This window comes from Gordionus sp. m RMFG-2023, chromosome 1, assembly GCF_954871325.1.
Source record: "Gordionus sp. m RMFG-2023 chromosome 1, tfGorSpeb1-WG-v2, whole genome shotgun sequence".
Lineage (NCBI taxonomy): Eukaryota > Metazoa > Nematomorpha > Gordioida > Chordodea > Parachordodidae > Gordionus > Gordionus sp. m RMFG-2023.
Window position 1 is genome coordinate 49,042,454 of NC_088775.1, and position 144,179 is coordinate 49,186,632.

The window sequence follows — 144,179 nt, forward strand, 5'->3', positions numbered from 1 at the left end:
TCAAGTTTTTAAAAAAAATTTAGGTGAAATCAAACTGCAAAAGGCAGTCATCCGAATAAAACCGAACAAGTTACCGATTGCATTACCAGCAAGAAGAGTTCCTTTTCCGTTGCGTCGAACCATTGAAGCTGAGTTGGACAGACTTTTAGACGAAGGCGTTATCGAGAAGGTGGATCCAACAATAACTCCAATCACTTGGGCTACGCCAACGGTTAATATCTTAAAGAAATCCGGTGCCGTACGGATATGCGGAGATTTTCGTTTAACAATCAACAAATATCTAGCGATCGATAACGATTTACTACCAACTTTCGTCGACCTAACAAATAAAATCGCGGGTGGTAAAATATTTTCAACAATAGATTTAAGAGATGCATTTTTACAATTCGGAGTTAGTGCAGAATGTAGGGACCTTTTAGTAATTTCGACACATGTCGGTTATTACCGATACCAAAGAATTCCATTTGGTTTGACTAGCGCTCCGATAATATTCCAACGCTTTATGAAAAACCTATTAAAGGGAATTCCTATGGTTAGTGTATTTTTAGACGACATAATTATTGCAGGTGAGAATAATTCCGATCATATAGTTAATTTGGAAGAAGTATTAAGAAGATTTGAGAAGGCTGGACTGACCACGACGACCGATAAAATTAAAATCGGAGAAAAGTCAGTAACTTATTTAGGTCATATTATTGACAGTTTCGGAATTCACCCTACAGAAGATAAGATTAGCGCTATAAAAATTTTTAAAACACCTTCCAATGTTAAAGAACTACGTTCATTTCTTGGAATAGTGAATTATCATGAGGCATTTATTAAAAATTTGCATTCTATTTGTGCGCCTTTACACCGACTAACGAGTAAAAATGTTGGTTGGTTTTGGTCAGCTAAAGAAAATGAAATATTTACTAAAGTTAAAAATATATTGTCAAAAGAAGATACAATAATTCCTTATTCAGCCGATATCCCTATCGTGATTTCTTGTGACGCTTCCGAAGATGGTCTAGGAGCTGTTATTGCACACCGATTTCTTACTGGCCAGGAGAAACCGATTGCTTACGCATCGAGGACACTTTCGGCGGCTGAAAAGAATTATGCCACAATTGATCGGGAGGCTTCGGCGATCATGTTCGCTATCGAGAAGTTTCATCAATATATTTTTGGAAGACATTTTATCTTGGTTACTGATCATAAACCATTACAATATATTCTAGGTGATAAAAGAGATCTTAACAAAATAACAAATAACCGTTTAATACAGTGGGCGACGAAATTATTAAATTATGATTATGAGATAATATATAGACCAGGTAATCAAAATAAATGTGCCGATGCTCTGTCCCGTTTGGGGGTAGAGAAAGCAAAAACCAATGAAGTTACAAAAAAATTCGAAGAAGAAATCAGAGGATTAAAAATTAATTTAATAGAGGATTTATCTTTCACACGCAGTAAAGTCGTAAGTGAAACGAGCAATGATATAAACCTAAAAGAGATTATTAAATTAATAAAAAATCATTGGTATATTGATAATTTAAATAATTATTCGGAGATTGTAAAAAAATATATTTCGATTAAAGATAATATTTCGTTCGAAGAAGGATTATTATTTTATAATGATAGAATTATTATTCCAGATATTTTAAAAAGGAGGTTTTATATGTGATTCATCGAGGACATCCTGGGATAGTGGGGATGAAATCATTGTGTAGATATTACGTGTTTTGGACAAATCTCGATACGGATGTTGAAGACTTTGTTAAATGTTGTAAGAGTTGTCAAGAAGGAAGGCCGGGAGCTAAAGAAGTGTCATTATACAATTGGAACATTCCTACCCGACCTTGGGAACGATTACACATTGATTTGACAGGCCCCGTATCTGGAAAATATTGGTTAATTTGCGTAGACGCTTTTACCAAATGGGTTGAAGTTGCAATTTTAACACATATTAATTCGGCGAGTGTAATAAATAATCTGCGTAATTATTTCGCTAGATTTGGGTTACCTCGCTACATTGTCTCAGATAACGGTACTCAGTTTACTGGATCTGAATTCAAAACGTTTCTTTTTAAAAACAATATAAAACATTTTAGATCGGCCCCTTATAGCCCCAAATCGAATGGTTTGGCTGAACGATATATACGGACGATAAAGACACGTTTCTATGCTGGAAGGAGATGTGGGACTCCGGACCAGTTAAATTTAGCAAATGTTTTAATTACTCACCGTAATACTCCCAATGCAACTACTGGTAAATCTCCTGCCGAGATGATGTTTGGAAGGTCGCTTAGGACGACATTGGATCAGTGGAAATTATCAACGAGAGAAAGGACGGAAAACGCTCTATGGAAACAAAAGTACTACAAAGATAGAAGTGTTGAACCTCGGGAGTTTGTAGAGCAGCAAAAAAGTTTGGATAGCAAACGAAAGGACAGCAGGGTGGCATGAAGGAAAAGTGTTACAACGAAAAAGCGCAATATTGTACGATGTGGAATCAGAGGGGATCGTTAAAAACAAGCATGCAGATCAATTGAGGGATGCACATACACAAGAGAAGGAAATACCCGTACGTTGACCGAAGAAGTGGAAAAGGCAGAACATGAGAATACAACTCTTGAAAAAAGAGTTTCGAAACCCCCATTACGTTATCACGATGAATTCAATTTATAGTGGGGAGAACTGTAATATAAATTGAATTTAAATTGAATATAATATTAACTTTTCGTTTGTAAATTATATAACCTGAAGGATTGAATTCATGATATATATATACGTGATATTTTGTATTAAATATACTTTTACTTACTTTTATTTAATAAAACACTTCACTCAGCCTTATTTAACTTTTGTATTTCTATTTCTTCTGTTCTACAAAATGGAAGTAAAAATGAAAAATATTTAAAAATTATAGATATATATTAATTATTAAAATATTATTAAAAATACTTATTAATTCTAACTCACTAATAATTTTGAATTTAATAAAATAAATATATATAATAATATAATAAATTATCGTTTGATTTCAATCTCTTTAACTAAATATTTTTCCATTTTATTAATATTTTTGTAATATGTTGGAAAATTGATATTCAAACATTTGTAAAATTTTGGTTAAAATTTTTATTATAATGATATTTATGAAAACAGTCAAATTTGCGATGGGGAGGGGTATTTCCCCCTTCCCTCACATTGGTTACGCGCCTGCTCCTCATTGAGCCCCTTTTAGTTGGCTGGTTGAGTCGGCTCAACCCGGCTAATGAGTTGCCTCAAGCCGCCTTTTAAGCCAAAATTTATTTATTTGAGCGGCTTAGCCCTAAACCCATCTAGTTTTTGAGTCGAAAATTGACTCAAGCCGGCTCTTTGAGCCAAATTAGTCGGCTGGCTCGAGTCGGCTCATAACTTGGCTCAAGCCGACTTTTGAGCCGAAATTTATTTATCAAGCTTATGTGTGAGTCTTAGATTAAAATATTTTGGAAGATAATATGATCATTAGCGAAAATAAATCTTTTCAAATGCAAATATAATTTTTATAATATATTGTATTATGATGGGGATATATTATGTCTAAAGAATATCATTTCTAATAATATGCGTTCATGTTCAATTCCATATTCAAAAAAGGGACGCTTTCACCTTTATGAAAAAATTTTTTAAACAAATTCCACTTAATATTTAATTTAATTATTTTATAATACTTTAAATTGTATTCAACTATTAAAATATAAAGCCCTTGATAAAAAATTAAAAATATTAGCGAAATTTCAAATAATCACACTAAAAATAAATAAATTCTAAAAGATATAAACTATTTTATATCTATATAATATATATAATATTTAATGATTTTTACTATACTTATCTATTATGATAATCATAGAAATTTAATAAGCCTATGAAAACAAGAATCTAAAATAAATTATTAACAGGATAGTTATATCTTCTATAATATATATAAAAGCCTTGTCACAAAAATAGCGTCACGCTCTCATGTCCCACTTTATAATATATATTCAAAAAATCGTTAATTTTGAAAAGTGCCTGTGGCCCAATCTGGTAAGAACTTCGCTTACAAATCTAGATGGATTATTGGACTTGGGTTCGAATTCCGGCAAATGTTTTTTCTTAATCTGACAAAATTAATCTAATAGATACGATTCAAAGAGTACGAGATTTATTTAAATCCTTTTTTAATTCTTGAATTTATGTATAATTTAAAATTTTAACCATTATATGGGGAACCAGAATTTTCTCTTTTATTTGATGAGGGATGAATCAGAAATTTTCCTATCTTATGAGGTGTTATTTAAAAATTTATATTTATTTAGGGTTATTCTAAAATTTTCCATTATTTGTATAAAATATGTTAATAAAGTATATATTTAGTAATTTTAATTTATGTGTACAATTAAAGTCTTTTAAAATAAATTTTTATTAATTTGTATTTTATAATCTAAAAATTTATTCTTGCAGATGAGAGTTTTATGTTAAAACCCTTAAGAAGGATCCATTCCACATTGAATTTTATACTATCTAATTAGGTAATTTTTATGCATAAGTAAATATTTGCATCTCTTATCTTTTCTGAAATTGGCCTTTCTACATGCATTCCATAGTTTTGTATATTTTCTCATAACTTCATAATTTAATTGTAGAATGTATATTTTTCATAACTTATTATAACATTTTTGATTAAATGTATAACTTTTTTGTTTAACTTATATATAGTTAACCTCCTATTATTTGTTAACTTAGAATATCTTTTTATTTTTTCTATTGTAATTTAATAACAATGTCTTAAATTAAAATTTTGTAACTAAGTAATAAATCATTTGGAAGGGTGGTGGTTTGTTTAAAATTAGGATGAACATATTTTTAGCATGGTACTTTAATATGTATTCATGATTTTCATATAAATACCAGTAGAATGATTGGTAAATCAGATATTTCCCCTTCATTTTATCCTAATTTTGAAAAATTTTCCCATTAATATAAATGGCAAAAAAAATATATACATATTAGACAGATTTAATTCTTATAAACCCCTACATCACACCTATTTTTCTGGATCCAAGGAAAAAAAATTATTCTGGGTTTGGGAAATATTTTTCACAATTAATATGGACTTGGAAGTAGTTTGGGAAATATTTTTTAAAATTAATATAGTCTTAGACTCCTGAAAATTTTTTAATTTTAAATATGGGTTAGAAATTGGCCTGAAAATTTCTTTTGGAGACATGGCCAGGCCTGATCAAATACCAAGGCCCATGCAACTTTCATATTCTGATTGTATTTTTAAATGCATTGTGACTTTTTATATATTTTATTTCAGTTCTCAATTATCAAAATTATTATGGTCTTTTTGAGAAAATTTTCCCAAGTGTGTGGACCTGGCTTGTGAATTTTTTTAATATTAGGCATAGGTAATATTTAACACAGAATAATATGACCCTCAGGTAAAAGCTAATTTAAATATATTTTTATAATAATAGTATTCATTCTTAGTCTTAATGGGTTGGCCTTTGTCTGAAGTAGGGGTGAGCTGGGTTAAAATAGAATAAAAAATAGATATGGTTTTTAGAGATTGGAAAAAATTTTGAAAATTACTATGGGTTGGCAAGGCTTGGGAAGATTTTTTTATAAAATTTTTATAGGTTGGGCTGTGAAAAATATTTTTATAAATTATATTAGGCTGGACTTGGGGAAAATTTTTCAAAAATATTATGAGCTAGAATGCTTGAGAATTTTTTTATTATTAACTATGAGTCAGACATTGGCCTAAAAAAATTTTTTTGGAAGCTTGGGCTCGGCCTGATCAAAAAACCTAGGCCCATGAAAATCTGATTTTGATTGTATTTTTAACATTATGATTATTTAAATATTTTATTTCAGTTCTCAACTACCAAAATTATTATATTGACTGGACTTGGAATTTTTAAAAATTATTATGGCTTTGTAATTTGCCTAAGAATTTTTTTAATATTAAATATTAGGTATAAATATTAACAAATAATATTGGTATTATCAAAAGTTTTAATTTTATTTTACCAAACCATCGTATTTACACTTAGTTTTAATGGATTAAACCTGGCCTGAAGGGGGGGGGGGATTAAAAGAATAATAATTGGATATAATTTTCAAATAAGAGGTAACAACTATCATAAAAGTAAGAAGAAAATTCTCATTCCCCGTCATTTTTGACGGGCTATCTTCTAGTATTATATAAAATAATAAATAAATATTACAATCAAATATTTGTTTAAATTATAACTAGAAGATTTTGAAACTGTATTATACTTTTTGGAAATATTTTACATTTGGTAAGGATAGAATTAGTTATTGAATATAAGATATTACTGTAAAGCATTTATTATATTTGGGCCATGATAATTTCAAAATCAGGATGAAATAACATCCATTCCGTGCTATGCTAACTAATCTATAAAATATTTATATAGGACAGAAATAGTGGCTGGTTAAAAAAATTCAAATGCGATAAAGGAAACTGCTGATTAAAAATTAGGACTTTCTAAAATTTAACTAACGTAAAAAAGAAGGCGTTCATCAAAAAAAAAGGAACGCGTTCTTGTTTAAAGTTTGTCAAAAATAAAAGAAACACCACACCGTTCACCATTTTCTTTAATGAATCCAACTTCGTTTGCGTTCATTTTCAAGGCATTCGTTTATAACATTTAATATATATTTAAAAAACTTGTTTATGATATCTAAATAAATTCCTTGATGCTAGAACATTTATCTACAAATGTGTGTAGAAAAATTGTCCTAACGACAAAATTTCTTCTGATAAAATCTCCATTCGTTATTTATTTTTTTGACTTAAATTTTTTGTTTGTTATTTTAAAAAATATAAGTTATTCAATATTTTTATAAAATGGTGAAATGCATAATAATTGCATAATTTTCCAAAAACCGTTTATGTAAAAAAACTATTCAATAAAAATTTAAAATCAAAGCTTATGAATATGGTGTTGTTCAATCTAAATAATTTGCGAATTCAATTTAATGTAGGATGGGATATCTCCATACTTTTATTTAAGGCTCCATTAACCTTTTTTTACAACAAATCATAAAAAAATAAAAAGGGGGATATACAAAAATAAATTTTTAGTTAATTGGAGGTGGGGGAGGAAAAGATTTAAATTGATTTTTGTATCTTATCTTTCTACCGTTGGAATAGAGAAAAAATATATTATGATTTCTCGATTATAGATAAATAACAATTTAATTCTTTATTATATGATAAAAATTACAAAGTTGACAGAATAGGCATAAGCTATAGTGATTTAAATGATAAAATCATTAATATGCGAAATTGTGAAGATTTTAATATATAGATAATCCAAGCAACTGTCTAATTTGATGTCTTTTGTCTTTGCTATTTTCAATAAGCCCCATCCTAAGGAATATTATTTGTAAAATATAGAAAATTAAAATTATATTTAGATCAAGTAAATTAAAGATGACTAATTATTTAAATTCTTAAATAAAAGATTCAAATGGCTTAAAATTGAAAACAATTTATTTTATTCGAGGCCTCGCAGGGGAGACCGAAGATCTTTGAGCCTGGGAATTTTGGCGGTTGGAATTTTTTTCTAAAGCACTAAACTCTAATAGTTAAATAATGAATCACATAAAAATATGTTAAAATTCAAATGCTATAATTTTTCAAAAATATAAAAGAGGCTTTACAGTGTTGTGCAGATTTGATGAAAATATTTCCATATTTTTAATTTATTTGCAAATAAAATTATTTAACTTGCAAAAATTGTTAAAATAACATATTTCCAGAAATTAGGATATATAATTTTTTTAATATTATTATTATTACATAAATAATATATATTTTTTTATATACAAAAAATCTTTTTTAGTTCCTGTGGCGTAGACATGGGGGGGGGGGGGTTTGGAGTTGAAACCCCCCCATCACCCCTCAAAATTTTTTTTTTATTATTTTATTTATAAAACTGTTTCAATTTAGAAATAAAATAAATAATATATACGATATTAAAATGAAATATATTTTTATAAACTAAATAAGTATAATTAAATAAAAAATATACACATTGAATTGATTTTAAAAATTGTGGCTTCGTAATCGCTTGTAAAAAATTTTCAGCATCTGAGGAATCTTTTTCTTTGCTAGATACGTAGGATTCGAGTGCTGCAAAAATAACTTCATATAATTCTATGAAGAGTCTCACTGATTGTTGTCTTTCGATAAACCTAGTTGGGCAAAATCGTTTTAGTTTTTTTTTGGATTATTTGAATCAATATCATCAAATGTTCGGATAAATAACTGTCTCTTTTTGGGTGGTGTGAAAAAGTCACAAACCGACGATATTGTTTCTAAATTTTGAAAAATATATTAAATTATAAAAAGATATCTATAATACATAATAAAATCTAATAAATTCTAATTAAATTTAAAAAAATTTACGTAAACTGTTCCGGATGTCTCGAATTTCACATGCCTCGGATATCATCAAATTTAGGCAATGTGAGCTGCAGTGAACATATAAAGCGGTGCTATAAAGCTCTCTAATTCTTGACTGCACTCCCTTAACATGACCAATCATTGAGGGAGCTCCATCATATCCCTGGCCTCTCATTAGATTTAAATTTAGATCTTGAAGGGATGCTAAAATTTCTTTGGCTATCGTCTCTGATTGTAAATCAATAAATTGAACAAAGAGTTCCTTCATTTTATAATGACCTGATTCCATATCAATAAACCTTATTGCTATGGATAATTGCTCTATGTTACCAACATCCGATGTCTCATCCGCCAGAACACTAAAAAATGGTGATGCTTTCACTTTTGTAGAAATTTCTTTCAATATAAATTTATTGCATATGGATATGATTTCATTTTGAATGCATGGACTAAGGTAGGTGGCATTTTTAGCCGAGCTTTCAAAAAGCTTTATACAATTATCATTATAGTTGCATAAAAGTTTCAGCAATTCCTTAAAATTCCCTTCATTATGAGAAGATGAAAGTGTTAAGGGGCCAGCTGATACTCTATGAGATCTTGATGCTAAGCCCTGCCTCCCTAACCAAATGATTGCATCAATTATTATAATTATTCTGGCTCTGTTGGTTGTAACAATATCAAATTTTTTTTATTCAATACATTAGATATTGATATCTTTTGATTCATAGAGATGGCTTTTAAAGCATCAGATATCTCACAAGAATTGAGATGATATTTATTTTGTTGATGATAATTAAAATTTTCAAGAGCATCTTTTCATCTTGTATATACTTGACTTACCAATGTTTTGAGTTTTTGTAACCCGGGTCCAGCATATCTTGGTGAAAAAATGACGCACACTTTACAAAAAGCTCCCTTTTCATTAGCTGAATAAGCAAGCCACTTATATTTGTTAAGCCACGATGTTTGAAATGTTAAATTTCTTTTATCCAAAGACAATGGAAATTTATAACATTTGTCAGGTGCCCAAATATTTTCCACAGCCAACAATTTTTCATTATCATTTTTAAACTGAAATTTTAAGTATAATGAAATATCCTTTTAAGGACATTGATTTTCTATATTTTTTTTAAATTTTAAAATATATATTTCAATGTGAATTTTAGAGTTCAGGCCACAGCAGCACAACAAGAAAAGAATATAGTTTATTAAAAATATATCTTAAATAAAGATTCAAGTTATCTATTACAAATTTAAAAGACAGGGTAAGACATAGAAGGAAATTATTTGTTTTTATTTAAGATACAAGTTTTCACAATACTGCCCAACTCTGCTTGTGAATGTTGTAATATCTAAAGATTATTTGGGAATTTACAATAATCAAAATGATGAGCTTTTCATATAAAAAAGGGTTATAACTAAATAAAGCACATTGCAAAATTTTAATAACTCAAATGAAAATATAATTTACAAATAAAAAAATAGAACTCAATTATATTATAAAATACCATACCATCATTTGATGATTTTCCAGCCAAATCAACTGAGAGCTCAGATTCTTTAATAATACATAATTTTTCTAATTATAAAAAATTAAGAGAACTTATAAATGATAATTTAGAATTATACCATTATCATTTGATGATTTTATTTTAGCTAACTCATTTGTTTTCCCTGAGTATGTTGGTTGTATTTCTAATTGCAAGATTTAAATAAAAGATATTATAAAAGTGAATACCATTACCATCGTCATTTGAGGATTTTGTTATTTCTAAATCAAATTACATAAATTTTCTAAATCAATTTAAATATACCTTTATTTAGTAAAATCTTATATCCATGTGGGAATTAAATAAAAATTTTAAAAACTATCTAAATTTAGTTTAACAATTTAAATTTTATTATTAAATTTAAAATATCTAATTAAACAATAAAAATATATTTACAATATATATTTAATTGTTATTTAATATTGATTTTAGAAAAATAATTCAAAAATTAATTTGGATTTAAGAGAGGCTATGAATAGGGCAAAGGATATTGTTGAAATATTGACAAATATCAGAGAAAATGTGGATGAAAAATTTCATGATATTTACAAGAAAGTAAAGGAGATCGCTAATTTGTTTGAGATTGAAATTTTTAAACCTAGAGTAGTTTCTAGACAGTCAAATCGCTTAAATATTGATGCCTCTTCGATTGAGGATTTTTATAAAATAAATATTTTTATTCCCCTTATTGACACATTTTTATTTCAATTAAAAGAAAGATTTATTAGTCAAACGTTTAAATGGATTAACCCTTTTAAATATTTATAAGGAGATTATTCTAGATAAAAATTTGATTCTAGATGAATTAGCCAAATCTCAGAGAAAAGTAGACCTCTCTTTATAAATTCAAACTATGATTATCATATTTTCTTAGTCATAAAATTTTTATATGCAAAACTTAATTATAATGAATTCTTAGTCATAATATTTATGTATTTTTAATAAAAGTATTGCTGTTGCAATAAGAAATATTTATAGATTATTTTGTATTAATTATAATTGTTAAATTATATTTTTTAAAATACCGTACAAGAATTACTTATATTTTATTGAATTATATATTTTTTAAATATAACTAATAAAGCACATAATATTGCCAATATTTTAAAAGTAGAGTTTGGGGGCTTCGCTCCCCCCCCCCCCCCATGGATAAATCCTGGCTACGCCACTGGTTCCTATGCATAGGCACAATCCTAACCAGATATGGTTCATACTTCCAAAAAAAATATTCTGCAAAAATTAACATTGTTGTAAAAATTTTATTGCAGAGTGCCTATTACTGCTGGCATGATCCTCTGTCTCCTCTTGGCGTTATCCTTTCTTAAAATAATGAAAATGGGAGTTCAAATTTTATTTTTTTAAAATCTATTTGCGTTTAACTTAATATCAGATTAACCTTTGTTCAGAAATATGTTAAAAGATAAGATCTTTTTTTAAAAAAAATTTGTGATTTCATCATGAAAGATTTTTTAAGCATAAAAATCTTCAATTTTATTCTCAAATTTTTTCAAATTTTGCCATATATTATTTTATCTAGTTTTTTAAAATATTTTGAAATTTCTAATATTAGTATTTTCCACATTTACATTATATTATGCCATATATTAAATTTAATAGAAAACTTAAATCATATTAAATTCTTTCGTTAATAAATAAACTCTCAGCCTATTCCTAAAAAAACTCGAATCCCCAATATTTTAGAACCTCGCAACCTTTCAGATGATGACCTTACCTTACAACTAATTTATTCAAAGAAAAATGTGCCTGAATGCCAATTAATCAGAATTTAAATCTTGGTATGAAAGATTCATATCCTCCAAACCCATGAAAATATTGTATATTTTAAAATACATTTAAGCATTTTCCAAATATATTAAAATTATTGTATATTTTGGCAACAATGGCATCTTAAAATCGATTGAATAGACTGGCTTTAACTTAATATACATCAAGATTTAATCCCGAATACCGAAAAAATTGCTAAAAAATTTAAAAAAATAAAATGCCCTAATTATGATTGATTTGTCTTTTGACCGTCATTTTTTATTAGAGGAGATATAAAAAATAATTTTTTCTAACTATAATTATCAATAATCATTCTACCATTTTTAAAATAGATAAAATTTGCATCTAAAGTAAAAATCTCCGCCCTATGATTAGTTAATACTAAGCTAAAAGATGTATAAGACGATAAACTTTCAGAAATTCATTGTGATTTATTAATTTCTTAATCTTTATTATATAATGTATATATTTTTAGCTAGTTTAATATAAAACGAATCTAATTAATTTTTTCCTTTATATATTGTAATAAAACGTAATCTTAATTAAATATAAAAATATATACCAGTCAGTATCGACCAACAAATCACATATACGATCAATAGTTTCAGGATTGTAAATACTTTCGTCAGCAACAATAAAATATTCGTACATAATTTCGGCAGTTCTTTTCCTTATCTTAAAGTAAATATAATAAATTACAACTAATTTTACAATTATATCAAATTTTTCATAAAAAATAAGAAAAGTGGTGGCAAAAAAATTTAAATAAATTGCGATATATTAAAATAACTTATTTCTAAGAATGAAATAATTTAGAGATGGGATAATTAAATACCTAATAGTTGATCAATACCTATCTACGATTTTCTTCTAATCTAATATGTAAGTTAGTAATTATTCTATCTTACGGTGTAAGAATATTGATACATTGCGATGTCAAGCTATGACCATTGGAGGGAGAAGATCAAAATATCAAATTGCATTATTAATTATTACTTAATTTTAGATATCTTTTTTGCAGGAGCGTACGCAGGAATTTGGTCTGGGGAGGGGGGGGGATAATAAAATTTTTTAAGAAATATTATTGTTTTTAAAAAATATCAAGCATAAATTTATTAAGAACTAATAACTATTTCTAATACACAATTTTATATTTATGTGAATTATAAAAAAATTATATGTAAAGAATCACTTAAATGACCCAAAATAGAACTTTGAATTTTTTGAGCCTTTACACAAAAAGTTTCTTGGGAATAATTGCATTTTGTATGTTATATATTTACAATGTAAAATCCAATCTTCGTTGTGATTGAGCTAATTTTTCAATTATCTCATCTTGCTTGTCGACAAATGCCTATGATTATTCAAAAGATCCAAACTTTTCAATCTACTTTCAGATGTTGTACTTCTTGGTATGTATTTCAGAGACATGCAGGCCTTTTTTAAATATACCGAGACGGACCTGAATTTTTTAAAAAAAACACTTAATCCGGGCTGTATTTTTTAAAACAGCCTATATTTGAAATCGTTATTATTAGCTATAAAAATCAAAAATAAATATTATTAGCTATAAAAATCAAAAATAAATATAATTTATTTTAAAAAAATCCGAAAAAATCTTTAAAAAAAATCCGGGCCGCTGCAAATAGTACTATTGCAGGCCTCTGTTATTCTTCTTAAAAAAGAGAATGTTCTCTCATTAGTTTACTAATGGGAACAGTTCATAAACCCTTTTAATACATTGGGAATTTAATCTAAAATGTGTTTGAAATGCAAAGCTTCCATAGCATTTTTTGGGAGTATATCAACCATAGTTAATTTTATAAACATAGTTATTCAGCTAATAAGGCATCATAAGATACTTTAACATCTTCATGATAAAAATCTAACAAATATTTTTTTTTCTATCACAAGGTTGGTAAGGCTTTTGTGGAAGTATTGCATATTGGTAAGTGCTGCGATGAATTAAAAACCATTCATTTATTTGGGTTATAAATGTATCTTAGAGAGGGGACATTTGTTTTATAATACTCTTTTACTGATCCTATATTAATGTTTTATAGATGAGCTTGCCTTGCTGCAAGTTGGGAGACAAATATTAAACACGTATAGCTCTGCTTTTGACTCAACAATAACATATAAAATATGAAATTCTTCATCAACATTAGCCCTAATTTCCTTGAGTTCTGATGAAAGGCTCTCTGCTATTCTCATCTTCTTAATCAAGTCAATGTCATGTTTTTGAAAAGTAATACATAAAATAGTTGTATAATTAAATAATTCATTTTAATGAGAAAAAAATTTGCAATAAGCATTGAATCCAATAATTTTTCTGCTTCTGAGGAAATATTTCTTTCAGGCCATTGTGATATTTCAGTAATAGCAAATAATTGACTCTTCTAACTCCTTAAAAGCTGTTACTGCTTGATGGCAGAGACTCTATCTTGTTGGAAAAAGTTGCAATTTCTTTTTCCCTGTTGGACAAGAAGTTTCAGAAATAATAATTATTTGACTAGAAATTTAAAAATGGTAGATAAATATTACGCCACTAAAAACTTGAAATCGAAATTAATTGATAAAATAACTTAGTAGATAAATGTGATAATAAATGTAATTAAATATATATTTAATATGAGATACGAATAAATATTAACAAATAAAATTAATATAAACAATAATATTTTTGAATTATATATCCGGCATCTGCATTTTTTGGCTTTGGGGGGTGGGGATTTGTCCCCCTGCCCCCCCCTCCGCTGCGTACGCCAACTTGATTTATTTTAATATCAGGAATCTTTGACACAATATACAAAAATAATTGTTAATTGTAATTTAGATCTAATTCGAGATTATCGAATATTATGAATTTAAAATAAAACTTAAACTAATATAAAAAAAAACATTTTTTAATTTTTTTTAATACAATAAAAAAAAATATAGTTTGTAAAAATAAAAAATAGCATTCCAATAATAATTGTTTAAAAATCACATGCAATATCTATGTCTCGATCGATATTAGTATTTAAATTTAACTTTTTTTAATAAGAAAACTAGATTTCTTTCCTTTTCAGTTACCAAACAATTTAAATTTGGAATGAACCACACCAAATGATGTGAAAATGCTTCTTCTATTGATGTTTGTTTTTTTTATCATTTTGTCAAGAATTAAATGTTTATATGCTAACTCTCATTCAATAGGTTTTACTTTTATTTATCATTTTTCATAGGAAAACATAATTTTATTGAATGAATCAAATCTAACTTGAAATTTTATTTTAAATAATAAATCATTTCAAAGTATTATGAATATATAAATTTAATCAGTTATTATTTAAATTTACTCCCTTAACAAAATTTAGACCTTTATATAAAATAGCTAATTTATATTTATAAAAAAAGTTACAATGTAAAACAGGTAAATATCTTGCAGTCATTATTAAAAAAAAAATAAAAAAATTAGACTTAAATGAAACCTGATATTATTTAAAAATCTGGAATAAAAATGAATAACTGTTATGATATGGACAATTATATTAGCCCGTAATCAAAACCATCTTATTTAACTATTTAAATTAATTTTATTACCCGTGGATACTTGTGAATCAGATATTTATCGAGGCATGATATGACTAACGCATGATGAGCTTTGAAAGACTCAATGGTAGATATATCATTATCTTTATCAAGAAGTATTAAATCGCCCAGAACTTTCAAACCGTTATTAATTTTATCTAACTTATTTTTCGGCGGACATTTTAATATAGTTAATACGTTGGAAACGAGATCTTGATAAAATCTGTTTATTTTAAGAAAAAAAATGAAAACCTAAATTAATCATAATTTATGATATGACACTAATAATATATTAGGTGATATTTATAATCGAAATTAGAGCTTCGAATCGGAGTTATGTTCGTAGATCGGGTTTGGCCTGAAAAATCTTTCGATTTTATTCTAGGCCTGATTAGACTTGGCGATTTTTTTTCAACGAAATCAGCCTAGTCAGGCTTGAAACGTAAAATTTAAAATTAGGCCCAGTCCGCACAGGCCTGCCCAATTTCAAAAAAATTCATAAATGTTTAAAAAAATGCATGGAATTAAGCTAAATAAGCTTCAAAATATAAAGGCCTTTTAATAAATAAAAAGTAACAAATATACATAATGTTGATTAATAAAACAAGTTTATTCAGTCATGTATGATTAATAAAAATTTCGAATAATATCATAATTTAAATAATCGAAAATATTACCAGTAAATAAACTCCCAGGAAAAAGACTTAGGAAAAAATATCACTGAGGAGAAACCCCCAAGAAAAATATCTTAAGGAAAACAACCAAGCAGATCATGGAAATAAAGAAACGAAATAAAATTATCAGAAAATTGAAAAATACGGCCGGTTAGTAAAATCAATCGAAGTATCTATTTATTTCGATTCTTGACCTAGACGATATTATTTAGTTTTACTTAATTTTCCTAAAATTAGGATGGGAGACTGGATTGTAACTTAGGGATTATTTTCATATGCCTATTTTTTAAATTTAATTATTTTGTTAGATTTGCAATATACTTTCTTAGGTTACCCCAAATTTTTAAGACTTTGGGAGAAAAAAATTGAACTGATTAATAGGAGTTTGATTTTAAAAATGGAAAGTATTCCCTATAATAATTTTGAGAATTAAGGCAAATATAAAGGAAATTTTAAATGGTAAATAAAGCATGAAGAAAATAAAATAGTATAATTTATAAATATTACTTATATCTTAGTCAGAGATACTATTTGCACAACCCGGCTTGGATTTTTTTTAAAAAAAAAATTTTCGGCCCAGCCCGAGTTCAGACGCGGTCCGGATTTTTTAAAAATATATTTGATTTATTTTTAATTATTATAGCTAATATTAGTGATTTAAAATACTCGGTTTTAAAATCTAATAAATATTTTTTTAGGCCCGACCCGGGTATATTTAAAAATATCAATACGGCCCACAGGTCTCTGATTTTCATGAAAAATCAAAATTTTTTTTAAAAATTCAAGAAATTTTCGCACTATTTAGCCTTCAAAATCCAAATTTTAAAAATAGGTTCGATTCGCCTAAGTCAAGCTGGAATGGTTCATGCAGCAAGGTTTAAAAAAAATAGTCATCCAAAATGTATAATTTTATGATAGGAACTCTAAGGACTCATACATTCCACGGCAAGATTGCTTTCAAAATCAGTAATCATTATTCATGGAGGGAAAGTAGTATTACCGCGTAAAAATCAGGTGAACCTAATAAAATTTTTACAAACCTAAACCGAACACGATTTTAAATGTTATTTAAATGTTGGACAGACATTCATTTAACATTCAATTAAATTGTAAAAGAAATAAAAATATCATGAGGGGTTGTTAAAAGGCCAAAATATTCAATTTAAAAAAGTTTATATATGAATCTATGGACTAAATGGTGGGAAGACCAAGTGGAAATTTTGCCCACGAGGGGCAATATTTTAGGTCTATAGAAGGAAATATATAAATATTTATTTTTCATAATTTTCAAGATTCTTTTCTTTCATTCATATTTTTTTATATTAAAAATTGCTTTTAATAATATTTCATTTTTTTTAGCATTTAGATCTAGTCAAATTAATATGTTAATACATTACATTTTTGGTTTTGTCAAAAACTTTCCATTAGAATGATGTTGTGATTGATTAATAAAATTCATTATATAAAAATATACTTTTCAATCTTCATTATTGTAAATCTTGTTGTTCATTGGAATTAAATAAAAATAATTATAATATCTAACCAATAAACACAAGTACAAAATACAAACATAGATAACAATATATCGATATAAAATAAAATAAAACATTATTTTATTTACTAATCTTTCTAATAAAGTAATATCAATTGATTGTTATGCTCTATCTTTGATTGAAAGTTTGCGCAAATATAAAACGGTTAATTTTTAAATTTTTTTTAAAAATTATGTGGCCACTTACATATTTTATCAGTTGAAAATAATAGATGATGCCAAGTCTTCTTATCCAGTCTCTGCGTCATGAATTGTCTTCGTTTGCCCATATTTACAACGATTTAATAGTCGGGTTAAATAAAAATACTAACGAAGAAATGAGGAATCGGAAATATAAATGGATTAATGCAAGTTATGATAACTCATGGACCTTGCTTAAATTTTTTAAGACAAATGTCTGCTTTTGTTTCAATAAGTCTGCTTATCGATTAGAAATATTAACAGTTTTTAATGTTTTAATATTTTCCACTTGGCTTATATTATAAAATACAAAAAACTTTATTAAATTTGCTTAATGGGAATTGGATGCTAATAGAAAAACTATGGGAGTATTCTTATAATTATTTTTATTATATAGACAAGAACCATGATTAGAATATTTTTCAAAATTTGAAAGTTTATAAAATTTGGAAAAGTTAATTCCATCCTCACAAAAGCTTCCTAATAATATTGATTCAAAATGAGTTTTTATTGGAGATAAAGCTTTTCCAATTAATCCAAATTCTAAATATTCATTATATCCTCACGCTATCTTATTTACCGGCCCTTGCACCATTATAATATGTACCTAGTGCAAAATTTAGGATACTATTACATACAGTAGAGCACGACGTTGGTACGATAACTATACTCAATCATATTAAATCTAGAAAGTGAAACAATTATAAATATCAGACTTGCCAAAAATTAATACAACTGATACAGAAAATTCAATAAATGCGTTATTATTGTTTTATAAATAAACTAGCTAATAACTCGTCAAGAATGACGGGGACGAGGGGTATTTAGTTAGTTTGTGTATATGGTGCTAAATATACTTTATTAATATATTTTATAAAAATATTAAAATTTAGGAGAAAAAGAGGTAAATTTGTGAATCACACCTTATAAGATATTCTTAATTTCTGATTCATCTATCATCGAATAAGGGAGAAAAGTATAATGACCCGTCCTTCTTGATGTGCAATATAGAAATATAATAACTAAGAGTACCAGAGCTCCCGTTAGTCAGCATTGCTGAGCTCGTCAAAAATGAAGGGTAATTAGAATTTTCTCCTTACTTTTATGATAGTTGTTACCTGTTATTTGAAAATAATATCCAATTTTTAAACATTATAACCCCCCCCCCCTTCAGGCCAGGTCCATAAGTGTAAATGCTATTTTTGAGTCAAAATATATTTAAAGCTTTTACTTGATACCCATATCAATATTATTTGTTAAAATATTACTGATCACCTATGTTTAATATTTAATATTAAAAAATTCCCAAACAAGGTCCAAGGCAATAATAATTTTGAAAAAAATTTCCCCAAGCCCAACCAAAGATCATAATTTTAGTAGTTGAGAACTGGATAAAATATTGAAAAAATCATAATGTTAAATATATTCAAAATCAGATTTTCATGGGCCTTGGTTTTTTGATCAGGTCAAACCCAGGCCTGCAAAAAAAAAATTTGTTTTAGGTCAATGTCTGATCCATAGTTATAATAGAAAAAATTCCTAAGCGTCCAAACTGATAATAATTTAAAAATTTTCCCCAAGTCCAGCCCAATATAATTTATAAAAAATTTTCAAGCCAAGCCCGATCTATAATAATTTTTTCTCAAACCTGGCCAACCCATAATAATTTTGAATCTTTTTCCCAAGCCTGGAGATAGGTAAATCTCTAATAACCATATCTATTTTTTATTCTTTTTAATCAGGTTCAATCCTACTTCACACCAAGGCCAACCCATTAAGACTAAGAGTGAATACTATTTTTTGAGTAAATATATTTAAATTAGCTTTTACCGGAGATCCATATAAATATTCTGTGTTAAATATTAAAAAAATTCCCAAGCCAGGTTCATGCATATAATAATGTTGGGGAAATTTTCTCAAGCCCACCAAAGACCATAATAATTTTGGTAGTTGAGAACTGAAATAAAATATATAAGTCATAATTCATTTAAAAATACAATCAGAATATGAAAGTTGCATGGGCCTTGGTTTTTTGATCAAAATTTTCAGACTTCAAGCATCTCTATTTTAAATTTTACCCAATATGATTTCTATCACAAATTTAAATTTTCTTCTAAATATAAAATTAAATTTAAGACATTGTTACTAAATTAAATAGAAATAAATGGCAAAATTTTATGAAAGTTACATGGAACTTGGTTTTTTGATCAGGCCTGGGCTATATCCACAAAAAAAAATTCAGGCCAATGTCTACCCATATTTGAAATTAATAAATTTTCAAGTATCACTATTTTAAATTAATATGATTTCTATCTCAAAATTAAATATACAATAGAATAAATGGCAAAATTTTAAAAATATCAGCTGCGGCAATTGAGTTGTATTAATATGTATGTATAATTAATATTTTAAATGCAATTATAATTCAAGTTGGTGTATTCTAAAGCGAGGCTCTGCCATCTTTTTCACAGCAGCCGTTTAAAAAAAATAAAATAAAACTTAGCTTATACATCATTCAAAAATACCTGACAACTTTATTTAACTTTATCAGTTGGTCTTATAATAAATAACTAGTCATGCAAATTAGCATTCGATAAAGGTACATGACAATTATATAAATTAAATTTGATAACCTGAATTTTATTGTATTATATCAACAAAATATATAATATTGTCTTGTCATATAAACAAAAGCGAAAATAACTTGCCTTATTTAAGACAATTTGACATTATAATTTAAGAACTAAATTGATTGATGTCTAATGTTAAAAGATACAAAAAATATATATAAAAGATTCTCCCTCAGACTGCAATAACAAGTGTAATCAATGCTTAATATTAATCAGATACCTGCAGGCCGGGCCTGGGTACCAGGTCCGGGCCGTATATTAAATTTTTAACATATACCCGGGCCGGGCCTGAAATTTTTTTTAAATAACCAAGCCGGGCCGGACCGTAAATTTTTTTAAAAAAATATATACAACATGAATTATTATATTCGTCAATTAGATATGGTTATAATGATTATATATAGACTAGTTGATAACCCATCAAGAATGACGGGAATAATAAAATCTTTAACTATTATATGAATTTTTTTTAAATACATTTTTTTATATAAAATAAATGACAAATTTTAGTGATTATTTATTCATTTTATTAAATTTAGCGTAAAATATATGAAATTGTAAAAAAAAATATAGGGTAGATATTGATAAATTGGTATTGAATGTCATTTCCAGAGTTCAAATATTGTTGTTGAGATAAAATTTTTATACTGGCATATTTTGGGGTGGTAATATGAGATAAATGTTTATTTTTCAATTGGCTAAATATAATTTAAATTTATTTGTTAAATCTAAATTGTAATAAGTACTTAGGATTAGTGAGGGAGGTTAATTTTCTGACATGGGAAGATAATGATAAATAGCAGTGTTGTTAAACGCTACTTTTAAAAGTAGCGCGCTATCGCTACCGCTATTTTATAAAAAAAGTAGCGCGCTATCGCTACCGCTACCGCTATCGTTTTCAAATGAGTAGCGCGCTATTAGCTACTTTGATTTTTTTTTTAATATTTTTTTTTACGTAACTTTATTTCCACAAATAAAATATTGATATAAAAACATGACAATAATTTGTTACATATATATATAATTTATTTATTATTGCACTTTAATAATAATAACATTTCGGTACTGTCATCCCCAAGTCTAGAGCGACGATCAGAAAGTATAAGCTTTGCCATACTTAATAATCGTTCAGCACTAGCACTTGAGGGCAACGCAGTATTAAATTTAATAAACAAACTTTTTATATGAAAAAAATCATCAAAAATATTTAAATTAGTATTTTTAGATTTAAAAAAAGCATCTATAGGTTCAATATTATTATTATTATTTATTTCAAAAAAATCGTCTTTGGAAGGCTGCGGTTTCGATCTTGCTATAGTATCGTGGTTAGGGATGCCATTTTTTAACGTTACCATCAGCCTATCAAGTTGCCATTTAGATTCAGTCAAATTAATGTATGGCCAATTTAACTTGAAACAAGGATGAACGATAGCAGCTATTACATTATCATCATCATACAGATCTGGAAATCTAATTTATATAAAGTGACTGTATTTATTATAAAAAAAAGAAGAATACCATTTTAATTTTTAAAATTTAAATTTATCTGAGATTTAGATTCATTTATAAATAAAATATTAAAATAGCAATAAATTATGGTAAATAAAAATTTTAAAAATATAATTATTATACACAAGGTAATTAATAATATATTAATTTTGAATTTTATATTAATTAATAATTACTATATATTAATATTATAGATTGTGTTTTAAATTAAGCCAATTTAAATTATGGCTAATCAAGCAATAAATCATTCATTTTATATAATTGAATAATAGTAAATAAAAATAAAGTTTTGACCTTTTCTCAATGCCTTTTAGCACAGACTCTACCAGTGGTTGGCAAAATTTTAGATTATTGATTCTTTTGAGCTTGGTAATTAATATACTCAGTGTGGGCACATAATATTCCATGCTCATATTATCTTGCCCTTCTAAGATTTTAAGTGAGGCAGCAACATATTGCCTAACCTAAAAAATTAAAATGGTTAAATATAATATAATATTATTTATCATTATCCGTTATCATCTTACCTTGTTTTGAATTTTGTAAGACCTATGGATTTCTGCAATAATATTGGCTAGAATGTCATAAGTCTGACAGCCAATTATTCTCTTTAGAGTTAAGGCTACAGATTTTTGTTTTAGATTTTTAGGATCAATCTAATGTGCAGTTACTCCTAAATAAGCTCTAAAAATATGACATATTATAAATAAGAAAATAAACATTTTTACCTTCTATTGTGAGTCCAGCAATCTGCCGTTGTACAGACGTAGGAGACATCTGATAGATTTAATATCAAATATTCTTTCATTTCCTTAAAGCACTCCAAAATTCTTGCCATCAATGTCTGCCGGCAAAATATCTTGGTCCGTGGAGAAAAAGTGTTTATCATCTTTATAAAAGAATCATTATCCACCAAGGATAATGGTTGAACTGTATTTATTATATAGTTCATAATGACTTTGTCAGCCAATTTTTGGGATACACCAGGTGTTGATGAATCCAAATTGGTTAATTTTGTTTGTATTAAATTTGATTTGGAAGTGGGTTTATCTTCTTCCATTACCCCAAAACTTTTGAGATATTTTTCAATCTCTTTATAATTTGAAGTGTGCACAGTCTAAAATTATAAAATACTTGGAATAAAAATTATGTAGGAGATAAGTACATAAAAATGTTTGAAATAACTATTTTAAAATGTTTTAAATAATTTAGATAAAATTTTGGAATATATAAAAAAAAATGATTGGTTTTTGATTTTAATTTATTTTAAAAATTAAAGATTAGCCTACACATTATTAAATTTGTTTAATATATTACCTTTAAATGTTTTTTCAAATTAAAGCTGCTCGTATGATTTGAAGAGATAATTTTGCGGCACATCTTGCACCGAAACCGATATCCAGTATTAATTTTTTCTTCAAGGTTAAAGTATTTCTTGAATCTTAGAAAGGATAATCTATATTTTGCTCATTTTCCAAAGAAATTACAATATCTTCAACAATCTCACACATAACAAGATATATAATGCTTAATATAAAATGTAAAATGAAATATAAAATAAGATAAAAGCAAGGACATACCAATAACGGAATTTCAAAAATATATAATTTAATGAATACGCGAAATATAAATTAAATACAGATTGCTATTTAACAACTGTTTATATCTAATATATAACAATAATGTATATTTTTAAATATAAATTTCAAAATTAAATTAAATAAAAGGATTATAATTTTAGATTTTATAAAAAATATATTTTAATAATATTTAGATGTATTTATTATGTAAAATTGAAAGTAGCGAGCTACCGCTATCGCTATTTTTTTAAAAAAGTAGCGCGCTATTTTAACAACACTGATAAATAGGTATTTTATACTATTTGCAGAGACCCCATATTCTGGTTGAGATAAAATTATTTTACTGCTATATTTTGAGGTGGTAAATAATTTAAATTTATTTGTTAAATCTAAATTGTAATATAAAAATAATTTTATAAAAATTAATAAATTTTACTTTGAATATAAACACAATAAGATCTAAATTATATAAATTAATTGAAAAATAAATGATAATAGCAAAATAATAACATATATAAGAAAGATTATAATACAAAATTTAATAGAAGGTGGCTGAGTGGAAGAACGTTTGCCTTTAAAACGTTAAGTCATAGGTTCGAATCCCGTTGGTGTACAAAAAATTTTCTTAAAATTTAACATTAGAGATATATAGTCTCCATCGATTTATTTAACATTAAGAATATAGGAAAGTTGATAGAAAAAATAAAAATTAACATTAAGATTTACAAAAACGTTCATTTATTGATTACGGTGATAATATATATAGATATGATTAATATAATGTTGGGTGAAAATTAACAATAGCTCTAAAACTTATAGTATCTATTACATAATATAATTATAGTTTTACTGCCACGGAATAAATACGCAAAAAATAATAGGTAATAAATACATTATTATATAATATATGTTATTTTTTTATTAATTAAAATATCAATTTTATTTTTTTTATAAATATAATTAATATAGTATATTCTCAAAATGTTATTTACACAAATTTTTTATAGTATCAATTTGTAATATACTAAATATCTGTTTAGAATAAAAAATATGTAATAGTAGTGTCAAACGGCTCGTTTTGAGCCGATTTTAAAAAACGGCTAACACATTATTTTATCCTGAAAAACGCAAGCCTGAAAATTTTGTTCATAGAAGGAGCATAGGTTTAGACATATAGTATATAAATTTCGAGGCTTAGTCAATATTTTTCTGGCGAAAATATTGAGTTAGCCGTTTTTAAAAATCGGCTATTAGCTAAGATGCTTGCTTATTAAATGATAATACTGGCCGAAAAATATGATAAGGTGAATTTTTTGTATATACCAGGTCAAATATAATATTAAAAAATTCCTAGCCGTGCCTAAAAAATTTTGAAAAAAAATCCGGGCCGGGCCCAAAAATTTTTTTTTAAATATCCAGGCCGGGCGGTAAAAAATTTTTGAAAAAAATTCCTAGTCGGGCCGGGCCGTGCAAATGGTACCTATGCAGGTCTCTGATATTAATAATGCTTGAATCTTCGGCGATATAATGCACACATAATTTTTGCCTAGAATATATTTTAACATGATTATTTACACAAGTAAATGTAAAACCATATTTATGCTCGATTTTATATGTGCAATAAGTCTAATTATCTCTGCAATATGTATCATTTGATGAAATATACAATTTTAAATGTTTACAGGGGCAAGCCAAGACCTTTGAAAGCGGAGCGTAAATGATATCGGTAGCCCTTCGAAAAATATACCTATGCCATAAGATAAGAAAATTAAATTAGAAAAAAATATAGAAGCTCAAATCAAAATTAACATAAAAAAGAAAATCAAACTGCTCCCGCGTTTCACCGGCCGCTATGTGTAATATTTATAATATATGTATTATAAGAATAATTTTATATGTACAATTCTTAAATAAAATCTGCTCGAATTGTAAAAAAATCATAGTGCAATATTATTATTAGCCATTTGTTTTGGACATGTTTTTAGTTAAAGATATAAGATATAATAAAAACCATGTAATTAGTTGTCTTTAAATGAGATCAGGCCAAAGGAGCGGGAAATGAGAAATGTGGGTGAAGCCCCCATAAAAATAAAGCTCCTACTTAAAGGTTGATACTGTTGGCAGGTCAATTCTTAGTGTAAAAATTCAATTTCTATTGAGATTTAATAGAGAACTCATATAAAGAGACTATAATTATTTAATTGTTTATGATTTTTTTAAAATTATTTTTTTCTATATTTCTGAATCCGGTTCAAAAAATTTATAAACCCAAACTTTATTATTTTCCTGCTTTGAACCAAGACGGCTAAAATTGTGGCAGGTACATAGCCCTAATAAAACATGTCTAATCTAAGATATAGATCCATTTTATAAAAAATTATTCGAAAGTTATAGTGATAGTGTTGTTAAAGAACTCAATTTAGCCAAAATCTTAATCCAACCGTTTTTATCGGGTATACAGAGCTGTTAAACAACATTAATTGGTGATTATTCCTCTCCACCCTAAATAAAAAATGAATATAAATTATTTTAAAATAACTTGATATAAGTTTGGTTGTACACGATCATTTTTAAATTTAAAATGGCATCAACGGCTCTCAGCCAATTTAGGATAAAAAATTGTAGCCATCGAGATGATGAAGGATTAAGTGATCGAGATTTATATATGAGATTTATTGTCTGAGAAAATGCTTGGATTTGATATGAATTAGAATTTTTCAGGTAGTTACGTAGCGCTGAAACTTATAAGTGAAAATAGCAAAATAAATTAAGATTTAAAATATAAAATTAAATTTCATTACTTGATGATTCGCTTGTAAATGAAACTGTGCTGCCAAAGCTAAATAAAAGTTCAAGAAGAGCATTTTCTCGACATTCGGGAATATTGAGTAATGGCATTAAAGCTGGAAAAGCTTGGTAAACAGATAGCCAATTTATATCTTGACTATATATAAAAAGGAGTTTACAAGTATGTTATTTTGTGAATTCCATGACAAATCAACATGAGTTTCAACCATTTTTACTAGTTTTCTCATGTATTATAACTAAGAAAAAATTAAATTTTAGACTCCAACTCAGAACAGCATCTGAGATCAGGGCATTTAAGGTCAAAAAATATGGCATTTTATGAAAATGCATTCGTTAATTTTAGATATCTTTTTTGCAGGAGCGTACGCAGGAATTTGGTCAGGGGAGAGGGGGGATAATAAATTTTTTTAAGAAATATTATTGTTTTTAAAAAATATCAAGCATAAATTTATTAAGGACTAATAACTATTTCTAATACACAATTTTAAATTTATGTGAATTATAAAAAAATTATATGTAAAGAATCACTTAATGACTTAAAATAGAAATTTGAATTTTTTGAGCCTTTACACAAAAAGTTTCTTAGGAATAATTGCATTTTATATGTATATATTTACAATGTAAAATCAATCTTCGTTGTGATTGAGCTAATTTTTCAATTATCTCATCCTTGCTTGTCGTCAAATGACTATGAATATTCAAAAGATCCAAACCTTAATCTACTTTCAGATGTTATACTTCTTGGTATGTTTTTCAGAGACCTGCAGGCCCGGCCCCCGGGCTGGACAGTATTTTAATTTTTTTAAATATACCCGGGCCGGGCCCGAAATTTCTTTAAAAAAAAACTCAAGCCGGGCCTGAAAATTTTATTTTAAAAAAAGCCGGGCCGGGCCTGAAATTTTTTTAAAAAAATCCGGGTCCTACTCTGCAAATGGTACTTCTGCAGGCCTCTGTTATTCTTCTTAAAAAAGAGAATGTTCTCTCATTAGTTTACTAATGGAAAAAGTTTATAAACCCTTTTAATACATTGGGAATTTAATCTAAAATGTGTTTGAAATAATGCAGAGCATCCATAGCAATTTTTGGGACTATATCAACCATTGTTAATCTTATAAACAAGTTATTCAGCTAGTAAGGCATCATAAGATACTTTAACATCTACATAATAAAAATCTAACAAATATTTTTTTTTCCATCACAATCTGAAAAAGGTTGGGAAGGCTTTTGTGGAAGTAATATTTGCAGATTAGTAAGTGCTGCATGATGAATTAAAAATTCATTTATTTGGGTTATAAATGTATCTGTATTTAAGATATACTCTTCTACTTATCCTATATTGATGTTTTAACGATGAGCTTGCCTTGCTACAAGTCGAGGGAGACAAATATTAAACACGTATAGCTCTGCTTTTGACTCAACAATAAAATATGAAATTCTTCATCAACATTAGCCCTAACTTCCTTGAGTTCTGATAAAATGCACTCCGCTATTCTCATCTTCTTAATCAAGCCAATGTCATGTTTTTGAAAAGTAATACTTAAAATAGTTGTATAATTAAATAATACATTCTAATGAGAAATAAAATTTGGAATAAGCTTTGAATCCAATAATTTTCTTGCTTCTGAGGAAATATTTCTTTCAGGCCATTGTGATATTTCAGTAATAGCAAATAATTGGCTCTTCTAACTCCTTAAAAGCTGTTACTGCTTGATAGCAGAGACTCTATCTCGTTGGACAAGGTTGCAATTTCTTTTTCCCAGTTGGACAAGAAGTTTCAGAAATAATAATTATTTGACTAGAAATTTGAAAATGGTAGATAAATATTACGCCACTAAAAATTTGAAAATAATAAGTAAATATTATGCCGGAAAACTTGAAATCGAAATTAATTGATAAAATAACTTAGTAGATAAATGTGATAATAAATGTAATTAAATATATATTTAATATGAGATACGAATAAATATTAACAAATATAAATTAATATAAACAATATTTTTGAAAAATATATCCGGCATCTGCATTTTTTGGCTTTGGTAGGGGGGGGGGATTTGTCCCCCCCCCCCCGCTGCGTACGCCAATGTTTTTTTGGATATAATTGAACTACAAGTGAATGGCAGGCCTTTAAAATTATATAATAAATATTATTTAAAAATTAATGTCAATCATAGATCAAATGGGCATTCTTATTTTCTCATAATTTTTTTTTACTATTTAATAAATTTGCAAATTGGGCTGAACTAAAGTTTAGGATATGGCATTAAATCATTATAATTAACGATAAAATTTGCATTATCTGTGGTATAAAATTACATGCTCCAACCATATCGCATTTCCTTCAACATCTAAATGTTCATTACCATGAATGGGCGAGTTATCAATTAAAAAGAAACGTTTAAGGGAAAAAAGAGATCCTAAATAAAAAAATAGAAAATTCAGGAAAATATTAAAAGAGATATTTTGAAAATTTCTTCAGAAGATAATGAATGGGAAATCCTTAAGCAATTAAAGAATAAATGAAAAATTTAAAATATATTAATTGTTTTACCAAATTCTTAGCCCTAAAAACAAGAAGAATAACTCAATCATGGTAAGAATAGCAAAGGCGGGATTCGAGATAATATTTTATATATATTATTGGGAAATTTTTTAATTCCGATTAAAACAGTTGTACAATGCCTGATCCAGGCGCTTAACCAATGGGGGGGGGGGAGGGGGAAACCCCCCCCCCCCCCATCAGAATTTTACAAATATTTGAATATCAATTTTCCAACATATTATTCAAAAATATTAATAAAATGGAAAAATAATTAGTCAAAGAGATTGAAATCAAACGATAATTTATTATATTATTATATATATTTATTTTATTAAATTCAAAATTATTAGTGAGTTAGAATTAATAAGTATTTTTAGTAATATTTTAATTATTAATATATATCTATAATTTTTAAATATTTTTCATTTTTACTTCCATTTTGTAGAACAGAAGAAATAGAAATACAAAAGTTAAATAAGGCTGAGCATGAAAAAAGCAATGTGTCGTCAGAAGCGATATCATTATTGAATTCAATAGATTAATCAGAGTTATTGCTGCTAGTTGCATCAATAAATTATTTTTAGCTCAACTTTGTAAAAATTTACAAAAACCAAATTTAGATTTGGTACAGGTTATTGATTTGGCGGAAAATATATATGAACAGCTAGATACAATAAGAATGAATGTAGATAAATATTTTCATAATATTTATCTAGACGTTGAATCGAAGGCTAAATTTTATGCTATAACACTAATTAAACCTCGTCTAGCCTAGGCCATTATTGAGATGTAAAATAAATATTGGCTCAACTGAAGAATATTATAAAATATCCATTTTCATCCCATTCTTAGATACTTTTTTATCGCAAATAAAAGTACGGTTTTTAGATAAAAAACAAGTCTTTAGCAATCTTCAAGTTTTAAAACCCAAAGATCCTTCTTCGTTTTCTAATGCCACTATTGGTAAAATTAAATATTTAGAAAAATTTTTTTCCTATGAGATTGATATTGAAATAAATTTAATCAGTGAATTCGAATTTATACGTTTAGCTATTTTACCTGAGCATGCTATTGATGCGCTCAATCGGTGTAAAGATACCTTGGCATGCTATTGATGCGCTCAATCGGTGTAAAGATACCTTGGCATGCTATTGATGCGCTCAATCGGTGTAAAGAAACCTTGGCTCAATTTCCTAATATTTTGAAGTTGTTTTATATTCTTATATGTTTGCCTATTACAACATGTACGAATGCAAGGACTTTTTCCAACTTGAGAAGGTTGAAAACATATTTACGAAGCACTGAATCTCGGCTAAATGGTTAGCTCTGTTAAATATCCACAGAGATTTGGCTCCAACGACAAACGAAATTCTTGATGAATTGGCAACATTCCCACGAAAATTAAAAATCACATTATAATTATAGAAAATATTTTGTATAATATTGTATTAGATAAGAAGTTAAAAAAACTTGTTAATTTAATTATCTTCTAGTCAATATTTTATACACACTACTATTAGTATTTTCAATAAAAAAATTATATTCTACTTATATTGTATGAGAATTTAGGCTGAGGCTAGTTTTTAAAGCAAATTTTATAAAAAAAATGACATTACACTTTATTTCAACTTTACATTTAAAAAAACTTTATTAAATATAATATCCCTAACTTGAAATAATAAAAAATAGGCTTGTAATATCCATAAGTATGAATTAGTAAATAATAGTTAAAAACAGAAATTTAATTATTACTAAATTATGAATAATTTAATAGAATAGCTAAAACATAAGACCCAGCTGAAGGCCGGGGGAAAGCTGGCCGAAGGCCAGGTAAAAGGGGTTTCGGGGCGAAGTCCCCCAAAATCCCCCCCCCCCCCCTACATAAGAAAATTCTGGATACCCACTGGCCTGATCATTGCATAGCAATAATTAAAGGAGAGAAGTGCCAATTGAAGAAAAGACTCATTTTATGCTATCTTAAGGATTATGTTCTAATTTTAAGGAAACTCATATTTATATAAAAGTAGCCTTTAATAAATTTGCAGATTTAAGACCAAATTTTTAAACTAAAATAATTGGTTTTATTAAAAAATTTATCAAAAATGTATGGTTTTTGAAAATCAAAATTTCTGATAAGCTAACTCAATATAAGGATTTTAAAAAAAGTCATAATCCTAAGCCATCATAAACTTTTTGTAATCATAGCGGAATGACATTTATTCGTAATAGCCCAAGGCAAACATTAACCAAGGTTAGCAGCAAGAACTAGCCTTCAGCATTCGTATGAATATCAAATATTAATCATCTTCGATTTATTTAGATTTTGTAAAGCAAATATCACTGGAATTAATTCGCATTATGAATATGAAAACATATTTTGTTCCAAAGGCCCACCCATTACCGGAATACAAAAGTTTAATGCTTTTATGCCTAGGAAAGATTAACTATATTCATAAATTATTCAATTTAAAATTTATAAAAAAATTTAAATTTTGTCTTCTTTAATTTGTATTTTAATAACCAATGCGCCCCCCCCCCCCACCAAATACTTCCCCAGATCTAACTCTTTTAAATATATAAAATATTTGAGAGTTTTTGACTTATATTACTATTTCAGTTAATGTTAAACCATTATAAAAAGATTTGCAATTGAATAATGAAATAAAATGCCATATCTCCCAAACTTGAGTTCGACCCAACTTGAAAATTTGCACCAATCCTATATCTATTCATAAAAAAATTTGAGAGGAGAAAAAAATGTATATTTGATTTGATGATCATTTCCGGTTTCAGACATTTAAATTTTCAAAACAATATTTAACATATCATAACTTTAAAGGCCTACCATTAGGCTATATAAATAAATTTAATTAACGTCTAGCTCAGTTATATCTAGATAACTAAAATTAAAGGAAGTGCTTATGGCCCAAAATGCCCCATTTTTCGGCATTTAGAGGCCCCTATCGGAGCCACTCTTTGGAGTTGGAGGCTAAATTTTTATTTTTTTCCTTAGTTAAAAAATATGCAAACGCCACTAAAAATTTTAGAAAAATATAAAGTGATCGGGTTGAAACTCTTGTTGATTTGTCAAGGAATTCACCATATTCTTTAATTTTTTTAACTAAATAAAATTATTATATTTGAAAAAAATTATATTAAAATAATATTTATCTGGCAAAAAAAAAGAAAAAATCCAAATCCTTGAAAACGCGAAAATTGAAAAACTGGTTACAAAGTATCCATTTGATTTTACTAATTCTTTATCCAAACTAAAGCCTGATTTGGGCTAAAGTTAAAACAATATTATTTAAGTTTTATTTAATGTCTCCGAAACTCTTTTATCTTACTTTCTATCTTTTTTATTTCTATTAAAGCCATTCCCTATATTTATATATATATGTATATGTTTCAACGTGTTATTTTTAAACTTTAAATCATTTTTAGTGTGCTCTGATAAATTAAAAAATATAATTTTGCTAGAAATATATTCCATTATGCGCAGAAAACCTACTATATGATTTTTAGAAAATTTGGTCATAAACTTTTGAACCTACTATAATTTATATTGGTTTTTCCATATATTTCTATAAATGTTAAATGACTAAAAAGGTAAAAATTGTCTAAAATTCATAAGGTATTTCCGGTAGAATCAAATTATTTAAATTAAATAAATGTGCTTAAAAAATGATTTAAAGTTGAAAAAATAACACACAGACTGGTAAAAAAAACTTTTGATGCTAACATATATATTTATATTACTTTTTAAAAGTATCTCATTATATTATTTTATATGTTTTTTGGACTGCACAAAAACTAAAAAATTAATTGAAAACCTTTGAAATATTATCAAAAAACATTGAATTGACCTTTTTTAATAGAAAAATAAAAATATGCTCAAAATATATTTGAGAAATTGTTTGAGTACGTTTCTTTTACAACTTTAAAATAGATTTTAGATGCAATGCGAACTTATATATACTTTAATATATAAAATTAGATGATTTATTAATATAATATTTTTAAAAATTTTTTTATCTATTAAACAATTATATTTTTTAAAAATAATATATAGTAGATGTATTTTAGACAAAATTTTTGTTTATTTTTTAAAATAAATTAAGGCTTTGTTTATTTTTAAAAATAAATTAAGACTAGTTCAAAAGTTAAGAACAAAATTGTGTGGAATTTCATGAGTAGGTACTCTACACATGCTGGTATACGATTCAGAAAAAGAAGGGCCTTCAAAAATTAAAAACACGTAATATGTATTTTAAATGAGTTAACAGAGATTTGTCAAACTCCTGATGATAGATATGTATCGTTAAAATATAACATGAATTAATAAATGGGAAAAGTTATAATGTATTTATAAAATAAAAAGTGAAAACGAGTATATATGGCTCAGACTATTCCAAAAGTATGATATCCTGGTTATCTCCAACATCGGAGGTAACATCTCTTTAATATTTGCATTTTCATCGTTTTTCTCATTTTCGTTTTGACGACAGTATAAGGCAGCGACAGCACTCAAAGCGGTGCACGCATTGAGCCTCAGTTTGTCGCAGGATGAGCAGCTTTGCGCAGCCATCGCGGAAGCAACCATAAAATTCGTGTCGAAAGAGGCAAAATGGAGTAGGAAGGTGCCCGCACAATCGACTCCTGCACTTCGCACAACACGGCCTATATCGCCATAAGAAGGGTCGAGGGTGCGATCGCTTAGACTAATGACAAGACATTGCATAAGTTTAGCCGTGTCAAATGTTGATCTAGAGGTGTCTGGATTATTTTTTAATTAAATAAAAACTTCTATAATCAATGAATAACTTATTTTTTGAGTTTTCCCATGTAATATTTCATTTATTGGTCATATAATTTTGATATGAAATGATCTTTATTGTACGTGCTTAAATTATATTTTATTCAAATAAGCGTTTGGAACCTGAACTAAAAAGTTTTGGCTACATTTCTTTTTTTTAATAAGTAGTCCTAATCCATTTCCTAAAAATTTTAAAAAGATGTAGTTTTTCAATTTACCCAGTTCTGAGGATACCACCTGCTTCTGAAATGATAGCAGAAAAAAATCTAAATAAAATTTTGAATATATCACTATGCCACAATAAAAAAAAACGACCACCTACAATTTATCAACAAATTATTTGAAATTAAAAAAACATATGAAGAACTTAACTTTTTAATGAAAGACTTTCTAATGCAATCCCTTACGCCCATAGAATCAAAACATTTATTTTTCTCTAACCATATCACATGAAATTAAAACTTTTTATAAGTTTTAAAACTTAGGTATGTCACCGTTTGCTTTAATGACCTTAATTATTCTAATTGAAATATTTATTTAACTGATGACAAGTCTCTGAAGCTAATTTATGCTACATCTGTTGAATATTTATCTTTAAGTCTGCCCTTGTAATAAAAGATGCTTTCGAAACTTTCTCTTCATGATTCAAGTCGGAGCAAAATAAAGACTATTCCCATACCTAAGTTCTATTATATAACAACTATTTTTTGCAAATTTTGATGATATGGTGCTCTATCCTTTAAAACGCGTAGTCCATTGCAGACAATATCATCTTTTTTGTTTGATATACTATTAAAAAACTATTTATAATGTAACAATGGCATCAAGAAAGCTTAATTCACCTATATCCTTTCCTATTATGTAATCCCAGCTAATTATATTTTTAATTAATTTTGCACCCCTTTTATTCAACTTCATTTTTGTTTCTCACACGAGATTATTAATAGTTAGGTATTCTCACTCAAAATTAAATTTAATAGCTAAATACCAGTTAATTCCATTTCTCAGTAGTCTAATTTCAATGTTTATAACCAATCAAGTGTTTTCTCTTAAACTACTTTTTTTTACCTTAGATAGATATGAACGAAATGATAAACTTAAGTTTTTACTTATTAAGATAGATAAACCATTTTATTAATCCTTCTATTGCAAGTTTTGAAACAATCTTATGGAAAGTAGAATGACACTCATTCGATATATCTCCGATTAAATCATTTTTACTATTATTTTAACTAGAACTTAATGATATCTTTTAAACGTTCTTCTCGATTTGTAACCCTCCTAAACAATGTGTAACAATGCTATTTGATTTAGAATAATATCCTGAATTTTAGATTTATGATTTGGTCAGTCGCGATTATTATTTGTGATTGTTCTTTGTATGCATAAATAGCTAATTAATGATTATCCAACTTTCAACGTTTTCCTGCGAGGAAGAAGGAGAAGGTATGTTTTTTTATTATTTAAGTATTAAATATCTCAACAAATAAAAAAAAATCTATTGATGAAAAACTTTATAGTAAAATTTTGTGAAATAAGGTATAAATATTAGTGTTTTTAAAGTATAACAAGTAACATTAACTAGTTATAATTTTTGAAATGTAATTGCCAATAGTAACTAGTTACTTTAAAAATATGTATGTATAAATCTAAACAATATATTCAAATAATTAATTTTATTTTTAATATATTGTGATAAATTAATATTAAATTGAATTTATTAATTTAAAATTCTGATTCAAAGGATATGCAAACAATAATATAATTTTCGGTCCAAATAGATTTTCTTTTCTTAATGTTACATTGCTGGGTTTCATAATTTTATAACCAAATTCAAGTAATAAACCTATTAGTATTATATTTCTTTAATTTAGCACAATATATTCCATATTTTTTGCCCTTAAGTTACTGGTAATATTTATACTCTGGAATTTCATAAATAATAAATGTATTTTTTTTAAATTTTACTAAATTAGATCATAAAACCTAGTATAAGGTGTTTTATTCATGTTGTTTAAGATAAATCTATTTATCTGACAAAATGTAATATCATATTTAAAGTTACTGGTAATATTTATACTCTTGAATTTCATAAGTAATAAATGTATTTTTTTTAAATTTTACTAAATTAGATCATAAAACCTAGTATAAGGTGTTTTATTATTGTTACTAGAAATAGAAATATAAGTCATTTAATAATTCTTGCAATTCTTTTTCTTTTATTCAAATTCGCATGATAATATAATAATGAAAATAAACATTTTACAAAAAATACAAAAATAACTATATAACAATTCAATACATATCATAAGGAAAGACAAAGACTTAGATTATTTCAGAATTAAATAATTTTTGTATAAAATACTAAATTAGGAATCATTACTTACTAATAAGGAAAGACAAAGACTATGAAAGAAAAACAAAATATTATAATGCAGAATCAAATATCATTTCCTTAAATAAGAGATTAATCAAATACCCTTAATTCTAAAGGCTAATTTAATTTTTTTTGTAATTGGGGAATTATCTAAGGTACTTTTGTCCTGGTCCTCTTGTCCAGGATTTTTTTGCTTTCTAAAAAAATAAGTAAATTCCATGATCTGTTTCCCAAAATTATACAATATGATACATATAATATATAATTAAATAAGAAATAAATTTCCTAATACCCTTTCCTTATTATTCTTATTATCACAATTTGACAAAAAAGACTCCAAAATTATACAGGCTATAGACTTGGATGCTGATGAATTAACATTAAAAAAATATATGCAATAAGTTTAAAATAAATAATTGCAACAACTGCATATTATATAAATATTATATTTGCAAATATTTGAGTGAAAAATAAAATAATTCTTAATACAAATCATAACCTGAAACCCATTTTTAGAATTAATGAACCATTTTGAAATTTATAAGAACCAAATCTAACAAAAGTATGAAAACACTGCTCAAATTTTTAAAAATGATTACTTTTAGTTTGGAATTAGAAACCTTGAAAACATAACAGATTTAAGAACCCAGAACAACTTTTACAAATTTTTAAGAACTAAAACTTTATTTATCAAGGAGGCCTGCTAATTCATTTTTTTTTCAGTCTTACTTTGAATTTCAATGATTTAGCCCAACCTAAAATTTATTTTATGGCATGGCCTGAGTTTTTATTTATAATAAACTTATATATAAATTAGACACATATTAGAACTGCTTGTTTCACCTGTCAATAGATTATTCTATTCCTAATCTAGAAAAGTGTTATTTAATATTTCCTAGATAGAAACAGAATGCAATATGAATTCTGAGTCTGATTCATCATTTGACGAGGATGACATTCTAATGGTTAAGGATGATGTAGAAATTATACCTTCCCCTTCTACCAGAATTGCAAAAAATGGACCTATCTTGGCCAAGTCGAAAAATATTTTGAATTCCACAAAGAGAAGGCTGGTAGTTAATATTATTGTCAAATATATCCTATGACTTCCAAATAAAAAGTATATTTCAGCATCTAGTCATCCACAGCTAATCTATGGAAACATATCTCTGTAAGTTTATTTTGACATAACTTGTCTTAAGTTATAAATTTTAATTTGTAACAAGATTTTTGTTTTGCCTAATATTATAAAGAATAATTAATTGAACTAACTTTTTAAGAATAATTAATATTTATATAATATATATGGTGAATTCCATATCAAATCAACCAAAAAAAGTCGATTCTCAACCCGACCCCCTTCAATTTTTCTTAAATTTTGCATAATGGTAGTATATACTATAACTAAGAAAAAAATGAAATTTTACCTCCCAACAAGGTTTACTCGCTAAGATATGGGCGTTTAAAGCGCGGAAAAATAGTACATTTTTGACAAAATGTGCCTCATTTATTTTCAAATATCTCGAGAAATAATTAAGTTAGAAAAATAATTTAAATTTTATTATGTAGCTTATAAAAATAAATATGATATAAATTTGATGAATGTCCAAAACCGGATGTATAAAACCGGAAATGGCCATAAAAAAAAAGGTATTTTTTTTTCGAAATTTTTTTTCTGTAGATAGATATAACACTGCTTTATATTTGTGCCAAATCCTAGCCTGCGATGAAAAAGGGTCTAGGAGTTATGACTCTTTATATGGCTTAAATTGATCAAAAATATCTTCATTTAATGAATACTTATGAAATAATGTTTTTTTTTAAATTATGTCTAAATGATAGGCCCTAACTTTTTTTTATTTTTAATTGTTTACATATTGTGACTGAAAATTACTTGACAAAATAATTCTAAACCAATTTATAACTTTATTTTTCTGAAATGCATAATTACATATAATATAATAATTCATAATTATGTTTACAATATATCATATATTAAATTATCTAAAGAATTGGAATAAATTTTGACTTTAATTTTATTTTCGTCAAGGGGAATATAAGCATGGTATTTTTGTGTTCCCGGAATTCTTTTTGCTCTCAAAAATCTGCTTTCTAGATGATTTTCCATATTATTGTATTCATTATTGCTTACAAAAATGTAATTTACTCCATGTATATTATTTGTTACAAAGTTGAATAAATCCATTGGTGTCAAAATATGGTTTTGATATGGCCGTTGCAAACTAGCTCTAGCTGCTAGCCGTTTTATAATACCTCCTAAACTGTCGCACGGACTTTTTCCATGAGCTGTAGCAAAAAAATGCCACTCGGCCTTTATACCAAAAATCACATTCATGATTATAGAGATTTATGAAATTTTTTTTATTTTTATATTGGGTTACGGCCCCATCAGAAAATTAATAAATTTTGGTCAATGTATCAAATCTTTCTTTTAAAAATAAGATCATTTTAGTTTGAAATAAATAAATGGCACAGGCATTGTGCTTTAAGCAATCTGATATCACCACTAAACTTATATGTTTTAGTGTTGTCCTGACTATAATAAATGATAAAAGAGTGAATAGTGGACTGATTATTTGTCCAATGAAATCCCTGTGCATGGTCTTGCACTTTTTCCCAATAATATAATGATTTTATTATTTTTTGTTTATAATAATTTAGTTTCTTTTTCCCAATAATATAATAATTTTATTATTTTTTCCGTTTAAGAATACTATTTTCGATTCGGAGAATTCATTTTTCTTTAATATAAATGAAAATTGTGATTATGATTTTAAGATGAAGTAAAAGTTATAGAGCTTACACATTAGGGGTTACGAAAACTACAATATGAATGTGAATTTATCAATTAAATATGATGATATTTGTTGAATTTTAATTATGATAGATTGTTTTATGCTAATAAATAAAAAAAAGTAAGGGCATATCATTTAGACATAATTTTTAAATAAACATTATTTCATAAGTATCCATTAAATGAAGATATTTTTGATCAATTTAAGCCATATAAAGAGTCATAACTCCTAGACCCTTTTTCATCCCAGGCTAGGATTTGGCACAAATATAAAGCAGTGTTATATCTATCTACAGAAAAAAAATTTTTTAAAAAAAAATACCTTTTTTTTCTATGGCCATTTCCGGTTTTATACATCCGGTTTTGGACATTCATCATATTTATTTTTATGTCATATTAAAGAACTATTATTAAGCTACATAATAAAATTTAAATTATTTTTCTAACTTAATTATTTCTCGAGATATTTGGAAATAAATGAGGCACTTTTTGTCAAAAATGTACCATTTTTCCGCGCTTTAAACGCCCATATCTAAGCGGGTAAGCCTTTTTGGGAGGTAAAATTTCATTTTTTTCTTAGTTATAGTATATAATACCAGTATGCAAAATTTAAAAAAAATTGAAAGGGGTCGGGTTGAAACCTTGGTTGATTTGATATGGAATTCACCATATATAATATTTATAAAGAAAGCATAATGTTTTTTTCCAATGCAAATATATAAATTTTTATTTCAATGTAAATATAAATATTCTATTTCCCGATAATTTTTTTCGGTTTAATTATATTTTATATATAAATTGTATTATTTAAATAATTGAGTATAATTTTTTTATATTAAATACATGGGTTCAGTAAATAAATAATGCGTTATATGAATTATGTAGTAACCTATAATGTAATTAGTTACTTTTGAAATATAACGGTAACTAATAAGTAGTTACAGTTGTAAAAATGTAACTAGTAATATTTTTACCAATGAACTAGTAACTGTAACTCGTTATGTTTCAAAAGTAACTCTTAACAACACTAATAAATATTTATTTTTTTAAAAAATAATAATATTTAAGTTATTTATTTAAATTTTCAATTTCAAATATATAAAACGTTTAAAAAATATATATATTTAAAAATTATATAAACTAAAATATTTTTAAAAAAACGATGGAGGGGGAATAAAAAATTATTTTGTCAGGCATAAAGCCGAGGATGGAGATAAAATTAGATATACATATTTCAAGAGATATTCTTTGTCATATATATAAATTTTCTTTAGGATTTTCAGTTATCGTTAGCTTTTAACCTAAAGTTTTTAAAAATGGAATTGCATCTTCGCCGAAATTCCCTATGTGGTAGAAAAAATACATTTCCTAATTGCGAATATTTGTTACGTTTGGATGCTTCGGCGGTCGCAATGGGTGGATATTGTGCGTTCGATTTTGCACAATATTATCAAAATAATTTTAAAACTTTAATATTATAATACCGATTTTTTTAAAAACCAAAGATAGATATGCTAGAAATACCATTATCCTATTATCCCATTAGATTTAATATTGTTTTCAACTAAGTTAGTTAAAACCGATTAAATAAGTTCCGGTTCCTATCAATTTTGAGAGGGGTTCCTAAATTTGGTTCATAGATTTGTCATGCTTCCGAGAGTTCTTGTTTCAAATTCAATTACAGATGCATAATTATACTTAATTTCCAAAAATTTAGCCTAAAGATAGCATAATATTTTTAAAAAACGAATTCAGTACCTTAATAATGTTAATATAAATATAACCAAGACTGTACGATTTTTTTATAATAATATTTTAGCATAATTAATATTTTTTATCATAAAATATACAAACAAAATGTGTAATATATTAATGTAATTTTACATTTTTAATTCCAAAAACTAGTTCTCCCCTATTAAATTCTACATCCAAATATACCTAAACCTTGATAATTCGACAAATGATGGGAGAGAGATTTGGTTCCATGTTGAAAAAATCTCGTGGCTTAGGCAATTTTGTTTTTAAATTGACCAACGAGATTTTTAATAACACTAATAGTAATATAGAAATATATATGTTTAAATAAATGTTAATTTCGATGATTTGTCGTTTAAATAGTATTAATAATTAAATATTAATTTTACCCGTAATTTTTACGTTATCCAAGTAAGAGACGACGATCCTATATAAAGATAAAGTATCGAATTGTATTGTATTCTATATTACTTTGTGTATGCTATAAGAGACTCCTTTCTCAGTTGGCAAGAAAACCTACCTGAAGAATTCAAATGAGTAAACACATCATATATGAGTGTTATGTCATATAGATCCTGAGAATTATTTAGAATATCGCTTTTATCGCTAATATCCTTATCGGGCAAACACAATAGTTGAATCGGAATATTTGGTAAAGCTTTACAAGAGGATATTCTTAGATTTATAAAATAATAAAGAAAAATGATAAATCAATAATACTTTTATTATTAGTGAAAATTCATTAATTTTACAATTTTTCGAGCATGCGAAAATGGGAGGTGCTAGAGTACACTAATATGTATTATTATAGTAATATTAAAAACATCACTCATATATATAATAATTCATGTTAAGAGAAAATATAGAATAACTTTTAATTGTGTTTAAAAAAATTATAGATTTATAACATAAAAAATTACAATAAGTTATCCTCAGCGACTCCTTCTGGAGCAGGATTCATAGTACACCTGAGTATTTTCATATAATGATTTTTCATATTTTCACGAGCAAAATTTTTGATTTCCATACTTTCTGTTATTTGGGGGTCGATATTATCTAAACGTTTTATAAGAAGTTCTCCAAGAGCTTTTAGAGAGGATAAACCATTTTGATTGAAATAAGGGTCAATAGTTTTGACAATATCCTGTGGGTAAAATATCGCGGGATCAACAACATTGTTCAATATACTAAAAAGTAAGGAGTAATCTAAATTTACTTTAATTTGTTTTTTTTTAAAAAATTAAATGAGAGTATCATAACTGGTAACCCTATTTTAAGCAATTTTTGGTGGAATTAAATGTATCATTAAAATTAATTTTCAAATCTTCTGAGATACAAATTTTTATTATATGAAATGGTAATTTTTATTGTACCTTGATCTTCTCTCAATAAACAAAACATCAAATCCTCGCTATCGCACATATTGCATATCAATGAACAAAGAGCCGATAGCCTCAAGATTTGACCATTATTAAGTGTTCCATAATCAAAATTTTTATCTCTGTTAACTTCTTTAACATTGGCTTCAGCGTGAATTAGTTGCCGTATCATTGAGATGTTTTGTTGTGACACTAAGATATGAGTCCAATTATTTTCATTAAATTTATCATAATTTATGGAATCATTCCTTTCTATAACATTTAAACTTTTATCATGTATACTATATTTCGATCGATTAAGTGAATTGAAGATTCTTTTAATAATTTTAATATATCCGTTGAAGGTTCCTTTTAATATGTGGCCCAATCCAATGAGCGCACCATATCTAGAAAATGAATCGCTGTTCTCATTTTGTCCTCGTGATAATTGAAAATATTTCAAAGATTCTTGGCAAAAATATCTTATCAAATTTTGTATATCCTTGCAAGTGGGATCCTTTAAAAGTGAATCCCCAACAACCTCTTTATCAATACCTTTGAAACCAATATATTCATCATCGTAAAAGGCATTAATAATTCGTGTTAACATATATTCCACACAAAGACCGGCCAAAACTTTTGATTCTAAATTGCAAAAGCCTAACAATCGGTTGGAGATAACGAAATTTAAAAGTGGTTCGAAATAGGGATATTCATGTAAGGTTGGAAGAACCGATTGATCATCAGCTATTCCAATATAATCACAGGCTGATGGGAAGGAGGTTTTTAAGGAGACAATAAAAGGAGCCAAACTAATATAACATCTTCTAAGGTTGCAAACGTCACAGAAATCAACTTTGGTTAATATTTCGATACCGGCTGGTATGCAATTCTCGCCCTGTTCAATAATTATTTTAGTTTCGTTAGATTTGAATATTATGTTATAAAAAATCAATCATTTTAATTTAACATTTAACTAAAATATTTATCTAGTTGTGAATGTTTTTTGGCACACTTAATTATTTGGAAATTCAATCATTGATTAATTTATAAACAGAATTGTTAAAGTATCGCATAGATATCGGTGAGAATTTATCTTATGACGGTATATTTTTATGCATTCGAAAATCAATACATTTCCGATATCTTTCTATCTTAATTATAGTTAAATATCGTTTTAATACAAATTTAATAAAACAATAAAATATTTAATTAAAATTAAATTAAAAAGATTTAGAGTAATATAAAATGATGAATCTTAATTCCACTCATATATCAATCTTGAATAAAGTTAGATCTCAAAGAGGAGAGGTTCTGCTCTAATTTTAAATTTTTAGTAGTTTATATAATAAGGCGAATTTGTATCGTTTTCAGTTCGATTTGTACCATACCGTTTTTAAGATATCCAAAGAATAAGAGGGAGAGGCCAGATTCACGGCAGCCCCGCAATTATTATTTAATTTTTTTTTGCAAAATGATCTTTTTATAATTTTATAAAATATAACACCCATCTATGGTGGCATGGCACAAGCAACTATATTTAATAAAGCAAAAAAAGAGATGGGAGGGGATGTGTCCTGATAAAAAATTCTAAAGTGCAATATTGTAATAATCAAACAAAAAAATATTTAATATGTTATTTTTATATTATTATGTATATAAGAAGAAAATTATCATAAATGTATCGATTTTTTAATTCATCGATATCAAATATATTAAGGGGAAAATATATTTGTATTGGTATAAAACAACCTTTTTAAAATTTGAATCGGTTTTGATACTTAAAATATCGTTAAAAAATCTGTTTATAAATATATTAAATTTTATATTAAGTGATATGAGGTAAAACAGAATGGTTTATGCATAAAATTAATATAATAGGTAGTTATGTAACATATCGCCCAACGTATTCTTGGAAAGTTGCTGAGGCAGCTCTTCGGCATTTTTTATCTGAGTCGAACAAGGCTACAAACAATAAATTCCTATTTATTAATACATTTAATATTATGTATATCTGAAAAATTTATAAGTGATATTTTAAAATTAAGAATAACTGGTTTAAAACCTGGGCGAAAAAGGTCCTGGATAAGGCTCTAAATATTTTTAAAAACGTGGTTCTGATTCAAAAGATTTTGAAAAGTTGTGGTTCCGGTTTCTAAATTTAACATGGTTATGAGGGTTCCAAGTTCGGGGTACGATTCCACATGCTGTTAAAGCAATCAAATTTTTTTTACCTAATCTAAACAATAAATAAACCACAGAAAATGAATTACATAATATTTTAAATAAAATATAGATTTGTATTTTTGTTAGAACCGACCATACTTTAAAAACATAAAAATTTTATTAAAAAAATATATTTTAAAAAAAGTGAGAAGGTCGCCTCTAGATAATGGTATGGGGGATTGATATACAATGTGACCTGCATATTTCTATTTTAATTTCCCCAAAGTTGTGATGGGATAGGATAGTGATCGCCGACACGACTTTTGCCGTGCTAAGCACATGAATTCAATTGATAAAGATTAGTTATATAATGCATTTCAATTGCATAAAAAACTTATTAGACAATGATTGTCAAATGAATTTCTTATCATAAAAATTAGGGCTGTGCCGATGCGCAAATTTTCCCCAGATCTGATATTTATTTAAATTGATTTTATTTACCATCTATATTTGAATACTAATATTTTCTATTCAAAAAAAAATTTACATTAAGGGTATTTTGTTTTTTATTTATTCTCAGAGTTAATTATTTCATTTAAAATATGGGCAATGTTTATGGCTCTTAATTTAGCCGATTTTAAAAAATGGCTATCAAGATTTTAGCCAAAATATTATTACCAAGCTTTGAAACTTTTACAATAGATTTCCAAACTTATCTTCCTGGATAATTTACTTTTGGCTAAAATCTTGAGTTAGTCGTTTAAAAAAATTATCTTAAAGTGACCGTTAGATATTTTAAAATAATTTTCTTGTTGCAGATATAGTAATAAAAAAATTAAATTTTAAGTTTTTAAAATAATTCGATTTTTTTAAAAACATTTTTGGGAGGGGGGCTTCGCCTCCCAAACCTCCCATTTTTTATGAACACTCAATTGCTTATATCTTTATAATATTAAAAATTTTATTGTATAAAAACTCTATTTTAAGAAAAATATAATTTAACAATCACATAAAATATAAGTAATTCTTATGTAAATGATGGTATTTAAAAAAATATGACGATATTAAATAATACAACTTTGATTAAAAATAGTATTAATTGTATAAATTTTAAGAGTTAATACAAAAATTATATAAATGCTATAACTAAGACGAAAAAATATGATTATAAATATTATATATTAAAACTAAAATCATATTGCAATTTTTTGATTTGAATTTATAAAGAGAGGTCTACTTTTCTCTGAGATTTTTCTAATTCATCTAGAATCAAATTTTTTTCTAGAATAATCTCCTTATAAATATTTAATAAGGCTAAACCATTTAAACGTTTTTCACCGGTGATATTTTTTAAAAAGTTGAAATGCAGGTACTAATTGGTAAGGTAGCTAAAATAATTAATGTTTGAATTAAAGTGCAATTACATATGGAAAAAGTTCAGAGCATTTTTTGGTTTCAAAGAATACTCTATTCTGTCAAAATTTCTATACCAAAATTCGACATCATAAATTAACTTATCATGAGCCTACTAAATCATCAGTAAAACTCTGAGATTTTATATCCTCTCGTGTTTCAAGTGTAATCAACAATTTAGACTCAACCGGAAAAAGAAAATAAAAGCTTTTTAAAATAAAATTATGACTGATAAATCTTTTCTTTAATTAAAATAAAAAAGCTTCTTAAGGTAAAATCTAGGTACCTAAGATGAAATCCCCTATCCGTCACTTTACCCTTCCTCTCCCTCAACTACCTCAAGAGTACAGGTTTTTTTTCTCTTATTTAATAATCATATTTTCTTAAATGTAACTCATTAAACATTAATTAAAATTGCCTACCCCTATCCAATTATAATCAGATACTAATAGGACAGTAGGTATGGGTGTGGGCTGTCTTATTTGGCCTTTTCCCTCTTAATCAGTTCACAGACGTTTAAACGATAATCCTCGGACTATTGTGCGTACAAGTACGTGCGGCTTGCCCACAAGCGTGTAAAGGAGTTCTCATATTTTCTTCCGCGATTACTTTAATAATCCAATTAGATGGAAATGAGAAAAATCTAGCGTAGCTCTGTGTTCCTACAACTGGCTTTATCACGTATTATCAGTTAAGTAAATTATAATAAAAAAAATTAATTTTTTTTTCATTTTTCATGGCCCCAACCTCCCCCCCCCCCCACAGCCACTGCATTTATTATTATTATGAAATTATTTATAAAATAAAAGATATTCCGTTAGCTTGAACCGATAGAAAAATTATATATTATCTTTGAATTAATCTATTTTAACAAATACCCAAACTATATCGCGTAGTTTTTAAAACTGATACATAAAAAAGTATTTTTTAACATTTTACCTTCGATATCTCAAAAAGTATAAAATATAGGAGGTTAAAATTATGCCCAGATCGATATCAAGAACCTGAGTTTGCATATTAAATTACATAAAATCAAAAAGGATCGGCTAAAGGATTGTGTTTTCATGGAATTATATAATTTCGCTTTCAATTAGAATTAATGTAATTTTATTTTCATTTTAAAAAATTAAATATTTACTCTACTATGCTTTTGAGATGCTGTTTCATTTGATTAGATGGATAAGTCCTGGCAAATGACCATAGTGCATAACATGCAGCATCTCTCACCTTTTCCCCAACCACTGTAGTGCCCATTCTTTTTTCGTAGAAAAGTGCTTTGATTAAGCATGGAATTATTTGTAAGATAAATTGACTTTGAAGTAATTTTTGGCGGGCCATTTCGGCTACACATAAACATCCTATTTGGAGGGGGGGGGGATAAATAAAACTGTTAAAATAAGAAAGAAATCATCATTAACTAAATATATTATATGATATAAATCCTAATAATAATTATTTCAATACAGCAACTTAAAATTTGTAATATAGCCTACCTCCGTGGCAATGATTCAGAGTCGCATTATCGCCAAACAATTTAATAACTATTTTCATTAAATGTTCTAGGTATTCATCGGGCAATTGCAGAGATATTCTAGCGATTCTACATGAAAATAAATTATTTAAATTATAATAATGTTAATTTTTAAAAGATTAAATGAAAGCAAGTATCAGGAAGTATACTGAACAGCTAGTCGGGCTTCCCGAGATACAAAATTTTTATTAATATTAATTGATATAAATAATAAGAGTGGAGGATACCTTTAGCCAGGAATGTGTTAGCACAAGAATGATCAGTATCGCTATATTATTTACAAAAGTAATTTTATATGACCAGATTTAAACTTGACGAATCATGAATAAAATTTTTTACCTAATTTCTGAAATATTTTTCATTTATTTATGAAAGTTAAACTTTAAAAATTTTACAAATATAAGAAAATTACATTTATAGCACTAGCCATATTTATGATATTATTCTGCACAGCTAAAACGTAGTTACCTCTAATGCATTTTAAATACAAGATGAGGAATACTATTGGTATAAATTCTGAGGTGACTCCTAAATGCACTTCTCAATATACTCTAATGATTTAGAGGTAAAAAAAATATTAAACATTTTAGAAATAATTATTTTATGTTCTAAAAATCTTAGTGTGATAAAAGATACTACTAACAGTTAGTATCCAAACATATTTAAGTCAATGGCTAATAGAAAAGACCAGGGATAGTCAACACAAGGGTCTTTTGTCGGTTCAAACGATCTTATTTTAAAACAAGTAACGATTAAAAATTGAAATTTTTTTCTAAAATAGAATTCTATAATATCCATATTTGGGGATGAATAATTTATAATATTTAGCTATTTAAATTTTTATCTTGTTATGACATGTTTTTGACAAATTACAATATTTTCACTTAATATTTTTAGGTTGTATTAAAAAATTAAAAGTTTAAACATGACAAAATGGACAATATACGAAAGTTAAATATCTATTTTAATATTTGGGAAAGTTTCAGATTGATATATAATGCTTAAATATATGTTAAGATCATATTAGTAATATTACCACCATTGAGTTAAGTAAAATTGTGGCTTGTCGGCGCAATCAATCAATTAATTTTTATAATATTATTATGGTATGCAAATATATTAAATTATATTAATAATATCCTCCTACCTTGAATCCAATATTAAAAATAATTAATAATTTATTTTGTAATCAATTTGTCCATAAACACTGTGTGACAAGAAAAATGGGAGAAGAAAATAAAAACAAGTTTTGGTACAGAATTTGACGCTGAGTTCGAATCCGTTTTCCAAATTTTCCCTACACGTCAAGTTTTAAAAATATTACCGTATAAAGACAACTTTTCGAAATTCTAAAAATGGTAAAATTTAGATCTTTATACGGATATATTTTAAAAAGTATCGAATTAAAATCCCTGAAAATTGGTGATAGTGTTAAACTTATATTTCTTTATAAATTTACTAATTTTTATAATTTTTTATCGATTGGTTTTTGAGAAAAATGGTAAAGATTTCGTTTTGGGGGCCTTAAGTTTCCAATTTAAATCACTATCAAAATTATTAACTTTAGAAGATAAATTTTATATAATTTTGCTTCAAATATGCTCAAGATTATATATTAATTCTAATTATGTTTCAAAAGTACTCTATGCCATGAAAATTCAACCAAAATCTATAAATTAAAAAAGTACAGATATTTTCGAACTTTTTAATTTGTACACTTATATTAAATTTTCTCTGCACAAAGCATTTTTAAAGCAAAATTAAGGTAATATTTATCTTTTTTAGTTGTATTTAGTATTATTTTATGCATTTATGATCAATTTATACCAAAATCAGATATCTGTACCCACTTTTTTAATTTTTATTCTTTTTGAATTGAGCATTTTTGAAGCAAAATTCATTTAAAATGCAATAATTGGTAATTTTTTCATATTTTTTTTATTAATATTTATCTTTTTTAGATGTATTTAAGAATATTTGTTTTTTTAATCAATTTATATCAAAATATATGATTTTCCAATGGAGTAACTTGAACCCGTAGTATGGGCAATAAATAATAATGCCAAATAACGAGTAGGAAGAAAGGAGAAAAATCATTTTTTTTCGCGCTTAATTTTTCATAAACATTTAATTTCTTTCATTAATTTTTTTTTAAAATTGGATTTTAAATATTATTCAAATTCCCTACTTATAAAATATTCTACAAAAAATTAATGCCGAGGTCCTCTTGTTTAAAGTGTGTCTCTAAATTTTGTTACATCTGTGCGGGCTATATATTGCCGGCATAAAAATGTCCAATTTCTCCAATCATTCAAAGGATTTATGAAATTTATTACAATATTCCACTCTGCGATTTGGATAAACCATTTGCCCTTAATTACATATGTAAAACATGTTATAATTATTTTAATTCATGGGCAAATGGAAAACGGTCATATTTGCCTTATTCGAAGCCTGCATTTTGGCACGTAGCAAGAAATCATTCGTGGGATTGTTATTTTTGCTCGATTAGTACATTTGGGTTTAGCAAAAAAATAAGAAAAAAATTCGTTATCCTGAAATTTCGTCGGTTGTTTATCCGGCAAAATATAATATGCATACAACAGTTCCTTTTTTTAATAGTTCGCAGCTGGAAAAATTACGTTGCCAGGACAATGACAATATTGATCTTGAGTATCATCCCAAAGAGAATTCACCCTTTATGCTACAATAGCAACTAAATGACATAACCATAAATTTACAACTTTCAAAAAGAAAGTCCGAATTTTTAGCCTCAAGGCTTAGTGATTTTAAAATTTAAAAAAATGGAGTTCGAACTTCATACCGATTCCGTGGAGCATCGTTTAAAAAATTATTCTCTTAAGAAATTTTTTTTATACTATTCCAACAATCTAGGTCAACTTTTTTTACAACTTAATATTGAATTGGTGCCCCATGAATGGCGCTTGTTCATCGATTCAAGCAAAAACAGCTTGAAAGCAGTTTTGCTTCATAACGGAATTTCTAAGCCATCAATTCCCATCGCATATTCCAACCAGTTAAATGAATCATATGAAAATATGAAATATTTATTATCAAAAATAAATTATTCCATCTACGAATTTATGATATGCTGCGATCTGGAAATGATCGCAATCCTGACGAAAGTAAAATATGAGATAGGTTAGCTTAGGATAATATATTTATTTAAATATGAGAAATATAACTATTTCATTTAAAATAAATTGTTTGGGTATGGTACCGTGTGCAGTGTAGCGAAGAGAACGAAAGCCATAATAAATAAATATATTAAATGTAAGCTATATTAAAAAAGATTTTATAAATAAAGGTAAATTTAAAAAATATAGGTGGTTTAAAAATTGAGCAAGGATTTTATAAAAAAAAAATGTATAATAATAATAAAGAAGGTTTTCTGCAAAAATTAAGATATTTTTTTAGTTGTAGGGATCATCAGAACCGAAGTTATAAACCTTCAAAAAGTGCTAAAAATGACGTTTTTGACCACTTTAACCTAAAATAAATAAAAAACCTGACAGCGGATTTAGAATATGCATAAAAAACTGTCTTAAAACATGTTTATTTTATTTTCTCCCAAAAAATCAAGTCGAAATTTGTGACACAGTGAATTTATACATCTAAAATCATCGTGATATATCTAAAAATACAAAATCAATGGCGATCTTTTCAAATATAATATATTTGCAATCTTTTTCTATTAAAGCAAAAATGAATGGCTGATATTATATTTATTTCTTTTATATAAAGTAAACAATACATGGTCAATGATAGGTCCAATTATTTATTTATAATTACATATATATATTACTTATATTTTTGTCTTTCTTTTAATTAAGCAAATAAAACACGCCCCCCCCCAAAAAAAAGGTCCTGCGTCTTTATATTTCTAATTGTTTTTTTATAATAATCATAACAAACATTCTTTAAGTAATAGAGTATCGGACAGGCGCGTACGCAGGAATTTGGTCTGGGGGGGGATAATAAATTTTTTTGAGAAATATTATTGTTTTTTAAAAATATCAAGCATAAATTTATTAGGACTAATAACTATTCCTAATACACAATTTTAAATTAATGTGAATTATAAAAAAATTATATGTAAAGAATCACTTAAATGACCCAAAATAGAAATTTGAATTTTTTGAGCCTTTACACAAAATGTTTCTTAGGAATAATTGTATTTTGTATGTTATATATTTACAATGTAAAATCCAATCTTCGTTGGAATTGAGCTAATTTTTCAATTATCTCATCCTTGCTTGTCGTCAAATGCCTATGAATATTCAAAAGATCCAAACCTTTCAATCTACTTTCACATGTTGTACTTCTTGGTATGTTTTTCAGAGACCTGCAGGCCCGACCTCTGGGCCGGACAGTATTTTAATTTTTTAAAATACACCCGGGCCAGGCCCAAAATTTTTTTAAAAAAACACCCAAGCCGGGCTGTATTTTTTAAAACAGCTATATTTGAAATCGTTATTATTAGCTATAAAAACAAAAATAAATATAATTTATTTTAAAAAAATCCGGGCCGGGCCTGAAAATTTTATTTTCAAAAAAGCCGGGCTGAGCCTGTAAATTTAAAAAAAAAGCCGAGCGGCCTAAAATTTTTTTAAAAAAAGCCGGGCCAGGCCTGAAATTTTTTAAAAAAAAGCAGGGCCAGGCCTGATAATTTAAAAAAAAAACCCCAGGCCGGGCCGTAAAAAATCTTTAAAAAAAATCCGGGCCGTGCCCTGCAAATGGTACTTCTGCAGGCCTCTGTTATTCTTCTTAAAAAAGAGAGTGTTCTCTCATTAGTTTACTAATGGGAAGAGTTTATAAACCCTTTTAATACATTGGGAATTTAATCTAAAATGTGTTTGAAATAATGCAGAGCATCCATAGCATTTTTTGGGACTATTTCAACTATAGTTAATCTTATAAACATAGTTATTCAGCTAGTAAGGCATCATAAGATACTTTAACATCTTCATAATAAAAATCTAACTAATATTTTTTATTCTATCACCATATGAAAAAGGTTGGGAAGGCTTTTGTGGAAGTAATATTTGCAGATGTAAGTGCTGCATGATATATTAAAAATTCATTTATTTGGGTTATAAATGTATCTGCATCTAAGATATACTCTTCTATTGATCCTATATTAATGTTTTAACGATGAGCTTGCCTTGCTACAAGTCGAGGGAGACAAATATTAAACACGTATAGCTCTGCTTTTGACTCAACAATAAAATATAAAATTCTTCATCAACATTAGCCCTAATTTCCTTGAGTTCTGATAAAATGCTCTCCGCTATTCTCATCTTCTTAATCAAATCAATGTCATGTTTTTGAAAAGTAATACTTAAAATAGTTGTATAATTAAATAATACATTCTAATGAAAAATAAAATTTGGAATAAGCATTGAATCCAATAATTTTCTTGCTTCTGAGGAAATATTTCTTTCAGGCCATTGTGATATTTCAGTAATAGCAAATAATTGGCTCTTCTAACTCCTTAAAAACTGTTACTGCTTGATAGCAGAGACTCTATCTCGTTGGACAAGGTTGCAATTTCTTTTTCCCAGTTGGACAAGAAGTTTCAGAAATAATAATTATTTGACTAGAAATTTGAAAATGGTAGATAAATACGCCACTAAAAATTTGAAAATAATAAGTAAATATTACGCCGGAAAACTTGAAATCAAAATTAATTGATAAAATAACTTATGAATGTGATAATAAATGTAATAAAATATATATTTAATATGAGATACGAATAAATATTAACAAATATAAATTAATATAAACAATAATATTTTTGAAAAATATATCCGGCATCTGCATTTTTTGGCTTTGGGGGGGGGGGGGGATTTGTCCCCCTGCCCCCCCCCGTTGCGTACGCCAATGGTATCGGATATTAAGAACACTTATTGAAATACTTAATAAAGGTATTAATAAGTATGATCTGAATAATAATGTTGTATTTATTTTTTTAGTAATTTTACAATAATAATTGGTAAGGAAATTAAATCTAATATCTTGAAGGTAAATCCAGATAAGGGAAAATTAGATATGTTAGGTAAAATAAATAATTTTTTAGGTAGTAATGTACAAAATAGTACAGATTATTTTACATTAAATATTACAGGAAATACAGGATAGATCTAAAATACTATAATTAAAGAATCGGATAATATCAAAAATCCGATGGTTGTACAAAATAATTTAGGGTATCAGGAGGTAAAAACTTCAGATTAAATTATTTCCTCAAATATTGTTCAATCAATTTTAAAAGAATTGGATAAAAGAAATCCAAATTCTTTAAATAAAATTCAGGATAATATTAAAGATAATCTGCAGAATGTTTCTTTTGATAAGGTAGAGTAATTTAATCATCTAAAATGTTTTAAAAATAGTGCTGTAAAATAACGTCGTTACCAAAGAAAAGGAACGCCATTCGTTACCTTTTTCTATAGGTAACGAGTAACGATAACGCGTATCTTTTTTTTGAGTAAAGGTAACGCAAAACGTTACTCGTTGCTTTAAATTTTTTTCTTAATATAAATAAATTAAGCCAAGTTTTTAAATATTAACCACCATTCCTTCATTTTTATTTTAAATTCTCGTTGCTAAATTTTTAGTCGAATGTTAATATTATTATTCTATTTTATAATTTAATTTAAGAATATTATATCCATAGTACTTATTTCTTCAGATGAAGATGATTTAACCCTTCCCTGGCCTCAATTTGAAATATATTTTACACTAATAAAGAAAATTAAAGGTTCAAGGTCTACACTTTGTAAATGTAAATTATGTCATGTCCAGCAGTTCAAACTTAAAAAGCATATGAAGGTAGAAAGATGAATTAATATATTATATTAAACATTACTTTAATAATAGAATATTAAATCATGGGTATTATAAAATAACCATTAAAAGAAATATTCTTTCATAATATTATGAAAAGCTTAATCATGAAATTAAAATATAAGCAATTAAATTATACTATAGTATAGGGCTGGAACCAAGATTAAAAACTTAGAATTAACAAAATATTGGTAAACAATATCTTCTATTTCTTGTTTTGGTATTGATATTTGGTTTAACTTCAAATTGTTAATAAATTTAAAGAATAAAATAGTGATTTTAAAAAACATTGTTTAAATAAATATATGGAATAAAACTATGAGGCAATATTTTTTTAGAGAACCGTACCTAGATATTTTTCCTGATTCCTTTTTAAATGATAATTCTAAAATAGATAAAAATTGAAAAATTTTTGGCAATCATAATTTCAATTTTTAATATTTTCCTTGACAATAAGCTTAGTGAGGGATTAAAAATGCAATATATTTTTAAAGATTTATTTTTAATTATTGAAAAAGGTAAGTAATTTTTGATAAAAAATTCAGAAATTAATAATATTTTAATTAAAAAATTGTACTGTACATTCCTCAAAAATGAAAGTGATTAATGAACATTTGAATAGTAATTTAAAAAAAAATTGAAGCCATACAACTCACACTCATTGAGATGCAGAATCCATCTACATCAAAGATAAAAAATAGCACAATCAGCTGTTGATGAATTAGTTTTTAATTTTGTAATTAAAGAATTACAAGCATCATTTAATTCAATAAAGCACTGCATTTATTAATATTATCAAAAAATTGTAGCCAACCAGTGGCGTAGCTACGGGGGTGGTTTTCGGGTTTGGACCCCTCCCAGAGCAAATTTTTTTTTAGATTATACGTTCAAAAGACCTAAAAGTGATTTTATATGAATTATATTTTTCTGGTTTTGATGTTTGTGGAAGGATATTATATTACTATTGAAATTATTCTGAATAGTATTATTATAAAGTCATTGAGAATAATCTACAAAATTATAATAACATATTATTGATGCATTTAAAAAATATATTTATTATATATTATCGAAGATATGATTATGATTTGTAAGATAAACACGGCCGAAGGCCGGGCAAAAGGGCCGAAGGCCCGTTAAAGAGGGTCTGGGGGGCTTCGCCCCCCCAGATTTTATATGTATGGACCCCCTCTAAGGAAAATTCCTAGCTACGCCACTGCAGCCAACTATTAAAAATTAATAAAGCATATGACACCATGGCAAAGAAATTAGTAGATTTATTGTGTATAAAAATTGTATGTACAACTGTATATTTTTGGTCAGCTTATCATCGGTATTATATATTGATAATACTCTCTTTAAAAAAGTGCTTATTTAGGGATGACGATACACTGGATAAACCCTTGAGAAGGTTTCAGCCTGCTTAGCTTGTAAAAAGCTAAACCAAAAACACATCTTTGATTATCTAGCAAAAATAATCTTTGAAATTTTTACTGCATAAAAAATTCAAAATAAAGTGACCAAATGTATTACCGACAATGCTAGAAATTAAATAAAAGCTTTCAAATTAGAGTATATGAACAAGGAGAGAAATACTAATGATAGTAGTATCAATCCTATTCAGCACATATTTTAAATCTCATTGCAAATGTTGACATTGAAAAGGCAGGTAACGATGTCCATTTGAAAACTATTTCAAAAATAACATTTTCTATATGTAATGTGGAATAAACATGGGCAATCTTCAAACTGTGCAGTAGTTTTAAGAAAAACATGGGAAGATATCTGATTAAACAGGTTATAACAATATGGAACTCTTTTTATATCTCCATGAAATTAATAAATAGTCATTTTAAGGAGAATTTGCAAAAATTTGACGAATCCTGTGATAAATTTGAATTACAAAGATCAGATAACGACAAGTCGTTTATGAATGAATATTGTATGGTTATTAAGAAATATGATATACATATATAAGATTTTATAGGTTATGGAACCGTAGGGCTCTTTCAATTTGGGATATCTCACTCCCAAGATTACCATTATAATATTAAAACTTAAAAAAATGGCTTTAAATAAGCTTATTTATTCAATCCTGGAAGGCATAGATAAAAGGTATACATTTCAAATTAGAGATCTGCAAAGTTAGGCCCGGCCTGTACCCGGCCCGGCCTAATATTTTTATTTTTAAAAAAAATTAGAGCCGGGTCGAATTTTGGATTTTTTTTAAAATATATCTAAATTTATCAATTTTATATTGAATTTTTTATGTAAAATAAAAATATTTGATTTTATTTATTGAAACTAAACGACATATAACATATGTCTTTTATTTTGAGTAATTATAAAAATTAATTTCTATATTTAAATAAATTCGGGCCGGGTCGGTAAATTTTTTTAAAAATATTTCGGGTTCGGGCCGGCAAAACTTTTTTAAAAAAATTCGGGTTCGGGCTGGGCCGACAAAACCTTTTTAAAAAATTTTGGGCCGGGCTTTAAAAATTAGGCCCTGCAGATCACTAATTCAAATACTAATTACAGGCTATATTTTGATTATCTTTTATTTTCAATTAAAACACATCTATAAAGATAAATATATACTATCCGTAATAATTCACCCGCAATTTAAATTGGATTGGCCCAGGATAAAATTAAAGGTCAACAAAGGAAGAATGCTAGAACTTATTTCCAGTTTGAGAAAAGATCTTGATAAAGAACAGACTTAATTCCTTTATCCAACACACATACCAGAATATTTTCTGATAAAGATAAAAAATTTTTTGATGAGGAAATAAATGAAGATCCTTGTAAAGATAATCTATTAAGCATTTTTCTAAATAAAGGTAATACTTTAAATATTTTTAATAAATTCCCTGAATTAAAAATTTTATTTATAAAATATAATACAACTCTCCCACCCTCTGCGCCAATTAAATTGTATTTAGTACGGCGAAAGGTTTGTTGAGCACTAAACGCTCTTGTTTGTCTGATCAAAATTTTGAAAATCAATTGTTCTAAAAATAAAAAAAAATGTTATATTATATATAATATATTATTTTTGTATAATTTTATTTATAATACAATTATATATATGAAAATTTTTTTTATAAAAAGATCTTATCTTATTATATATTTTTTTTGTATAGTTTAATTTATAATATATATTGCAGGAAAAAAATATATCTTTTTTGTATATAATATTTAATTTTTTAAGTATTTTTGAATAGTCAGTAACGCGCGTTCCTTTTTTCAGATGTAACGAGTAACGGTAACGCGTTTCTTTTTTATAGTAACGTTTACAGCACTAATTAAAAATCATATTAGTATTTTAAAGAAGTAAATGATATAAAGTGATTTTAGAAAATAAATAAACATATGTAAAATATGTGATCGTAAGGGTCATAAGGAACAAAATTGTTTTTATAATAAAGATAAATTTGTGGCCATCAATTCTCTTAGCCAATGGCTATATGATAGTAATAATCAAACAGTGGTTGAGAGACATGTAAATAATTATATTAATAATTTTTGATAATAACAATTTGCAAAGTAATATAACAGGACTATATGGTAGTATTAAAGTCAATACAATAGCTAGTATTACAAATAAATAATATACGAAAGTTCCGATATCGGAAATCAAAATGAGTTCTGATGCAAATTATAATAAAGTAAACGATTAAAATAATGCAGATATAAATAAAAGGGGTCCAAATTTGGAAATCTTTTCAAATATCCGTTATCTATAAATTTAGTTAGGGATGTAAACAATAATAAAACATGTCGGTATTATGACAATTATTCAAAAAAAACTAGCAAAAAGATTGTTCATATTAAACTAGATTCAGTTAAGAATTTAGGTGAATAAATTTTGCGTTGATATACACTATTGCGCAAATATTATCAGGTTTAATGTTATAAATGATAAGGTTCCTAAAATTTTAAAGGGGAGTAATTCCAATGAAATAAATTTAGAAATAATTTCAAATAGTGCCAATTTGAATATAAAACACAAAGTATCCAGTATAAATAATATCTTTATAAAAGATAAATGTCAGAGTAATGTGAATGTTTCACAGTATGGATGAACATAATAAACAAAAATATTCCAAAAGAAAAATTGCTTAATTTCAAATATCGCCATAAAAATTGGTGTAAATATAATGCCTGGTGGTAATAAGGGGGAATGTGCGATCTAGAAGATGCACAAAGGCCCAAAATAAATGAATGATAAATCATATAAATTTCTTAAATTTGGAAAAATGTTAAATTAAAGGGAGATTGTATTAAAATTATTGCATATATTGGCAGTATAAAAGATTTATAAAGCTATCTCAAGTGGCTGGGCAAAAAGGTCATCAGAAATGTTATATATGTATGTAAAGAATAATATAAATGGCAATAAATGAAAATTTTTGTAGATATATCATATAAATAAAATAACCGGGGTCAGATAATCCGGGTTATATATTTCACCAAATATGGTTTTTGGTAGCAAAAATATTAATTTAAAGAAAAAATTTTTAGGAATAAATATTTGTATATAGAAAATATGAAACTGATCGTTCCTTTAATAAAAAACAAAACAGCAATAATAATAAAACGGTGCGAATCATAAACTTAACAACTCACTCCCAGGGCTAAATCTGATGACAATAATGATCAATCAATTAAGAATGAGTATATACGTTGATGCCAATCAAGCTTATGATCATACTCAAAGAAGAATGAATGAGGACGTTGTTGATGACTAAAATGTTCATCAGTATGCCAAAATCAACAAAGGAGATGACATATAAAGATACATCATTAACATTATAATAATTGTTGTTAAATATATAGTATCATGTACTATGTCCAATACATTTATATTATGGGACATTTTTAGAAATATAAAGATGCTGGATATGTTTAGGGTGGGCGTGTTATATTTGCTTAATAAGAAAGACAAAAATATAAAAAGTATATATGTATATAAATAAATAATTGAACCTGTCGTTGACCATGTATTTTATTTACTTTATGTAAAAGAAATAAATACAGTGGCAGCAAGCATTCATTTTGGTTTTAATGGGAAAAGATTGCAAATATTTTATATTTGAAAAGATCGCCATTGATTTTCTATTTGAAGAAACATTATTATGGACAAGTTGATTACAAAATAAATTATTAATTATTTTTAATATTGGATTCAAGGTAGGAGGATATTATTAATATAATTTAATATATTTGCATACCATAATATTATTAAAATTAATTGATTGATTGCGCCGACAAGCCACAATTCTACTTACCTCAATGGTGGTAATATTACTAATATGATCTTAACATATATTTAAGCATTATATATCAATCTGAAACTTTCCCAAATATTAAAATAGATATTTAACTTTCGTATATTGTCCATTTTGTCATGTTTAAACTTTTAATTTTTTAATTTAAATATTATAAATTATTTTCTTCCCCAAATATGGATATTATAGAATTCTATTTTAGAACAAAATTTCAATTTTTAATCGTTACTGGTTTTAAAATTAAATCTTTTGATCCCGTTAGCCCCTGGCGCCAACTAGCCCTGGTCTCCCCTATTAGTTATATTATTGATTGTAGGTCCAATTTTTCTATTGAAAATATATAATTCTCATATAATTTCGTTATAATTTTATTTTTTAAAATATATAAATATTTCATAAGATATTACAAAAATTAAAGTGGGACATCTGCTACCCCCTGTGCAAATAAATTCATGATTTATTATTCATGATACGGTTTAAAACGTTTCCTTTTTTGGAGAGACATAACGCCACGTCACATACTGAACATGTCCAATCTGAACGATGTTCATCAACAACTGGTGAACAGTGAGCACATCTTCTCCTATGCACTGATCTTAAAGGTAAATGTGAGGGGACATATCTCCCAATCTCCAAGGACACTATCATTTTATTAGATGGTGTTGGATGGCTGGGCTCTGCTGATAAGCTGCCCAGATAAACTATTATTTCTGACAGCATACCTGTTATTAATTCCATTTTAAACATAGGCATAAAAGGTTTATAAATCATATTGCATATGAGTTAACTATAGCTAAAAGATAATTTAGTATTTTGATAAAATAATAATACCTGTATCAATAATAGATTATTTTTTTATACCATTAGTTACTTTTTCTATTCATTTCATAATATGATTTTAATTGATCAAATACATCAATACAATTCATATTCGAAAAATTGTTCTATAACCAAAAAGACGTGGACAAAATTTTACACATATTGCTTTGGGACAGTTTATTTTAATTATATTGCCATCTTTCTGTTTTCTTTCGATCTCCACGTCATCAGCTGGGTTATGAAAATTCAAAAGAAGTTGAACAGATCGTTTATCCATCCATTTAATGGCAACGATACCATCTTCATTTATCATCCAATCATGCTAGCCTCTAACCATTTTTTTCTGCTCGGTAAACCTTTTAGTCTAGAATTTACTGTGCCACAAGCATAAATCATTCTCTGCCTTAATTTTTTTAATAAATTAATGCTAGTAAAATTTACAAGAGGCATATTATTTTCCGAGTCAAAGGATTCATCAATATAATACTTTCATGATGACATTCTGCATAGTGGGATTCATAGAAACCCATTATAAATAATATAATTATTAAAAATAGGATGTATTATATTTTAAAAAAATGATATACATATATAAATTAATATATAAGCATTATATATATAAAATATTAGCTCACCAAATTGAATACTTTTAGAAATATGAATTTTTAAAATATCCGTTTGGGAAAAAATCTGGAAACAAATACGAATAAAAATTTCAAAATGGCGAATTTTAAAGAGATTTTTTATAAAAAATGTTAAATAAATATCATTTATTTATTTTATAAAAAAATAATGTTTTAAACATGTGTAACAATAAAATCCATTTTAAGGTGAGTTAAATTTTGTACTATTGTGCAAAATTTTGGAAAAATTGGTGGGTTATATTTTAGCCTGGCGTGAATAAGAGGGTTAATGAAAATTTGATGTTATAATCAGGAACATAAAACGGAGCGTTTCGGACTCGTTCTGGGAATGGAACTTGGGAAAAATTATCGAACGTAAAGAAAAGGGAACGATGATCTCGGAAACGTTTCCGAAATGATTCAGGACTGAAAAATATAATCAAAAAATTTACTTTTTACATAATTGTTAATTATATATAATGGCTATTTCATAATTATTCGCTTTTTTGTTTTCTTTATTCTAACTAGCTTCACATAGAAATATTTACGCATGGTATTATTTGATTTTAAAAATTAAGATTATTAAAAAAATTATAATATATATTTTAAATAATTTTAACTGTTATATTAGGAAATTAATATTGTATAATAAAGGTTTTAGTTTTCAATTATAAAATTTAAATCTATTTTCTATAAAAAATAAAAATAATATTGTGTTAATTAAAATTTATTTTTATGAGAGGAAATTTTTTTAAAAAAAAAATTTTGTAAAGGGAAGATTTGTTTTTTTATGAGGGAGAATATTAATGACCAGTGGAAATTGAATTAATAAAACAGACATAATACGCCATAAGAATGGCTATCCTCTGTCTTAGGTAAAAGCCTTCACGAGGCTCCCCAGAATTTTTATTTATTTTAGCTAAATCCCCATGTATGAATATGTAATTTGAAAAATCAGCGCTGTAATCTTAAAATTTTGTGCTGTTCAGAGTGCCTTTGTTAAAATTGGAAGGGGAATTCCAGGAAAGATAAATCATAATTTGATATTAGAATATTTATCCACTACCAGAACTAGTGAGAAATATAAATAGCATTTGTAATATTTACATCTTCGCTCTATTATTTCAAAAATAAATAATAAAAAAAGTAGAGATAAAATATCAAAACTTATATTACCTCCAGTTAAGTAATAATATTATTGCAAAAAATGGAAAGCAGTCGATATCAACCACCAATATAGAAGTTAAAAAAAATAAAATAAATGGATATATTAGGATTATAAAAAAATAAGAAAAGTAACCAATGTAGAAGTTGTAGTAGAATGGGCATATGGATGTTGCGTCAAATTAAATAATTTTTTTATGTGTAATATTTGTGTTTAAATATTTATTTATGTAAAAAAAAATAATTTTTTTACAAAAATATTATAAATTTCCCAAGATTTGCAAAATTATTTTTATATACTTATTTGTTATGTATCACAATATTATTAATAAAATAAAAATGATTAGTCTCTAGTAAAGTTTTTAAAGTTACTTTTGAAACATAACTAGTTACAGTTACTAGTTGCATTTTTATAAATGAAACTAGTTATTAGTTACAGTTACATTAAGTTACTTTCTGGTTCTTATAAATTTTAAAATGGTCTTTTAATTCTAAAAATGGGTTTTAGGTTATGTATTAAGAATTAATGATTTTTTCACTCAAATATTTGAAAATATGATATTTATATATACAGTTGTTGCAAATATTTATTTTAAACTTATTGCAATTATATATATTTTAATGTTAATTCAAATAGAACGGATACTGGAGTTTTTTCTTCAAGAAAAATGTGATAATAAGAATAATAAGGGAAGGGTATTAGATAATTTATATTTTATTTAACTATATATGCATGCATCCTATTGTATAATTTGGAAAACACTTTAGATCATAGAATTTACATATTTTTTTGGAAGGCAAAAAAATTCTGAACAATAAGACCATTACAAAAATACCCTATATAATTCCCCAATTTTCAAAAGAATTAAATTTGTTTTTCTTTCATAATCGTCTTTTCTAATTAGTAAGTAATGATGACTAATTTAGCATTTTATAAAAAAACTATTTCCAAAATAATCTATCTTTTTCCTTATACTAAGTTATATGCTCTAATTTAATAAAATTTTTAAAAAAATACATTTATAACTTATGTAATTCCAGAGTATAAATATTGCTAGCAACGGGCAAAATATAGAAAATATTGTGCTAAAATTGTAAGAAAATATAATATTAAAAAATAGGTTTATTACTTGTTGGTTACATAATTATAAAACCCAGCAATGCAACAATTTAAGAAAAGAAAATCTATTTGGACATATCCTTTGCGAACACAATCAGACATTTAAACAAAATTTTAAATTTAATTTAAAATTAATTTAGCACAAAGCTAGTCCCTTGGAACCAAGGTTTACCCCTCGCTTGGGATTATACATGTTTAGATCGTTTTGCCAGATCTTTTACTGTTAACTCCCTCACTAAAGCTGAAAATACAAAAAATAAATATAGTCACCATAATAATCTTTTGTTTGTTCGGGTAGTCAAGCCCTAAAATTATTCAAAATAATAAGGCAAAGGTTACGTTTAATCACAGGTGATCCAAAATATGGCTTCTACCTAGGATAAAAAATATCAATAAATTTGTCGATCCAACTGTATATATACATGGGTCATTAAGCCCCGCCGACCAAACCTAAATATATTATTTTATTTATTTCTCTTCTTTTAATTATATATTTTTATAAATATAGTGTATTAATTATAATTTTAATATTCTTTTAATAAATGATCAATTCACATATTAAAAATAAAATAAATTATTTAAATATATTATTTAGATTTATACATACATATTTTTAGAACTAGTTACAATTTTTAAAATATAACTAGTTAAAGTTATTTTTTATCAAAAATATAGGTAACTAGTTACTTTAACAACACTAGTCTCTAGTCTTAAAGCATAACCGATTTTTAAATTTGTTTTTATTTAGTCCTCTATTTTATGTCTGAACCAACTATCACATATAGGTGTCCCAACGTACGCAGAGTAGGACACAATTGGATCACAAAGAAAAATTCAGAGTTAATTTTCTAAAAAGTATAGTTTTTATAAATTATATATTAACTATTATTTTATAGGAACGAAACACAAAAATCCCTTAGTTCCGTGTCTGCTTATAATAATTTTTAAAGATAGGAAAGGCCATTAAACAATTTTCACTTATTAAACTGTGAAATAAGTTTAAATAAAATTAAAAATTTATTTGTAAAATGTGAAGTGATTTATAAGTAATATTTTGATGTTTATTGTTTGTTGAAATTAAAGAATTTGATTTAAATCAATGATTTCCACATCCTGGGTAATATGAACAATAGGCCTATTAAAAAATAATTCGAATATTCGATTCGAATCGAATAATTAAGAATAAGAAATTATTTGTTTTATCTGAATACGAATAATCATTTATTCGATTCGAATAAAACGAATTATTCGTAATATTTAATAAATTGTTTAATAAATCTAACATTAGTCATTTCTATTTGTTGACCTGCCAATCTGACAGGTGATGTGTTTATGTTTATAAAAATTCTAGCACAAATTTAAAAATTTCTGAAGTGAAAATTTAAATTTTTATTTGCCACATTTTTTGAATCTCACGAAAAGTTTATTTTTTGAATCTCATAATAAATTATATTAAAATTTACACACAACTCAAAGGTATATAAAAATATATTACATCTCTAATTATTGTTAGCTGCAAATTGTGGAAGGCTGCGTCCTCCATACTGACCTTTGTGGGCTTACACCCGTTTATACTTGGTAATATGTAGAGGGCTGTGTCCTCACTGCCCTTTGTGTGCCTCCCACCTGTCAATATTAGGCCTTCGGGGGAAGGGAGGGGGGTGCCCCTGCCTCCTTATCACTTTACTAAAATTCTCGTTTCTTTATAGGAATTTATGGTGAAGAGGCCACATTCATATATCCTTGGGTGAAAAATATACCAAGATTTAGGCGATCCCAATTAACTTATATCAGATAGAATATCTCAATAGAGGTCAGGTCTGTCGTTTAAATTACGTGAACATTTATGACTTATTAGGACTTTCCTTTTAATTTTAACCATGTTCTCCATTCTTTCATTTTTTAAAATTGTTCCTATTATATATTTTTTAAAATTAGTTTTAATGTTTGAAAAAGGAATAGAAAGTTCTTGTATTTTAAAAAAAATTTAATATTTTATTATATAAAAAGAAATAAATTATCAAGTATTACCCTTTAGCAGCGGTATAATTTACATCCATATCAACATCACTCAATCCAGTTATAAGGTGTTCTTTACATTCATATTAATAAAATATATTTAGATTTAAATATATATTGATAAAATATATAGATGTGCAATGAATGCAATTTTCTAAGATAAATGTGCAAAAATATGCGATAAATTTTAAAAAGGTAAAAAAATTTTTAAAAAATTTGAGTAAGGAAGGATATTATGAAAATTAAGAATGAGAAAATAATAAATAGTTTAGTAGATCTTTTAATTTTACCAAAGGCCTGTAAACCGATCTGGTCATAAACCTAATATGGGTCAAAAAAATGATGACTTAAAAAATTCGGGCGGATTTAAAAAATTATATCAATCAGTCGAAAAATTCAATTTCTCATGGAAACATTTGCAAAATAAGGCCAAAATAATTTAAAATAAAGACATTTTTAAAGTTCCGGGCCGGGCCATTATCAAAAATCTAAATCCGGGCTGGGGCAAAATAAATTTAGGGCCAGAATTTAAATTAATTTTTTTTTCAAATCAGCTGAAATTTCAACCTCTGCAGGTCTCTAATTTTTATACAATATGCATTTTTAAAGAAATCAAATAATTTATTATTCATATTTGAAAGAATTAAATGATTTTCAATTAGTATTTGTTACTATTTGAATTATTCGAAATGAACCAAATATTTGATTACATTTTAAATATGTTCAAACCACCATATGTAATGTTTTGCGTACGGATAGAATAAATGTATTATATAATACTTTGGTACTATAACATAAATAAATATAATTGAAACCAGTAAAATGTACAAAGTTAGAAATTTTATTGCACGACCTCTGAAGAGATTAGAAAAATATTAGCGGTTAGGGGTGTAGTTCAGTTAACCATTTTAAGTGTTATATCCCATTTGGGGGGAATATTTTCTTTGATATAGTTATGAAAAGTTTTGTTTATAGTAAAACATTTTGTGCAAAATTTAATAATAATTAATATAAGTAAATCTATTTAGCGGGAACCGTAATTACTAGATATTTGATGTCTAGATATTTGATGTTTTAAATATATTTATAGGGCTAATGTAATTCAGAAATCTTTCAACTAATTCCAATCCGATATTAATATTTACATTAATAAAAAAAAACTTTAAAATTTTCCGTTTCTAGAGTTATTTTCTTTTTTTATTCCCCAAAAGTTAATAAAAACTCGGTAAAAATATTTCTTTTAAATTAGTTTTATGAAAACGCATTGAGTTTAAGAGATTCTAAAATGTAAATATAACTTCTTATTGTTATAAAAAAAATATGTAAAAGGTCAGAGCATTTTTCAATATATTGGATATAGACCTGCGCGTTGACGCCACAGGCATTTTTAGCCATGCCTAAAAGATCATCGTTTGAGATGAACAGCGCTGATAGGCTCGCCGCCAATTTAATACGGTAGGTGAGGTGTGGAAAATTTTTAAAATGCGAATAAATTATATTTTTGTATTTATAAATTTATTTCCATTATAATAAATTATTATTTTTTATATCTAATCCCATACCATATAACTTTTCATTTCAAATCATTCATTCGTACAATAAATTTTAATGGACTCAAACGGATCAAAACACCCTGTTTATAACTATAAAATAAAAATGCTCTCTAATAATAATAAAATCCGTAATACGGATACTTCGATAAACTAATTGAGAAAGAAAACAAGAAAAGGATCATAACGCATGATTGTATTTGTTAGTGATTGCTTAAAATTTCACTAAAAAAAGATAAAGAAAAATAATATAGGTATAATTGATTTAAATTGTAAACTATTATATAAATTAACTTGATCCAAGATATATTTGAATATGATTTCCGAATATTTTTGATACAAGTTTTATTTTAAGCCATTTAAAATTTTAATTAAGCATATAAAATGCTGATAAGGATCGAAATGCATGAAATGAGATAATTATAATGGCACAAACATTAAGCTCATATATTGGATAAATAGCTAGAACGCATTCCATCCTAACATACTTCATAACAGACTGCATGTTGTCACATTGAGGCAGAAGGTAAGATTTTTGAGTAGATAAAATGCATACTATAATAAATTATTATTTACCTATTAATGAATAAGATCCGAAAAAAACAACTCTACTCATAACCTTTTAGAAGTTTTACGAGTCTTCACTTGTTTTCCTGTTGCTGTTCAAAAAAATAGGTAGAAAAGTTCTTTGAGTACTGTTACATTTGAATATTTATTATTGTAAAGGTTAAGATATATTTTAAAAGGACACGTTATATATTTTAAAAGGACGTTATTTGCATATTATATTATCGAGGTTAATCAAATTGCATATTATTAGAAGTTAAATTGGATAATTGTATAAATGTATATATACCAAAAGAATTACAAATAAAATTCATTATCGTTTTTTAAACTTTAATCGATTTAATATTTGGCGACGAGGTAAAAGGTCGCGCGGTTTTCGGTCTTCGGTCAAGTTAAATATTATATAAAATTATAATTTTTTTTTGTTAAAAAATAAATAAATAAATTGATTTAGCAATTATGGATAAAAGATGAATGAGATAAATGGGCTACTGACGACTATAAACACATAAAATATCCTCAAAGTTTTCTATTGATAGAGGAGCAATTAATTTCATTAGATTAAGTCGCGGCCCTACTGAATCCGTAATGATATATATAAAAAAAAATATATATAAAGGAGCTAGCTCGAAGATGCGAATTTGAATATAACGTAGAAATAAGAATTGGCGATCAATTAATCGCCGTAGAACTATGTTTACGATACCCAGATACTAAAGACGAAGACCAACCGTTAAACTTAATCAAAATTATAGAATTTAAGATATAAAGGGCACTATCAAAAGGATAGATGCAGCCTATTTAGATTCCACGGATTATAGAATTTATGATAATAATAAAAAGCACTACCAAAAGGATAGATGCAGCCTATTTAGATTCCATGGATTATAGAATTTATATGATAAAGGGTACAATCAAAATGATTGAGGCAGCCTATATTTCCATGGATTATAGAATTTATAATAATGATAAAGGGCACCTCTCAAAATGATTGATGCAGCCTATTTAGATTTCCATGGATTATAGAATTTATGATAAAGGCACGATGCAGCCTATTTATGGATTATAGAATTTATAATAATGATAAAGGGCACTATCAAAATGATTGATGCAGCCTATTTAGATTTCCATGGATTATAGAATTTATGATAATGATAAAGGGCACTATCAAAATGATTGATGCAGCCTATTTAGATTCCATGGATTATAGAATTTATATGATAAAGGGCACAATCAAAATGATTGATGCAGCCTATTTAGATTTCCATGGATTATAGAATTTATGATAATGATAAAGGGCACTATCAAAATGATTGATACAGCCTATTTGGATTTCCGTGGATTATAAAATTTGACATAGCCTATTTGGATTTTCAGGGATTATAGAATTTAACTTATCGTTACCAACATGTAGAAATTAAATGATCAATATAATAATGGTAAATATTGACAAACTATATAGAGTAACCTGGAATACTCCAATGGTAGTGGTACGTAAAACTACGATTGAGAATAATTCTACTAACGAATCGCAAAAATCGCTATAGATCTACAGATAAGTGATGATAAAATAACAAGCGAAGAGTGATGGTGGGAACAATTGGTCGAAAAACTACACTCGCCATCACAATCCTGGAAAAGGGAAGAAGGAAAAGAAGAAAAAAATAAACGTACAAAACAGTATTAAAACATCCTGACCAACTACGAATAAGGGAAGAACCAGACGTAAGTAAATCAATAATAACAAATGAACCAAGTCAAAAAGGAAGGCCAAAAGCCAACAAAAAGATTAATAGATGAACTTGAACTTGGTAAATAAAAAGATTGGTAGACGATCTTAACTTGGTGGGAAAGATGATAAGTTATATCTGAATATTTATTATTGTGAAGGTTAAGATATATTTTAAAAGGTCACGTTATATATTTTAAAAGGACGTTATTTGTATATTATATTATAACTTTCCGACATGTAATATTATATTATCGAGGTTAATCAAATTGCATATTATTAGAAGTTAAATTGGATAATTATATAAATGTATATATACCAAAAGAATTACAAATAAAATTCATTATCGTTTTTTAAACTTTAATCGATTTAATAAGTTCTTGCAACAAGTACATCTAACGAACGAATCTTTTCTATCACTAGATTAATACTTAACGCCAAGAACATATTTAATTTATTCAAGTTTCAATTATTTATTATTATGAACAGAGGTCTGCAAATTGCAAAATTTCCAGGTCCGGCCCGGTTGATATTTCGTTTTTGCACTGTCCGACCTCTTAATTTTTTTGTCGGACCAGTTTCTATTTTATACTAAGGGTGCCCAGTCTTGTGCCCTTCATATTTTTAAAAGGTGCCCGACACAGCACGGTTTTTTTTAAATAATTATAATTTGACCTAATTTTGTTAAATTTAAAAAGCATACTAATGTAGCGTAGAAGATTGAATTGTTAGTCATCCTTGTTTAATAGGGTTATATTTTTGAAAACACCAGCTTGCCATATTCTCCCCCCCCCCCCATACTAATAATATTTTTATGACTCTTCGAGTTTCGACCATATTAAGAAAATACCATTTTACTTGGAGGATATATAAAAATAAATAAATATTATACAACAAATTTATACAATACAACAAATACAAATTTTTAATTAAATTAAAATTTTTTTTATAAGATACATATTATTTAGATTTATAATTAGAATGTAAAAATAAGAGATCATTGATTTTATAAAAAATCTAAAATATGTGTAAATACCATAGAAGTACTTGAAGAAAGGAAGGAGGGGGATAACAAAACAAATACTTTCTAAAATATTAGATGCCAGTATTCAATGCGATCGGATACCATCTGCACAATATCTTCAGTTTTCCTTAGGAAAATAAAATTTATGAGTTTTTATCGATGCAATTAAATGATCCGAAAAGTTATATTAAAGACAACTCTTAAAAAAAAATTTAGACCAAAAGATGGTTTCTATTCATGATTTTATATTTTTGGATCATAAAATCAAAAAGATGAAAACGCTATCCATATCGAAAAGGCAGCATCTTTATCGCAAAAGAAAGTAGGCATGTACCAATAGTTTTTATCGAGGTTTACACCCTTTTTAAAATTTCCGTTATCGGCTGATATTATAAAATTTTCCAATCCGATCCTCTAAAATGGAGTTAAAATTTTAAAAATTTATTTCATTTCATAATAAATTTATTTATTTTTTATTATGTAAATAGATTTAAAAAAATCTATAAGGCCACTTCCAAACACGACGTTTTTTCAAAGCGATAAATAACAAATTAAGCTTAATAGATGTGTGCTTCCAAACCAAACGATTTTTTCATGCATACGATTTTGCGATTATTTTAATAACAAACTAGCTTGATTTTTTTTAACTATTAAATGGCGTCTGATACATTTGAAATGAATAAGTAATTTTTAATATTCAATAAATGAAATGATTTTAGAGGAAATTTTGTATCTGAATTGATAAATTTTGTAGAAGATCATGACGATTTATGGAACCAATATGGACTTTATGTGCTAAAAAGTAGAACAAGACTTTATATTGAAAATATTGACTATTTTATAATAATAATTTTTAATTAACAGACTTTTTAATTAGATACTATTTATTAGTAAGCATGGAATATAAATTTTAATAATTTATATCTTTATAAAAATAAAATTATTTTTTATCCTTTATTATTTACCAGGCTTGATTCATCCCCAAATGTCTGTAAATTAAAATGGAAGAATTTGAGGGATTCTTATTTAAAGGAAAAGAGAAAGAGAGAAGAAGTGCATTCAGGGGATGCTGCAAAAGCTAGCACTCCATGGAAATGGTATGATTCACTATCATTTCTTACTACTTTCACCACACCAAGAAAGACACTAAATAATATCACAGATAATATAGAGAATGTAAGACCTGTAAAAAGGGCTAGAGTAACAAAAGACCAAATGGAAAGATATTTTGAGATAATGACCCAGATAGATTATGGTGCCTGTCTTTGGTTGATAATGTAAAGAAGGTGCCAAATGAAGTTAAGGACGCCATGAAAATTAATGTGCAAACTCTTATTTATAATTATATAAATAATATTATAGTAGAAAATGTTGATGTTTAAATAGTTATGTATTATTTTATAAGTTTAAATTAAAATAAATGATTTATATACACATACATAAGTGATTTATATACACATACAAAAGTAATTTATTAATTTATATACACATACAAAAGTAATTTATTTATTTAATATATAATGATAAAATGTTAAATTAAACATATATTTAAGAATTAAAATAGTCTTTAAATAATTTTCTAATTTCTCTTGAATTAGAACTTGAAGCATTTAAAGATCTACTGATCCCTAAATTTTCAGTAATAGGTAAAATATTAGGTGTATATTCTATTTTATCATAATCAATAATAACATTATGTAAAAGAGTAATTGTGATATAATTTTATCAGCATTTTCAACTGAACACTCTATAGCTTTAGAAAGTAGATACAGATCTCTTTCTTTATAAATTACACTTATACTTTTCGTTTTTTTTATAATGTCTCATAATAAAATATCTAGTTATAAGATTCATTTTTAAAAAATCAGCTGTAAAATATAAATCGTTGCTGTTTGGAAGTAAAAAATATTGCGAAAAACGTGCCTTGGAAAACGTTTTGAAAAAACGTCGTGTTTGGAAGTGGCCTAAATAATAAAAAAAACAATCTGATTCAGAAAAACTCTCTGCATACTTGCAACACCCCTTCCCTGAGAAAACCTATTCATATGGAGATGTATTCGTACCCTGGTGATTCATCAACCTATGCTCCTGTCTTGCACCGTCATCAATGGTATGCTGTTAGCCTTCATAATTTATTTGGTACAGTATCTCATGAGGTGATCTCCCGCAAAAGCCTAGCATCGCCTTGGTCGCTGGTTGGAGGTATGGTACCCCTGCTGCATTCCTGCCGGTTTTTCTTGTATGTTAAACCGGGCCGCTCCTAACATCATTTATAATCTCTCCATATAGCCTAATTTTACCTGGTTGAGTTTAACCATTTTATTGAAAAACGAAAGGGGGTTATTTAAGGCGAAATGGTTTTTGTTGAAAAACGGATGTACATATAAATCAGGTGAGGATTAAATAGAAAGAGGGGATAGATCTATATACAAATATTAATTATATTTTTGAGGGCATCTTGCACGAGAGTAGGCAACTACATAGTGTTTATAGAAATCAGAGCAATCTGCGATCATAAATGTATTTTTTGCTCAAAGCATTTCTTTTTTTTCAAGTAGCAGCAAACAAATGAATCATAATATAACCTGTGTGAGAATGTTAAATGTTTGAGCAAAAAATGATATCTTACTTCGAACATCAACTTCATGAGCACGCATCAAGTGTCCAACCCTCTCCATCTTGTTCACAAAATTCAATATAATAAATTTATATTTCATTGAAAAAATTGTCATAAATGCTTTATTGCTTATATATGTATTGTTAAATTTCTTGTATTTTTAAATTTTAAATGATTAAAAAATAAAAATTAATATTGTAACAATAAAACGTTTTTTTGAAAACAAAAACGAATTCGTTATTAAAAAAAAATACATATAAAAATTTAATTTACAATATTTGAACAGCTAAATACCCAGCCATATAAAAAAATTTACTATGCTGTAAAAATCGAACCTGCTTATTTAATTCGGATGATGACTCATAGACTCATTCAAAAAACACAATAAACTAATCGAAGACGAGTATGTATTTACATTTAAAATTTGTTAGACAGGGGAAAATTGACTTGTACAACTATGTAGCAAAAATTTGTTAGACATGGAAAATATATTTATCAAAAAAAGTGATAAAATAAACGCTTAAATAAAGTAAATGTGCATACTGATATTTTGTAGTTTAGTAACCTTTAAATATAATTGATATCGTTAATATGAAAAACATAACACCTTTGGCTATTTATATATTTATATGGATATTAAATATAATATTTCAAATAATACTCGACCTAAGGTTTCTTGGATGATATTAAACGAGACATCAATTGCTTTTGGAATTTGGTCGTTATCTCGAACCAAATTTTCTTTAGAAAAGGGTTCCTTTTCATTGATATTTGGATTTACATCATCTACAATTAAATTATAAAAGTGTTAAATTTTTTGATCAAAAATTTTATTCTATGGAATTTTTAATCAATAACAATTTATTTTTTAATTTCATGAGATTTAGTTACTCTCAAATAAAAAAAAGAAAAATTCCAAGGAAGATATTTAAATAAAAACATATTGTAATTAAATCACCTATTTGAACCAATTGAGAATTATCACGGTCTTTTCTTTTACCTTTAATGTGTAAAATTTGTTGATTGTTTATTCTGTGATGCCTAAAGTTGTTTTAAATTATATTTTTTTAAATCAAAAGTAAAAAATATATTGCTTTACCTTTCAATGGCCAAATTCGGGTTTAATATAATTATAGCTAATCTTTGCAACAATTTTAAGTATGTTTTACGAATGATAACCTGATCAGAAGACACAATATGATTTAAGTGCAGACATTTCTCTAACATATCTTTGGCTGTAGCATTTACAGTGTTTATAATTTTTTTTTGTTTTTTTAAAATGAAAATAACGATTAGGGTTTTAAAAAATTGATACTTCATATTTATTTTGCTCTTTAAAAATTATATAATCCTAGATGATTTGTATTCGATTGATTTTCGTACAGATAATAAAATTTACTATTAGTATTCGATTCGATATATTCAAATCTGTTTTCTTAATTATTATAAAATAATTAATAAGAAAATATATTGTCAAATTTTTTTAATAGTTTAAACTGATCAATAAATAGACTGTTTAGTCCTAAAAAGGGAACCTGAACTGAACTGATTCAAATATAAAAATTATCTGACTCTTATTTTTGAATATTATGTTCTTTACCAATAGTTCTTTTCTCAAAATGTAACATGCACATGCATAAGAGTGTTGGGGTATACTGACCTTACTAATGAATATATCGATTATTTATAAATTCTTCGAAATCTTTGAATCTACAGTTTAAATTCTATATTATTTATTAAATAGCGATCAAAAAGAGGTCATATGGCTATGATATATTTTTAATATTGAGTAAAGAAAGAGTTTTTAACAAATTATCTCCAAATTAGTTTTCATGGATAAAATAAAGTTGATGATTTAGGTAAAAATCAATTTTACTGTAAATCCTTTCATTTAGGTATGAATAAAATGGAATATTTTATAATGATTGAAAAGAGATCCTATTCTTACTTTAAATTTCATAATACTCTTGCAATGATTCAAGCAGCCATTTCACAATTTTTTACTGTTTTCATAGTTAATGATCACTATTTTTTTGGGGGGGGGGAGGGTGAGGGGAGACTTTTTGTTAACACTTGATCATCAGGGTTAATTAATTTATCAGAATAATTATATTATCCATAATTATGCTAGATTATTTTTATGCAAGTTACCACAAATGAGGTTCTTAAAAAAAATTAATCATATTTTATTACATTCCTTTTTAAATAAAATTTGTGATTCAAAAAAAGCGGATATTATTATAAAAAGTTTTAAAGCCCTATAAGGAAACTTTAAAATATAATTTGTAAATAATCATATAACAAATTTCAATATTTTTATGTAAAATTGATATTTAAAAACAAATTTTAGAATAATTCGTTTTATTCAAATCGAATAATTGTTCATTATTGTTGGAACAAAATGCGTAATTCTTTTTGTGTTCATGATTCGTAAGCAGGTCTTGTAAATATAAAATCCTGGTCCAAATCAGACCAGGCATATTATATCTATCAAAAATGATGTTTTTTTAAACACTAAAAAAAGATAATTGCCATATAAAATCTAAGCCTTGTAAATATTGGTAAGGGCATTGTACAACAAGGCACCGATACCACGGTCTTGGTCAGTATCATTCAATACTTTTAATTATAAATAATACCATGTCTATACCGTAAAATCATTACCATTTGTAATATTCATATTTGTCGTTACAATTTTCGGTTTAATTATTAACATTCATTTCAAAGTTAAAGATGCTTGAAAACAATCTCTTTAAAATTTAAATGGTTAAAAATCAGCTAATTTTGCTCAATCTACAGGTGTTTAATGAAGAAGACTATGCATAGATGTGCGAGTTAATTTATTTATGCTCTCTTCAAAGTTAAGCTATATTTGTTTAAACCCAAGATTGAGGTAATTGTTCTTGGTTAAGAACTAGGTTTATCCGTTTTTTTTACCCATTAAAGCAATTACCATTATGCACAGGGGTTAATATTATAATTATCATTCCAGTTAGGTCACCAAGGCCGCATTGTGATAATAAATAAAAATATTACAAAATTTTTAAAAAAACCGTAGGGTAGCATATCATCTCTTCCGCCATATTTGAATGTATATGATAAAGCTAAAAGTATGGATCGTACCGTGTAAATGTTTTCCACTAGATTAAATATATTTAAACAAATTTTAAGGAGAACTTATACTTCTTATTTGAAACCTTCAAATTAGAGCCCTGCCGGGATCGATTTAACGGAACTCAAATCAGTCTGACTGGGATAGATATTCTCTCACCTTGACAAAAAGGTATTAAATTATTTTGTTTTCCTAATGTTTTTATAAATATTCCTTTCAAGAAACTAAGAAAAATTCTTGAGAACTTATAATTTTTTCGTTGTTGTTATCATTACTTTTTCAAAAATTCAATATATTTTTCGGGTCTATTTCATAAATAATAATTTTTTAAAAAAAATATAGGATTGGATCGGTGGTTAAAATAGTTATAAATCTCGAACCGGACCAAACAAAATAAATCCGATGCAGGACTCTAATAGAAATATTCTAATCGAAAAATGTATTCCCCACTTTATTTAAGATAGTATTTTTAAAGTTTATTTACCGGCAGTTTTTTTATTAAAATTTCCCTCAGTTTTTTCCATCATGTTTTTCCCATCATTATTTAGGTCGAGTTTTTTTTTTCTATATGCTATTTTCCCCATTACAAGCTTAGGGATGTAGGAAAGGGGTTGAGTCTATCCTTACATAGATATGTTTCAGGATGTTTATATTTCAAAAAATGGGTTTCCCGCTAAATATTTATCCTAGGGATTTCCTTTCCTTGGAATTTTTTCCACTGGTATTATTTTACGTGATATTTTGGGGGAGATTTATTAATGTGCATAAAAATTCAGAGATTATAAAACTGATAATATAAAGAATAGTTTCAAAATATTTATTTATGTAGAATTAAAGTAAAATTTAAAATAGTATAAGACAAATTCGATTCCCATTATGTTGTAAATATATTTTATTTTATGAGGCAGCCACAAGGTGATTGTTATAATAAATAGCTATCATGCTGGTTTCATTCATTTTAAGTATAAAAATTTTGTTATTTTAGTTGATGTGACCCATTGGCATATGTTTAATTGTGCATATCTATATTAAATAATCATTTTTGTTCATTTATAATTGACTATATTAATTATATGTAAGTGATAAATATAAATACTGGTAACAAGAGAAAGTGCATGGATGTTATGAACGGCCCAAGATAAAAACCCTGCGAGTTCCTTTTGAAATATTTCTGGTCGAGACAAATACTGCCCTGCTAAATAGGCTGAAGCACGGGAAGCTAACGAGCCATCCAATAAATACGTCTTATGTAAAATAGAATATATATAAATATTATTTTTTTCAAAATAAACATTTTATTATAATAATTTTGAGCACCACTTGCATATTCTAATGGCATTATTAAAATTCATTCTTAAAAACCTTTTCTTAACCATTAATCTTTTTTCAAATGGAATATGGTTATCTTTTAAAATCGAGTAGTTTTAAAAAAAGAGAGGGTAGGTCAATATTTTCATTCATTTCAAAAGTCGTTAAACATTTCTTTTATGTAAATTTTAATTTTATTTAAATTTTTTTAGGTAGAATTGATAAGATATGAGTAAGATGGAAAGTTCAATCCATATGGATGTTAAAGCTAAAACATTTGTTGTAACAAGATAATATCGTAAGTTTTGGGGGTATAATGAATTCGAAACTTCATGATTTTTGCGGAATCGTAAAAAAAACCATAATGTCATGAAATAAGCTATGCATATTACTAATACTTTTTTCAGTTAGTTTTTATAATTAGCTTTTTTTTTTATAAAAATAAGATTTATAGGTTTTTATAATATTTCTCTAGTAGTATTGTTATAAACGACGAATTTATGTTATAATATTCGATCATTTTCTTATCACAATTTTCTTTTAATTTGGGGAAAAAAATGGCTTTGGCAAGAATTCAGTTAAATGTCTTTTTTGAGGGCTTTCGGTCGATTTATTGTAGGTCTTTGGTCGGCATGCATTTTTATTAATTTGGGCTTTAAACCTCTTTTTTTAAATTGTATTTTTTGAAATTCGCAATCATTATAGACATTATTAAAAAAAAATTATTTCACAATAATATACTTATTTTTAAAAAATTATAGTTTAAAATGACATGTGTTCATTTTTCGACCCTAATTATATTTGCGAATCACCTAAACTGTTATTGTTTGTATATATCGTCACGGTTAATATCCCTATCTTCAATCTCTTCTAACCGGAGATATATTATATTTTTTAATTAAATTATTATACAATATCAGTATTTGCATGACATGTTATAATTCAATTTTATTTTATATGATTATCACTATTTGTATCGAAGTTCACAAATTCTTTATTAAATTTTATAAAAATTTACTTTTATTTTTAACGCGGTGTAAGATTGTGAAATCAATACCCATTGTAGTTTCAATACCGTAGTGATATTTTGGTATTGTTCAATACCGTATTGATTTTTAAGAGATGTTTTCATCGTTTTAAATATATTGGCGGCCATTAAAATTGTAAAATATCTATTATTAGGGGAAATGTGCTATAAACGGCCATGGTTGAAGACTGGCTACCACCCTTTAACTTTTAATCTATTGGACCAATTTCTCTCAAAATTGGTCAAAATGTGTATATTTATGATATGTACCTTACCTAAGTTCATTTATTGAATATAGCAATTCAATAAAAAAATATTTCAAATAAACTGTTTTTAGTACCTCTTTCTCGAAAAATCACCTTATACATTTTTTTTTGGTGAAAAAATTACTAATTTAGATTACTGATATTTTATATAAATATTATCATTAGGCATTTAGCATTATTTACACAAAAAATTAGACTTTAAAAGCTTTATCTAATAGACATATAGGGCGCATAATAATAATAAAGGTGGGTATTGACTGGCCTCAATTCGCACATTCACATTTTCATATATAAATGAAAAGCTCTTGCAAAACAACATTTGGTGAAATAAAATGATGAACAAGATTAAGAATGTTTAGTAAAATGATAATTAAGATATTAATTTATAATATTATCATTAAATAGATGTGGTAATAAATTGAGATTTTAATACTAATTAAATTAGTGTATAATTAATTTTCTATATAACTAAAAAATGTAGAAATATCAATATAAGTCTTTTACAAGTATTTCATATTGTATTATTTTATATTTATAATAAAATTCTTAAATAATATATTATGGCCAGTTAACACATAGTATATGGCCAGTGAATACATTGGTCAGAAAAACAACTTTCACATAATCTCATTTAGCTTATAAGATATTATACATAGAGCTTTGATTCAAATTTTATTATAAAGATTAATATTTAGGCTACACATTGGTATAAAATTTGTTTGGTTAAACATAAATTTTAATACCTTTTTTTCAAAAAAGCAAAAACATGGCCATTCATGGCACATTTCCCCTATATATTTTTTCATTGATTCAAAAATATTTACGGCCATTTTTGATTTGTAAAAAATTTATTTAAAATAGATTTAATATTAAATATATTTAAATGTTTATAAAAATGATTTTCTATTCTTTTATATAATTATTCCAGGGAATTTATTTATTTTACAATTCTTGATATCCTATATAATTTTTATTTGTTAACGCATTATTTCTAACAATTTTCATCTTATGGTTAAAATCAGAGTTGTTAAAGGATCGAATCAAAAGATCGCCGATCCTGGATTCGATCCTAAATTTGTCAATTTTCCTGGATTCGGAATCCTGACCTCAAATTGAGGATCGTGATCGAGATCTTTTTCTTAAATATTCGACCCCGATCCTTTTAAAAATTAATTTTTTACTTAAAAAGCAACAAATAAAATAAAAATTTTGAAAATTAAATTAAAATATTATTTAAAAAAAAATATCTATCTACATCATATTTTATCAACCACCATTCCACCATATTTCAAAAATTTGATTTCTTCAATTTTTGGAAGTGATTTAAAGCCTACAAATACAAGTTTTATTAATTTAATTATATTATAAATAAATCTAGGGTTTAATAATGTCCTCCATTATAAATTTAGAAGATGATAATCTACTAGTACTACTGATATGACAGTAGATAGAGGTGAGAATGAGAATCTTTTACCATTTCATAATTTACGTAAGTATTTTACTCTATGTGAAACGGATGGAAGTAGCCAGACAATGATCTATGCAAAATGTTCTTTATGCAATTTCCTCCTCGAAGATTAGTAGCTCAAATTTAAAGAGACATCTAAAAGTTTATTTTAAAAATATAATTTTTATTATTTATGAAAAGTATAACAATATGCATATAATAAGGATTATTTACAATAATTAATATATTTATCTATGTATTAATCATAATCTTAATTATAATAATCATATATTAGAAGAAAATATTGTAAATTTTGTATTTTAAGATAATTTATACATGACCTTTTTAACCACTTATAAATAATAATATATCTTAATATGTTTAACAATATTTGTGTTGACCTTTTATTCATGAGTTCTAAAATGCCAAAAGCATCACTATATTCATATCATAGGAAAATTATTTATGAAGAGTATACAATATGCATATAAGGATTATTTACAATAATTAATATATTTATTGATGTGTTAATCTTAATTATGATAATCATATATTAGAAGAAAATATTGTAAACTTGGATTTTTAAGATAATTTATATGACCTTTTTAACCCCATATAAATATTATATCATATATTTATATAACAAATTTGTTTTGAACCCTTTATCATTTTATTTGTTTAAACACATTGTTTTTTTAACTTATATTTAAAAAAATTTCCATCTAAAATTTTAAAAATATGATTTGATTCAGGGGAATTTACTTTCATCCAAATCTGTTACATAATATTTTTTTCTTTTATAAAGAAAAAGCATAGTGAATTCAAAAATGAGATTGCCAAACACCTCTACAAAAGCAAATTGTTCCTGGTTGCAGATCGAAACAAACTAAATTAAATTTTTATAATCTTAGCATGCCTTCAATATCACAAAAAACAGCGGACAAAGTAATCATGGAGTTTATTATTGACACACACTTTCACTGTTTGATGATCCTTCATTCCAGAAAATGATTAAAACATTTTTCCCCACGACAAAAGTTATTTGTCGTCAGACTCTAGGCAACAAAATCTCTACCGCGTTTACTGATATGACAACAAAGCTTATAAGAGATTTGTCAGAAGTCTCCTATGTATGAACCACTGCTGATTGTTGGAGTGGTCATCGAAGGTATATCATATTTATATGAATTATTTTATTTTAGGGCTTTTATTGGAGTTACTGTCCATTGGATGGACCCATTAACCCTCAAGAGAAGATCAGCAGCTTTGGCACTGAGGCGTATAATAGGAAAGCAAACATATGATGTTTTGGCTAAGGAAATTATGGATATCCACAAGACTTATAAAATTCATAATAAGGTGGTGAAGATGGTGACCGATAATGGAACCAACTTTGTCAAGGCATTCAAGTAATATTTATATTTAACAAAAAAAATTATTTATAATAAATTTTTTATTTTTTCTAGAGTATTTGGAGAAAATGAAGAAGATAGTGAGGATATGGAATTAATAAATTTGGATGACATATTATCTGTTGATGACTCAAATAATCCTATCAGCCTTCCGAAGCATCAACGTTGTTGTTGCCATAATCGAAACCTGATTGCAACCAAAGATGCTGAGAAGGCAGAAAATGATAATAATTATAAGCGAATATCTAGAACAACGTTTGCTAAATGTTTAGCTTTAATTAATAAACAGACTATGTCCCCCAAAAAGATATTCTATTGCAGAAATTGGGAAGGTATTTAATAGCTCCTAACAAGACTAGGTGGAACTCTTATTTTCAGTCCATTAAATTAATGGACAAGATGCTTTCTGAAAAGTTTTCAGAAGTTGAAGATGTTTGTGATAAAATAGGGTTCACAATGTTTAGACAAGAAGAATGTTACTTTGTCAAAGAATATGCTTTAGTAATACAATTAGATTTTTATAATAACTAAAATTTAAATACCAAAGGTTATGGAACCCTTAGCTATCTCATTAAAGATCTTGGAACGGGAGGATAACATGGAGCAGCGATATCTAACCCCGGTTTTAACCATACTTATAGATAAATTAAAGAAATTTAGCTGCCTGCGATATTGTCAGCCGCTTGTAGAGTGTGTGCTTAGTGGTATTGATAAAAGGTAATAAATTTTTATGCAATTTTTTTATATTATTAGATATCAGATATCTGCAAAATTTATTAAAAAAATTAGTAAAATATTTTTAACAGGTCTGGTCTACTAAGCCTCTGATATCTGGTAAAATTTTAATGAGCCTAATAGGCATTAAAAATTATTAAATTTATTCAACATTATACATTTGGTCAGGCCTGACTGTAAAATCTAAAGGGCTAACTTTTGCAGATACCTGATTTATATGAATGAACACTAATTTAATAATAAATTAATTATCATTTATTAATATTGATTTCCTTCACTATATGATGACAGTAATATATTGGCATCAATAATTCACCCAAAGTTTAAGCTCAATTGGCCTTTTGCCACAAAATTTGTTGCTAAAAGAAAGGTTAATTGCTCATTTAGAAAATATACAGGGTCAACCACATGCAGATCCTTCAAATGAATGCATGGATGAAATCGACACCTTTTTGGGGAAAAATTCATCACAAAATGCTCTTTCAATTAATAATTATTTTTATTCTAATGATAATTCAGTAAATATTTTTAATAATTATGTTAATTTAAAAATTTTTTTTATTGAATATAACACATCCTTGCCATCAATTAGTAAAGCTAAACATGTACTTAATGAAAAACGTGGATGTTTAAATGATGATAATTTTGAAAAAATTTTAATATTAAAGGCTAATTTTAATTATAAATAAATATATTCTAATTGTTATTATATATTATATTATTCAATTACAATAAATTTATACAATATTTATTTAATTTTTATATTAGTTAATTTTGCATCAATCAGAAATAAATAAGAAAAGGATGGTGATCGTGATCCTCTTTTTTAAAAAAGGTCGATCCTGGATTTCATTCCTATTTTTTTCAAAAGATCGTGATACGTTCATTCATATAAATCAGGTATCTGCAAAAGTTAGCCATTTAGATTTTACAGTCAGGCCTGACCAATTGTATAATATTGAATAAATTTAATAATTTTTAATGCCTATTAGGCTCATTAAAATTTTACCAGATATCAGAGGCTTAGTAGATCAGACCTGTTAAAAATATTTTAATAATTTTTTTAATAAATTTTGCAGATATCTGATGTCTAATAATATAAAAAAATTGCATAAAAATTTATTACCTTTTATCAATACCACTAAGCACAGCACACACTCTACAAGCGGCTGACAATATCGCAGGCAGCTAAATTTCTTTAACTTATCTATAAGTATGGTTAAAACCGGGGTTAGATATCCCTGCTCCATGTTATCCTCCCGTTCCAAGATCTTTAATGAGGTGGCCAAGGGTTCCATAACCTTTAATATTTAAATTTTAGTTATTATAAAAATCAAATTGTATTACTAAAGCATATTCTTTGACAAAGTAACATTCTTCTTGTCTAAACATTGTGAACCCTATTTGATCATAAACATCTTCAACTTCTGAAAACATTTCAGAAAGCATCTTGTCCATTAATTTCATGGACTTAAAATAAGAGTTCCACCTAGTCTTGTTAGGAGCTATTAAATACCTTCCCAATTTCTGCAATAGAATATCTTTTTGGGGGACATATTCTGTTAATTAATTAAGGCTAAACATTTAGCAAACGTTGTTCTAGATATTCGCTTATAATTATTATCATTTTCTGCCTTCTCAGCATCTTTGGTTGCAGTCAGGTTTAGATTATGGCAACAACAACGTTGATGCTTTGGAAGGCTGATAGGATTATTTGAGTCATCAACAGATAATATGTCATCCAAATTTATTAATTCCATATCCTCACTATCTTCTTCATTTTCTCCAAATACTCTAGAAAAAATAAAAAATTCATTATAAATAATTTTTTTTGTTAAATATAAATATTACTTGAATGCCTTGACAAAGTTGGTTCCATTATCGGTCACCATCTTAACCACCTTATTATGAATTTTATAAGTCTTGTGGATATCCATAATTTCCTTAGCCAAAACATCATATGTTTGCTTTCCTATTATACGCCTCAGTGCCAAAGCTGCTGATCTTCTCTTGAGGGTTAATGGGTCCATCCAATGGACAGTAACTCCAATAAAAGCCCTAAAATAAAATAATATAAAATTCATATAAATATAATATACCTTCGATGACCACTCCAACAATCAGCAGTGGTGCATACATAGGAGACTTCTGACAAATCTCTTATAAGCTTTATTGTCATATCAGTAGATGCGGTAGATTTTGTTGCCTAGAGTCTGACGACAAATAACTTTTGTCGTCGGAGAAAATGTTTTAATCATTTTCTGGAATGAAGGATCATCAACCAGTGAAAGTGATTGAAAGGTGTCAATAATAAACTCCATGATTACTTTGTCAGCTGTTTTTTGTGATATTGAAGGCATGTTAATTAAGATTATAAAAATTTAATTTAGTTTGTTTCGATCTGCAACCAGGAACAATTTGCTTTTGTAGAGGTGTTTGGCAATCTCATTTTTGAATTCACTATGCTTTTTCTTTATAAAAGAAAAAAATATTATGTAACAGATTTGGATAAATTTCCCTGAATCAAATTATATTTTTAAAATTTTAGATGGAAATTTTTTTAAAATATAAGTTAAAAAAACAATGTGTTTAAACAAATAAAATGATAAAGGGTTCAAAACAAATTTGTTATATAAATATATGATATAATATTTATATGGGGTTAAAAAGGTCATATAAATTATCTTAAAAATCCAAGTTTACAATATTTTCTTCTAATATATGATTATTATAATTAAGATTAACACATCAATAAATATATTAATTATTGTAAATAATCCTTATTATATGCATATTGTATACTCTTCATAAATAATTTTCCTATGATATGAATATAGTGATGCTTTTGGCATTTTAGAACTCATGAATAAAGGGTCAACACAAACATTGTTAAACATATTAAGGTATATTATTATTTATAAGTGGTTAAAAAGGTCATGTATAAATTATCTTAAAATACAAAATTTACAATATTTTCTTCTAATATATGATTATTATAATTAAGATTATGATTAATACATAGATAAATATATTAATTATTGTAAATAATCCTTATTATATTCATATTGTTATACTTTTCATAAATAATAAAAATTATATTTTTAAAATAAACTTTCAGATGTCTCTTTAAATTTGAGCTACTAATCTTTGAGGAGGAAATCTTGTTTTTGCATAAAGAACATTTTGCATAGATCATTGTCTGGCTACTTCCATCCGTTTCACATAGAGTAAAATACTTACGTAAATTATGAAATGGTAAAAGATTCTCATTCTCACCTATATCTACTGTCATATCAATAGTAGTACTAGTAGATGTATCATCTTCTATAATGAAGGACATTATTAAAACCTAGATTTATTTATATTATAATAAAATTAAATAAATAAAACTTGTATTTGTAGGCTTAAATCTCTTCCAAAAATTGAAGAAATGAAATTTTTGAAATATGGTGGAATGGTGGTTGATAAAATATGATGTAGATAGATATTTTTTTTAAAATAATATTTTAATTTAATTTTCAAAATTTTTATTTTATTTGTTGCTTTTTAAGTAAAAAATTAATTTTTAAAAGGATCGGGATCGAATATTTAAGAAAAAGATCTCGATTACGATCCTCAATTTGAGGTCAGGATTCCGAATCCAGGAAAATTGATAAATTTAGGATCGAATCCAGGATCGGCGATCTTTTGATTCGATCCTTTATTAACTCTGTTTTAGCTGATTTAAATTTAATACTTATATTTATGGCATAAAAATTTTTTTATATATCAAATCTTAATGTTTTAAATTATTCTTTTAAACTGAAACTTTATTTTATTGCAATAATATTAAATATAATTACAATAAATGACCAATTTAGTAAAAGATAATTTCCTATTAATAAGTATTCTTTTATTGTTTTGATATTTATCTGTTATTGCTTGATATAAATTTATAAAATGAATTTAAATGCACCAATTTCATTCATTAATTTTAGATTTTATTCGTAAAAGTTGAGGTTCGGTTATAAATTATCAATACCGTATTTTACAATATTGTAGAATCAATACCGTATTGATTTTACAATACTACACCGGGCCCGAATTTTTTTATATTTTGATTATTTTATGGCCCATTTTTTATATTTCGTTATATATAAGAAATAAGAAAGAAAGTGTTAAATAAAATATTAGACTCCGTCATACATTTTATTAAATTTAAATAATAACAATCATAAAACGCTTAAAAAAATTCCTTTCCAATTTCTTTTTACTTTTAAAATTTTGTTATAAGATTAAGTATAATGAAGAATATTAGATTTAGAAAGAGTTTTTTTTTATTCCATCTATTAATTGTTCGATAAAAATTATATATATGTTGTATTCCATATCAAATCAAATGAAGATTCAACCCGACCCTCTTCGATTTTTTTTAAAATTTGCATGATGGTAGTATATACACTAACTAGCAATAATATAAAATTTTAATTCTCAACTCAGCTTACTTCATGAGATATGGCCATCTTTAGAAACGCGAAAAGTTCAAAATACACCATATTTAATTTTAAATATCTCAAAAAGAATTAAGCTAAAGGTATAATTTAAACTTTATTAAATAACTCTAGAAAAGCCCTTTAATATGATATAAAATTTATTATATTAAAAATAATTTTATTACCAAAAACCGGAAATAGAAAACCGGAAATGGTTATAAAATAAAAATTGCCCTTTTTTTTCTTTCAAAATTTTTTAACAAATAGACATTATATATCTTAATATTTGTACAAAATCCTAGATTGGGACCATTACTGGGTCAATAGTTATTACGCTTTAAATATAAATATTATGGCTTAAATTCTATATTACACGAAATGAGTAATTATTTTTTTAACAAAAGTGATAATATTTGTGAATAATAGTATTAAAACTGAAATCCGAACCCCATCTTAAGATTTATATTCGCCCCCCCCCCCCCACCAAAAAAATTCTTTTTAAATTCGAGATTTTTGACCTGGCAATTATATGAATGAATTATAAAAATCAAATTCAATTCCAACAGCAACAGCCGTCATTTTTATTGATTAATTTTATAAAGCCATTTTTCTAAGAAAATTAAATTATCGGTATTCATTATCCAATTTATTTTTAATTTAAAATAATTATATAAAATTAATAGCTATCTTATTCCTTACCAAAAAATTTAAATGTCTAGAAAAGTTATTTCTATTCCAGTAAAGTGCTGTAATCCCTTTAGAATAAAATCTCATTCAGTACGTTACGATCTTAGAAATGTTTTACAATGGATGATAGAAGTGAATTCTAGCTTATCAATTAATCAAAAAATTTGTAGCTCTTGCCGGAAAAAATTAAAAAAATATCCAACAAATCTGATCTCACCTTTTACTTCTACGATCCTGATCACATTACCTTTTATTTCTAACTTACCTTCTAACTCAACTATTAATGAAACATTTAGCGATTCTGAACCTGATCAACCATGCAATAATCCCGACTCTTATACAGATTTTAATACTTCAATTTCAACTTTAAATGAAACTTTGCCATTTTTAGGGGAGACACCTATTAAAAAGAAAAGGTTAAATGAAAAAAAATATCCTGTAAATAAATTTTTGAAAATTCAGGGAAAAATTAAAAAAGTTTTTAAAATAAATCTAGAGGATCAAGCAAAAAAAGATGAAGCCGAAATCATAAATCAACTGAAAGAAAAATTTGCTACAAGTTCTCGCAATGAAAAAATACAAATTTTAAAAAATGAAAGTCAAACGTTATTCTAATTCATTAGATAATTTAATGTATGATATTATTTAATTTAATTACAACAATATTAATTTCCATTTGATATTCATGTAATAAAAATAATTAGCTAAATAAAGTTATAAATATTTTTACAATTATTTTCTCTCTAAAATAAAATCGCTAAACTTATATGTTAAATATGACATAATGTCTACTAGTGGGCTCACAGCCCGAAACATTTATAAAAAAAATATAATCGGCCCGATCATAAAGGAATTTTCTTTTTATTTGTTTCGTAAATTACTAAATATTTGGTATAATTTAGGGACTCTATTTTCTCGACGAAACAGGCATCAATTTTCATGTTGTACCTGTCTATGCTTGGGTACCACTCAATGTTAGACCAACAATAAAGGTTCCATCCTCAAAAGGGAAAAATGTAAGTGTAGTTTGCACTATAGGAATTTGTGGAGTTATACATTATAAAATCATCGAAGGATCATATAATGGTATATTATTCCGAAATTCGTTAATGGAGATTATTAGTATACCACCAGATGCCATCTTAGTTATGGATAATGCTTCTATACATAAAAGTCATCTAATTGATGCCTTTAAGCAATACTACTAATATTTAAAGCGTAAAAAAAATTGGCCCAGTAATGGTCCCAATCTAAAATTTTGTACAAATATTATGAAATATAATGTCTATTTGTAAAAAAAATTTGAAAGAAAAAAAAGAGCAATTTTTATTTTATAGCTATTTCCGGTTTTCTATTTTAGGTTTTTGGTAATAGACTTTTTATTAATAAAATAATTTTTATATCATATTAAAGGGCTATTCTAGAGCTATTTAATAAAATTTAAATAATGCCTTCAGCTTAATAACTTTTTGAGATATTTAAAATTAAATATACTGTATTTTGGAATTTTCGCGTTTCTAAAGATGGCCATATCTCATGAAGTAAGCCGATTTGAAAAGTAAAATTTTACATTTTTATTAGTTAGTGTATATACTACCAACATACAAATTTTTAAAAAAATCGAAGGGGGTCGGGTTGAGAATCGACCTTTTTTGGTTGATTTAATATGGAATACAACGTATATAAAATTTTTTCGAACCTCTGCCCATTTCAGACCTAATATATATATGACCCAGCGAATTTTATGAGCTTGGTAAAAGAGAAATATTCTGATTTTAAATTATGTAGTTTAATATTTCTTTATAAAATATATCTACCAAATTTTATAAATTTTTTTCTTTTTTGTATATTTAATTTTATTAAATTTAAAAAAAATAGCATAATATATAAAACAATACATATAAAAAAATCATGTAAACAAATTTAAACATGACAAACATAAAAACTACTAGCAGCTAACCCGTAATGACGGGCGATTGGGATATTTCTCCCTGATGGATGAATCAGAAATGTACCTTTATTTTGATGCGATATAATTCCTAAATTTTCTATTATTTTTATAATTTATTCAATATGAACAATAATTGGTACATATGATCATCATAAAATAATAGAGAAAATTCTGATTCCACATTATTCTTGAAGGACAAAATTATAAAATAAAATAGCTAAATACTATATAATGGCATATGATTCAGAGTTTTCTGATTTATGGGTCATTCCATATCAAATGAGCAAAAAAATAGATTTTTGGTCATCCCTTTCGATTTTTTTAAAATTAGTAAGAAAAAAAGAGTTGTAATTAAGAAATAGTCAAAATTATAGCCTCCTGACATTTATATTTTTGAGATCAGAGTGGTAAAAATGACAAGTTTTTACCATTATACCTTCATTCAATTAAACATATCTTAAAAACAACATTTATAACAAATTTAATATCAATAAAAAGTAGAAAGATACTCTTAGATAAAAAAAATTTTGATTTTTCAAATTTTCGGGCATTTCAATTAATATATTAGAATTAAAAACTATTTTTTGATAACATCAATTTTTATAAAAATCTTAGTACATTAGTAAACGCCTCTTTTATATTTGTAAAAAAAATCGAAACTTAATAAAAATGATTAGAAATAGGGCTGTGTCGATCCACATATTTTTCACTGATCCGATATTGATTCAAAACCGATCGGATAATTATATTGATTTTTACCCCCCCCCCTCACTTGAACCAAATATAATTAAAAGATCTATATTTTCTACGGAAAAAATCGAATTATGCTCTAAATTTTTTTATTTCTATAATTAAAATAGATTAAAAAAATATATATTTAATATATCCATTTTATTTTGAAAAAAAAATATATTTAATAATATATCCATTTTATTTTGAATAATATATATGTCGTAATTTTTAAAGGGATCACAACTATCCGGGATCTTCACGGGTTTTAAAGGGATAACTAAAAAATTAGGGTTTAAGTTAAGGAATGATAATACGGGTATTATTACGTTTTAATCGTGATAAAGAGGAATCTTATCTTAAAAAGCGTTTTACGCGCGTTTCGTTTTTTAATTTTATTGTTATTTATTAATTTTCAATGTTGTTTTTTTGGCCTTATGATAAGATATGTGGATGGAGGGGGAGGGGTGTAAAAAATTTTTTTTAAATATGGGTATCAAATAAAAGGTAATTAAAATATTTTTTTATTGTAATAATAATAATCACTCATAGAGGGCGGGTCTAGGTCTTGGAGGGTCAGGAATATTTTTATTAACACAAAATATCGATATGGGTATGAAATAAAAGTTAATTTTGATATCTTTTGACTGAAGTCTTCATTCTTGGTCTTGATGATGACTTGGTCTGGGGGGTGGATGGAAGGTGGGGGTTGTAAAAAATATTTTTTTTGATATGGGTATCAATAAAAGGTAATTAAAATATTTTTTTATTGAATCACTGATAGAGGGCGGGTCTAGGTCTTGGGGGATCAGTAATATTTTTAACAACGCAAAATATCGATATGGGTATCAAAGAAAAGCTAATTTTAATATCTTTTGACTAAAAGTCTTCATTCTTGTTCTTGGTGGATATGAATTAGACTGGGGGGTGGATGGAGGGGGAGGTGGTGTAAAAAAATTTTTTTTTGATATAAGTATCAAATAAAAGGTAATTAAAATATTTTTTTTATTGTAATAATAATAATCGCTCATAGAGGGCGGGTCTAGGTCTTGGGGGGTGAGGAATATTTTTATCAAAATAAAATATAGCTATGGATATCAAATAAAAGATAATTTAAATATCATTCGATTGAAAGTATTCATTTTTTGTCTTGATAGGTATGACTGCCAGGCCCTCAACATATTAACAAAATGTCTAGTTGGATAGAACTACAGAAATAAAAGAGAATGAAGATAAAACAATTTTTTAAATCTTTTTTCAGTTCCAATCCTGAACTTTATATAATTTGTAGTGTTCTATATTTAGCGCGTTATTCCATAGCTATTTTTTTTAGTATTGATAGCTTTAGCGTGCTACATTTTTTTTAAAAAGAGAGATAGAGGTAGCTTGTTACTAAATAAATAGCAAAAATTATTATAATAATTTTATAATTAATTCTAAAATCATAATCTTTTTATTTTATTTTAAAATTTAAATTTACATTTAAAAATATGCATTATAAATATATTTTTGAAAAAATTAAAATTTTTGAATGTAGACAGTAGAGATTGATAATGAAAATCATTTTGGTACAGATCATATCGACAAAGTAATATCCCTTGAAAATGATGATGATATGTGTCATAACTGTTTATATATTTTATATATATATATAATGTGAATCATTTTATGATGACATTTTTTCTCGTTTTTTTTGTAATCTATTTTTTTTAAATATTATTAATTTGTGCTTAAATTTTTGAAAATTAATATAAAGTTTTTTAAGTTTAAATTATTAAATATTTTGTATTTGAATTATATTTTTGGCTTTAATAAAGATTTATCGAAGTATTATTGAGTTATCTGTGTAAGCCTTTGATTGATTTTTGAAGTTCTTATATTTTTCGTATCTTTGATTTTTTTTGTAAGTTCCCTCATTTTTGATTCTTTTGATATTTTTTTGGTAAGTTTTTTTTCTTACTTTTGAAAGTGTTTACCGTGTGCCCAGGATAATCGAAATCCAGGATTAATTCGTTAATAAGTTGAAAACCAAAAATTTTTTATATTTTAAAATTTTTTTTGGACACAACGCAATCGTATTTTTGTTGTGAAAATATTTTTTTTAGAATTTTAATTGATTAAGTAATTTAAATTTTGTAAAAATATATTTTTAGATTAGTTGGATTAAAACAAAGTTTTTTTTAAAATATAATATAACTTTCTGTAACAACATAATTTTAGATTAAAGTAAATTTTAATATACGATGGTTTTGTGATAAGTATACTGAGCCTAGCTTTATTAATAAAGTTACAACCTTTAAGGATGTGGGTTATAAAATTTTGTATCAAAACCTTAATGAATTGGATATAGGCCATCATTTAATTACATTAGGATTAATAATATTTAATATATATTACATTGAAATTTTTATTCAGTATGGTAATTTGAAGAAAGACGCTGGTGTCGGCTGTTTGTTTTAAGAAAATTTAGGACTTGGAAAGTAGTCTAAAAGGAGTTTTAAATGTAATCAAGAAAGGCAGACCAGAAATGGTGGAAACGGTGAAATATAATAACGATGATCGTTCGGAATTTGCGGAGAGATCTGTGGTTATCCTCCAGGAATTGAAAGAAATGGAAAAGGTGATTAAGATTATATACTAGGATGTACATAAATTGATAATTTGACTAGTAATGGGGGTAAAGGCCAGATATGTAGTCAGTCTGGTTTAAATGGGAAAAATATTACCGATGAAAAAAATGGTTTCTCCGGGAATAAAAAAATCATTGAAGATTTGAGATGTACCCGCTGTGGTTATAAGGGCCAAGGTAGAGACCTGTATTGTCAAAGAACAAAATTTTCGTGAAGGTTTTCCGTTAAGGATATAGATATTGGAAAATTCTAATGTTAGAAAAATTTCTGGTATTAACACGAATAAATTTGAGGTTTTACAATCAAATTATGGTAATGTGGCCGTGAATTGTGCCGAAAACTGACTATATGATTGTAGGTGTAATCATATAGTGGGTAGGAGACCGAGAAGTCAATGTTAATAAATTGTATAATAATGCTGAAATGAGATATGATTCTCATGAAAGCAGTGATTTTAATGGAAATTTTTTTTATCGTGATGATAAAATTTAAAATAGTAAAGGTTATAATAATTTTAAATGGGGGAAATACCTAAGGGTATTGTTAAATATCCCAATAAAAAGATGTTAATAATTTCGAATAGGAAAAATATCCCAGTGATATTGCTAAAAAATATATGTTCAAATGTGAATTTTAATGAAACTGATGTTTTAGATGGAATAAATATTGATCAGTCAATTAGAACATATGAAATTTTAATGACTGAGAGATTAATCGAACCTTGTCCTTGTCCGAGAGTTACAGTAGGAGTTGACTCGAAAGACATCGATATGTTGTTCGACACGGGGGCTAGCATTTCAATAATTTCTAGGAAAAATTATTATAAGTATTGGTCTGGGGGTATACTTGGAAGAATCTATGTGTGTCAGACAATTTGATGGGACTGAAATAGTAGTTTTGGGAAAACCCAAGTTGGGAGTCATTTTCAATGATACAATATTTTTCATGGATTTATGAGTAGTGAAGAAAGATGTCGAAACCATCATGGGGTGGGATTGGATTATCAAGCTAGGTCCCTTCAATAATTATTAGAATATTTTTGCAATACAGAATGGTTCGGCCGTAAATGAGGCTAGAAACAAAAGTATGGCTGATAATGTTCGAGGTAAGATTTGTGAAATAGAAGGGACGGATTTAACCATAAAAGAAGGGAATTCAACCGTTAATTCTGATATGAATGTAATTTCCACGGAATTAATGGTTGAGGACAATAGTAAAATTAATGGAGGGCAAATGGTTGCTATTGACGGCAATGAATTACATAAAATGCGTGAGGATATATCTCTTTTAATGGAGAAATATGAAATAATTTTCGAAGACACTTTAGGCTGTCTTAATGATTATCAAGTGGATGTAAAATTAAAAGAGAGATTTTCGCCTATTTTTCTAGCATGCCGACGAGTTCCTTTTGAATGGAAAAAGGAAATCGAAGATGAATTAGACTGTTGGGTAGAAGGAGGTATTATTGTTCCGGTGGGATATAGTGAATGGGCAACATCTTTGGTTCCCGTGAAGAAATCCAATGGAAAGTTGAGGTTATGTGCTGATTTTCGAGTCACCGTAAACCGTTGGGTTGTGGATGTCAAGTATCCACACAGAATTGAAGAAATTTTGGCCAATTTAAAGGGTGTAAAAAATTTTTCTTCGGCATATACAATTATCTTTGAAGGATTAAATTCGTAAACTGTTAACGATAACGACGCCTAAAGGTTAGTTAGCCTTTTGGGTTAAGTGTATCAGCTCCTATTTTCCATCGTACAATGGCATCGGTTTTCCAGGGTTTGGAAGGCGTATTTTATTACATGGACGATGTGTTGATCACTGGGGCGACGCCAGAGCAATATAATCATTGTCTTGAAGAAGTTTTTAAGAGAATTAGTGATAAGAGCTTGAGAGCAAGCAAAGAAAAAAGTGTTATTGGGGTAACCGAGGTTATTTATTTAGGGCATCAGATTATGGGATGGAGGTGAAACCTTTGGATAAAAATTGAAAAATATATCGAATATGAAGCAGCCAACTAATAAGGCTGAAGTTCAATCGTTTTTGGTTATGGTTAATTATTACCATAGATTTTTTGATGATTTAGCAAAAATTGCGGTTATATAAATTTATGCAAAAGGGAGTTCCATTTAAATGGACAGGGGAACAATAAATTGCAATTGAAACGAGAAATTGGGAAAGAACCCATTTTGATCTGTTTTAAAACGATTTGGAAATAATCTTGGCGGTGGATGCGTCTAACAAGGGTGTTGGAGGGGCATTATTGCATTTAATGGATGGTTTGGAAAGATCGATTTTATTTTTTTAAGAGTTTTTAGAGAAGTGGAAACGAGTTATTCTATGATTGAACAGGAGGTCTTGGCTGTTATTTTTGGATTAACCAAATGTCGTGAGTAATTGATCGGTAAAAGATTTATAATTTACACGGATTATAAGCCGTTAATCCATTTATTTAAGGATGCAACGTTGGTTTTCAATGTAGAAATCAGATATCGCCGGGGAAAAGAAAATTGTTTACCTGATATTTTATCTAGGTTGGGATCTAGTGAAGAAGATATAGACTTTAACAAAAATATAATAGTGAATAAAGAAAAAGCATTGATTTTTTCTTTATCACATATGTTAAAGGGTGGTCCTACGAATTGGGAGGCGGTTCTTTTCCCGTCAAAAATAATTTTATTTGACTCAATTCCTTATCCTTTAAGGTATTGCTTTTAAAATAATGGTAAAGTTAATAAAAAAATTGTAGGGAATTGTCCATGGTAGATGATTGTTTGATGAGGGACAGTAGAGCCGTAATTCCGTTGAAATTACGGGGTAAAAAATTATACGTTTATTGCATGCCGGACATCAGGGTCAAGATAAAATGAAATATTGGGCTCGTGAGTATGTATGGTGGCCCGGAATGGGCGATGATATTGAAAAAATTACAAGGAGTTGTATTCCATGTAATTCTAGTGCCGCTATGCCCAGGAAGGAGATAGGCAGTTATTGGCTGGTTTATGGTACAATCTAGCCGAGTTATATTAATAAAAATAATGTGATCAAGCGGTAATGTAAGAAAGAACTTATATATTTGAATAGAAAAGTTTTTTATTATAGTATTAGAAAAGTTTTTGTTCTTGGTGCTATTAGAAAAGTTTTTTTGTCATACCTTTGTTTTGATTATTAACATGTAAAAAAAAAATTTCTGCCAGATGACAGTGTCGATAAGTCATTTTTTTTAATGAATAGAAAAGTTTTTGTTCTCGGTGTTATTCGAAAAGTTTTGGTTTGGTTATGTCTGTGTTTTGATTATTCACATTGATAAAGAGTTTTTTTTCAACGGCAATGTCTGCCAGTTGTTATATTTTTTTTATCTCGTTTTGTGTGGTGGTCAGATGTAAAAGTATATATTTGTTGGAAAGAGTATAGTATCAATTTGGTGAATGACTTTTTTTATCATGGTGCTTCATAACATATAAAAAGGAGAATATTTTTGATCGAGATAATAACTTTCGTTTATGAAAAAAAGAGGGGAGTTACTAGTCGATAACATTTGGTTAAAAAAAAATTTTTTTCCTCAAATATTTTTTTTCCGCTATCCCTTCTATTGTATTGTTTTTCTCTTACTTATGTTTATATAAATGAATGTGATTTGGGCGGCAGAATAAAAAGAAATAAAATAGAAGTTGCCTTTAATTTGTAATTAATTTTATAGAATAATAATGTAGCCTGGTGATTCGCATGATTGGGGTAGTTATTTTTATGGATAAATTTTTTTTCTCCTTTTATTGGCGTAATTTGTTTATTTGTGTTTTTTTAATTCCCCAAAATTGTAATTTAATAATTTTGTTTATAAAAAAAAACATTAAATAAATACTCTTTTTATATCCAATTACAAAAAGTACTGATATAATATTAACACATCTTCATAATCACATGTGATCAATTATAATTCCAAAATTTCAACATGATATTGCGATAATGTTGAAAACGTATTCTATCAGTCCGATGTACGTATAATGACTCTTGTCAAGCTAGTTATCAAGCTAACGATCATAGAAAATCATCGTTTACCTAACCTTTCGGAACAACCGATACGTATAAGGAGTCTTTTCAAGCTATTCATCAAGCCAACGATCATAGAAAAACATCGTTTACCCAACCTTTCGGAACAATGCCGATATGTATAATGCGTCTTTTCAAGCTATTCATCAAGCCAACGATCATAGAAAATCATTGTTTACCCAACCTTTTGGAACAATCCTTATGGGTAATATTCTTTACCATGAAAATAAAGGTGTTCAGGAAAACATTCGTAGTTTGACGATTAAAAAATATTGTAAACCGTCATTATTCCAAGACATATATAATATTATATAACTTTTATTTCACAGAGATGCCTGCCACTGGCCCATAAGGTGTGGCATGTCATAACTGTTTATATATTATATATATAATGTCAATCATTTTATGATGATATTTTTCCTCGTTTTTTTGTAATCTATTTTTTAAAATTATTATTAATTTGCGCTTAAATTTTTGAAAATTATATAAAGTTTTTCAAGATTTTTTAAATTATTAAATATTTTGTATTTGAATTATATTTTTGGCTTTAATAAAGATTTATTGAAGTATTATTGAGTTATCTGTGTAAGCCTTTGATTGATTTTTGTAAGTTCTTATATTTTTCGTAAGCTCTGATTTTTTTTGTAAGTTCCCTCATTTTTGATTCTTTTGATAAGTTTTTTTTCGTACTTTTGAAAATATGGAATTTGCTTTTCCAAAATTCACCAAATATTTTAATCTCGATAAAAAAAATTAACACAGGGTATATATTTTTCTGTAAGATGTGGCTGAGGTTTTATAATCAAACAAGACTAGTAGCTTCAACTTGAGAAAACATTTAAAGGTAATATATCAAACAAAAATTAATATCAATGTATAACTCAATACTTAATCTTTAAAAAAAATTAGAGCATCTATAATGTTTTTGAGTTAGATGTGAAAGTTGATTTTCTGGCCTAGCCTAAACATGCTATATTTCAACTGGCCATAAGAAAAATGCGCGCTTCCTTTTTGCAGAAAAGCGCGCTATTTTTAAGAACATTATAAAATTAAAATGCTTCCTTTTTTCTTATCTCCCTCTTTCTCTTTCTCAATTTTAAAATATTTCATTTTCAATAATGTTAGTGTCATGAGTAATTTATTTCCATTTTATTTCATCTAATATAAAAATCATTATATAGGAAGATATCTGTTATTTTTTAAGGAAATGATTAATGATAAAAATAATACAAACAAAAATTTCTTTCAATTTTTATTTGGAAAAAATATATTTCGTAGACTTTTTCCCTATAATAAAAGGAAAAGAAAAAAATTTTTTATAAAAGGAAATAAAAAAGTTATGATGAATATTTTTTTTATAGTTAATACTTAATTTCAAATTTCTTTTTTATATATTAATCATTTCAAAATATTAATATTTTAATAATGTCCCAATTAGTTTTGTCTGAAAGTCAAACCCAATATCAAATTTATAAATAAATTCTAATGCCGAAAAACTATATAAAATGGAATAGATGCCAAACTAAAATCTAAAATTAAAGGACTTTTTTATTTATAAAATAAAACTATAATATGTTCGAAAAAAAACAAGCTAATTATTATATTATCCGAATTGGGTGAAATATTTAAGACACATCACAATGATAAGAATCATACAGGTAAATGTTTATTGAATTACTTTTTATTTGTATTCGAATAATTTCATTAAATAAATATTCATTAGTATTATTAGTTAAAAAATATTAGAATATAATTCTATTTTCATATACAATTTTGTAGTTTATTTGATGTTAGCCAAACCCGACCAATCCGTCAAATTGTGATTATTTTTTATTTCGGATTGTCTGAAATTTATTTTTTCATATGGATTTTTCGTTACAATTTTAAATTTAATAAATTATATTAATTGTGATCTGCTTCGGGATTAATTTTTTAAGCCTGACCCATTTATTTTAAAAAATTGTTTTATCTTCATTCTCTTTTATTTCTATAAATTCTATCCAACTAGACATTTTGTTAATATGTTGAGGGCCTGGCAGTCATACCCATCAAGACAAAAAATGAATACTTTCAATCTAAAGATATTTAAATTAGCTTTTATTTGATACCTATATCTATATTTTATGTTGATAAAAATATTCCTCACCCCCCAAGACCTAGACCCACCCTCTATGAGTGATTATTATTATCACAATAAAAAATTATTTTAATTACCTTTTATTTGATACCCATATCAAAAAAAATATTTTTTACATCCTTCCTCCATCCACCCCCCAGACCAAGTCATACCCATCAAGACCAAGAATGAAGACTTTCAGTCAAACGATATTAAAATTAGCTTTTATTTGATACCCATATCTATATTTTGTGTTGATAAAAATATTTCTGACCACCCCAAAACCTAGACCCGCCCATTAAGGGGGAGAGATTGACCTCCAGTTGAATAGATCTTTTGATTAGCTATCGATTGATACCCTATATTAGACATATCTTATTTCATAAGGGTAAAAAGCATTGAAAATAATAAATAACAAATAATTTTAAAAAAATAAAGCGAAACGCGCGTAAAAAGCTTTTTAAAATAAGATTTTTCTATATCATGGTTCAAACGTGATAATGCCGTATAGTTCCTTATCCTTTAAAAAATTGAATTCTTAAAGGGATCCCTTTAAATCCAGTGATGATCCTGGATAGTTATGATTCCTTTAAAAATTACGACATATATATTGGTATGAATTAAAAAATTGTAATATTTAATATACTACTATCAAATAAAATAATATTAAAATTAACATATCAAATATAAAATAAAATATTATCAAATAAAATAATATTAAAATTAACATATCAATATAAAATAAAATAAAATATTATTGTATAAAAAAGGAGGTGGGACTACAAGTACCCAAAAAACATGAATAGTTATATTTTAAAATAGTTATTTGTAGATTTTGTTTTAAAAAATAGTATTCTTTTGGTTCTGACGTAAGGACTCTTATCTTATCGCCTATATTTTTTAAGAATTTTTAAGTTCCGCTTGGCATATGTCCAAGGGAAGAGATAAGGATCGGTGTAAAAATATAATTTGTGAATTTGGAATATTTCATTGTTTTTTTTTCTTGGCTATATCAACCGGATTAGAATTTAAATTTTTTGAAGATACGCATGTGAAGTCCCAAATTAAGGATTTCCCTAAAGACCAAGGCACAGAAGTAAAGATAAGCCATCATCTAATGATAAATTTGTAGGCTCCAGGATGTTTGGTATTCGGGCCCTGTTAAGAGAACGGCTAATATCTAAATTAATTGCTGCATGCCTTGCATGCCTGCCTTGTCTATATATACAATTTAGACCATGTCTCACTTTGGAGTCAACTAATATTTTACATTTGATGCATGTATGTGGTTAAACAATGTTACATCCAAGTCGATGGCCTATAGATTTTTTAAAATAATATGAGAGCCTCTAGATTTTCTGGCAATAAGTTACTACGATGTGGACTATCTATATCCTCTGCCGTACTGAAGACAGACTTGATGGGACACTTGTTGCAGGAGGCGCCATAAGTTTACATGCAAGTTTTGACAAAGTTGGATACTTTTTAAAATTAATTCTCCAATAGTAAGTGGATCAACAGGGGGTATGATATCAATATCAATGTTACTAGTTATCTAAATAAACATAGATATAAAATCAGCATTTTTAATAAGGGTTTCATACAAACCCAACTTTTTGTTGGGTTTGAAAATATATCAGATACCACCCAAATAAATGTGTCAATCATAACCCAACCAAGTAATACTAGATAAAATATGAAAAATATATTCTTTTAAATATTCCTTGATTTATTTCAACTATGGCAGGTCATCTACATAACTATCGATTTCACTTATATTTGTTACTAAGTTTCTCTTTGATTTTCAATTTATAAGCATCCCTTAAATTAAATTTGCATCTTTTAATGTTATGTGAAACATTTTTCTAATTGTCATCACCTAAGTTATCAATAAAATCTAAATTTATTTTAAAAATTATATAACCAGGCGAATCTTTATTGGGAGTTGGAAGTTGAACATTATTATCACCTTTAATAAAAGGGTGACATGCAGTCCTGAACTTTTCAATATATGAAATATCTTTTGATTTGATAAAAAGAAATTTTTATAAAGAGGATCATATAATGTTGGGATAAGATAATTGTCATCATCAAAATCAAAAAACCGAGTTCTTAATTGATTACTAAAGGTATCCTTCATGGTCTGCACACCTCTCTCTATTAATCGTTAATTCAATTGTCAGAATTTCAACAAAGGGTGATAGCTAAGAATTTCAACAAAGGGTGATAGCTAATTGAACATGATTCCGCACTTATTTCTTCTGTTACACTCTGAATTGGTTCCAGAACATCAATTAGCCTTTCTGCTAATTTCCACTAATATAATGAGAGATTTTCCAAATTAGAATTATCGATAATGAATAACTGTCCTTTTTTGTTCCATCAATCGTTTGAGCATGTAATAAGTAGAATCCCAATGAGTGGGCACGTCCTGGATTAATTTGTGCCTAGTTAGACTCAATCGAATTTGTATTTCTTTAGACTATTTTTGTGAAATAGAAGAATGTTTAAAGTGCCTACTATTTCACTTACCCGAGCAAGCATGTCAATGATTGATCTCTGTGATAAAATTTCTGTCTGCACAACCAATTGCAAACTATGGGCAAAACAGGAAACGCTTTGTAATTTCCCGATTTTCATGGCTAAAACTATATTATGTACATTATCTTTAATGATTAGGTGTATTTTATTTTTTATCCCATAATAATTTATCATTTCGTCTTAAATATGAGCAATGTTTATTGCTGTATGTGACTCATTAAATATTTTAACATTTAAAACTTTATTAGTTCGTTTAAAGTTTTGGTTTATATAATGGTATGTTAATGAGATATGAGATTCGCTTCCTAAATTTATAGTCCATTTATCTATGATAAAATTAAAATAAGAATCCTCAACCAAAATGTCTTTATAAATTTTTTCGGAGAGTTTTTCATATATATCAGGAATAACTGCTTGCGAAAAATACTTTCTATTGAGAATTTTATAATTTGGACATAAATGATGTAAAAGTCTTTAAAAGCCGTTATCTTCCAAGATAGAAATCGCCTGCAGGCTATCATTTGTCTTTATAAATTTAGAAATAACTATGAATTTAGAATCAGAATTTTTCAAAATATTAATTTTATTAAGAATGGCTGATATTATTGGCTAACCTTAGGGCTCTTCTTTTTTTAAATTTAATTTTTTTCCTAATTTTCGTTCCTTTTTTTATTAGCTCTTTGCATGTCGTTTGATGTAATCATTTTAAATGTTTACGGATATTGGTAGTATTAAATAAATTTTTCATTATTCCTCCCCATGAAATTAGAATTCAGCAGATAACGCATTTAGCAAAATTATCCTTATCTTTTATAAAATATTTACATAAGATGCCATATTTAAAAGATTTCTTTATTTAAAGTATAAATAATAAAATTGGCATTATTATTTTAAAAGATTTAAAATAAAAAAAAACTTAAGATGTTCTTTTCCATTTTTATAAAAAAATCGGTAAATCACTGAGACTGGGGAAAAATTTTTTAAATTGTTTTTTATTTTAAACTTTTTATTAAAAAATAATAAATATGCTATCGTGAAATCTTAAAATTTAACATTTTTTTAAGTTTCTAAATGAAAATGGATATGATCATTACTGGGTCAATCACAGCAGATACTTTATAAACCCAGATGATATATCCCTACTCAACGTATTAAGCGTTTATGAAGGGATCTTAAGGCGAGCTTCCCCTGAATTGGAAGAAAATATTTCTCTCATTTATATATATATATGTGAATATTCTTATTTTCGTGATATCAAAAATATGTCAAATTTAAGTAAATTAATTAAATTTTTAATTGATATAAATTTATATAGAACTATTTTTGTTTTTCCTTAAAATTATATATATCTATATTATCATTGTTTATATATTATGTTTATTCAAATAAATTGCTTAATTTTCTAGTATTTGATTTAATAGTCCGAACTTAGTAGCATCTGATATAGCACATGTCTTTTTAAAAAAATTTAAATAATATACTCCATATACGGTTTGACTAAACTACAAATGCCAAGGTAAACTGCAAATGCTTAAGTAAAAATTTTTGTTATATTCTTTCTTAATTGGAGCGAGATTCATTTTCTTATTCTATAAATAACTTATAAAATTATATTCTTAGATATATTCAATAATAAATGAATAGACATTAATAGTTGTATTTCCTTTTATCTCATAATAAAGAATTTAAATCCTTTAGTAAAATTAAATTAAAAATAATTATAATTACATTTTAAATTTCATTAATATTAAATCAGCAAGTTGGTGTACTATTAATTAATACAAAAATTAAATAATAATACGCCAACTGGCGGATTTTATATTATTGTAATTTAAAATGTCATTATAATACTTTTCTTTAAGATAATTATATTAATAGATTTAAACTGTTTAATATGAGATAAAAGAAAATACAACTACAGTGTTGTGATGATTTAATGAAACATATTGACGATTAAATTAAAACATTTACCTTGGAATTTGCAGTTTAGAAACATGTGAAACACGTCAAACACCTTTTTAAATAATAATATAATGATTTTAAAATATACTAAAACAAAGAAAATTTGCAATTACTTTTCTTAAAATAATAATACGTCAACTTGCGGATTTAATATTACTGAAATTTGAAATGTAATTATAATTATTTTTAATTTATTTATATTAAAGGATTTAAACTATTTATTATGATATAAAGGAAATACAACTATATCTATTCAATTTTTATTGATTATATCTAATAATATAATTTTTATAAGTTATACATATCATAAGAAAATGAATCTTCTCCAATTAATAGAATATATCTAAAATTTTTACCTAAGCATTTGCAGTTTACCTTGGCATTTGTAGTTTAGTCAAATCCCTCCATATATTATGTAAAATTAAAGAATTTTGAAAATTTTCACAAAAAAAAATAAGAAATTCTTAAAAATTTTGAGTAATGAAGCTTTGAATTATTGGTTGCTGCCTCACTCGAGGAGGGGGGGGGGGGTATTATCCTTTTCTGTTATTTTTTATGTAATTTTGAAAAAATTTTTTTGTTTATTTTTTTTATATTAATACTAGATTGGTTCTTTTTCTGATTGGTTAATTTTTTATTTTATTTATAAATTATACTCAAAATGATGAAGCAACTTATGAGTTTTGTCTAAATAACCAATTAATACCGTCAGGAATACAACATACTTGTTGCACATAATGCGGGTTGAAAAAAACAAGAGTTTGCGATACCGATGCAATAGGTGTCGTAGATCATACTCGATATGGAAAGGTAATATTAATTTTGATATCATAAATGACAAATTTTTAGATTCCATTTTTGAAGGTTGGGAAATTTTTAAGACTAGTGTACTTGCACATAAGTACTAATTTTTTAAAAAATATTAAAGAACAAAATTATTTTTAGGCCGTTATAAAATTTTAAGTGTTTCGATGGAATTATATTATGATAGGAAGCAATTTCTAGACACTTAGGTTTAAAAAATTTCGCAGATATGTGGTTACATATAGCTTCGAATCACTCAAAGATCAGGGGACCCGGCCACGTTATCGAAATTGACGAAACTCGTGTGTAGAAGCGTAAATATAATCGTTCGGCATCTGATCTCCGAGGCTATATGGATCATCGGTGACATATGTCGGGAGACAAATAAAATATTTCTTAGTGCCACAACAAGGGATCAAGAACCACACATGTCTTGGAAGATTCGGCGATAATGACTGGCTCGTGGTTAGGGTATGTAAATATATTTTTCTGTAAATCAAAAGTGGTATTAGATATAATCGGCTAAAACGAACAAATTATTTCCAATATCGTATCAATCATTCGCGAGATTTTGTTTATCCAAATGACAGATCGATCCACACACAAAAAGTTGAAAGGTTTTGGCGGGATCTAAACTTAAACTATAAAAGACAAGAGGATCGGGGTAATATTCATGAATAACTTTTTGAATATAGATATTTTCGAAAATATCGATTATTAAATCGTTTTAATAATTTTATTCGTTTTACTAATGATTGTATAAATTTTAATACTATATTTCGATTTAACTCTTTACTACAAAGGTTAAAATAATCACTTACACTTTAAAGGTGGAGTCTATTTTACCCCTGATAAATACAATATTTTAGATTTTTATTTATTTTCGGGAAAAAGTTATGCTAATTTTCCTACGGTTGCTTAAATTTTATTTATTTATGAAATCTTCTATTAATAATAGTATTATCACCAAAAAAATTTTTAATATAAAATTTTAGACTAATATTTATTTCCAGAAAAAGTTATGCTAATTTTCCTAAAGTTGCTGAATTTTTTTTATTTATGGGATCTTCCTTTAATTATAGTATTATCAGCAAAATAAATTTAAAATGCAAAGTTTCATTTACCAAAAATTCACCTTACCCCTTAGCCTACCCCTTTTAAAAAATTTGTAGCCAAAATGCTCACCCTCCCCCCTCCTCATATATAAACGATGTATACAATTATTTTAAAATATCTTAAATAAAAAAAATATATAATTTAAAAATAAAAGATTAACCAATCAGAAAGAACCAATCCAAATATTAATATAAAAACATTAAAAAATAAAAAAAAAGACCTCCCCCCCGCTAGAAGCAGCAACTGAATTTAGAGGTCCACAATGGGAAGGTTTTTAGCCAAAAAGCTTACCCACTCGTTGTTTTATAATTTATTTAACCCGCCTACTTATAATTTTTTAAAAAAAATTTAACTGCCCGCACGTCCATTTCTCTATAAATTTTGTTTAACCCGCCTGCGCCTAATGTTCAAAAATTATTTTAATGGCTGGTTTGGCTCTTTTTTTATTTATTTAAACGTATTTTTAATAAAACATTAATAATAAGCAATATTATGAAATAAAACTATTATTTTTAATAAATTATAGTCTGTTCTGTTTGTTTCGCCTGAAAAATATCGAAAATTTACCCGCCCACGCCCGCCCATTACTTTAAAAAAATTTTAAATCCGCCCGCCACTCGCCCAATGTTAAAAATATTTCAAAAAACCCGACCATGCCCATTCAAAGTATGGGCGGGCGTAAGCAGTCGGGTGAAGAAACCGCCCAATGCAGACCTTTAACCGAATTATTATTACATCAAAAAATTTCCACCCATATCAAACGATCGCATATTTTTTAAATAAAAATTATTTTTAAATATTTCCCCAAGTTTCAGTGACTTACCAAAATATATTTTAATATGCTTTAAATCTATAAATAAAAATAAATAGAATTTAGGGGGTGTTGTGCATTTACATTGTTTTAAAAATAATAAAATTATTTACAATTTTTAAAAAAAAAATTTCGAATTTTTCAATTTTTATAAAAATAAATAAAAAATCTTTTGAAATATTATAATAATGTAAATTAAACTATATAAATATATATAATATAAAATAAAATTTTTACAGGTATCAGCCCTATCCAATGTTTTTTGAAAAATCGGTGGCGATCCGATATTTAATATTGGTACAGCCCTAATTAGAAAGTGTATTATTCTCCCAAAAGGGCTGTCCAAATTACATTAATCAGTTTTTAATGGTTTTTCTTGACAAAAAGTTTAAAATGTTAATTAGATGTATATAATATTTTAAAAGAGTTGTGAGCTCATCCTCGATCTAGGAGGTGAAGGAGAATTTCAAATGTGTAAATTTACTTGGGTTGCAGGAAGAGTAAATAAGATTTTGGATAAAATATATAAATCAAGGTGCTGCAGCTTAACAGACTCCCAAAAATGCAAAATATTTTCCTTCTTATCTAATTTTTTAAAATTTCCAAATCCAGCAACTATCGTTCCAATACTTTTCTCTGTAATCAGCCATCTTTTATGTAAATTTATCTAAAACATCCTGTTCAATTACTTCATTCGAACTTTTATCATCAGATAAAATGGCATGGATATGAATTTAATCCAGCTTTCTAAATTAACAAGATTTCTTTACATACAAATCTCATCATCTTTAAGTAATATCTGTAATATTTAAGGATTTATATCTATAATTAAAAATATTTTATAATCTCATTTAAATTACTAATATTTGTATTTAAAATTTTACAAATATCTTAATATATTATTTTAAATATAAAATTCACTGAACCCGGGTTCATTTTGGGTTTTAAAAAAATATAAAGAGTTCAGTTTCAGTTTAGAAATTTTTTCAAAAACCCAGATTTTCTTCTTCAGGTTCCATTAGAATTCCTGATCAAAATGTTTAGCTAGCTTTAGTTAATGGACATATAAAAAATAAAAAAACAATCAACATATAATGAAGAATACATAATCAGAAATTTCAGAGGTATGACCTGGCACCAAAAGCCATTAAAAAAAGAATATTCATACCCTGTCCCCAGTTTTAGATATCCTGACTACACTACTACCTACCATATACTTATAATAAATATAATAATGGTAAATTTAAAGATTTTTTACTTGACATATAAGTGTTATTTTATGGGTTAATTCTACAGTTGACTGGCCAACATGTTGGTTGGAGAATTTTTGTTTACTCTTAATCAATGATAAATTAAAGGGATTTTTGCATACAATAGCTAGCCATAAAATATTAATGTACACATCTTCCCATTCCAGCTATATAAAAATATTTTCATGATAAAATTTATATATTTACATCATATTGGGTTAAATTATCTACCAATATCGGTAAATATTGAATATCATGTGGCAAATATGTAGAAAATGATTTTGGACCAACAATCTGCCAATTTAAAAATATAATTATTTAATTTATATCATTACTGAGCTTAAATTATATAAAATTTTTTTCAGATAAAGATTATTTGATCTTGATTTATCAAAACTCCCAATTAATTTAATGATAAAGTTCTCTATGAAATAGGAATATATATGTAATAATTATTTTTATATTCACCTATATAGGGTTTGAGCAATATAGGATTTTCGTGATATATTTTTAATTCATCTTTATATATTTATTATCACAATATTACCAAATAATTAAACCTTTGATTTTTTCATAAATATATTCTAGTGACTTATTTTTAATAAGAATTTGATCAATTTCATATATATATTTGTTAAATATATCATAGATACTCATATCAAATCAAAAATCTAAATTCATTCATTCATTCAATACCACACCAGAAATTGTCATCACCCACTAGGAGTTGTAGCGTGCACCAAGTATATTCACTAATATATAGATCCTATACATGATGTATACCCGTTTTATTATAGTGGACGGTCCCACTATGTAGTCAGCTAGCATAGTAAAGAAGAGAGGAGTAAGAAAAAGGGGATCTATTAGTTCCCTTACCGGCAAGATAGTGTTAAGAAATTGTAACCAATATCAATAATAATGTAGCCTGGTAAGATATTTAAGAGATGGAAAAAAGTAATTCAAATGTTAGGTAAGTATATCCTTGTAAGATAATGTTATGTCTATATAGCGTGTCCTGTTCCGGAGGCATCCACTTCCCTGTAATTGTAATCCCAATTCCCGACCCATTATCCTAAAGAACTTACTATCTTTGTGTGATTTTTCCTTCTTTTTACCTTCAATTATTTTTGTCATTATAGAGTCAATTATTTTTGTCATTATAGAGTCAATAGTGTCCCCATAAATCCTTGTTTGTATTAAGGAAGCGATCCTCGGGATCCTCATTATTTACCGCATTATCATTATTATAGTGAACCCGGAATCGTTATCATTATTATTCACGGACTTGAGATCATCATTACCTTCGTCAAAATCGTTTATCCAGTAGGGAAAGGAAAAAGACAGGAAAAGGAGTTATAAAGGGGAGGGGGGTTTAATAAGATACTAATTACCATCATCCTCATCCTATTTCATTCAATCCATAATTCCAATATAACCTGTACCGATGTATAAATTGTCATTCTAACCGCGAGAAGAGGTTGGAAATAAGACGGTGCGAGAATAGTCCAATACTTCCACGATTTCTGCTCTAGTTTAAACCATATTTAAGCATGTATTGTAGATGTTCTTTTAAATGTTTTTTGTTTTTATTGAGTGCCAAGAAATCTGGGAAAGAAAGATTGATCAAGTCCATATCCTTCAGACATTTTGCCAGCCAATAGTATTTGGGAGTTCTCTGTCTTCCATAATCTGGGGTCCACTTCATGGACGAAAATATCATATTTTCTTGTGAATGTCTTAAGCAATGACCGAGTAATTCTAATCTACTTAGAGGAATGAGTCGATTGATAGGTAGGATATCGCACCTATTCCAGAGAGTTGTGTTTGAGGTGTTGTATGGAGTAGGTTTTAGTGATTCTTCTTAGAAATTTATTTATAAAAGTCTGGGATGTGTTGATATTACTTTTAGTGTCCTGACATGTTTCTAATCCGTATGTTAAGATAGATAGAATTAGGGATTTGATGAGTCTTATCTTTTGGTTCGTAGATATTTGGTTGGACGACCATAATTTCGTTAGCTGGTGATATCGGGATCTGTCTTTGTTTGTCCTCGACTTAGTATCTAATATTGTGGTGACTAATGACATTATCCTGGTTCCTAGATACTTAAAATCTGAAACCTTTTCTACCACATTATCATCATAGTTAAAGGGGTCTGTATTATCTAGAAATGTATTGGACGCGATTAACTTTGTCTTCGAGTAATTGACTTTTAATCCGTATTCATAGCAAATTTTAACAAACAATGACAGCAAGTTTCTTAATTTGTACTCAGAGTTCGCTAATATGCATACATCATGCATAGCATAGAAAATTCAGAGAGTTGCTTTCTTTCTTTCTTTCTTTATCGCCTTGTTGATTCAGATATCGAGGAGTAAGGGCATATTCTTGTTTGAAGGATTTATTCAGAACATCGTTCATTATTACATTAAATAACATAGGTGATAGAATGCAACCTTGTTTCAGCCCTCTGTTGGCCTTAAATGGTTGTGATTTTATGCTCAGATGTTGTGGTATCACGTTATGGTTTTCGTACACTATTTTTATAAGCGAAATCAGATGTTTATCTATTCTTATGCCTTCCAGTAAGGGCCAGATCTTATGCTGTATAATGGAGTCAAAGGCTTGACTTAAATCAATCATTAGGGCAAGTATTGGGGACTTATGCATTCTAGCTTTCTCCAGAATAACCTTAAGCGCCTTGTTAGTAATTAATTTCCCTGTTTATGATTGTATAAACACTTCATCGAAAAGTTTTCCAATTCTGTGATTGGTCCATTTAAGCTCAGGAAAAATTAATAATTTAAAATTATTTTTTTTATAAAAATAATGGAAATTTGGATATAGTGTTTAAACCCGAGTGGAAGTCGTAGAAAGCGACCCATAGCCAGGGTTAGAATATCGACCACGACCCAAGGCGGGACGGCTCGCTGGGTCTACTTGCTGGTCGGCTTGCAGCGTACACAAAATACATAGCAAATTAAAGCGGTTTTTTTAATCCGCGTTTATAGTTTTTGATACTGGTAAGATGTTCTAATATCTTTGGTTCTAGTAATAAATTGGCAATTCCATTATAATGTATTCTATGACGAAAATTTTTTTATATTAAATCTAGATAAAAGTTTATGATACTAGTAAGATGTTATTAATTTAGGTCTAGTAAAAAATTGGTATTGCCATTATATTTCCACGAGGAAAAATAAATTTGAAATTCTAAATAGATGTTCTAAAACTTCTGGGTCTAGTACTAAATTGGCCCTGCCATTATATTTTATTACACGAGGAAAAAAAATATAAAAATTTTTTAAAAATTTGTTTTTAAAAAGTTTTTGATACTAGAAAGATGTTCTAAAACCTTTGGTTCTAGCAATAAATAGACAGTGCCATTATATTTTACTCATGAGGAAAAAAAATTAAGAAATTTTATTAAAATTTGTTTTAAGTCTAGTTAAAAGTTTTTGATGTTCTAAAATATTTGGGTCGAGTAATAAATTAAAATTCTTCTTGTGACATAAATTAATTCCAAAATATTCAAAGAAAGTAGTTTTAACTAGATATAATTAATTTAGTAATTTAAATATACAAAACAAAATTCCTCATAAAGGATCAAAAAGAGGTCATGATATTCTCAATGATATATAATATATCAATGAATATTCATGAAAGGTCATTCCAATATTATTTATTTTTATTATTAGGTTGAGATTGGGACATGAAGAATGTTTAGAAGTTAATTACACAATAATATTATTGATGTAGCACCATATAAAAGCTTGGAAATTTACTAAGACATACAATGAAGGATATTCTTAAACACAAAAAGTTTATTGGTAAAGCAAAAATAAATCGTAATGATCAAAAATGATCATCTAATACAAAAAAACGTTTCTTATATACAAAGTAAAAATATCGTATCACGTCAATACCGCGAAATTTTTACCGCTATTATAGCGAATGCATTATCGCAAAAATATTATAGCGAATGCATTATCGCGAAAATATTATAGCGAATGCATTACAGCGAATGTAATACCGAGAATGCATTATCGCGAATGCATCATAGCGAATGTATTATAGCGAATATATTAGCGCGAATGCATTATAGCGAATGCATTACCGCGAAAATATTATAGCGAATGCATTACAGCGAATGTAATACCGCGAATGCATTATCGCGAATGCATAATATCGAATGTATTATAGCGAATATATTAGCGCAAATGCATTATAGCGAATGCATTACCGCGAAAACATTATAGCGAATGCATTACAGCGAATATATTATCGCGAATGTATCATAGCGAATGTATTAGAGCGAATACATTACAGCGAATGCATTATAGCGAATGCATCATAGCGAATGCAATATCGCGAATGCATTACAACTAACATTATCACTAGTGATTTATATTTGACAAAATTATATTTAACCCATTTATTAAGTTCCAAAAAACCAGAGAACCAGCTTAATTGTCTATATTTATTTAAAGTAGCGTTTTAAAATTATTTACCTCTAAAACAGGTCACTTGTTATTTATGAAATTCGTATTTTATTAAAAAATATGTGGAATTTGGTATACTCAATTTTTTTAACAATTAGATTAAGTAATTTTTTACAAAAGACCCTATTAATTAATATTTTATATTTTAAGATTGATTCTAGTAAAAGTTAATTTTTGCTCCAACAAGCCCCAAACCCCAGGCTTGTAGATTATATTGGTTTATTAAGTCTCCTAGAGGATAATTGTTATTATCAATAATACACCATTTGTATATAAATAATTGATTAAAAATTTCAAAATGTGATATTATATTTTAAAAAATGTTTAAGTTTTAATAATTTTTTAATTTTTTTTCTAATTCTTTTGATTATCAACCACCAGAAAAGGTGAAAGTTAAAGGGAAAAAAATAGTATTATAAGCTATAATAGCCAATGAATACTTATTATATCATATTTTTAAGCATAATATAATTAATTCGACATAATTCTACTAGCCCCTAGTTACTGATATGATTAACCCTTTCCAGCGCTAAAAATATATGTTGATAATTTTTAAAATTTTTTAAATAAGATTAGATGAAGGGGAACATTGGATTGAGACCTCTATCTTATTAAATCTTTTGTAATCGTCAAAATTATTAATTTTATAGCTTTAAAACATAAAATCTTATCTTTTTTAAATTTAAACATTGTTAAATTTAAAAATAATAAATGCCAACTCCTGTTTCAAATATAAATCTTAAAATGATAATAAATATATTTAATTATATATTTTGGTGGTTTCAATAGAGATGATATGTGAATTTAGTTCAAATTTAATATTTTGTAAGTTATTTTCAAATCATATTATTCTGCCTGAAAGGGAATGCCTACAATAAATATTTTTAAACATAATGATTATGAGACTTTCTGAAATGGGAAAAGAAGATTTTTTAATTTCATATTCTGTCTATTTAATTATTTCTAAATCTCACTGTGCAAATTGGTTTATTATTCATGATACGGTTTTAAACAATTTCAACTTTAAGAGAGACAGAAGGCCACAAATCCATATTTTTATGCCGTTTAATATTATAGTGAAAAACATTTTAATTATGCTTTAATATTATTTACTTATCTTAAATTCCGTATAAAACAATTTATAAAATACAGAGAAAATATTCAAAATAACGAAATTTGAAAATTTAGGGCAGGGCTTTAAATAATCAGAGCTAAAAAATGCAGACCACAGGTATATTAATTTACGACATTTATATTATTTATTTTATTACTAATTATGACATTGAAAGATGTTAAATTCAATTTTGTCTGTACTGTAAAAAATAGCTAAATATTAATAAAAGTATACAAGAATCAATCTTAAATATAAAATATTAAAAATATTTATTAATGTATAACTTAAGTTAAGTGTTTGTTGGGCTATCTCATGGTATTTAATAAATTCAATTATAAATTGTCAAGCTTATGATGATATTGACAAAAACGACTACTAGCCCTATTCCTACTATTGGAAGAAAGTTGATAATGAGATCAAAAATTTTGATTATTTACCGGGCGGCTAAAAAACGTCGCGTTTTGAAATCTTATTAACTCCGAAACGTGTCATTCGTTTTTTATAATCTCCTGTCTTAATATTCTCAAAGTATATAATTTTATAAAGTGGTTTTTAGAAAATTAAGATAAAAAAAAATGTAGTCGTACATATATATTTTTAAAGATTTCCTTTAATTCATAAACTATAACATAAAAACAAAATATTTTAAATTTTATAAAGTGGCTTTTAGAAAATTAAGATCAAAAAAATGTAGTCGGACATATATATTTTTAAAGATTTCTTCAAATTCATAAACTATAACATAAAATATTTTGGCATTATTAAACAAATCTCATTATTAAATACCACTAACAATATAAACATACGATAATTTTCTAAATTATGTATTTTATCAAAGATCTGATAATGATAAAATTTTGACATGAGAAGAAAAATTGGAATCAAGTTTAATTCCTGAATTCTCTAGGAAAAAGTGGAATATTAATCCAGTTCACCAAGCTAACCCCATGGTTATCATATAACTCATCAAGCTCCTTTTGTTTTTCAACTAAGATTTTATCAAGCAAAACCATAGATTCGTAATACTAATTCCACTAGAATTTATCAGATACCTACCCAATTTCTTGATGTTACCTGCCATATTGCATTTTTTGTTTATTCCACAAAGTAAGACACTTTTGGAAAGAACTTTGTGATATTATTTTATGTTATTAGCTAAAGCTAAAAAATTTCTGATGCCCATAATTAGGGGATACCGGTGTTATAATGAACTCAGGGTTATAGTGAGAGTGGCTTTATTTTCTAGAGTATTAAACTCTAAGAGATAATTTTTTACCAAAACTATATACTTATATATTGCATATGCGGCTATAATTTTTATTTCTATCGGACCGCTTGAAGAATTTTTATAATGCTTTATATCATTCGTACCTTCAATACACTTTTGCTATTTTTCAAAAATAAAGATTAATATACAATTTTACCACACAAAAATTATCTTATATAAAAGAAAAAATCCTATTTTATAGAATAACAATTTACCCGAACAAAATTGATAATATAATTACTTCAAAATATGATCTTAATCAAAGTGGTGCTACTGGGGCTATTTTTATGGGGTTAGGTCGAACCCTTTTTTTGCTATTTTTTAAAAATTTGACATGCAAAAAAAGCCAAGGAGAGACCAACTAAAAGAAAAAAAATCGAAAAATGTTATTATATGATAAATAATTGTTTGGTATACAAATAAATTATATCAAGCATAACAATCAAGACTGCTTTCAATGTCAGTTATTAGTTACATGGCTTTGCAATTTATTGTTTTTTTATTTGCAATGATTGTGAATGTTTTAAATGATTTTATATAACACTTTTATTTTAAATCATTAAATATATCCTAATAAAAAAATATATAACTTTCATATATGGAAAATTAAGCAGAGTTTATAATAGCCTCGACCAAGGGCTTGTTCGTCCCCGGGTAGGGTTCACTCGGTTACCAAAAAAAATTCCAGGAAAAATGATATTTTGAAAAAATTATTTGAGATGTATTTTTGAAATTTAAACATATAAAACTAATAGAGCTGAACAAAATGAGATATTTTTTATTAAAAATGATAAAGTACTTATAATTTTCTTAAGGTTTGCCTTTAGGGTTCGCCATTACCCCGTTCTCCCCCCTACAAGTTTTCAATAAATTAAAAAGAAAAAACTTGATGTTTAATATTTAAAATGATTAGATGAAAAAGAGAAATCTATTTTATTATTTAGAATCTTTTTTATATATTTTAAGTCAAAAAAAAAGCCTTAGCCTTAATTTCAATAAAAAAATGTTTTTAGAGCCAATCCCCATTTTAACTTAATTTTCAGATTCAACTAAGTCAGTCGAAAAGTCGATAAATATAAAATTGTAACTTTCATGAAACTCCATTCGCGATATGATAATGCATTCGCTATAATGCATTCGCTATAATGCATTCGCTATAATGCATTCGCTATAATGCATTCGCTATAATGCATTCGCTATAATGCATTCTCTATAATGCATTCGCTAGAATGGATTCGCTATAATGCATTCGCTATAATGCATTCGTAATAATGCATTCGCTATAATGTATTCGCGATAATTCATTCGCTATAATATTTTCGCTGTATTATATTCGCTATAATGCATTCGCGGTAATGCATTCGCTATATTATATTCGCGATAATGCATTCGCTGTAATGCATTCGCTATAATATCTTTTCGCGGTAATCGACATTTGCGATAATGCATTCGCGATAATACATTTCGCGCTAAAATTTTCGCGGTATTGACATGTAACCAAAAATATAAATAGAATTAAATATTTTGATTTAGATTGTTTTTGAAGGTAAAATAAAAAAAAAACTTCAATTTAGAATGACCTTTTAAAGCAAAATGAAACATAAAAACTTTAACAATTGTTTTTAAATATTTTTAACAGTTTAAAACTAATAGTTTTAAAAAGAAAAAACAATTTTTAAATATAAAAACTAAATTTTTGAATAAGTGACAGAAATTTGACTTATTAACAATTAAAATTAATATTATAATTAATTTTGATTAATATTGTAATTTATTTAAATTAATTTTATATTACATTTTTGCCGGGGTGGCCTAGTGGGTTATGATGTAGGCTTGGAAACAGAAGGTCTCAGGTACGATCCTAGTAAAGAACGTAAAAATTTTCCGGGTTTTCTTCGATGACTGATGTGTAAAGACATATGGTAGTATGAGTTTCGGAGCTTAGAGATGACACCCCGGTCACCGACAGGCTTGGACAGCCGGGTGCTAAGGATATTTGCCCAATAAAGAAAAATGAAGGACACAAATGAAAATATGAATATGAAAGCGGGCGTTCCCTCCAAGCGACGCACAGGGTGTAGACCTCCATCCTGCGAAAAGTAAAATAAAGGTCAAAGCAAAGAAGACAAGGTAAGCAAGTTTGAATATTGGTACACTTAAAGGTAAGACGAGAGAATTGGCATCAATGTTGAACAAGAGAAAAGTTGATAAAGCGTGCATACAAGAGATGAAATGGATAGGTCAGAAGACTTTAATGATTGGAGATGGGTATAAATTGTACTATATGGAATTGTTAGCAACAGGAACGGTGTCGGCATCATCCTCAGTCAAGATCTCACCTCCTCAGTAGTAGAAGTCAACTCAACAGGATCTCTGATAGATTAATGAAGATAAAACTCTGCATTGGTCAATCAATACTACATTTCCTTTCAGTATATGCTCCTCAAACAGGTTGCAAAGAATAGGAGAAAGATGACTTGATGAAGATCTAATGGAAATTCATAAGGATGACCTAGTCATAATAGGTGGTGACTTAAATGTGCATGTGGGAAAAGCAGGAGATAGCTACAAATGGCATCATGGTGGTTTTAGATATGGAGAAAGAAATGATGAAGGAGAGCATGTACTGAAATTTGCGCAGCCTTCGACCTTGCCTTAACCAACACCTACTATAGGAAAAAAGACAATCATTTAATAACATATTAAAGTGGTACAAGGAAAACACAGATAGATTACATGCTAATCTCTCGCAGAAGATTAAAAGATATAATAGACTGCAAAGTCATCTCAGGGGAAGATATAGCCGCGCTACACTAGCTACTAGTCATGGATTTACACATCTCAAATAAATCCACTCAAAATAAGATAAACCATACATAATGGGGTAAATTAAAAATAATGACAGATGCCTTTGCAATCAATGCAAACATTGAAACAATAGATTCCTCACATTTCAGTGAAAAAATGTGGACAGACCTTTTATCCAAATTAATAGACACTGCCAAATCGACACTAGGCTTGACAAGGGGAAGCAACAAATCATACAAAGAACTATGGTGGTGGAATGAAGAGGTACAAACCACTATAAAGGAGAAAAAAGCCCTATATAAAATATGGTTCAAATCCAAAAACTCAGATGACAAGTAGCTACAAAGGCGGTGGCTAGGGCCAAAGCTATGGCATACGATGACATGTATGAAGAACTACATACCAAAGAAGGGCAAAATAAAATATACAGATTAGCCATACTATCCACTATGGCTTATTGAAAAGCGTGATGCACATATACTACATTTTACAGTCGACTCTGAATGCTGCTTTATCATATTTTTGTTCCCAACTTTTATTATAAACTTACCTTATATATTTTCCTCTTTTTGGTTTGTTTATATTTCAATTTTTCATCTTAAGAATGAGCTCCGAAAGTAATCAAAAATAAAGATGGGAAATTGATAATAAAGGAAAAAGAAATAATGAATAGATGGAAAGAATATTTTCAGGAGCTTCTCAACTTTAATCCCCACATACTACATCTAGATGAATACTCCCCATATCAAAACCTTGTACAAACAATAACAGAACAAGAAATAATCACATGCTTCAAGCATATGAAAAACAACAAAGCTAGGGGTCCAGATGAATAGAAACCTTAAAGCATTAGGAGAGGATGGAATACATCTCCTCACAAATCTGTACAATAAAATACTGGGAAATGAAGAGATCCCTCAAAAATGGAGGCAAAGCTATCATCTTCGACTACCATTGAAGCTGATGTAATCCGCTTCTATGACCAACCTTTGTCGAAGAAAAAACCCCTCTCTAGGTCCATCTGAGAGTTTGATGATTTGTGACCAGGGTTGTCATGTCAAAATTTTCAAATTGCAGGAGAAATTTAGTATTTTGTGGCAGAAATATGAAAATTGCGGTAGAAATAAAAAAATTGCTAAAAATAATTTTTTGATGGCCAATTGACTTAATTATCCGTCAATTATTTTTTATAATTAGTTTATATAAATGCAAAGTCGGTAAATATTTTTCAAAATAAAATAACATATTGATTTATAAATATATTAATTTATAAAAAAAACCACCGATATTTTTTAAATATAAAAGAATGTAAAGATAAAATTTGATAAAAAAACCAAACGATTTTAATTTTACAATATTTTACGCGAATATACCGCAAGACCGCAATTGGAAATCTACCATGTGTATGTTTAACATTATAGGGCTAGGTGCTTAATTATCACGTATCACGTTTAAATACATAATAAGGTACTCCAAAAATAAGAAATAATACAAAACCTTTAAAAAAATATTTCTTAAATATAGATTATAAAAGCTATCCTAACATTTTGAAAATTTGTTTTCAATAATGAATGGCAGAGGTATATTTAAGAATGATTTCACATGTAGGAAATCTACTACATGCTGTTAATGTGCAGTTGCAATCGGAATAATCTTAACAAAGATTCATAAAATTATGCGCTGCAGATGTGTTCATCTTTACAATTAAAAATTGACAATAAATTTTATGATGCCATTGCTAAAACTATATAAAAATGTTCAAATATTTTAAAAATACCGATAGACATTGATGTCTTGTTTGAAGAGATTGTAATGCTCTCTATTTTTTATTTACAATGTAAAAAATATATTTATTTATGCGAATGTATAAATAAGATTATATAAAATGTAAAATAAATATGGAAAATTAAATAGTTAAATGTTAATTATATTTTATTTGAGATTTAAATAATGGAACTAAACGTTTACCGTCGTTATTGAGGTATTTATAAAATTCCTGGCATGACATATTATAAATTTGTTTAACCATTAGCTCGGCCTCTAATGTAAAGCAATCCGATTTCTCTCCTTTTTCCAGGCAGTCCTCATCAGGTTAAAAATGCGCTCGGCTGAGGCATTAGAATGAGGTAAGGAGAAGACATACTCGCATATTTTTTCCAGGCATAGGGATTTATTGTTATTACAAAAAAATTCTACCCATTTCTCCTCTGCTTTTAGACCATCTAACTTTAAGTATTCTGGCGAATCATAAAAAATAGAGTGAATTACAATCTCCTCAAACAAGATATCAATGTCTTTCAGTATTTTTAATATATTTATTAAATTACAAAAACCATTAATTGATGGTTTCTGTTCCAAGGTCATAATATTTAAACATTTGTAAATAGAGTTATTAAAATCAAATTTTGATTGTAAATATTCTAAAATTGTCTTAATAAAAATATCTGCTTATATTAATTAGAGTATTATTTGAACATTTTAATATAATATTTTTAGCAATAGCACCATAAAATTTATTATCAATATTTAACTGTAGAGATGAACAGAGCTGTAGCATGATTTTGTGAATCTTTATTAATAAATAATATTCTGATTGCAACTGAATATTAACTGCATGAAATAGATTTCCTACATGTGAAACTAATCCCAAATATGCTTCTGCTATTTCATACTCGAAATAATTTTTCAAAATTTTAGGACATCTTTTAAAATCTTTATTTAGAAGTATTTTTTAAGGGTTTGTAAAATTTTAAAATTCTATCGATGGCAGGTATTAATGGTAACCATTCAGTGGCGTAGCCATAATTGATCCATGGGAGGGGGGGGGGGTTAAATTTTTTTTGAGAGGGGTGGTTCGCCCCCAAGCCGCATTTTAAAAATTTGCCAATTTTGTGCTTTATTGGTGTCTAACCACTATAGTAGCCAGCATAAATGAAAAAAATATTAGCAAAATTTTGGCCAAATTTGTGATTAATACGCGACTGAAAGCATTATTCTGAAAAGTAAATCAATTCAATCCATTCGGTGTAGAAAGAAGAATAAAATCTCACCCCAAACCTCCCATTTTTTATGATCACCCAATATATTCTTAAAAATAATTATTTTAATTAAATTTTTGCATATAACAAAATTTTGCAGAGAATTTCATTATAGATTTTATTTATTATTTATACAATAAGATAAATTTCAAAATGTATAAATTTTATACAGATTATTATTAAAAATTTATTCTAAATAACTATATTTAAAAAAAATAGAATACAATAAAATATGAGTAATTCTTGTGCTGTATTTATCTAATTTATCAATTATAATATAATTAATACAAATGAGTATATTAATAAAACATAAATAATTCTTATTAGAGATCAACAAAATAAGGAAAATCGGAATCGGGCTGGGTCGGGTCTAATATTTTTTAAAAAAATTCGGGTCGGGGTGGATGGGGCCTTGGAAATTTTTTAAAATATATCTAAATATATCAATTTTATGTTAAATTTTTTATGTAAAATAAAAATATTTGATTTTATTTATAAAAACTAGACGCCATATAACATATATCTTTTATTTTGAGTAATTATAAAAATGAATTTCTATATTTAAATAAATTCGGGTTCGGCCTACTAAACTTTTTAAAAAAAAATCGGACTTTTTTAAAATAATTTCGGGAAGGACCGGGCTTAAAATTTAGGCCCGATGCAGATCATTAATTCATAGTGCAAATGCAATATTTTTATTAAAAATAGTATAATATATAATATTATGACTAAGAATTCATTAAAATTACGTTTTGAATATAAAAATTTTATGACTAAGATCATATTATAATAATATAGCAATTTTATAATTTGAATTTATAAAGAGAGGTCTACTTTTCTCTGAGATTTGACTAATTCATCTAGAATCAAATTTTTATCTAGAATAATCTCATAAATATTTAGTATTGCGAATCCATTTAAAAGGCTTTCACCTGTGCTATTTTTTAAATAGGTTTTTAACCTTTTCAAAGTTGAAAAAGACCTTTCATTAGTGCAAGTGCTAATCGTAAGGTAGCTAAGATAAAAAGCAATGTTATGATATTAGGTAGGGAATCTAAAGCGCAATTATACATGGAGGCCTGCAAGCATATTTTGGTTTCAAAGAGTACTCTATTCTGTCAAAAATTTTATACTAAAATTCGACATCACAAAGTAAGTTATCATACGATCCTGAGAATTTATCAGAATAAAACTCTGAGATTTTCTTAATATCCTCTCGCGTTTCAAGTGTATTAGACTCAAACGGCAAAAGAAAATAAAAGCTGTTTAAAATAAAATTGTGACTAATAAATCTTTCCTTTAATTGAAATAAAAATATTTATTTTATAAAAATCCTCAATCGTAGATGCATCAATATTTAAGCGATTGGACTATCTAGAAACTACTCTAGGTTTAAATTTTTATTCCCAAACACATTAGCGATCACCTTTATTTTCTCATTATATTTCCTAAATTAAATGATTTTTCTTTTATTTAAAAATTATAAAAAATTAATTAAAATTTTTAAAACTATCTAATTAGTTTAACGATATAAATTAAATATATTTCATTTTCATTTTCATATCGTATATAATTGTATTTATAAATTGAAACCATTTATTAAATAAAATTATTTGCAATAAGAAAAAAATTTTAAAAAAAATTATAATTAAAAAATTATTAAAAATTTTTTTTTTAAATTAAAAAATTATTAAAAAATTTTTTTTTCGGGGTTATGGGGAGGGGTTTAACCCCCAATACCCCCCCCCCCTTCTCTACGCCACTGTAACCACCTGATAGGTACATATCGCAACAACTCATACCATTTTAAGTCAGACCACTCCACCAACTCTTTTAATTCATTGATGAACTAAATTCTTTAAAACATTTCATCACAATTATTTCGACATCTACAGATAGTACAATCATTGCCTTCTTGCAAGAATTATGTAGTATATGGCATATACAGCCAATTAGTATTAATTCTTTATTGTGCTGCCTCAATTCGGTAAATACACTTTGGTTTTTGCCAAAATTTACAGAGACATTATCAGTGCAGAAAGCTGACATGCAAATCATTGATAACCCTGAATCAGCTCTATTTACCATTGTGTGGTTAGCTACGTTGGATTTGTCACTATCGAGGAAAAAAATTTTGACAGTTTTATTGAAATGTTTTTATTCTTGTTGAAATAGTGAAGGATCAAGGGAAATGTTTTAATATTTCCCTTATTAGATGCATCTGTTGTAATTGCATATGGATTCCCATCTTTAAAATCGTTTATAATTGACCTCTAGGATTCAGGTACTAAAACACTTGTGATAGCCTTGCTCATTTTTGTTCTACCACAAGTAAGATTTGCACTTATATTTGAGTCGTTAAATATCATGGGAAAGATTCGACCCACATTGTGATGATATAGCTCTGTGAATGTTGAACTACATGATAGTTGTATACGATTCGCAATTGTAGTTGCATCTGTTTTATTTATTATTTTTGGAGAATATTTTTGTATTGCAATCGATGTTGATATACTCCCCTGTACTGACTTATATGAATGGAATGATGTTGATTTATTATAGGATAAAAATAAAACAGGATAGAAAAAATTTACAAAACTAAACATGTTTTTCGAATAAATATTTAAAATTTATTTTAAAAATATAAAAATAATCAATTAATGTCTCTCAAAATTATTATTTATATATTGAAAATGTTTAAAACTTAAAAAAAAATTGCTGGAGAAATTAAAAAATTGAGGTAGATTTTTGCGGGAGATTTCCAATTGCGTAGTTTTATGGGAGAGAGATGTCTGCGTGTAAACTAAAAAATTGCGGGAGTCTCTCGCTGATAGGGGGAGACATGGCAACCCTGTTTGTGACCCTAAATTTTTGAAGAATGCTAGGGAAAGTTTGCCGAAAGTGGCAGGTGTGGTTAAAATGATAGGAATGAAACAAGTCATTTAAAATTTCTGTGTATTAAGAGATTTTATGTTCTTCCTACTGGTCATTGATGTTGAGGACTTGGTTAGATGGAGCCAAGGAGTTAATCCCATACCAATAATTTGCCTCTCCCCCACGTGAGTGATCCCATCAGGACGTTTACTATCTTATCTAAAAAGAGCCTGGAGTTCTAGTATGGATCATATTTGAGCTGATTTCTAGGCACGTTGAATGATTGATTTACATTGCGTTGATGAATCGACCATTGTAGGAGCGACAATGTAAACTATGTCTTCCATTCATGACAACGGGCGAGTTACAATCTGAACAAAGGTGGGTAATGAAGCAGTTTAGACGAATGCCGATGACTGGCAAGTTCGTTGTTGGAAAGTTGAAATTGAAGATCGACAGAAGGAATGACCTCGAGAAATTCATGTCCAGTACCATTGAGGAGGGAAGAGAGTAGGGTGTGGTCAGTAGATTGCATGCTAGATAAGAGTGTTTCAACCAACTACCAGCGCGTCCCAATCCTTCTGTTATGGGTTGTGGTGGGATGAGAATCAACATTGATCCGTGTTTTCCAAATATTTACGCCTCAATTAAGGAAAAGTTTTCTTTGAATAATTGGTGTTGTTTATTTGCTTTGACAAGAGGCTATTCGATATGAAAGAGGATATTGCTCCAATTAAATGATGTGTTAATAAATTTTAAACAACCTTATTCATTTACGGTATTTTTAAATTTTTTAAAATTTATTCTCAAAGAATTCTATTGGAGTGTTAATAAATTTTAAACAATTAAATTCATCTACGCCATTTATTTTAAATTAACTTAAAAATTGTTAAACAAAGATGTAGGGCAGTTTTTGTAAACTTATTAAAGCCATTTTATAATTTATATATGCTAATCATTTATTTTTTGTTCAGATTTATTATTACTAATGAAATGCATATTATAAATGAAATTAAATTTATATATCTGTCTTTTAATTCTATGAAATCATTGCTATTTAAAAAATTTCTTCTCTTTAACATTTTTATTTGAAAGTTTATCGATTCATTATTTTATTATATAGATATAAGTTCAAAGATAAAATCGTATTTGAGAAGTATTTTACTCTTGACACAATAGAAAATAAATCAATATGTTCATATTGCAAATTAAAAATGTCTGGTAATCATTTGTTAAACTTAAAGACATCTGGAAAGAAATCGCAACAATGAATATCTAAATTATTTGAATGAAAACAAAATATTAGAAAATTTTATTTGAAAAAAAACCCAAAATTAATATAGAAAACTACCAAAAAAAATCTATAAATATAAATTTAACATCTAATGATTTGTTGAAATTGTTACTGTAAATGGTCGGCCTCTATCAATTATTGAAGTCGGGATTTCAACGAATCATAAATCCACTTTAATCTGTGCTCAATTTAGTTATTAACAAAGAAAATTTAACTATTATAGATAAGCCCAATCCATTAGAGACAAAATATCAAGAGAGGAAGAAGGAAAACTTTTAAAAATTGATGCAGTTCAACTAGGTAGTTCAATTCTTGGTGCAAATATTCAATTTATATCAAAGTCCATTATATTTGAGAGCTCTTGGAATTGTAGAGCTGAAAGAAAGAAGTACAGGATAATATATAGAAAATATACTAAAAACTTTACAAAGATTTAAAATTGATAATAAACAAATATACACAATTACTTGCGATAATGTTGTAAATTTTAACAAAGCTATAAATAAAGCTCTTGCAGCCTGAAATTGTTTATGATATAAGGCGTGAATCAGCATATGATGAAAATTGGATTTGAATGTATATAAATATGATATCGATGATATACAGAATACTTTTTTATCAACTATTTTATCCTATCCGATTTACAGTGTACGTTGTGTAGCTCATACACTTTAGTTTGCACTTCAAATGCAATAAAATTATCAACCATTGTGGACACTCTTGCAAAAGCTAGGAACTTAAACTTAAAATTAAGACATCCCACTTATCAAAGGTTTTGAAAAATATGAAACTCCCTAAGCCTGTGTTAGATTGTCACCGATGGCATTCAACCCATGATATGTTAGAAAGGCTGATTTTACTCAAACCCAATATCGAGGATTTCTTGTCAGAGCAATCTGATTATTTATTGATTGAAAATTGTAAAGGTATAATAACGATTGTTAAAATTTTAAAACTACTAAAAATCGCAACCAAACGATTCTATCTGAAGAGTTTACACTGACAGATTTTTATGTGGAATGGTTAAGATGCTGCATTGAACTAGAAAAAATTTAAAACATTTTTCTCAACTACTAGATTCTTGTCTTAAGAACAGAGAAGAAAGGGTTATAAAGAATGAAATTCTCTTAGCTGCCATACACTTGGACTTAAGATACAAGGTTAATTAAAAGTGTAGCAAATTTGCTATTTATTTAAATATAAACAGTATAAGTCCTTAAATATTGCAGGTTTTTACTTAGTGATGATAATAAGATTTGTGCGAAAAGGCATCTTATCAATTTACGGAGTCGGATTAAGAGCATAACAATGCCGATTTTATCTGATGATATTAGTTCCGATGAAGTTATTGAACAAGAAGATGATCTAGAGAAACTGATACAACTTAAAGAAAGGTAGGAGAAAATACTTAAAAGAGGGCCAACGATTGCAGAGTAAAGTATTGGAACTATAATTACCGGATTTAGCGATTTTAAAAGATTAGATAAGAAGGAAAATATTTTTCATATTTGGGAGTCTGCTAAGCAGGAGCACCCAAATTTATATATTTTATCCAAAATCTAATTTGCTGTTCCTGCCAAGTTAATTTATCATATTTTCACATAAATATATATAATATAGGTTAGCGTTGAAAGATATTTTTCACATTTGAAATTCATTCTTTCACCAAATAGATCGAGGATGTGTAAACAACCCTTAGAAGATATTGTACTAATAAATCTAAATAAAATTTTTAAAATTGATACATGACTATGCTTTGTATTTTTAACTATATTTTGCCTATAAATAAAATAAAATAAATTTTTTTAACCAAATTTATGTCTAGTTTTTTTAATTATGATTTAAATATAGAACTATTTTTTTATCAATTCAAAAATTCTTAAATCCGAGCTGAACCCCGAACTAAGCCCGGGTTCAAAAATATTTCCCTGAACCGAACCCGAACCGAACCCACGTATTTTTTTTACCTTAAACCAAACCCGCGCAAAAATTTTGACGGGAATCCCTACAATGGATGTAAACACTCGTATAATATATAATCAAACCATCAAACCAAGAACACTGTATGTCCTTTAACGTAAAAGATGAACGACACAATATCAAAAATATTCGCGAGAAACTTTCCAACTCATCTATACGCTGTAATAACGCTCCACCAATACCTCTATTAGTAGCAGCATACACGTCCAAAACCACCTCTAAATCGTCATTAAAGCATACCAAAATAGGTTCTCTCCCAATTCGTCTTTTCTCTTCAAACGCTTCTCCAGGATTTTTTTCCCATTAAAATCGTTCTCCTTTTTTTCAATAATTTATACAATGGCACCGCTATCTGCGTAAAACTTTCCCAACATGTGATAATAATTTACCATCCCTAAAAAGACCTACACTTCCACTTTATTATTAGGTCACAACATACTGGTTATTCCTGCTATATTTTTATCCAACGACCTCACATCTCTCCAACCAATTAATCTTGTGTCCTAGATACACCTCCTTCGTTACTCCAAATATACTCTTCTCGGCACTCGCCCGCCCGTAATCATTTACCCTTACTTCGGAATACCTCCTCTAATCTCTGTGTATGCTGCTCAGGAGCCACCCCCGTTACCAACACAGCGTCCATGTAATAAAAGACTCCTTCAAAGCCTTGAAAAACGGCTGCCATAGTTTGAAGCAGATGTGCTAAGTCCAAACGGTAACCTACAAAAAGCATACAATCCTTTCGGCGTAGTAATAGTTAATAATTTTCGCATTTCAGGCTTCACCCGTAACTGTAATTAAGCATTTGAAAAATCGATCTTTGAAAAATATATCCCACCCTTCAAGCTGGCCAATAACTCTTCAATTCGTGGCAAGGGATATTTCACTTCCACAACCCACGGGTTTAGTGTGATCTGGAAATCTGCACACAAACGGAGTTTTCCGCTGGCCTTCTTCACCGGCTCCAATGGTGTCGCCCACTAGCTATATTCCACAGGACACACAATCCCCTTCTCTACCCATTGATTCAATTTTATTTCCCCTTCTTTTTGCCCCTCGAACAGTACTCGCCGCAATCCACAAAATTTTGGCATACAGCCCTTATTTATTTTAATATCCACTTCATCATCTATTAGACACCCCAAACCTTCATCGAAAATCTCTTGTTATTATCTATTAATCTACACACCCCTTCTTGCACTTTGATCCTTCCTAATTCCATCTCTTTATTCCACAATTTCATTTTTCTATGCCTATCCGTTTTCTTCATTTCCATCTCAGCTCCTCGAATACACGCTTTTTCTCCACCTTTTCGTTCCATTTCCTTGGACTCCACCACCCATTCCTCAGGCAACTCTATTTCCTTTATAAAATTTCCATCATATTCTGCCCTATAGATCTCTCCTTTCCCCCTAACCGTTTCCCCTATTTCTCTTTTACAATACCCACCTATCTCTTTCCTCGCATTATTTCCACAAATTTCTCCCCTAGCATTATTTTCCCCTATTTTCTCCCGAGAATTTTTCCTCATACTCCCCAATGAGTTCCCCCTATTACTTCCCCCTATTTCTCTCTCAGAATTATTTTCCCCATATTTTTCCCCTAGAATTACCCGCCTTTATTTCTCCCCTAGAATTATGCGACCATTTCTACCTTAGAATTAATTTCGCTTATTCCCTCATCTCCCAAGCTCCTCTCACTCGCAGCTTCTTCTCTTAACTCAATGATACTTCCTCGCTCTCTTCCCTCCCTATTCCTACTAAACACCGCCTCTCTGGTAATGCTTCCACGTATTCCTTCAATATGTCTCCATAAACATCTCAAACACGCCCCACCAACTACTCCCCAAACTACCCTCCGATTAATAATCCACAAATCTGATATCACCACTCTTTCTCCCAATATCGCTCCTATTTGAACTATCCCTATTACAGATACTTGTAATCTAGTGTTGTTAAACGGCTCGTTTTGAGCCAATTTTTAAAAGCGGCTAACTCAATATTTCATCCTAAAAAATAATACTCAAGCCTGAATATTTTGCACATAGAAGGAACAAAGATTTAGACATATTTTATCAAAATCTTGTGGCTTAAGCAATATATTTCTGGCTGAAATATTGAGTTAGCCGTTTTAAAAAACTGGCCGATCATCTCATCGGGCCAAATACTCCGATATTTATCATATCCAATTACCAAAATAGATGCTCTGGTATCAAATAACATTGGTACCATATTCCTATTAAAATTTATCATTACTCTCGGACAAGGGTCATGTTCAATTCCTTCTTTATCATATTTATATATCCCATTAATTTTATTTTTTCATGAGAAAACCCTTTGCCTATCCCCTTTAATCTCTTCTCCTTGACCCATGTATTTTTATTGGATCATATAGTCACAAATTTCCATACTCCCTTGCCACATGTCCCATTTCAGGCATTTAAAGCATTCCATACTCTGCTCCTCGGGTTCTTTTATATTAGGCACAATGATCCTTGCACTTTTCTCGCCTCATTAGTCCTCACACTTGTAGTATTTTGACCCATTCCTCTTTGTGGAAAACCCCATCTGGTGTTATAATTTTCAGTAATACACTCCTCTTTATTGGCCCAAATCTTTCGCAACTCTCACAGCGCAATTTCTCTCGTCTACCCGGACAATACGGGGCTATATGTCCAAATTTTCCATATTCAAAACATTTAGTTTCCCTACAATCCAGGTCCATATGTCCTTTTCTTCCGCAATTATAACAATTTAAATTCATATTCTCTCTTCCGCGAGAATCAAAACTCCTTCTCATTTCCATTCACCTTCCTTGTGAATTTCTTTTGGTTCTCTATATGCCCCAATATTTGATTATATCCAGATCCTCTATACTACCGATTTCTAATCTCCGGGTTATTTACCTTTTAATTTTTATTTAAACCTTCGACATCACTATCAGTCCACCCTTTAATCAATTCCTGCACCGGTGACCATGTTACTCGACCCATCATATCTTCCAAAATTTGCCCCTTTATCTTCACGCTTCGGCTTTTCCTAATCCTTCTTCCCAGTATTAAACTACACATCTATATTAGTAATAAAATCAACTCCCCAAAAAAATTATATTATATTTCCCAATATTTCACAAATTTTAAACTCTTCATCTCTATAAAAAGTTAATTATCAACTTAGAATAAATATTTTGGTTATTTGTAACGTCAGCATATAAGATAATATCAATAGCGTAAATAGTTCAATGTTGCACATATACATCCACCAACTTTTCAAATATCATTAATTTTCGATAAGATCCTAATAAATTTACGGCTTTTTAAATCTGATACCTGTATTTTTTAAAATATGTATAATAATTATTGACACTTTCTTTTCCCATACACATAATCTTGGCCACCACTGTAAAAAAAATTCCCTGCAGCGCTTGTACGCCGTACAAGGCCTACTGTAGAAATCGAACAAAAATCGGGCAGCACTTCCGTTCGACAGAGCCTACTGTAACAAACTTAGCGCGAAGGTCGCTTACAGATAAGAAATACCTTTGATTTGCTTCATTCAATTTTTTAATTTCCCTTCATCTCTTCAACTCTTTTAAGTAATTCTTTTTTCTCTTTTTCTTTATTTTTCCTTTCCAAATTTTCTTTCTCAATTTTCTTTTTTTTTATATTTTCAATCTCTATTTCTTTTATTACTATATCCTTTATCATATTTATTATCTAAATTTCATTATTTTCATTTCCTATATTTTTATTTTTCGTATCAATTTCATTTCTTTCTTTTTCAGAATCTCTAATAATCTCTGTTTTATCAACATTAATTCCAAATTTTCTTTTTTTAGAATTTCCAAAGATATCTGTTTTTAATATTCCATTTCATCATTTTTCATCAAACATATTTCATTATATAACTTTTCCATTTTATCATATTTTTCATTTTTTTCTCTATCCATTTGTTTTAATAATCTTATTTTATTCGCCTCTATTATTATTTCTTCTTTTATACCAAATATAAATACTTAATATTAGACTTAAAACTAATACTAAATAAATACATTGAGACAAATTCCTGATTTCTATGTAATTATATTTTATAACTTTTTTGTTAAACATTATTTTTTTTTAATTTACCTTACAATTTATTTAAATTTTTTTGTAATTATAATAAATTTATTAAAAATTTTATTATAAAAATCTTTATAATTCTAAATAAAAAAAAAAATATGCTAAAGCTATTATTGTTAAAAAAATTGTTAGATAAAACATTAAATTTCAATAAAAAAAATATTTTACCTTTGATTATGAATTTTTCCTTTTTCCACCGTAATTGTATATTTTATTAGTACACTGCGTCCACTCTTCCCCAGATATCTTCTCCGTTGGTTTAATAAAAAAATAAACGGCACCAAACTGTTAAGAAGAAATGAAAGAAGGCTCTGAATTATAGAATTCTGAGAATAGATTTATCACACTTTAAATATTTTATTTCTTTTCACAATTTTACAACATAAAAATAATAATCAATAAACGCCGATTTTTACAAAATATAATATATTTCTTTTTAATATTATTTTTTTTATCAATTATTTTTTATAGAGATCTGCAAAGTTAGGCCCGGCCGGTACCCAGCCCGAGGTCTAATTCTATTTAAAATAATCGGGTTCGGGCAGGGCCGGGTCTAATATTTTTTAAAAAAAATCGAGCCGGGTCGGGTCGGATTTTGGGAATTTTTTTAAATATATCTAAATTTATCAATTTTATATTGAATTTTTTATGTAAAATAAAAATATTTGATTTTATTTATTGAAACTAAACGACATATAACATATGTCTTTTATTTTGAGTAATTATAAAAATTAATTTCTATATTTAAATAAATTCGGGCCGGGCCGGCAAAACTTTTTCAAAAAAATTTCGGGTTCGGGCCGGGCCGGCAAAACTTTTTTAAAAAAATTTTAGGCCGGGCCTGGCCGGGCTTGAAAACCTAAGGCCCGATATAGATCACTAATTTTTTATATAATAAATAAATATTTATTATAATACAACACATTCCACATTTAATTTTATACAATTATATACCTTTTAATTAGGTAATTTTTATGCATAATAAATATTTTCATCTCTCTTATCTTTTCTGAAAATTTGGCCTTTCTACATGCATTCCATAGTTTTGTATTCTCATAACTTCATAATTGTAGAATGTATGTTATTCATAACTTATTATAACATTTTGTTTAAATGTATAAATGTATAACCATGTCTTAAATTTAATTTTATACTTTGTAACTAAGTAATGAATTTGGAAGGGTGGTGGTTTGTTTAAAATTTAAATTAGGATGAACATATTTTCAACATCGTACATTAATATGTAATGAATTACATATAAATACCAGGAGCTAACCGGTAGAATGATAGGTAAATCAGATATTTCCCCTTCATTTGATGATAATTTTGAAAAATTTTCAATGATATACGGCAAAATATGTACATATAAAACAGATTTTATAAACCCCTTAATCAAACCTATTTTTCTGGATCAAAGGAAAAAATAAATTATTATGGGGTTTCATGGGCTTGGGAAATATTTTTCACAATTAATATGGACTTGGACGTAGCTTGGGAAATATTTTTCAAAATTAATATAGTTTTAGATTCCTGAAAAATTTTAAATATGGGCTAGAAATTGGCCTGAAAATTTCTTTCAAAAACCAAGACCTATGCAATTTCATATTCTGATTGCATTTTAAAATGCATTGTGACTTTTTATATAATTTATTTAAGTTCTCAACTACCAAAATTATTATGGTCTTTGGCGGGTTTGAGAAAATTTTCCCAAGTGCGTGGACCTGGCTTGGGAATTTTTTTAATATTAGGCATAGGTGCAATATTTAACACAGAATATTTATATGGCCCTCAGGTAAAAGCTAATTTAAATATAATTTTATTCAAAAAAATAATATTCACTTAGTCTTAATAGGTTGGCCTTGGTCTGAAGTAGGGGTGAGCTGGGTTAAAATAAAATAAAAAATATATACGGTTTTTAGAGATTTACCTATCTCCAGGTTTGGGAAAAATTTTTGATAATTATTATGGGTTGGTCAGACTTGAGATTTTATATAAAATTATTATGGGTTGGGCTGGGCTTGGAAAATATTTTTATAAATTATATTGGGCTGGGCTTGGAGAAAATTTTTCAAAATTATTATGAGCTTGGACGCTTGGGGATTTTTTTATTAATTACTTAGGGTCAGATATTGGCCTAAAACAATTTTTTTTGCAGGCTTGGGCTCGGCCTGTTCAAAAAACCAAGGCCCAAGAAAATCTGATTTTGATTGTATTTTTAAATTCATTATGATTATTAAAATATTTTATTTCAGTTCTCAACCACCAAAATTATTATGATCTTTCATTGGGCTTGGAAGAATTTTTCAAAATTATTATGGCTTTGTACTTTGCCTGGGAATTTTTTTTAATATTAAATTAGGTATAAGTGATCAGTAATATTTAACAAATAATGTTAGTATTATCAAGTAAATGCTTTAAATTTATTTTTACTCAAACCATAGTATTTTTTTTTGATATATTGATTTTTATTTTATTAAATTTAATAGATTATGTTTTGAGATATTAATGTTAAAAATCTTTATTTTAAAATTGATATCATATTTATATTAATCTTGACAATATAAGTTATTCTGACTATAAATGATCATAAATCTATATAAAAATATATAATTAAAAGAAGGCAAATAAAAAAAAATAATAATTTAAGATAATTAAAAAAAAAAATTTCTTTTTAAATTAGGTATGATCGACGGGGTTTAAATGACCCATGTATGGATATGCAGTTAGAACGACAGATTTTACTTGATATTCTCTGTCGAAGGTAGTAGGCTTCTTTTGGATCACCTGTGATTAAACGTAACCTTGCCCGATTGTTTTGAATAATTTTAGGGCTTGGGGTCCAAATGATCTACATGTGTCTGAGACTACCAGAACAAACAAAACATTATTAAGGTTGCTTTTGTTTGTTTTTGTGTTTTCAGCTTTCGTGATCGAGAGGTAGACCTTGGTTCCAAGGGACTAGTCATACCATCTGGTCTGGTTTGAATGTCGGGTCTGAGGCCCGATGATTCCAGGGTAGAGGGAATATTTGAGGATTTCAAGGCTCTATTGATTATTGAATTGATATCATGGTGTGCGGGTAATCTGCCTTTTGAGAAACGACAGTGTATAAGGTGGTGTCCAAGGTTACGATTTCACATCCTAAACGAAGACCTATGGCTATTCTGAGTTCTTCGTTGGATAATAACAAGCTTAGATTAGAACTAGGTACAGTTTCTAACCATTCATATCCAAGTGGCATATGGGTGAAGTTGGAATTATTCGATCTGGCAGAAGGGTCATATTAAAAAATATCTAAAAATTTATTTAATTCTACATTCAAATGCTGGCTCAGAAATGAGTTTAATGAATATGATTAGGCGAAAAAATTTTTCTTCGGTCTCATTTGATTTATTAGAGGCCGAATTAATGGTAAAGCAGAATTTTGACATGAATTGCGAAGAGTTAAAATTTATAAAATAAATTCCTTACGATAAATATGTAGATTTGGATCTAATTTTTATATATTTTGACTTTATATTCAAATTCAAATTTAAATTTGTAAATTATAATTTGAAAAAAATTATTTACCAATATTTATATATAAAAGGATTGCAGTTGTCGCGCTTTCCCGCTTTTTATCCTTTAGTCATTAAAAATCCCACCTCACTCTTAGAATATGGGAGGTATGGCCGGGCCTAAAAATTTTTGCAATTTATAAAATGAGAAAATTGAATAAGACACCTATTTAATATAATTAAAATATAGCCACTTTTTATAATTATTTTTTATTATCCTTCATTTATATACTCCTCTCAAAATTTAGAAAATGTTTTTAACAACCCCCCCCCCCACCACCCTTGTCGTGGTAAAATATGTAAAAGTTAATAAATAAGCACTTAACCCATTTTGCCCTGATTTCCCGATATTGGAATATCTTTATTTTCTTGATTTGGAACATTTTCTATTAATTTTCAAAAAATCCTGATTTTTTTAATTCCATTTTATTAGAAAAAATGAGTAAAATTGCTTACAAATTGAGTAGAAGCGTTTAGCGATGTTTTCACAAAAACGTTATGATTTAAATTGAACTGGTATTATTTTAAAAAATGATGAAAACTATTTTACGTTTTTTAATTTTTTTTTTATATTGTTTAGTTTGACTTGTGAAATCAGCAAAAATAAAAAACTAAAATAATTGAAGATCTAATGATTTATTTCCATAATTTATTCTTCATAAATATTACAAATTTATGTAATTTAGAATATTTAAAATTTTTTTTTTGATTAATCATAACTTTGCAGTTATTTCTATTTATTAAAATGCGAATAGAAGAAAAAGGAAAGGTCATAATATTCAAATGAATTAGTTACTATTATAACAAAGTTATATCGATGTGCATTATCTCAAAATTGTAATTAGGAGGCATTAATTATCAGTAAAATTTTCTATAATTAAAATAATCTGAGAAAATCAATAAAAAATTCTTAGCTTTCAGTATATTTTTTTTATCTAGATTAGAAATAAAGTATTACTTTAAATGACATAAAGCACACTTTTAAATTTTATGTTGGGGGGGGGGGGTTAACTTATTCTGCTAAAAACTTAACCCAAAATGTCCGCTCCATACTTACAACCATGAGTGAGTGAGACCAGGAAGACTAATATATTTTCTATCACATCAGATAGAGGTTACATGCTTATTAAATAAACAATACGTAATAAAATATTCTTAAAACATTCGCGTTTATGATTTAAGAAACTTCGGTTGGTAAATTGATATTGAATATATCAATTTCACTTAAAATGAATTCACAATTTTAGCGGTCATGGGCTCGCTATAATAATTTCGCGCAAATACATTCGCGGTAGAAAATTCGCTATAAATGGTTCGCGATTAAAGTTTCGCTATAACGAGTTCGCGATCAAAGTTTCGCTAAAATGTATTCGCTTTAAAGTATTCGCGGTTTAGGTTTCGCGGAAATAAATTCGCGATAATGAGTTCGCGATCAAAGTTTCGCCAAAATGTATTCGCTATAAAGTATTCGCGGTTAAAGTTTCGCGAAAATAAATTCGTTATAAAGAGTTCGCGATAAAAGTTTCGCTAAAATGTATTCGCTATAAAGTATTTGCGGTTAAGGTTCGCAGAAATAAATTCGCTATAACGAGTTCGCGATCAATGTTTCGCTAAAATGTATTCGCTATAAAGTATTCGCGGTTAAGGTTTCGCGGAAATAAATTCGTGATAATAAGTTCGCGATATTGTCTTCGCTATAAATGTTTCGCGGAAAAAAATTCGCGGAATTGGTTTCGCTATATTACCTTCGCTATAAAATTCCTTCGCGATAAACGACATTCGCGATAAAAGTTTCGCTGAATTGACCGGATACGTGTTTAGAGCATGGCCATGAGAGTTATATCATTATAGTGGGCCATAGTATCACTTGAACAAGCTATTGATACCTGAATTTACATAGCATAATTTTATTTTATTTTCAATAAGCTTGGCCTTTTTTTTATCTGCCAAAAGCTTATTGAAAGAATAGAAGGTTGTTTGGGAATATCAAAATAACTAGTATCATTTGAATTTAATGTTTTTTGATGTTTAGTGTTAAGTTTGATTTTGATGTTGGGAGATGTAGATTTAAATATAGGAATGATAATAGTATAATCCAATTATCTAAGCTTTTAATATATTTATTTAGGGAGGTTAAAATAACTAAAAAAAATTGTGAAAATATAATTCTAGCGCCTTTTGGAATACGAGATATTGTGGGGGTTCATTCATAAATTTTTCTAGCCATTCTTGTGCCTCAGCCATAGAGGTTGACTTAATGTTATTATCTGGGTATAAAGATATAATTATAGGGATTGTTTCTGTGTTGAAGGTAATGTTGGAACTTGAAGTTATAGGTATTGGTTCCAAGTAGAGGTAGGCGCGGGCCGTGAAATTACGCGTGACCCATCGTGTTACGGTGGGTCACGGCGTGAGTGTGAATAAATTTCAAATTCTAAGGCGTGACTAAGCGTGACGGGCTTTCCCAAAATTTTCCCCGGGCGTGTTCGGGCGTGAAAATAAATTCCCCGTGAATCACGGAAATTTTAATTTTAAAATTGTTTTTTATAAATATAAATTTGCAATTTTATAATTATATTATATATTTTCCTATTTAATTTAGTTAATTTATGAAAACTAAAAATCTTCCGCATTTTATAAACAACATCCGGTATAATTTCGTTAGTTCTTTTTTTTATGTTCAGGTGTTTTTTATCGCGAGACTTTATGCTAAATTTTGCTTAAACATTTTACAGAAAAGTTGGTTATATTTTATTTGTAAAGATCTTCAATTTTTAAATGCAGTAGAAAGTTGTTACATATGGATAACAAAATATAAAAGTTGTGAACTGAAAAACTCTCATGAATACTATAGGTCCAAAAATATACCATGAAATAAAATTTAAGATTAAAAGCATGATATATAATAATTACTTGTCCATAATCACTGATATTTGGACGGATGACTATAAAAATCTAAGTTTTTTAACCATTATAGGACATATTATCATTAAGGATTTTAAATTAAAACATTTGTTTTGGCCACAAGGGCAATGGATAAAAAAAAACGTCAAAATTAAAAGTGCAGTCATTTCAATTTTAAGAGAATATACAGAAGTAGAAAATCACTTAAATAAATGTATAGTTGTGAGTGATAACGAAGCAAATCTTATAAGTGCATTCAAAGATGACGAAACGCTAGCATGTATATGCCATATACAAATAATATTATGCATTATGTTTTTGACAAATGTTTAATTGAAATAGCCTTAAATATAAATGGTGTAAAAAAAATAGTACAATATTTCAAACAATCTACAGCTAATAGCAAACTAAACCACACCCTTAAACAAGATGTAACAGCGAGAATAACGAGATGGAACTCTGTATATATCATGATGCAGAGTTTCTTAAAATCAGATTCTGAAATACAGGCGCTTGTTTAGCGAGCAAGAATTAAATAGATTAGCCACAATTGATATCAGCATCATACGCGAGTTAGATAAATTTTTATCAATATTTAAAGAATGCTCGGATAATCTGAGAGCAGATTCTCGTCACAATAAATGAAGTTTGTCTATGGAAACAAAAATTAGTAAAATTTTGTTAACCTTCTGAAGCTGAACGTGATACAATAATAATCAAAACCTTAAAATACAGAACAAGATTTCTTTTAAAAGATTATTATGCAGCCACTACATAAGGTAGGCGTAATTCTAGATCCGAATTTAAAGAGGAAAATGATAACAATCTTAAAAATGCTAAATGATATAAAATTAGATGATATGCATAAGTCAATGCCAACTATCATTTATAGCTTTACTAACTTATCCTAAACTCATAAAAAACCGTATATTCTAAATGTTCAATACCAACTATCACTTTCCTAATTCATCCTACACTCATTAGAGAATTTCTAGATGATTCTGATGAAGCATCAACTTCACCGATGAAGGCTGTGAGGATGAACTTAAAAGATTCATATAAGATAAATAACAAAACAATATTTGAAGTTTTGGAAGCAGGAATATTCGAGAAAATTACCGGGTAAAATTTTGTCAGCTGCAAGTTTGGCTTCTAGTGAAAGGTTATTTTCTGCAGCCAATCTCTTATTAGAGGAAAGGCGTATACAATTGAAATAAAAAAAGATGGACATTCTTCTTTTTCTAAATAATATTCGATTTATAGATTATTTTTATTTTTTGTTATTAATATGGATTATGAAATTAGAGAAATAAATAGAATGAATTCAAAAAAGTGTAAAATTATAGCAATAGTTTTGAATAATTTAAAAACATCGTGAATTTTCGGGCGAGACGGGCGTGAATCAAAATATTGCTTGTCGTGAGCGGGCGGGTCGGGTCGAAATTTTTTTAGTGGTAAGCGTGAATGGGCGTGAATTTTATTTATTGCCACCGTGAGCGGGCGGGCCGTGAATGAAAAATTAGGCCAGGCCCACCTCTAGTTCCAAGTTAATACTATTAATAAGAGCAGGATAAGAAGATGGAGGCATAACAGGTTCATTGTTGTTAAAGAAAGTACCTGATGAAGGGCATCTGTTGGCTCGTTTACCAAGACAAATAATTTTATTACCTTTTATTAGGGATACATTGTTATTGCACATGGACATATCACCATGGTTATGTTATTTTTATGTATGATTATGTTTAAAGATTATTTTATATTGAAAGATTCTTGATATACAAAACAAAACTTATCTATTTACACTTAGTTTTAATCGATTGAACCTGGCCTGAAGGGGGGAGAGGGTAAAAAGAATAAAAATTGGTTATTATTTTCAAATAACAGGTAACAACTAACATAAAAATAAGAAAAAATTCTCATTTCCCCTCATTTTTCACGGACTATCTACTAGTAATATTATAATAGCCTCTCTTTGTCACCTTTCATAATAATTTGATGTCGAAGTTAGGCTAGTAATCAGGTATTCAGTCTAATTTCAAGATTTCAAGAGAAAAAATAATGATGGACAAATATATTACTAATTTGTGTTATGCTCTCCCAAAACCAAATAACTTTGAGAGAAAAAAAACCAAGTAGTACAGAGTTGGAAGGGAAAAATATGCTTATAAAATATATAGAGGTGGTATGTGATAATAAATGTAGGAATAAATATACTTGGTTGATATATAATTAATAATAAATTATTTAGTAAATTTGTTAAAATTTCAGAGAACTTTTAATTTTATATTTCATTTTTTTGGTGTAAAATGCATGTGAGGATTAACAATTACAGGTTGATTTGATATGGTTTTGTGATAGGAAATATTTTTGAAACTATATAAGGGTAATTAATTGTTAATGATGGAGGGATATGGAAGAAGGTATGACTATATATATATATACACATAGTGAGAGTGAAAGTATTTGAAATGTTTTATTTAATTTGGTGGTGACCATAAATTTTTACTTTTGGGTATGTATGTTGCCATGTCTCCCCCCATCAGTGGGAGACTCCCGCAATTTTTTAGTTTACACGCAGACATCTCTCTCCCGCAAAACTACTGCAATTGGAAATCTCCTGCAAAAATCTACCGCAATTTTTTAATATCTCCAGCAATTTATTTTTTTTAGTTTTAAACATTTTCAATATATAAATAATAATTTTGAGAGACATTAATTGATTATTTTTATATTTTTAAAATAAATTTTAAATATTTATTCGAAAAACATGTTTAGTTCGTAAATTTCTTTCTATCCTATTTTATTTTTATCCTATAATAAATCAACATCATTCCATTCATATAAGTCAGTACAGGGGAGTATATCAACATCGATTGCAATACAAAAATATTCTCAAAAATAATATAAATACAGATGCAACTACAATTGCGGAAATCGTATACATCTATCATGTAGTTCAACATTCACAGAGCTATATCATCACAATGTGGGTCGAATCTTTTTCTCATGATATTTAAAGACTCCAATATAAGTGCAAACCTTACTTGTGGCAGAACAAAGATGAGCAAGGTTATCACAAGTGTTTTAGTACCTGAATCCTAGAGGTCAATTCTAGACGATTTGAAAGATGGGCGTCCATATGCAATTCTAACAGATGCATCTAATAAGGGAAATATTAAAACATTTCCCTCGATCCTTTGCTATTTCAACAAGAATTAGAACATTTCAGTAAAACTGTTAAAATTTTTTCCACGTATAGTGAAAAATCCAACGATGTGGCTAGCCACATAATGGTAAATATAGCTTATTCAGGGTTATCAATGATTTTCATGTCAGCTTTCTGCGCTGATAATACCTCTGTAAATTTTGGCAAAAACCAAAGTTACCGAATTGAGGCAGCACAATAATGAATTAATACCAATTGGCTGTATATGCCATATACAACATAATTCTTGTAAGAGGGCAATAAATGTAGGGGAGACCAGGGCTAGTCGGCAATTTTTGTCAAAATCGTCATAGCTCCGAAAATAATGATCATATAAGATCTTACAAAATACCAATAGATACCTTAAACATCTACCTATAAATATATACTGTTATATTTTTTAAATATTTAATAATTATTTCTCTAGAAAGGTTTTAAAAGTCATTTTTTGAACCTAGTAGTAACCCGTGGTTAGTCGGATCATCGATGGGGCTAGTCAAATCAAGTGGTTTATTAGGCTTCTTATGGGACAAAAAATTTTTTTCCAGATTTTAATATATAACTATGATACTTTATTTATATAATAATCTATTTACAATTATAACAAATAAAATAACAATCTTTTTTTACAGAGAACCACTCTACATTGAAACCAATCTTCAAAATTGTGAAAACTTTTATAATCCTGTTTACATATAATACATACATCTTTTATTAATTTTTTATTAATGTTTATTTTTTATTAATAATAAATTTACTCAAAATTTATCTAAAAACATATTTAAATATTAACATCATTTGATTTTATTATCAGGTTAAATATAATCTGATAACTAAAATGTTCATGTCAAATAAAATGAATTAATTTGAATCATATTATATTGTCAATTAAAATCAGAGTTGTACATTTGCTCAAAATAAAAAGATCTTCGATCGTAAAATTTGAAGATCTTTTATTTTTTTAAAATTTTGTGTAACGATCTTCAAAGATCTTCATGATATTTATTTTTTTACCCCTTTATTAAAAGCCCAGATGTTTTTCAATTTTATTAATATAATATTTCTTTTATGTTTTATACCTCTCCTCCTTCTTTCTTTCTTTCTTTCTTTCTTTCTTTCTTTCTTTCTTTCTTTCTTTCTTTCTTTCTTTCTTTCTTTATATATATATAAATATTTGTATGTTAGATATAATTCATTTTAAGTATATTGATATTATTATCAGGCCAAAATTTATATGCTAAAATGTTCATATCTAATAAAATGTATTAATTTGAATCATTATATATTGTCATTAAAAAAATATATATATTATATTTGTTTGCTGGATATAATTAATTTAAATAATTGATCTTTTATCAGTCTAAAATGTATATATGCGATATATATAATATCTGTGACATTATATAATATATTATCACAATATGTATATGAAGATTTTAGTTTGCAAGATATTTATTTAGGTCTGATATTATATTAAAATAGAAATGTATTATGAAAAATCAATCACATTAATAAATTTATATAATAATAATTATTTAATATATTACATTTATAAAATATTATATTTTAACCTGTAATAAATGGTATTTTTCTTAATGGGATATCATTTTTATACAGTTTTATAGTTTTTTCATAATTTTTTAGTAAAAATTTTAATATTCTGAATTTTGTATATATATTTGGGTACCATAATAATATTGTTGATTGATTATAAATTTAAATTTGAATAGTTAATTTTAGTTTTATTTGAATATTGTTTATTTTATATATTAACTATTTAAGTTAATTATTTTCAATTAATTTTATATATATATAGACTGTATTTTTTAGATAAAAAAGATATATAGATAGTAATAATAAAATTAAAATAAGTCCTTACATTTATTTATTTACATGGTGCCCCGGTTACGGTGGTACGGTTTTTTGTTTTAAATTAAATTTAAATGATAAAAGTTTTTTAAAAAAAAATTTTAAAAAATATCCTTACCTTGAATTCTTTTGTTAAAAATAAAAAGTAAACGAAATACTTATCAAATTCGTCGTTCGATATGGGAGATGTTAAAGGACAAAATAAAAATTTTTTGACTTTTCTTTTCGATAGTCAAAATTTTATCCAAATTTACAAATTTATAAAAAGGTAAAAAAAAAATATATATATATATAGATAAAATAAAAGAGTATATATATACAAATATAAAAAATATTTTTCATAAAAATAATGTTTTGTTTTAAAACGTATGATATACCTCAACACGTTATTATTGATGATATGTTAAATGAAATGGGAATTAAAGAATTTTCTTACGTACGTGATACTAGGACAAACGAAATTATTTTTTATTTTAAATCTTTACGTAAAATGATTAATGCATTTATGTGTCTTAATGGCAAACCATATATTCTAGATGACAATAATTTTATTTTTATATTTTATAAAATTATTGATTATTAAAATTTAAATATCTTTATGCTTTAGATATTTGACATTATATTTATAGAAAATTTTCTCTATAAATTTACGTAATATTTAACTTATAGAATGTCAATAAATTTTTTCTAAAAACTTAGTCACGAATTAGTATTAAATTTTTCAAAGACAAATTATATTGAAGCTTAGTGGATCAAATCCTCTTTACGAATTCGAATTAGAATTTTTATTGATAAACTATTAAAACTTAGTGGACCATATTATCTTGATTAAAATTAAAATTTTTAGACAACTTAAATTTGATTTTAATGAACGACAATGTTTTGCTTTTACGATTTTAAATATTGAAAGTTTACTTTACTCAAATAAAATTATATAATGGACGAAAAATTAACTCTTACACACACTCAATATGTTCCTAAATTTCCCAAGTTATCAGGAAAATTATCTGAGACTTACCTTAACTTAATAGAAACATACTTTGAAGGACATATTGAGTCAGACTCATCTAAAATTAGGACACTATTATGCAGCTTACCAATTGAGATTGTAGACCAAGTCACGTCGATATGTTCTAAAGCACAATTAAAAGATTTTAATATTGTTTTTGGTAAATTAAAACTGTTAATTCCAAGTGAGGACATTAATGTAAATATAAAGAACTTTAACTTAGCGGTACAAGGTGCCGAGGAGTCCTTCCATACTTTTTATTTTAGAATTTCAAAACTTCATAAAAAATGCGATTTTGATAACGATACAAGAATGATTGAGAAATTAATAACTTGTTCTTTAAATGATAATATCAGAAGGAAGTTAAATAAACATAAGCACGAAGGTTTAGATAAGATGATGAAATTAGGAGTGGAGTTAGATGGCAGTAATATTAAACCAGACGTTAGCGATACAAATTATGTAGACAATGATAAAAAATTTGATAAAAATAAAAAGTTTTACAATTTAAACATGGATAAAATACCATACAAAAGTACTTTTAGTAATAATGAGAATAATTCTTATGATTATGAACGTAATAATTTTAAAGAAAATAATTTTAATTATAATGGACGTAACATTCATAAGGAAAATTTTGATTTTAAGAAGAGGAATTATAATGATTTTAGGCCTAATTATAGTGCTAGCCGAAACTATCAAAACAATATTTTTCGAGACAGTGAGGGTAACTCTAGAAATTTTCGTAATAACCAATCTTCGAATAACAATTCAAACTATTACGGAAGAAACTCCATGTGGCACAACAACAATAATGCAAACAATTATGATAGAAACAATGCCTGGCAATACAATAACAATTCAAACAATTATGGTAGAGGTACTTGGCAAAACAATAATTTTAATGGGAGAAACAATTCCTGGTCTTACAACAATCAAAGAAATCAGAGTCAATATAATAATCGATATGGTTATCAATATCAATCCTATAATAACAACAATAATGGAGAAAATAATGCGTGGAAAAATTATAATCAGTATATTAATCAAAGAAAACCATTACAATATAATGACGTGAATCAAAGTAACATCAATTGTAACATGAACATTGAAGAGATTGTTGAAGAAAAATATAACCCTACACAAAATAATAATGGTAGTGATTTTAATATCAACAATTTAACTGAGTTTAAACTTAATGATAATGCGTTCATGACCACTTTAAAAGTAAATGATGCTGTTGTTACTATGCAGGTTGATACGGGATCCAAGTTTACAATTATACCTCATGAAATGGCTAAACAAATAGGTATTAAAGATCTTAAAAAGTCCACTCTACAACTTTCAGCTTATGATGGAAACTTAATCAAGATTATTGGCGTCACTCAAGTTAAAGTAACCTACGAAGGTATCACCAAACACTTGCAAGCCGTGATCGTTAAATCTAATAAAAATGCGTTATTGGGACGTATGTGGATTAATGCCTTTAGTAATATTTTGAACAAATTTATAGCAAACATTGATACCAACTTTGAAGATGAAATAAAGAAATTAATAAAAGATTGCGAATCTAAACTGACTAAAAAACCGATCAATAAAGGGAATGTCAAAATATATTTACGTAACGACGCCAAACCGAAAATCATACCACCTAGACGGTTACCTTATTCAAAGATAGACGCTGTTACTAAAGAACTTATGAGATGGATAGGAGATGGAGTCATTGAGCCTGTAACAGATGTCCGAT

General features: G+C 27.1%; 1 protein-coding gene across 6 annotated transcripts; it reads right to left on the reverse strand.

Annotated features, from left to right (window-relative positions):
* Positions 1-7,257: 7,257 nt before the first annotated feature.
* LOC135931651 (tubulin-specific chaperone D-like) lies at positions 7,258-107,563 on the reverse strand. Of its 6 annotated transcripts, XM_065468898.1 has the most exons (25): positions 107,449-107,563; positions 107,357-107,407; positions 107,224-107,312; positions 107,096-107,182; positions 106,897-107,055; positions 106,807-106,854; positions 76,671-76,818; positions 75,516-75,602; positions 73,562-73,697; positions 73,421-73,503; positions 73,129-73,248; positions 64,988-65,048; positions 47,029-47,135; positions 46,674-46,893; positions 43,851-43,938; positions 41,972-42,854; positions 41,519-41,813; positions 41,070-41,273; positions 40,988-41,025; positions 33,224-33,611; positions 26,290-26,432; positions 26,028-26,229; positions 15,376-15,586; positions 12,353-12,465; positions 7,258-7,417 (listed from the first exon to the last, which is right to left on the reverse strand). In XM_065468898.1, exons 1-25 carry the CDS (start codon positions 107,543-107,545, stop codon positions 7,345-7,347), a joined length of 4,131 nt encoding a protein of 1,376 aa, XP_065324970.1. In that variant the 5' UTR covers positions 107,546-107,563; the 3' UTR covers positions 7,258-7,344. The 6 variants fall into 6 exon arrangements, with proteins under 6 accessions (XP_065324970.1, XP_065324971.1, XP_065324975.1 ...); XM_065468899.1 differs by lacking the exon at positions 106,807-106,854; XM_065468902.1 differs by lacking the exons at positions 7,258-7,417; positions 12,353-12,465 and adding an exon at positions 25,171-25,235 and having other exon boundaries at positions 15,435-15,586.
* Between the last annotated feature and the right edge of the window lie 36,616 nt (positions 107,564-144,179).

Excerpts from the sequence above, each read along its gene's own strand:
- LOC135931651 (XM_065468898.1), bottom strand. The coding sequence starts at position 107,545 with ATGAGTATCTATGATATATTTAACAAATATATATATGAAATTGATCAA. Across the intron at positions 107,408-107,448 it reads TATTTATGAAAAAATCAAAG|ATGAATTAAAAATATATCAC; the intron begins GTTTAATTATTT and ends AAATATATAAAG. Across the intron at positions 26,433-33,223 it reads AGTCTGAGCCATATATACTC|TCAAGATATAAATTGGCTAT; the intron begins GTTTTCACTTTT and ends TTTTATATATAG.